At 41.6% G+C, this 144,179-nt stretch overlaps 6 protein-coding genes across 8 annotated transcripts; 2 read left to right on the top strand and 4 right to left on the bottom strand.

Moving 5' to 3' along the window:
* Window positions 1-274: 274 nt before the first annotated feature.
* agtr2 (angiotensin II receptor, type 2) lies at window positions 275-3,809 on the bottom strand. The gene is made up of 2 exons (XM_029512803.1): window positions 3,729-3,809; window positions 275-3,107 (listed from the first exon to the last, which is right to left on the bottom strand). The coding sequence occupies exon 2, from the start codon at window positions 3,039-3,041 to the stop codon at window positions 1,788-1,790; it is 1,254 nt and encodes a 417-aa protein (XP_029368663.1). The 5' UTR covers window positions 3,042-3,107; window positions 3,729-3,809; the 3' UTR covers window positions 275-1,787.
* Window positions 3,810-8,386: 4,577 nt separating this feature from the next.
* On the bottom strand, window positions 8,387-15,430 carry apool (apolipoprotein O-like). The gene is made up of 11 exons (XM_029512570.1): window positions 15,408-15,430; window positions 14,674-14,772; window positions 14,455-14,580; window positions 13,935-13,989; window positions 13,471-13,569; window positions 12,066-12,157; window positions 11,856-11,972; window positions 11,304-11,496; window positions 11,009-11,218; window positions 10,353-10,487; window positions 8,387-9,019 (listed from the first exon to the last, which is right to left on the bottom strand). The coding sequence occupies exons 1-11, from the start codon at window positions 15,417-15,419 to the stop codon at window positions 8,931-8,933; spliced, it is 1,227 nt and encodes a 408-aa protein (XP_029368430.1). The 5' UTR covers window positions 15,420-15,430; the 3' UTR covers window positions 8,387-8,930.
* A 2,795-nt stretch (window positions 15,431-18,225) lies between these two features.
* On the bottom strand, window positions 18,226-76,213 carry LOC115049723 (connector enhancer of kinase suppressor of ras 2). The gene is made up of 24 exons (XM_029512192.1): window positions 76,136-76,213; window positions 64,034-64,197; window positions 57,961-58,163; window positions 56,813-56,900; window positions 55,678-55,719; window positions 49,850-49,969; window positions 47,047-47,106; window positions 46,843-46,911; window positions 43,579-43,725; window positions 38,216-38,343; window positions 37,910-38,121; window positions 36,567-36,653; window positions 35,579-35,787; window positions 27,909-27,946; window positions 27,757-27,799; window positions 26,213-26,261; window positions 25,328-25,500; window positions 24,550-24,623; window positions 24,344-24,415; window positions 22,259-22,329; window positions 22,045-22,145; window positions 20,710-21,307; window positions 19,364-19,626; window positions 18,226-19,246 (listed from the first exon to the last, which is right to left on the bottom strand). The coding sequence occupies exons 1-24, from the start codon at window positions 76,197-76,199 to the stop codon at window positions 19,037-19,039; spliced, it is 3,285 nt and encodes a 1,094-aa protein (XP_029368052.1). The 5' UTR covers window positions 76,200-76,213; the 3' UTR covers window positions 18,226-19,036.
* Window positions 76,214-78,330: 2,117 nt separating this feature from the next.
* On the top strand, window positions 78,331-85,338 carry hdx (highly divergent homeobox). 3 transcript variants are annotated; one of them, XM_029512435.1, is made up of 11 exons: window positions 78,331-78,484; window positions 79,765-79,926; window positions 80,307-80,453; window positions 80,693-81,874; window positions 81,959-82,015; window positions 82,209-82,355; window positions 82,822-83,020; window positions 83,581-83,660; window positions 84,341-84,457; window positions 84,605-84,727; window positions 84,858-85,338. In XM_029512435.1, the coding sequence occupies exons 2-11, from the start codon at window positions 79,861-79,863 to the stop codon at window positions 85,119-85,121; spliced, it is 2,382 nt and encodes a 793-aa protein (XP_029368295.1). In that variant the 5' UTR covers window positions 78,331-78,484; window positions 79,765-79,860; the 3' UTR covers window positions 85,122-85,338. The 3 variants fall into 3 exon arrangements, with proteins under 3 accessions (XP_029368295.1, XP_029368296.1, XP_029368297.1); XM_029512436.1 differs by having other exon boundaries at window positions 79,769-79,926; XM_029512437.1 differs by lacking the exon at window positions 78,331-78,484 and adding an exon at window positions 78,498-78,585 and having other exon boundaries at window positions 79,769-79,926.
* Window positions 85,339-86,140: 802 nt separating this feature from the next.
* Window positions 86,141-101,734, top strand: rps6kal (ribosomal protein S6 kinase a, like). Its single transcript, XM_029512100.1, has 22 exons — window positions 86,141-86,421; window positions 88,996-89,055; window positions 89,146-89,262; window positions 89,349-89,430; window positions 89,561-89,641; window positions 90,013-90,092; window positions 90,817-90,923; window positions 91,857-91,894; window positions 92,192-92,334; window positions 92,457-92,527; window positions 92,644-92,732; window positions 92,965-93,029; window positions 93,508-93,610; window positions 93,784-93,908; window positions 94,316-94,438; window positions 95,608-95,697; window positions 95,785-95,943; window positions 96,025-96,186; window positions 96,311-96,387; window positions 96,673-96,790; window positions 97,590-97,730; window positions 100,476-101,734. The coding sequence occupies exons 1-22, from the start codon at window positions 86,395-86,397 to the stop codon at window positions 100,599-100,601; spliced, it is 2,184 nt and encodes a 727-aa protein (XP_029367960.1). The 5' UTR covers window positions 86,141-86,394; the 3' UTR covers window positions 100,602-101,734.
* A 7,021-nt stretch (window positions 101,735-108,755) lies between these two features.
* LOC115050112 (POU domain, class 3, transcription factor 4-like) lies at window positions 108,756-109,841 on the bottom strand. Its single transcript, XM_029512849.1, has one exon. It carries the CDS (start codon window positions 109,839-109,841, stop codon window positions 108,756-108,758), a length of 1,086 nt encoding a protein of 361 aa, XP_029368709.1.
* Window positions 109,842-144,179: the final 34,338 nt, after the last annotated feature.

The raw sequence follows: 144,179 nt of genomic DNA on the forward strand, positions 1-144,179 counted from the left end.
CATTCTGGGACGGGAGGAAAAGGGGGGGTGAGCAAACATCCATCTGTAAGGCCGACAGTAGTCCCAGCACTCTCATTCCCATTCAGTCACAGCTGTTGGAGGGTAAGATTGTGAAAAAGGAACATAAAATTGTAAATGGGATGAGTTTAACAAAATCAAAGTGCATGTGGAAGTGGACCAAATTTATTCCACAAATTCCCCATTTCAGAAGAGAAAGTCACATTCGACAACTAGACGGCAGTTTTAGAAAAATATTTCTTCATTTTATTTCTGTTTCACTCAAAGAAATACTGCGGTTTTTACAATTATATATTCAGAGAATAATGAAAAATAAATGTAAGTTACATGATTATACAGATAATAGCTTGGTCCACATAGGATGGTAAAAGTAGCATGGTTATGACTGATTAATAACTCTCTCATCTCCTCTATAGTTTGGCCCAATCTGCCTTATGGAGACAAAATGTTTCACACTCGTGCTCAGAGCAAAATCTGATTTTATGACATTTGTCTAAATCTATAAATCTGATAAATTATAATTATTATTTTTTTCCAGAACAAACAGAAGGACTAAGCTGAAGAGAGTTGCACACATGAGCACGTGAACATGAAAACATGCTAACTTTCCTGTTTTGTTCTGTTCCCCTTTTCTCTGCATAAAGATATATTTTCATCCAATACCTTACGAAAATCATCAGTAGGTAAGTCTTGTATGACAAAGAAACAACACACACTACTGCACAAATAAAGAAAATAAAATAATAAAAACGCTGTAAGAGCTGCTAAACTACTCCAGCTACGAGCTAATAAATGTAGCATTATCTGTCATCTCAGTTTGTTTGTTTTGCCTCTCAACCTAAAATCTGCCACTTTTTAATTTAATGAAATAAACTATATGTAAGCAAACAGTGGCTGATCCAACAGCTACATCCCCATTGATGAGAAGTGGCCAAGTCTAATTGTTTGCTTCTTTTTTTCTTTTTGATCTTATTGTTATTATTTATTATAATTTTTTATGTCTACCAGCTCCTGAGGGAAATGTCTGACTATTTAGCTATTCGGCTCCTCAATGGTCTGCTATGCTCAGCAGCCATAGTTAATGGCTGCCGGGTACAAATAGTACACTGCACATAGTGTACAGTGGATTTTTACTTTTTGAACTTTTTACTGAAAACAGCAGCCTGCTGAGACGCCATGAGAGCAGTGAGAGTAAAGCTGAGGGTGGGAGAGTTAACCACTGAGCTGTAATTCACTATAAAGTCCAATGAATCTGAGTAGGTCAGCATGATGAAACCATTCTGCTCTGTCTTTCTGATTTAATGAGATTATCACTTCATTTTGAAATAAAGTGTTCATTAAATATCTGTTGTCTATCTGAATGAAGGACTTTATTATTTCAGAATTCTGACATAATTTGTTAATTAAGAAGAAACATGTGCAGTTTTCTCCTCAAGTGGAAGAATGGATTATGCCTCCAAAGAAGAGAGCTGCAGCTGCAGTGAATAATTCATCCCTACCAGTGACCCCTTTCACATTGTCACATTGTTTTCACCAGCCTCAAAACTTCCATCCCTTTTTCTCATTTCCATCTCTTCTGTAGTTACTTTTCCTTGTTCTGTAGGGCAGAGTTGAGCTCTGCTGCAATTTTATAGTTTTATAGCTTTATAGAATTTTATAATACCAGCTCTGTCTAACACATCCACACTTGTATGAGTTTAGCAGTCATTTGACATTTATTCTTTGCGGTGACAAACCATTGGAGGGCAAGGCTCCTCTCTGTGAGCTGGCTAAGAAGGACCAGTGGGCTCCACAATCGCCAGGTCTTTCAGGTCACTGAGTTTTCGAGAGAATGAGCTCAGTCTGGTGCTGAATGAGCTCCTCTTCTGATTGTGATCGTCCCCACGGGACTTCAAACAAGCACACAAGCCCTTGCAGAAGCCACTGAGACGGCCCCGGAAATGGTTCCCAATGAAGCAGTAGAGCATGGGGTTGATGGCTGAGTTAGAGAAGCCCAAGCAGAGGGTAAGAGGGGTGAGGTTATGAATGGTCCAGGTTACCCAGCAGCCGTCCAACCAGCCCTCACTCGTGAGCACATCCATGAAGGTCACACAGTGAAAGGGAAACCAGCAGAAGAAGAAGGCCAGGACTACAGCAGCAACTGTCCACAAAACCCGCTCCACCCCCCTGCCCTGCATGGGTCTGTCACTGCTTGAGCTGGGGTTCACACAGGGGGTCGGGGGTCTCTCTGGTTTACAGCTGCTCTGGTGGGATTCCGTGGATTTAAAAGAGGGCATGCTGGAGGATGGTGAGGAATTCTGCATTCTTATTGGCCATGTGCCAGCCACCAAATGTCTGCCAATAGCATAGTAACAACAAGAGATGATGATCAGAGGCAAGAGGAAGGCCAGAATTATCTTCATCAAGACCAGACTCATGTACCATGTATGAGTAGGATATAGAATCACACAGGCCTCCACACTAAAGTTCATTATATAGCGTGTGTCCCTCAGAGCCAATGTGGGGGCCGAACAAACAAACGCCAAAGCCCACACCAGGACGCACGTGAGCCGGGCACGCTTGGGGTTTCGTGCACTTTGGGAGCGGAAGGGATGCACGATGGCCAAGTAACGGTCTATGCTCATGGATGTGATGAAGAAGATGGAGGCATAAAGGTTGAAGTGGAGGAGCAGCCCACATATTTTGCAGGCCACCCGGCCAAAGGGCCAACTGTAGCCCCGGGAATAGTAGACGGCCCACAGCGGAAGAGACAGCAAGAACAGCAGGTCGGACACACACAGGTTGAGCATGAAGGTGTTAGCTACAGTTCTCCTCGAGGTGTTGGCTTGAGCCAACACAGACACTGCCAGGATATTTGCTGTAGTTCCCAGCACACAGATAATGCTGTAGACTGTGGGTATGACTGTTGTCATGGATATAGGAGTCCAGTCTGTGCAGGGGGCGAAAGAGACGTTTGAAATCCCTGTAGTTAAATAAGGGGAGGAGGTGGAGTTGAAAACGGAGAGGTCATTGGGGATTGCCATTATGGAACTAGATGTACCTTTGAGTCATACAGTTTGACTTCCCTCTTTTCAGTTTTCCAAGGTTAGCTGGAAATAAAACAAAATGGGAGAGCATTAAAAATGTAACTGCCTTTTATGGACGAAGAAAAAGTTTTCCTATGTGATTATCTGTAGTTGGCTCAAGTGTTTATGAGCTGTCTTACTTGATAACTAATTGCAGCACAGATACATTACACCATTCTTGAAGTTTGGCAATAATGAAATGCATACATTATGAAGGGGTTATAAGTTTGCTCATTTGTTTCTTTGAAAACATACAACATACTTTGTTGATTTGTCTAAAACAGAGTTTTGAAACATTCATGATTTAAATAAAAAAGTTTTTGCATAATTTTCGATTTAATAGTTTTACAGGAATATTAAAAGCCGCTAGTCGTCATCTTATTACCGCCCAGTGCACCAGCAGAATATATTATTAATAACAAAAAAAAAAAAAAAACAAAAAACCAAAAAAACAATAAACCGACAAATTGACTTTAAGGCAGACATTCAGTAACATAAAGAAAACTCTCCAATAACTCTTTCCAATACAAAAAAATGACTTGTAGTAACAATAACAACATTGATCTAGTGGTAGAAAAGAGATTTGTCATCAAACCAAACCAGGCTTAAAATGTCATTTCTATTTCTTCTAAGACTTTATTTTACCTGGAGTTGTAGAGCATCAAGTCCAAACAGTCAAGTGGTCTTCAAAGCTCCTGCTGACTAAAGTCCATGTCTTGAAAACCGTTCCTCCAACCCTCTAAGTGAAATCTTCTCAACTGAGTATCGTGGAGCGTGTGGAGCGTGTTTGTGTGTGTGAGTGTGTGTGCTTGGAGAAAAACAGATTGGAAGCTCTGAGAAACCAGATGAGGTTGGGGGGTCTTATAGCCCCCAGGGGTCCTCTTGATTATTGCACAACAGGGAAGTGGTCACACGTCATACCTTCAGCAGTACTGAGGGGCTGGACTTACCTGGACACAGGCCAGCCAGCGGACAGAGAGAGAGAGCAGGAAGGGAGGGAGAAATAGCAACTTACTCACCCTGTTTTTGATACTATACTCCTTTTTTTTCCTCACCAAAACCGAAAAATCAGGTCAAGATGTGTGTTGCAGTAAAAGTTGTGTCTCAAGTGACACAAGTGTGTAAAAACACAACCACATGTCTTACCTGTATATAATGAATGGGACACCAGTGTGTTTGAGGTGTCAAACTTAACTGTCCCCGTCGGGGGCCTCTGACCTAAGGAATGGAGTCTGCGTTAATTAGCAGAGCCACAAACTTTGTGTCTTGTTCGTTCTGCAAGCGGTCAGATAAGCCATGGGAAATATTTATTCTGCTTTGGCGGAAGTCAAGCCAGTGGGGCAGAGGGAGAGTGGAGGAGGTTGGGGGGAGCACAGCGTGGAAGATGAATGAGGAGGAGGACGAGCGGATACTGCAGGGAGTGAACGAGAAGATGAGAAGGAAAGAGGGAGAGAAAGAGGAGATCCCCTCCAGTGGTTTTTCATTAAAGCCTCTGGTGAAAGTTAATGAGGGATATGTGCAAAGCACTGAAACTGATTACATCACAGCGCCTTTGATCAACAGTGTGAGCATGCATCTATGTGTGCATGAGTGTGTGCGTGTGCATGTGCACATCTATGTTTCAGTACTTAAAGTCTCAGCCTGACATAGCTGGGTCGACTAAAGATGCTTCCCTCTGTTTACGTGTGTGTGTGTGTGTGTGTGCCCAGTGCACCCTGCTCCATTGAGTATCTATCAGGATGTGCCATGTTCTAATAGCCGTGGGAAAGCTGACGGTGAGGATGACGGATGAAGGTGAGACAGGAAGCAGCAGCATTTGAAGGCTGCAAATGAAGAGCTTCGCTCCTGTCTACTTGCACAATATGAGAAATTGGGAATGCACTGTTGCGGAACTATTAAAATGGGAATGTTGTCCAAAATGGAAACTTCTTTATGCAGTAGTTTTCCATTGGCATGCTGGGTATGTGCAGTTGTTCTCTCTCGTGCACACACACACACACACACACTTAGAGGGAAGCCAAGAATCCTTACTCATGACATGTAAAAACTAAAAGCAGAAATTTATGGTGTCAAGCTGGCCAGTACAAATATCAAGACAGAAAACAACTATGTCTCTGTCTCCACACTTTTCATTTTTTTATGTCTGTCAGAAATTTGAGGAAGTGTTTCTACTCTTTAACACTTACTTTCAGCACATTTGAAAGTGGAAATACTCTAATACACTAATATAACTGGAGGATAGTTACCAGATAGCTGGCACATCCATGGGACATTTCTTATTCTTTTACAAGTTACTACTGATTATCCAGCAGTAGCCACCACAACCAACGGCTACAGCCTTAAAATGGTGCTTATGCACAACCAGCAATTTAATATATTAATGGCACGATGCTCTTAATTTGAATTCAGTACATTTGGTGATAGCACTTGCACTTTAGTCACATACTTCTAGCAGCATTGTCAGTGATCCAGGTCAAAATTAAATACCTTAGTTTATCACCAAATACTTTGGAAACGAATGCCATTCTCGCAGCTCCTGCTGTTCTTGATTGGTCGGTAACAGATATTAGCGTGATAAGTTCATTCTACATCAGCATGTTAACATGCTGCAGTTAACAATTAGCTGAAAACACATTTTTGTCTGTATGGCCTCACAGAGCCATGGCTGTGAATCGTGTCTTGTTGCTACAGGACTTTTGATCACAACAGAGCATTTATACTGTGGGCTCATATTATTTTACAGAAATACAAAAAAGAGGTCTCATTCTTTTACATCTAGTCTATCTTGGTTTCACTTGTTTTATCTCAGACCGGCGTGTTTGCTGACTTTTGACCTTTGTCAACATTTGCATTGTCAGTCTCGCTTCATCTTAGTTTCAGTCAGTTAAATTGGCTTGTAGACCAGGTTGATACTTGCTTCACTTTTTAAGGTATTTCTATATCCAAATTCAATATCTGCTGTGGCTCTGGGTCGTTGCAATACTCAAACTGCAAGGCTGAATGATAAATAGTTTCAGCATATGTGGGAGAGTGTGTCTATGCAGGCTGTAGATAAAAAGACCAATGAAGCAGAGAGCATCAAACCTCAGCTTACATCACAGCCCTAACTGGACATCAATTTCTTGGCCCCCCAATTATTTTTTTTTTCTGCATTAAAAGTATGACATTCAATTTCTTTGCTACAGCAGTTTGTCAAAAGTTTATTTTTCTTTCCTCTCATTACATGTCAAAATGGAATGATTATAGGAGAGTGGGTGTTGAGCAACTGAAAAGTTAGCACAGTTTATACATCAGTAGTCTGCAAAACTGCCAAACTAATTATTTATTTCCAATGAATATCACACATAGTGGCACTGTGAGCGCATTATGTGTGGTATGTTTTCACTGAATTGCATAAAATGTCAAAATCAAATTCTATCTGCAGGAACAGGAAATTGCACAAAACATTCTACGTCTCATTCTACTTACACACTGACACACAGGACTAACGAGGAGGAAGACGTGCTATATTCACAAATGTCCTCTGAGTGGCTCACATAATTGTGTTTATATTTTTTACTGATAAATGTGCTATGTGTTTATTTGATGGTGGGGGTCTTCTTCACGAGCCAGACCCTGGGAAGATAACCACCATAAACCATAACCCTCTGGAAAATCTGGCTCAGGGGGGTGAAAGGTGAAAGGTCAGGGATGTGAGCCCCACTTCCTCTCTGATGGTCTGAGAGTTTTGGAATACAGAGCGAAGTCCACTCTAGCATGAGTTCTCAGGACGTTGCTCCAGCTCATGTGGGATGCTGTAAAGGGGGCCCCATATGTGCAGGGAACCCTTGAGGGAGGCGATATGAGGCTGTACTTGATGGGGGTGGCCTGTGAAACCTATTACACTGCGGCCGTCAGCTTACAGTTACAAGATGTCCGTCCTTCCTGAAAAACTGCAAGTGGGAAGGATCGCACAGATTTCCCACTGTCTCTGCTCAATTCTATTTTAAACCGAGTCAATATGTTCAATGGGGTTTCATTACCACTGTTGGTGGAAGTTTCTGGAGCTTTCGGAACTCTTTTTTTATCAGAACATTTGGAAGCGTTTGTCTCAAACACAGCCCAGCCACACCAGCCAAAAACACCCTTCACCCTCTGCACTCAAACCAGAAAGCATCAATGGTAGAGTCTGATTCCTAGATGTGAGTTTTTCTCCATGCACGATAGGAAGGCACAGGGAGAAGTATTGATCTCATTGATCTGACATCTTCCTCCCCCTCTTTTTTCTCTTCCATACACACATGAGCACACGTACACCCCAAGGTCATGACTCTGGCCAAGCTCATGCAGGGTTTATGAGGTCCAGGGATCTCTGGTTCCTCTGAGGAGCAGTAAAATGGCAGTAAAGATGTAAACAGATAGCCTGGTCCCTAAGTACAAACTGTGCTCACTGAAATAAGCAAAAACACGTGGCACTAAGGATGCATCACAAAGCACACAACATTCTCAGGATTCAAACTCATGTTTGCCGATGGACATTTCAGCGCTCCTTGAAATCGTCATTTGAATGATTAAGCTTTGTTCACATGCTGTGCAGATGTTCCAGCTCCAGTTTCTGAACACCACAATGACTCTTATCACTCGGGATTAGATTTTACTACCATGTTTACTGACCAATGAAGCACTTCTTATTTAATTAAGATACTTTCTGGCTGGGTTCAACTCACTGTGAAGAATTTTTCTAACTTGTAAAAAGGCCTGATGACTCTACAGGCATGCTGGCAGATGTGTGGCTGCTATGTTGAATGTGTACATCAGCACAGTGGTGCACTCTAACTAAATACATGCGCACATACCTGCAAAAGAAAATATACGTTTATAGCTATCATAGCTGAGTTACGTTATAAGGAAAAGACCTTTTTTGTCCCACAGTGTTTGGAAGAGGAGAATGTTTTTGCGATTTCAAGTGCAACAAGTTATGTACTTAGATTGGACACAGAAAGCATGCAGATCACAGAACACTGGCATTTTTGTTCAGCAATCTGGAATCAATAACTCATGATAACACAATGAAAACATATTCTTTTCAGACATATTTTGAGAAGAAGAAAAAAAAAAATTTTACTGTGGTGCTCCAAACTGATCTGGTTGAACCCTTTTGTTTTAATTATCCTTGAAATGTGTCAAAAAAAATGACGAGTCTCTTTGTGGCAAACAGAATTTATGTGTCACTGTTAAGGAAAGCACAGATGTGTTTTCACTAGGCCCTGCAATTTTGTCTGCATGTCAAGACAAAAACCAAGTTCTTAGTCAAGCAGACAACATAAATCCCTGAAAAATATAGATTTATTTGGAGTTCTTTGTATGGACAAAGCAAAGGTGATTCTTTGCATCTCTACATAACAAAATGGAACAGCACAAATCCACCTTGTAACCATCACCAGCAGCCATGCAGAGCTATCAGTTTATCAGCACACCTGGCTAAATTACAATAAATAAAAGCACTGTGCACTCATGAGCGTAAAAGCTTCGGCACAAAAGCCAGTAATTGTTAAATGACCCAAACAGAGAGGAATTTTCACAATCTGCCATCTGTGAATTAAAAGAGTTGTAAACAGTTGTGGGTGTATTTTTTTCCCCTAGGTTTCGATCTGTCCACATAAACTGCTACTGCTTGCTGCTATTAGCAATGCAAATGCACTTGGCAGTTTTCTGTGGAAATAAAAATGATGTAGGCAGAAAAATGAGAATGGAAATATTGATTAAATGCTTCCTAACAATGCTCGCAAAATGGCAATTTACACTGCATAATGAAAGTGAGATGGCAGTTTGGGAATGGGGTCTGGTCCCTCCTGTTGCCGAATGCTCTCAGCTGCGTGTGCTATACAGGTCCTCATCCTCAGGGCTGGATTGGCCGAAGTCCATCAAAGAAGGGTCTGCTTTGAAACCAGAGCCCTCTGGAGTGCAGTAAGAGAAATGCAACACAGAATTTTTACACGTCCTTTGAGGAGATGGAACAGCTCATCTTACTTTGAAGGAAAATGAACACTTTAGGAGAACACATTACAAAATTAGAACCAAAGCCCGGGATCAATATTACTGTGAACACACAATACTGGTGAGTTACGGGTCAGCAAAAATGACATTGTTTTTACAAGACACTGACCCTGCAGCACCTAGAATTACTTAAACTCCAGATAACCTGCATGTTCTGAATCTTCTTTTGTGTGTAGGTGTGCTCTCATTCACTTATTGAACAAAATTACTTTGATTAGACTTTATCAAACACAAAAGGAAACCTCTTGCGTAACACATAAAAAATATTAAGGAATGAATGTATGAATAAGAAGGATTAATAAACCTTGCTGCCAGTTTTCTAATCTGTGTGTACACAGACGCTGGTATGACACAACGATGTGCGATGAGATCCAACTTTCAAAGTAGAACAAATATGAAATGCAATATTTTTTTAAATAATTAAATAAAAACATGAATAAAAAGCACACAGCACCATGTTCTATGCTGCATGTAATAGATTAACAATAATTGTATATAGAATGTGAAAGTGCTACTTCATTATTAACAGGTAATTTATATGCAAAGAAAAATTACATACATATATAGTGTCAGTTCGAGAGCAGTTTAAGTCTCAAATCTCATCTCCCAACCAACCTGCTCTCCCTGAATACTAATAAACCACAACTATTAACTAAAAAGAGAGAAACACATAAATACACACTGCTCTGCCATTGGAGTCTTATTATTCACCATTTACAATCCATAAATATTTAGTAATTTATTTGGATGCAACTTGTTTTGGAGTGCACATATGGAGGACATCTGCAAGAACAGGAAATTTATTTTCCATGGTGACAGATTTGATTATTTTTCTACTGTGTCCGGCAATATGGGATCGCTACATGAAGAAATTGCCTCTCTGTTAATCTTTAAACCAGGCTCTCTTTATTTATTTTTTATACAAACTGTGGGTGCAATACTTGACTTACTTGCATATTGCACATGCTTACTCTGCTAGCATTACACCAAATCACATTCATACTCATACAGGTACTATGTGCAAAACAGTTTCTTTGGTGTGATTTTGAGATGTGATGCAAGACAGCTGCTGGTGAAGACTGAGTGTCAAATCTGTAGATAACTGACACGACATCTAACAAAAATTCAGGTAGTTTGCAGAGGTGATGGAGCGTTTGTACTTGTCTGTGAGAAAATCAATGCTCAGCTAATAAACTGGAGCTGTGGTGTATGTGCAGCAGCTGCTCACAGTACCTTTGTTGTTTTCTGCTGCTGGCTGTGCAGGAGGAGGTGATGGCAGAGGTGTGAGTTTCACAGTTGGGGTCTCCTCCTCCACAGTTACCTTTGGTTGGGCAGCAGATTCAGACTCAGCTGGTTTTATAACTGGCACTGAGAAAAAGTCAAAATAAAACACCAGGTCAGCGGCGCAAACATAGACTTGATTCCGCCTTGATAAAAGTTACAATGATGTAAGACAAGCACTAACATTTCTGCTATTTACAAAGTTCTCATCAGGCACCTCACAATAAAAAATGTGTGTTCTTTACTGGTTAGAACTAATAAGAAGTGGAAACAAAAGCTGAAAAATGTAATTAGTTATTTAAATTTCAACGAAAACACTTCTGTAACTTTATCCGTTTCCAGTTTGGGTGAGGGTGGGGTCACCCTGGACAGGTCGCCAGGCCATCACAGGGCCAACACACAGAGACAGGCAGAGACCAACAACCACTCACACTCACACTCAGACCTACAGACAATTTAGAGTCATCGATTATCCCAAACATGATAGCTTTGGACAGTGGGAGGAAACCGGGGTGTCTGCGATATCATAAGCCCATACGATGGCCTGTTGTGAGATATTGCTTAATTTTTCTGCACTTTGACGTCAATGGGCAGAATAGTTCCAGTACCTGCCGGATCATCTGAGGCCTGTGGAGAAATTGGTTCTTCAAAGGCAGCAGCAGATTCTACCTCAGCAGACTCAGCTGGGCCAGCTGGATTTGAAACATCCTGTGGTGCTTCTTTTGCATTTGAGGCCTCCTGACTTTCAACAGCGGCAGGTGGTTTATCAGAGGGAGGAGCAGTTTCTGTCTCTGCTGACATTGGATGCATCCTGGGATCTGGAGATGAGAAGAAAATACAACAAATCAGTGGAAGTCATTATGTGATTATTTGTGAAACAAAGATGGAGACAGAGATGAATACCTTTGCTGATGTCAGAGGGGACCTGGTCAGGGGATGTCTCTGAGAGTGTTATCTCTGAGATGGCACAGATGGGCTCATCAGAGGGAGGAACAGACTTAGCTGATTCTACCTCTTTTTCTGGGATTGCAGCACTTTGAGATGAGCTGTCTGTTATGGAGCTGGGCTTTGAGGCTGGAAGTGACACTATAGATGGCTGACAAAACGAAGAACATAGATTAAGTGTTGTTTTATAGACTGCAAAACCGCTGACAAACTGTACATAAAGCAAACAACGCAGATTTCAGTAACAATAACAATGTTCAAAGACAAATTGCTGGGAAATGAAATAGAACAGTACCTAGTGAAAGTTGGAGGGGATTTTTTTTAAACTTGTGTAAATGGCAAATAAGTCGGTGTGAGGAGAGCTACCATTAAATGGGTCGAACAGTTGTTTTGTTCTTAGTCATACACAACACAATGGCTTCACAGTAGTTTCTATTTTCAAAGTAGCTGGTTGAATCTATGTATGACGTATACCGTAAATCTGATCAGACACTAAATATGACTGTTAACCTGTAGTTGTGATGGAGGAATCTCTTTGGCAACAGGCTCCATGGGCCTGGAGATGAGCAATGAAGACACAGCAGTGCTGCTCCACTGCCCTGCAGTGTATATCTTCTTACCAGTTACCTAGTGAGTACAACAGTGTTAAAAATAAAGAGGTCTGTGATTGGTAATGATGAAGTGGTTGACAAAATGTCAAGAAATGACACTTGTACTTACCTTAAGTACAGTCACAGCTTGGGCTGGGTAGCACACTGAAGCTGCTGCACTTATCATGCCCAAAGGAATAGCTAGCCTCTTGAAACGAGAGCCTACAATAAAGTTTAAGAACAATGGAAATCAATCGAATTTTTGCACAGATTAGATAATGAATGTCATCTTCAGAAAGCTGTATTCAGGAAAGGTTACACTTCATTGGTGGTTTACAATCCTCTCCTGACATGGTCTGCCCACCAGTCAAACACAGACCTGACTTATAGAGCATATGTTTATATTATGGATGGGAACTTCATCTAAATCATATTATTGTTGAGGTGTCATTTACCCAACTACCTACCACAGAGGAAGCAAGAAAAAAAAAATAAATAAATAATAAAGCGACTTGACAGAACTGTAATGGAAAGTTGATTTGACTTATGCGCTTCACTTATGTGGTTTTACAGTGGGATCGTCAGTCGGCAAACTGTGATCTGAGACTGCTGATGACTGGAAGTTAAATGATATCATAGGCCAAGTAAGCATGAACAAATGGTAATGTCAAACATGCACCCTTCATAAAAGGGGTGAAAGTTTTTATGAAAAGAAGTGGGTAAGAATAGTTTTCAATTTCAACAATAAAGCTGCTTTCGAGTGAGAAAAATCCACACTTATTTGTGAATCTGTTTCTAAAGTACAGGACAGGCCAAAAGTTTGGCACACTTTCCTATTTATTTGAATGAGAAGGTGTGTCCAAACTTTTGGCTTGTACTGTATGAGATTCAAGATAAATAAAAGTCCAAAATATGAAGCAGCAACTTAACCAAAACGAGGCCATGCAACATTAACTACATACATCCTTCAAAGGTGCATGGCAAAGTGCCAAGTAGCTACTAAAACTGCTAAACAGCCTACAACAGTTTTACCATTTTGAACAAATTAAAAAAACAAAACAAAAAACAAAAACACTTGTTGCCTACCCATCTGCCAAGGCAAGAAAATTAATTATTTGAGAATTATCATTGATAAAACTCAGAGTTGTGTAGGTAGCACAGCATATAAAAGGCTGATACTGAATGCTTGGTCAGAATTTTTTTTATCTTGTTTTCTTTTACTATGTATTTATAATGACACCTGAAGACTGGAGTTTGATTAATATAGTTTATTGAGTTGAATGCAAACAGCTGTAGTGAAATGTTTTGTACTTAGCTTCTTATGGTGCTTAAGGGTTAGTTCTGATATTGCTAACAAAACAGATAAATCATCATGCAAAATCACGTAAAGTTATTGGCATATGCACAGTAGAAAAGGTTTTATGTTGAATATTAAGTGAAATACTCTGACAATATGATTGTTTTTAATTGCAATATTGTTGTGAGTACTGATAAATGGACAGAAAATGTTCCTAAAATGTTAGTGATTAAGTTACCTTTCCGTGCCAAGAACATCCCAAGCAGGCCAGCCATGGTGACTGTGCCAAATCTGGGTAGGAATCCTGGAGGAGGGTCTTGTAGATAATAGTATGCATCTGGGAAACAGGTAATGGAGGAAATAAGTCAACATGCTGACAAGGATATAACTGATCTCTATTTTTTTTTTTTTAAACTTTCTACACTAAAAGCAGCAATACGAATAATAATAGACACACATATGCAATAATAATTTCCTCACTTGATTCCAAAATGTGAATTGTGGCATATTTCTTAATTTACAACTTTTTCAAAGTAAATTAATATCTTTATTAACGGCTTTCATGCAGCACTAGAGTTTTTTTTAGGTTATCAACATATATTGTTCTGCACAAATCTCCTGAAAGAAAATAAGTCGAATCAGAAATTACCTAAAAATGTCCTAAATATAAAAGAGACCTTAGGGTACCTACTGTTGACTCACCCTCTCCTGCATGGTAAAGGTTAACGCCACCCCTTTTCACAGACACACAGGCACCCTGCAGGTAAGACGGGACAAAACCGAAATTATTTCTAAATATCAAATAATTTCTAGAACATACAGAGACATACACATCTGAGTCAGTGTGAAAGTGTTCTTTTCAACAATGTTCCACATTATCAAACTGTCAGATCTCCTTGTAGCAAACCACAAAGCTATCCACACGAATGCTATTTCCTGTCTGACTCCTCAATTTTGCTGTTTGCAAAATTGTACCTGCACAGAGCACTTGCAGCACATGGGATTGTGCTCTGTAACCACAGACGAGAGGAATACAGATCACATTTGGGAAAATTTTGCAGTGCAGGTGCAAGATAAGACCTCTTCAGTGTGTCATAGCCGTTTTGCATCTATATGATGCCTATTCATCTCCACAAAAGGGTTGCTCTCTTTGTGTTTGAAGTGTTGTGAAAATGTATATGACGAAGGGAACCTGTAGATACAGAAAACAAAACCTAAACACCTTTACAGCCTGTACAACTGGTAGGATTTTCTCTCTTGTTGTAGTCAACCCGCCCTCAATAACACCCGGCCTCTCTGGAACAAAATGGACCTCAGCACACTGTGGCAGCGGCGTGTAGACGTTCAGCTGGGGACAGAAGTAGAGTCAGCACACCATCTGCATGATGCAGCCAGTTTAGTGAATGGGAACAATCTGCGAGCGTTTTAGGGACTGGAGTACCTTTTCTCGGGCAACCAGCCCATCAGGGGGGGCTTCGCTCACGGTGTACACACGGATGGAGGCTATTCCTAACACCGTCGGGACAGCCACCATCACCACCTAGTGCACAAAGAAGGTACATGTCTGACATTACTGTACATCAACCACAACACACCGTGACACAATACAACGGACAGCTGCTTCCAACAGGAAGCTGGATCCCCATCGGCGGAAGCAGATCATTCACAACAATTAAAGGCACAAAAACACGGAGTGACATTCACAGCAAAGTTTAATAGCGCAACTTTTTCCTGTGTATTTTTGCATATTTACATACAACGTTGTCTAACAGCACTGACACTTAGGCTGCGTGTGGACTTCGGAGGAGGCTCCGTTAAAGAAGCTGGCTGTTTCTCAGGTTGTCATTCATTTTGTGTCCAGCACATAGAGCACCACCGGGCTTCCTCAGCAGCACAGATGAACGACACTGCAGTAAATGTGTCTGACTACCTCCACTGGAGTGTGACTTATTTTAGGACGTGTTCATCCACCGCCTGCTGCTAAGCTAACTGGCTGCACCGTTAGCTGTATGCGGGCACAGCTACCATCAGCTGCTTTAGCGAAGCTAACAGCTGACGGCTCCTTCCGGTTTGCATTAACGGCTCGGGGCCAGCTGAAGGACATTTGAGCTTTTCGTTGAAAATTCACATGTCAAACACAAAAGTTTTCCCAAAGAGAAAATATCAAACATTCACCTTGGCCGCCATGACAGCGATCCTGCTTCTTCTTTGGGCTCCGTCGAGCAGATGTACCGGTCCAAACCGCGGACACCTACCGCCACCCAGCGGACCCGGGACGGTCCTGCACCAGGCCCGGATCAGGACCACCTGGTCACCACTGCAGGACCAAGATTAACCACACAGGTAACCGAGTAATCAGATTATTAAAAAAGAAAACAAAAAGGTAATCCAAAGTTGGTAAAAGTTTGTCTGGCAGTCAATTTAGGTGGATCTGTTGTTATTTCAGCCAAGTTCAGAGAGTGTCTATAGCTCAGGTCATTCACTGAACGTTTCTAACTGAAGTTCAATCACACTACACCGAACAAACCCAGATCAAGTCTTATTCCACCAAAGCACAGCTCATTGACTGTAATGGGTGATTTTCAGGGTTCAATCCCCCTTTCTGCCTAGTGTGAACAGTCTCCTTCCTCCTCATGACCTTGCCAAGGACAAGATGGTATAAATAAAGGATGGATGCCATGGATAAATGTAAAGTAGTGCATGCATAATAGTTAAACACAGTACTAATCTTTTTAGGTGAGTGGTTATGAGGAGTTAACAGACACAGTTCAGTTTGTTGCAGATATTTTAAATAAGCTATCGCCGGAAGACTCCTGGCTTGTGAGGTGCCATTTTTTTGAAAAGTGGTCACTATTTTCTTGGTAAATGCTGTTCTGTTCCAGTGAATTCAAGAAAACGTACACATTAACAGCACATAGCTCATAGTGCAGAGGATTCAGTTTATTGAAGTCAAAGTTTAACAACTTAAGTTTACAATCTGTATTTTTTGTAATATATATATATTCATATATATGAAACCAAAAAAAGGCTACTTTAGGAAGAATAAATGTCATTTTCTTTCTTTTTTAATATCATCTTTAGTCAGTTTAATGTACAGAATAACAGTAAGCTAATATTATCCTTTGAAAAAGAGCAATATGTTCCTTTTTTAATGTCGCAGTGCAACTTACATCTTAAACACCTGTGCAATGTACCATGAGGTGTACACCCCTGAAAGAACACACAGTGGAATCTCCCTTTTCGGCCTGTTTCTGCAGGTCTACACACACAAAGATCTGGGAGGGAAAACACAGTCTCTGCCTACAAATCATAACTTTCATAGCTCCTTAATCTACAGTATGTCACCTGCTCAGAGGAGCAGTGGTTGGAAAAAGAAGGCCAACACCACAGATGAGAAACAGAGAGGCCTGCAGACTAAAACTTTACTGTAGCTCGTCTACAGCTGTATATGTGTAGGATCACCAGTATTGTCAGTCCATCATTGCCAAAGAGAGGGTTGTGAGGCACAGGGAAAGTGCTTGCATCATTTAGTTTCTTTGTGTTACTCTCAAATTAACCATTCAAAATAAGATGAACTATGTTGCTGGGGTGTTAAATATTTCACAACAGTGTGACATGATGAAAAACCTGAACCTACGCTCAAAGAACTACAGATAAAATATGAAGAATAAGTACAGAGGTGCTGGATGCAGCAGGTGCTACGCGTGTCTCTCAGAGTCTTCAACACTGGGGGGCACCGTTAAGTCCTTGGCCTGATATTGCAGATGAAATTATTCATCTGAGTTTGACAGACAGTACAGACCAGTTTATGTTGAGGTCTTTGACCACCCAGTATCAACCAAATACTTGGAGGGAATGTAAAAAAAAAAAAAAAAAAAAAAAGAAGTTAGTTTTAAAAATAACCGTACTGTCCTCTCTCAGGTAAGATTCCTGAAACCTTTGGATGTGCGTCAGTCCCTTTATGTAAACATCAAACTGAAAACTCCCAGATAGATGCTAAAGAAGGACCTGCATTAGATCAAATAACTGGGAAGCAAAAATTCCTCCATCAGTTACTGTACAGTTTGTGTCTTCAATTACCATCTAATGAAAAAAGACTTCATACCTGTGAACATACAAATAAAAGGTCATTCTCCAACAGTACTTTTGCATGTATCATGCGCTACAAGTCTAAATATCTTGTAATTATGAGAACACGATACAAAGCAAAAGAAAAAGAAAAGAACACAAATGATCCACAATATTTCACCCTGTCCAATCAAATCAGTCCGAGGCCTTTTTTCATGCAACACATCATCAGGAGAGGAATCAGCTGTGATGTAAACCAGTAAAAACTGTCAGTGATGGTGGTTGTTGTTGTTGCTGTTGTTCAACTGCCTAAACACCCTGCATCTACAGAGGGAAGAGGGGGACACTGCAAAACCTTGGCATAGAATACATCATACTTTACATTATATCTATGACACAAAACGTAAATAGATTTATATATTCTTCTATGTTTAAATATATTTGTAGACTGTACACAAATCTTTAGAAAATGAAACGGCAAATGCTTTTACCTGATATTTTGAACAGCAATGGTAAAGAGGCCAATGAGACATAGACCCTGTGATGCAGCCAATGAGATATAGAGATATAGAAAGTGCATTCTTTGTGGTGAGTGACTCAATTGAAAAGAACTTCCTAGATGTTGCATTCACTGTTCAAGAAAAAAAAAAAAAAAGTTTTGCACCCACGCAAATACATACTCTCTGTCTTCCCTCCGCTACCTCTAGAAGCATATCACAGTGGTAGTGGAACGCAAACATTTACATCAGTATACACATATACACAAGTCTTTGAGGACTAGAGAGAGAGAGGAAACAAAGAAAAATCAATTAAAGAAGAGGAGATGGAGGGAAACAGAGAGATAGAGGGAGAGAGAATGCAAACCGAATTGTAGAATTGCACTCTGTCAGAGGAGCCTCCTTCTGCAGATAAAATTGTGTGTATGTTTTTTTTTTTTTTGTTTTTTTTTTTTACACTTCACAGTTTGAAATAGTGTGCATCTAGCCAGTTTCTCAATGCTCGCAACACCTGTTTTCATCAGCTAAAACAGATAAACTAGTATCGATGGCTACCTTTCGCAGTCTTATAATAATGTCACTGTCCTATACTTTACCCCATGCTGTCCTGTCAGATCAGCCTGAAGCAACAGTTAGGTCCCTGTAAATCAGTGAGATATGCGGTGAGAGAAAAAGATAGAGAGAGAAAGGGGGAGAACTGGTGGCTCTGGGTGCAAAGTTCATCAGTACAAAAGTACAGTGCTGTGGTGAAAAGGATTCTCCTCTGTATTGCTGCTACATAGCTCCCCCTGCCCCCTTAAAATCAACCAGGAAAAAAAATATAGCAAAACCAATATAAAGGAACAAACGTGTTAAAAAGACTCCTTTTTTCCCATTTTGCTCGACAAGCGTATGGAGTTTATGCTGAGTTCCATAGAGAAAGGAAGATTAATGCTTTCTGTTCAGGCATGCAATAGGCACCCTGCGGGGTCCTCAGAATTATCAAAAGTTCATACACGCAGGTCTCAGACTGTTCCCTCTATGATATTTACACATCTTACAATGTGTGTTCCTGTATGTGTGTTTGTGTGAGTGCGTGCTTTGGATTGTGATCAGGGGAGAGGGTTTATCTAATGTAAAGCTATATGTGTATGTGTATGTGTGTGTGTGTGTGTGTGTGTGTGCACGCGCGTGGTCGTGCATGTGTGTGTTTGTAAGTGAGTGTGCACATCACTACAGTCTTGATTTCTCTGCTCTGTCTCACACATGTGTCTCAATGAAGGAGTGTGTGTGGGTCATGAGAGGTGCAGCCAGCGGGGAGAAGTCGTCCTGGCCATTGGTACCAGGGCTGAGCTGGCAGATGTCTGAGTAAAGCTCGCTGTGCCACTGCTTCCACTCTCTGAAGGTCTGGGAGCACAGGCCAGGGTCCTCCAGGAGGGCACAGATTACTGCCAGCTCTGACTCTTTGGCCTGGGTGAGCAAGGAGAACCATAGAGATTACTGCATTGAGTCCTCACACATCTGATTCTTCTTTAAATCCCCAAAAATCTTTGCCGTGTCTGTGGCAGTAACCTAACTTTGAGCTACCTTCAAGGTGCTGCGGAGGGCTCGCACCCGGTGTAGCCTGTCGTTGAGCAGAGGGTCCCTGGCTCTCTGGGTGAAACAACGTCGAAGCTCTTGCCTGCTACAAGGTCTCGGGTCTCCTAGGGCCGTCACGTTAGCTTGCTCCAAAGCCCGGTACAGCTGCTCTAGACCATCTAATGGCTCTGGCTCACGGCCCTCTGACACTCGCCGCTCCCTTCCTTCTGAAACCCTCCTCTCTCTGCTCTCAACTCTCAACTCCCGCAGGTCTGAGAAAGCCAGGACACAACCAGTAAGAGTCAGATTTAAAATGCACAATGGTGTGAGCAGAAAACCTCCCAAACAAAATATCTATTGCCATGTGCTCCTCATTAATGACACATGCACAAAAATGTGCATGGTATATGGTGTCGTGCAAGAACCACTCATCCAAACAGAAGAGTATTAATATAGCAAATAAGAGTAATTGGTGAGTGCGTCATTGCTTTACTGGACCCCTTACCACCTCTGATACTTACATAATAGACGTGTGGAGGTTTCCTGGTGTGGCTTTTGTGGGATGTCTATGTGTTTTGAGATTGCGGCTGTAAAACAAACTTCTTGTAGCTTATCGTATTTCACTTTGATTTATCATTGACAATTTTCATGTTTGGCCTTTCCACTTTGAACATACTTTGAATCTTAAATTGATTTGAGACACTCTATCACTCAAATGGATGGTTAACCACACCTGTCATCCCAGAGCCTGTCAATTTACTGGTGTGTGTGTAAATGTATCCAAGATGAAGTTTCCCTCCTCAGACATTCCATTTTATTTCAGTCACTCTTGGAGACTTTAACCGGATAGCTGCTCATGGTATCTATAAGTGCTATACAAAATTATCTGGATTTACTGGAAATGTCCCATTCGAAGGACTTCATCATTTCTACCTGAATAATGGAAAGTTGCAAGTATTCAACTTCAGGATCACTGACAAGAATTTCAATTTAATTATGGGCATTGCAGCTATTATTACTTTGCAGATTAAACCTCTGCTTTTTTTGTGGACCCACAGAGAGTTGTGCTGCAAAATGAAATCCATTTTATCCCATTTCATACACATTTGCTTTTTTCTGGCTTTCCATTTCCATTTCTATTTACGAAGTTGTCAAATGCTTTTACTCAAAGCGACTTACAATTGACCAACATCTGATTTCATTAAAACCAAATATAAAAAAATTAAGTGAATTCATAATCCCTCCCTTTGTGAAGTACCGTTGAATATTTGATGAAGCTATAAAAACACATAACTGACTGTGAGGCATCATAATTAACAGATGTTATACCTTCAGACTGTGTGTAATAAACTTACCCTCCTCACCCTCAAACATATCTGCAGCCTGGCCCTCTGCTTCCTCGTCCTCACTCCTCTCCTCCATGTGAGCTGAGGTATGTAACAGCTTTCCTGGCATCGGGTCTCTGTTCCTGGGCAGACTCTGGCTCCGCTGCTTGTGGGAGCGTCGGTGTGTGTGACTGTGTGTGTGTAGCCCCCGCTCCAGTGGGAACGGCCCATCCCGCTCCCTGTCCCTCTCTGCAGCATGGTGTCTCCGTACAGGGAGGGTGGCCTGCCTGCGTCTCTCCGGGGACATGCCCTGTCTGCCCAGGCCGCCGTAGAGCCCCATTTCTTCAGCCATGGTTCCCATAAGGCCTCCGTAATCACTCTCTCCCGGTGCTGTCTGGAGGAAGTGCAACCCTGCGCTTGTCAGAGGGGTCTCAATAAGGTCCTGCCAGGAACGACGCTCACGATGGGAAGAGCGGCAGCCAGATGAGTGTGTACTCGTGCTGCCTGTCCCTGTGCCCATGCCCATGCCATCTCCACGCTGGTCCTCAGCTGAGGAATGGGAGTGTGTGGACTCACTGGAAAAGTGTCGGCCATGCTTGGGCTCCGGGAAGGGGCTTGAAGAATTGACCTGGGGAGGGAGAGGGGAGGTGGAAGAAACCATCTGTGGAGGGATGGGGGAGGTGGAGGCACTCATTGGTGGAGGAAGTGGGGATGGAGTGGAGCGCATGAGGCTCATAGAGCTGACTGAGCGGGGCAACTGGTCATAAGTGTGCAGGAGATTAGTCTGGAGGGCCCAGGGTGGGGAGGGGTGGACAGGGTTGGTTGGTGTGGAGAGAGGTGACGGGAGGCAGAAAAATAAAATTTGCCGGGAAGGTGTGAGATGTGAGCACAGATACAAAGAGGAAGAGGCCCACAAAACAACGAGGAAGACATGTTCAAGGAAGGAAAGAGAGAGAACAGAAGAAGAAAGGCAAACAGAAGAGACCAAAAGATGAGAGCAAGAAAGCAATGAGATGGCAGATGAGTCACTCCAGGAAGGATTGAATAGCTCAGTGGGAAAACATGGTTCCAATGCCATTGCTCCTTCATATAGACATCTGAATTTCATCTGAACAAGGGTATGATTTCATTTTTATTTTTTAGATGTAATGTTCATTGTCAATTGCCACCACCTAGAGGTTAGATTGTGTACTAGTCCCGGCAACAGAACACAGAAGTGGTCTGGGCTGCTTACTGAACCAGAGAGACTCTGATGTTTTATTAATGCTGAGGGCTCTGGTCTATGCAGCTTTTAGGAATAAAATATTCCATCACAATGAAACACTGCAAAGAAAATGCTGAGAGTGTATGTGTGAGTGTACTTACTGACGGTGTGCGGTGATAAGTATCACAAAGAGATGAGGGTCCCTCCTGTTTGAGTGTCATTGAGCCATCGACCTCGTCTTGATCACTCTCACTCCAATAGTCTGATAAGAGGTGAGAATAGTGAGGTGCGCACGCACACACACACACCAGTGTTAATGACTCATAGACAGAAACATTCATGGCAATAATTTCAAAGCAAGCCAATTCATCTAACCTTCATCGGGGCGTGGCACCTTATCATCTGGTGTGTAGCCAATTGCAGCTAGCCCCAGCCTGTTCATCCACCTATAGGAAATGAGGAAAGGAGAAAGGAAAGGTCAGAGATGAAAAGTTAAGAAGGCATCAGCAGATGTATGAGAAAAGTGGCAGAAAGGAGAGAAAACGATGGGTCATACTGGGAAAAGGGTAGGTGAGGAATAAAAAAAAAACTTTCATTATTAATAATTTAAGTGATGTCTCTTCATGGTTGATGTGTCTAACTGACTCCATCCCCCTGACAAGGAGAGAAAGGAATCTGTATAATTATAGAGATGAATTCAGAAAGTGAGAAGTGACATTCGTCTGTCCCATTGTCTCCTCAACAGTGAGTCTCAGATGGTGTTCTTCGTCTACCTTCACACTCCTTGTCCTCCCCCCATCCGGATGTCTGTCTGGCCTGCAGATCCTGGCCTGTCCTCTGCAGACACCTAATAATAAGGTTGCTACCAAGAATAGAGGCCAAGTCTGGGCACAAACAATAGAGCTAATTGCTAATAGTCAACAAATCCCATGTTAAGACCCAAAACAATAATCATCCGATCCCAACAAGTAGGAGAAATGTATGCCAGCCTGATGGTTCTGTTGTTGCCAAAAAATTAAAGCAGATAAACTAGTCACATTGTTAACATTACCTCCATTACCATGAACATGAGCAATGTTAATACTAAATACAACATCCTGCTGCCCTAAGTGCTCATTAGGACAAAAAATGTCGATTAATCGGCTGAAAACATTTCCCAGTAAATGTGTCATTTTCTTTGTTTCAGTAAAGTTGTCTAACAATTACCTAAAAGTAACTTATGGTAGGAAATAATATTGTCTTTTGCGAATATAAAATGTTGGATGTATAATTTACATCTGGAGAAAGAGGAGCACAGTCTGGACTACTGAGAGATGAACAAACACATCACTGGCCAGAATTAGCTCCAGATAAGGAAAATATAGAATAACAGCGGATTTATACTCGTCTTGTCTTGTCCAGTTATGAGTGTCAGTTTAATTAAATTGTCAGTGTGGCTTCTTATTATGCAGTGGCCTCATAAAGTATTCAGACTCCTTGTGTGAAGATTTGATTTTAAGTGCAGGTTGTGTGTACTGAGGCGCAGGTTTTCCTTGAGGGCCTCTTTGAATTTGGCGGCATTCATCCTTCCCTTCCTTCTGACCAGTCCCCTCCTTCCTGCTACTGAGGAATAGAAATGGTTTTACGACCGTGTCCTGATCCATGCCTCACCTCAATTTTAACACAGGGGTCTGATGAGAGTGCCTTGGACTTCATGGTTCGGTTTTGTTCTGACATGCAGTGTGGATTTTGGGCCCTTGGTGTGTGTGCTCTCTAAAATATGCCCTTTCAATTCAGTTTGCAACAGGTGGCCTCCAAGTGAACTCTAGATATAGAGGTACGTAAAAGAAATATATTTTCAACTTGCCATTATGGCATAGTGAGTGAGTAATGGGACAAAATGGTTTTATTAAGTTTCACCAATCAAAAATGAATATACAACACAAAGTGTGCAACAAGTGAAGGGGTGTGAATATCGACTATGAAATTCTTTACTATAAAGCTCATGGAGAAGATTATTTTCTGGTGCTTACACCAACAGCTTCCCATTCATACATACGTACAAATGCTGTGCACAAGTGTGCTGCCACACATACATCTCCACGCAGAGTATGGAAGTCAAATATAGCCGGCTAATTACTCTCCCCCAATTATCTCCCCATGTCACTGAGGAGAGGTGTGGATAATTAGAGCTCATCAAATAACACTCCTGCCAATGCCACTACACCCACCTTCTCACACTCACGACACTAATACACATTTACACATACACAGCTCCACATATAACGACATAAGGCCAGGTTCATTTCTTATTCATGCAGTGTTGTGTTGGTGGGCTGTTGCCTTGTGCACACTTGGTTTACTCAGTTAAAGTATTCATGAAAGATCGTGTGCGACATCCCCAGTCTCTGACTATTGTCCACATTAAGAAACAAGCACATGCTCAGAAGGTCACACAGACACACAAACACAATCACTCACCTGTTCATTTCTTCAAGACAATCTGTGGCAAAGAAGAAGCTCTTGATTTTGGGATGACAGGCTTTGAAGGCACTGCAGTCAGTCAGGGAAAAGATGACTGATTAGTGTTTTTGTTTATTCAGGATATGTTTGTATACGTTCATGTTGTGTGGGCGAGCGCAAACGTGCTTGACTTATAATTTTGGCAACTTGTGAGGGACACTTACAATTTCCGCCTGCACTCTATGGCTCGGTCTATCCTGAACTCAGGAAGGCTGATGAAGCCCTCAGCCTTCTCATCCTGCAGGCACAGACAGATGGAGAGTGGAGGTACATCGTCAACACAGAGAACAAAATGTCAGACATAATGATATACCAATTACATTTGAGATAGTAGTACTGTAGTCAAGCATATGAAAACAACATATGCCTTTTACATTGGCTGGGATAAACTCCTTTAACTGCTGAATATGAAAAAACTAAGTTAAAACTTCACATTTTTTGTTAGCATGGAACAGTAGTCTTTCTTTCAAATAATACAAATACCCCTTTATATGCATTGATCCCAACATTTTATAGTCTTTTATAGTCTAGTTCAAATGAGGTCAATCAATGTTCTGAATGCATTGATACGATCCGATGGTGTGAATTCGAGCTGCAAATGTTGATCAACTAATTAAATAGTTGGTTAAATAGCTACTAAACAACTTTGATAATTGATTATTATTATCAACAGAAAAAAAAAAAACAGCATTTATAGCGGGTGTAAAATTTTGCTGCTTTCCTACTTTTTTATGGGATAATTTCGCAATTACTCTGCTGGAGCCCCAGAAGAAATGAACATTTACAGCTGCTTTTATCCACTGTGTTGTACTTTATGCATGCAATTCCTCTCAGTTTTGTTTAAACTAATAAGGACATTAGCTTTATCCACAAACCAAGGAAAAAAATTGACAATGAAAAATGCTGTCCAGGATATAATAATATCTGAATGTGATGCCTTACATTTTGGTTGGTGTACCAGTAGAGGCAGGACTCTTTGAGGATAAACCAGTATTTCCTCCATTTCTGAGTGAAGTAGCCTTTGGCATCCTTCTTCTTCCACAGCCATCCTTCACAGTCACCGTGGCCCAAGTCTTTGCAGGAGATTCGCCTTCTACTGGCACTGGTGAGGGAACCTGAGGACAATGTTTTGAGTGAAAGTTATTTTCATAGCATTTATCCCTGAATTGAGAAGGTTTTTAGAAAAGAAGCATATGTGTAGTCATCTATTTAGTGGTTCCAGTTAAACATGCAAAATCTACAGATTCGTCCTCTCTCTAAATCTGCAGGAGGTTACAGTAGGATTTTATTCCTGTAAAATCAGCTATCAGCAATGGGAACTGTTGAATCCCTCCAACTAAAGGATTTTCAGCACATCTGCATCTCTGATGAACACCCAGAGCACAGTGACAGTGATAAGTTAGTATCCCAAAATAGGAGACATTCTGTCAATGCAAGTAAAGTGAAAAAAACAAACAAACAAAACAAAACACACACACACAAAAAAACAAAACACAGATGGCAGGTTTAGCAAGAAATTGTATAAATGTATATTCCTCTTGTGCATTACTGTTTTCATTACATGCTGTAAATCTGGGTTTTTAACACTCATGACATTACATATATTATTATATCATCAGCTCTCCTTTTGATATGTTAAACTATTCTGTTGCTGAGACATACTAGGATAAATATTCACAGTACCCTAAATCAGTCAGGTTCATTTTCGAGTTCATACATTAACATGCAGTCATATTTTCTCTGTAAAACAACAGATCTGATTCTCTATGGGGCCACGCATGACAACATACATATTATAGCAGTACTTAGAAGAAAAAAACTGCCTACCTTTACTTCTCTTTTTGGTTTTCGTCCTCAGAGAGGTGTAATGGAAAGACTACAGAAAGGAGAGGGAAAAGACCTTTCTCAAAAAGAATTATCCTCACATATACAAAATAGAAATAAGGTGACAATGTATGGTTTAAAAAAATAAAAAAAAGCTTGTGTGCTGGTGATGATTCCCCAACATAAAGAGCAGCACAATTTTTTTTTTAGCTTATTTCCATCTTATCAGGCAAAGAGCAGAGAGGATTGAAAGGCACAGAGGGATCACACTGCTAAAACTGCTGCAGCTGGGAAGTGACCTACAACCTGTGCTGGAGAACCAGGAGTTGTGTGAAAGAGAGACTGAATATCAGCAATGCTGTGGCTGCTTTTAGCGCACGGGAAAATGTCCAATCAAATTTGCAATGTGATAAAGTTAGCAACAGTCCACCGAAAACCCACCACAAGTGCACACAAATGACGTTACATAGCATCACTTTTAAGTCAAAGTATTTTGTGTTTGGATTTTGTAAGAAATCTGTGGATCTTGGAGACAATGCTGAATGAACGTCTGTTTATAAGTCATCTAAACTGACTCACTGTGTGCTACAACTCACAGTGCTTTGGAGGAGGCTAGGGCTAATGACTAAGTCAGCTTCCTGTGTCACAGTGACCTAAATATGGAAACCAATTTACCTCATCTGACTGTTATCTTTTATTTAATTATTACAGGGCTGGATTGATTTAAAATCAGGTAACTCTCCTGTTCTTGTGTGGCTCAAGGACATGGTAGGTCTGCAGCGTTAACTCCACCAGCTTGTGCAGCATTGTCCCACAGGCATTCGAGAGGTCCAACCAGAGGACTGCCAGGTTGCCGTTGTTCCTCTTCGCATCTTCAATGATCTTGGGGATCACATTGGTGTGCTCGAGACACCCTTGTACCTCTGGAACTCTGAACCTTTTGAACCAGTTATTGACAGACGCCTCTAATTTGTGTATATCTTCCCAGATCTGCAGACCGAGGATGAATCGCTTAGCTGTTCTTTAGTCGATTGTCTGTCATGGGTGGAAATATTATCCTTCCCCCGCACGTGCTCGGCCCCGGGGTATCTTACAATATATTTTTCCATAGTCCTTTTTTCGATTCCTTTTCACGAAGGATGTGCTTCAGCCTGCCGAGCCTCCACACCCCAGCTCTGGTCTTTCCCAAATGTCAGCAGTCATCAAGTTGGCCCAACTTTACAGGTACCGGTGCCATCCGTGGACCAGCAGCATCACTCTCTCCTTTCCTTCTTCCCCCAGGAGACCACTTGGAATATTTGGCCCTTTAACTCCACTGGGCAAGAGAGGTCTTCAGGTGGGCATCCCCCTTCACCCTTGTTTCATCGATTTAATGAATCTCTTAGCAACAATGTGGTTGCTAAGAGATTCTGATGTGAAGGGAAGTGTGGAGCCTCTGCTTCATTAATCATGGGCTTATGAGTATGAGTCAAAAGACAGCACTGTTTAAAAATCTGAACCAATGTGTACAACCAATAAATACAAAGGCATGCAACACTGTCTCCTACCTTCCTCATGGAGGCGGCTCCTGAGCTTCCTGAGCCTGAGTATCTGCGGAAAAACAGACAGGATTAAATATAGCCACACACAACGCTTAAAGGTCCTTTTATCAGTCACAAGCATGTGGTCAAACCACAAACAACCACAGATGCGGACCCACCTGTCTGTTGTGTCAGCACGCAGTGTATCTGCACCTCGCTGGTGGACAGAAGAAAAAGAAACAAGGGCTTCATTTCAAAAAGCATCTGAAAAGCCTCCCTATACCCTCAGTACACTATAAACATGTACACAGTCACACACAGACACATACACACTCATTTGTGTACATCTGTCTTGTTAATTTTTCGTCTCTTTGCTGTTATGTCATTTACTTTTATTATTATGAAAATGTATTCAAAGCCTAAATAAAATGTGCATGGAGCCAACTTCCAGTATCGGTCCGGGGGGTGGACTCCTGAGCAGGCTTAAAACTTTTCTGTATGACAGAGCTTAGTAAAAAAGTTAAAGTCCATCTACTCTTTAGCTATGCTGCTATAGGCCTAGGCTACTGGGTGAAGGACTGAGCAACCCCCCCCTTGCATGTGCTGACAATAACCATGCTTCTTAGAAATCCCCATTTCTCCCAGTTCTAAGCATGTGTACTGCATTCACTAACCATGTTCTCCCAAAGTCTCTGTCTCTCCCAGTTCCTCTCCTCTCTCTCCCTGTCCTCATCCTGCAGGTGGTGACTCATCACCATCCCATGTTCCTGCAATGCCTGCTGCTCCCTTATCCTCATGAATTCCATACTACAGCATCATCTCCATGAACTCCATGCAGCATCATCTTCCTGCCTACACCTGTTTTGAATACCCCCCTCTCCTGCCCTCTCATTCTCACCCTACACTACACCCCCCCATGCCTATCTCCCTCTCTCTTTCTCTCTCTCCCTCTCTCTCACTCTCAACCCAACCAGTCGAGGCAGATGGCCGCTCCCCCCGAGCCTGGTTCTGCTCGAGGTTTCTGCCTCTTAAAGGAAGTTTTTCCTTGCCACTGTCGCCAAGTGCTTGCTCATCGGGGGATCTGTTGGGTCTCTTTAAATCATTTTATAAAGAGTTTGGTCTAGACCTGCTCTATAGGTAAAGTGCCTTAATGTAACTTTTTTATGATTTGGCCCTATACAAATAAATCTGATTTGATTTTGATTTGATTTGATTTGGAAAAAGTTTGTGGCAGAAAGTTAAAATTTAAACATGGCTTTAAACTTTTTATGTAGTTAAAAAGTGTTTTGCTATGAGAGGCTGACAATTAGTTTAATACCCAAAGATGACAAAACAGACACACAAAGAAAATGGAAAATACAATGCAACATATAAACCTCACTGCAGAATGTTTAATGTTAAGTGTTAAGCAGGACAATCGAAATATTAAACAGAAGGCCAATGTGATGTCACTTCCTGTGTTTCCACTATACTTTTTGTTTAAAATGCTTAATCTGAAAGAAATCATCATATGAAATGTAATAATAATGTCGGTTGTTATGATCTTTTGAAATTAACAAGGCAATATACTTTCAAAGTTGCTTGCCTTTGTTAGGGTGCTGCGGGTATCAGATCAATGTCATCAGCTACAAAACATTTTGGCTGAATTGAGGCTTGATGTCCAGATGACTAAAATTCAATAAGGCGAAGCGGTGAAAGTATTGTGTATTGCCTCAACTAATTAAATCACTTGTGAACCACTAAAATAGCTCTCTCCACAAAATATGCTCCACTGAACTCCACTAAGTGTTTCTGGCGTCCTTTAAAACATAGAGAGCTTGTTATGAACAAACAAATGGGCCTAAATGGACATAGGGCTGCTGGAAGAGACATCTTGTGCTAAAGTTATTGTTATATTAGGTATATTATTCATATTTTGGATGGTTTTAAGCCACTTCAACTGTGTAGGCTACTTATTGTCATGCACTATGATAATGCAAACGCTAGACAAAGACATGAAACTTTAAAGGTAAATGTTCTTTGTGTCTATTTTAGTCGTTAAAATGTTGGTGTTTTGCATTTACGGAAACAAGAATCCTACAGAATAAAAACTGAAGACAAGCCGGCCATTAGGGTTAGAGGGATAGTATACTTCATGTGCCACAGAATAGATATGTCACCACCATGAGAAACACACAGCTGAGAGGGTTAGTAGATAGCTGGTGTGAGCTAAGCTGTGAATGTGTGTGTGTGTGTGTGTTTGCGTGCTTTGTGTTTTAAGCACAGTCTGTCAGTCCTGCTTGTAATTGGTCTGGCTGATGCTGAGTCATACACCTACTCACGGGGATACTTATTTGTGTATGTGCGTGTGTATGAGCAAATGTGTGTGTTTGTCCAGAATAAACTCCTATTTAGACTCAGGCGTGTCTGAGGAGATGGGGATATTAGGATGAGTGAGGATGAGTCGTGAGATGGCTACCATGCATACAAATGCACTGCTGTGTGCTAGTGTGTGTTGACTTGTGTATGTTTGTGTGTGTGTGTGTGTGTGTGAGAGAGAGAGAGACAGAGAGAGAAAAGACAAAGTTACAGAGGGGCGTGTCTAAGAGTGTCACTGTCATTCTCATAATCTGTGATTCTGGCAGCCAGGAAATAACACTCATCATCCTAACTTTCCTTTGTCTCCTCTACCTGTCACACACATACTAATGTGTGTCAATCTGTGAACAGCATGACCTATCATATAATTACAAACGCTCCACTCTGAAGGACGAAGACATGAACTGAGAGATAAAGAAAGCTACGGAGGAGTGACTCCGGTCCAGTTTGTTAAATAAAAGTGATTTTAATAATAGTTTAATAACGATAGTCAACTAGTTCTTTCACTCAGGAATCATTTCTACATGTCAAAAGGTGCTTAAACACTATCTTCTAATAAAGCTGATGTTAATGAAGTTAGTTACATCTGTGCTTTTCCTACTTTGACAAGTCAAAATGCTGTCTGTGAAAACAATTGATTAAAAACAAAAAATTGGCATGTGAAACAAAAAAACGGCAATAACCTCTACCGCCACTACTGGAACTAAGAGTGATAAAAATTCATTCGCTCTGTTTATTTTTCTAATTGAGTCTTTTAATTTGTTCCATGACAATCCCCATTATATTCCACATTTGTGGGAACTACAAAGCCCTCACAGTCTGGTTGTCAAAGCTTTTCACTGTAATGGGTTTTATGAATGTCAACAGCAGGATGTGCTTCTATTGTGAAATATTTCTCAATTTTGCCTGATCCTGTTGCTCTTTATTGCACTAGATCCATCTCACAGACACATCGATTCAGTACTTGTTAATTGTTTCCGGCTGTGCGTGGTCTGATGCCTCATATATTAAGCATGCAGAAGAAAGGACCGGCCTGAAACGTGCTGTTCATTAATCGTTATGTTTCGACAGTTTACTTACAGTATGTGTATTGTTAAGTTACTCCTCAACACTTCCCTCCCTGTATGTAACACCGGGCTTGGGCTTTCTGTTCAGCCTCAAATACAGTAACTGTCCAATTCGAGTGGTTCAGTCAGAGGGGGTTTACGGCACAACAGGAAAAGTGTGTGTCTCATTGACCAACAGTTCACTCACAATCAGTCAGTGTAAGGAAAAAGTCGAATATATGTCATCTTTTACTGTTAACGGGATTAAAGCTGAGGCACAAATGTCTCCTCTTGTTGAGCCAGGTGATGTGTAAATGTCTGTATGAGTCCAAACTTAGGTAAACATGATTTGTTATCTACAGCTTTGAACAGCTACGCTGTTAACAATGATAGTTTGGCTCCCTTGGCTAGTGGCACTAGAAGTCCAGGTTGCCAATAAGTTTCACGTTTCTCAATGTGGATGTCCTTTTTCTCCTGGCCATGCTGACTGCTAAGTTACCAGAGAACAAAACTGACTAACTTACTGGTGTGGGAATGCAAGCCGGTTTCTAATGATTGCTCATTCATCACTGAAGATTAATAACCACTGAATTTTTAATGATTTAGATGTATCACATGGACATAATTGATCTAAAATGGTTGTATATTTCACGTCATAGTAACAATGGAGGGACTTGCTTTATAGATATCACACAATATAACAAATTTTACATGTGGGAAAAGGCAAACCATCCAAACGAATTTGTACGGACACTATTTGCAGCCTATATCTCAGAATATCACGACCCCGGGAACGCGAGTGATTGACAGGAAATGAACATTTAAGAAATGAGGCAGGCCATGCATGGACCTTTTCAGACACCTCCTGGCCATGAGCATGTAACTGAAATCACCATTAGGGGGAGACAAAACACAGAATGTGACAGAATTTTCATTCATTCATCTTCTACCACTTATCTGTTTCCGGGTCGTGGGGGGTGCTGGAGCCAATCCCAGCCAGTACACCCTGGACAGGTCACCAGTCCATCGCAGGGCCAACACACAGAGACAGACAGAGACCAAACCAAACCGAGCCTGCGGCCTTCCTAATGTGGGGCAACAACACTAACCACGATGCCGCCATGCTGCTCTAACAGGATTTTATGATGTATTATTAATAATGATGTTAGGTGTGATATGATATAATGATATAATGACATTAGGTGTCCACTCTTTTTAATGGTGACATATTTACAAAAAATGGCCATTAGCTTTTCTGTCAAATGATACTATTATTACAGATGAACGAGACAGGATAGAGGAGGAAGAGTGAGCAGGAGGAAAGAGACAAAAAAGAGACAAAAAATGCCCAGAAAGCAATGCCGTGAATATCCCAGAAGGGGACGGGAAACCCAACTGGACTCGCTGATTTGGACACTTGCCAATACAAGTAAAACATTTCTGCTGTCCATGCAGCAGGTTTACTCAGCAACAAGAATACTCTGTGTCACTGCTGCTTCTGTTTCATACAGATTATGTGGCCAACCAAAACAGGCCACAGATTAGGAGGGCATCCTCCTCACTACAGGTTCAAAGGAAGCATTGGATCATTTTATGGAGCACAAAAAAAATCCAACATGTGCACACCATCAGTAATAAGTTTTAAAGCTCGGAAAGTCACATGGTTCCACAGGGACATCACAGAGCAGCTACAAGCTGCAAACTTCTTTGACCTTGTGGGTTATAGCCAATATTTCAGACGTATACCACTAGTTACACCCCTCCTTGTAAAGAGCATGGGAATTGCTTTTTGAGGTCACAATAAAGTTCCAGACAGCAACAATTAAGGTATGATGCATGCATATGCAGCCTCTCTCAAGGTTTGACCCTGACCTAGACCACAGCACCATTACATGTAATTCACCTCTTGCCATCATCCAACTTTGGTGATTAAACTACAAGGATAATCTCTGAGTGTGTGTGTCCTTTTTCGGCTTTTCCCTATCTGGAGTCGCCACAGTAAGTCATCTTGACTTGCATGATTAGATTTGGCTACAGTTTTACGCAGGATGCCCTTCTTGACACCATCTTTCCCATTTATCGGCACAACAATACCATCGGATGTGGGTGCACTGTGCTTTCTCAGCTCGAGGAAGATACAACTTGAGAAACATGGATTAGACACCTTATATGTGTTAATCACATGATGGTTACTCCTGTTATGAGTAGAGCTCTAAAAGGTGCCCCAAGCGTGATTCAGACAGAAGCTCTATGTCCACTACTACACTAAAGAAAAAAAGGATTTCCATTGCTTCACTTCTAAAGTAATGGTAAGACCATGCAACTTTACAATTTTTTCTCTTCCACAAGTCTCTTGTCTACCAACAGAATTTATAAACCCTTAAACAACAACTAAGTGTAGGGGGGCAAAAAACTTGTCCAGCTGACTTTTCATGCCAGAATCAGTCTGAATGGTACTTTCTAAAACCCCCCTGCTTTGATAAAGGTCGTGAATAGTATTTGTCATCTGCTGGCTCTCTTTGTTCCTGCTGCCAATAACCCTCTTTAAATATCTATAGATAGAAAAAATGAATCATATGGCAATAGAACAAAAATGGTAATTCAGAGTAGACTCAAAAGTCAGATCTCAACACTGGGGAAAGCTTTCACCTACAGCCTGAATAGATTATTGCTGCACAGTATTTCCATGAAAGAAACATAAGAGACACAAAACCCAGAAGCCTTCATTATGTACTTTTTCCTTTTTGGGCCATCTTTCCAGCATATTTGACCATCCCAGACCATCGATGAAGGCAGAGATTTGGACTCAGTTTGGCTTTTACCTAGAGCCCTATAAAATTTGTTTTGTTTTTTTTTCACAAATTTCATTTTAATTTTTACGATATTATTTTTTTTTTTCCACTTTTTAATTTTTGAGAATTCCGTTTTTAGCATTTTACGTAAATTGAACCCAGAGACAGAGTTTTAAGTAATGAAATATAAACAACTTCTTCAGTTATAACTGAAAACTTGAATGCTTTCACACATTTAAGTAAAAACAACAATAAAACAATGAAACATGCGTCCCACAACTTTGGTGGAAATATCAAATCCACTGTAAACTTTATCATTTCTTCTGTCCCCATGCTCTTTGGTTTTCCACTGATTACTGACATCTCCATTGAAGAACATGATGGTCAACCTGTTTGTGTTGAGCTCAGTGAGTGACTTTGCACTCAGACAGCCGCTTCACTGGTGGAGGGCGTGCATTATTAGTGACCCCCTCTGAGCATTTTGCCTGACAGATACGTTCCTTTTTATTCTGAAAAAAAAAAGGGGCCAGGGTCCGGTCTCTCATCTCGTCTAGTATAGTATTCTCTGGAGGGGTCCCTTTCTAGTGTTTTTTTTGGGGGGGCGGGGGAGGTCTGGTCTGGTCTAGTCTCTAGTGGGGTCCGGTCTAGGAGCTGGGGGTTCACTGTTCCTTGCTTTACCCAGTCCATTACTCCCCATCAATTAACCATTTCAATTAATCGACCGTGCCCTCTACACTTAAGTCACCATATTCATTCATTCATTAATCTATCTGTCTATCTATTTATTATTCATGGGTAGGGGTGCATGCATTATTAGTTACCCCTTCTGAACATTTTCCCAAAAAATAAGTTCCTTTTTATTCCGGAAAAAAAAGCAAATAAAAAACGTTTAAAATGTCGGCCAGTTCTGTGTTATTCCGTGTTTATAGTGACTCTGAATCAGAATCGAATCGTGAGATAGTAAAAGATTCTCACCCCTACAAACTGGGTTAACACTGTTCACAGCTTCACACTGCCGCAGCCTATTTAGCCTTTCTTTAGTCTTTATCAAGTCAAGCAACGTAGAATATAAAATATGTGAATAAATATAGTGTTTGGTTGTTGTTGTTTTTTTTTATAACTTTACGTTCTCACTAATTTTTTCATACACTTTTGGTGCTATCTCTGGGTTGAGGTAGACATACCGTTCCAATTTTTTTAAGTTGGACACTGAGAAAGTCATTGAAAAAACTATAATACCTGGATGTAAGCAATTTCCACGCCACGGGTTTCCCTCAATTTTGTTCTTTATACTGCCTCACCAACTCTTTTTCTGAGCCTCAGAAAACAATGTTTTATTTCTTTCCTTCTTTCTAAATTTAATTAAAGTCAGTCATTTCATTTAACTAAGCAATGTCCACACACACACATTTTTTTCTGCCCAATGGACTAAACTGACCATAAAACATATCTACTTTGAAAATGACCTGATAATTACAACCAGGGCTGCAAAACATTAGAGATATAAACAAAGCTATAACTACATATACCCAGGGGCAGATGAGCTGATTTGATTGGCTGATTATTTGTTTATTGCTGTCTGCTAACAGAACCTCCCCTCAGGTACATTAAAGTGCTATTCTACAGAAACCAGCTAGGAACAACTGTACATACAGGCAATGCTTCTGGTGGCTGGTCTAGGCGCAGGGTGGAGGACAGCATGGAGGGGCTGATGGGAAAGCTGGGGCTGCTGGGATTGCGGCTCTTGCGCCGGGAACGTCTGGTAGAATCCCGCCGGCTCTCTCTTCCTGGACCCTCGGGTTCCTCCTCAATCACCAGGATCTTGTCATCGCTCAGGTAACGGAGCAGGGAGTTGTCTGAATCTGTGGGGAAATGGGGGGAGTATGGAGCGGTTAAGGCTAAACAGAAGCGATGGCAGAGAGAGGAAAACCACAGAGGCGGAGGGAGATATCATTGTCGAGTCAAGGGGAAACCCCAGAGGAACAGGTGAGGGTGAATAGAATGTTACCGATAAAAAGCCAGCAGAAAGGAATAAACGTGCCTCCGGGCTCTTGATAAGGATCCACAGCCGGGCACATAGAGCTAATCAGTTTGCAGTGATTATACTGATTTGGAGGGCACCTCTGCTAAATCCTGTCCCCAACATAACGTTTTATTCTGTTTTAACTCCAAATAGAAAAAGCTTCTCACCTTATTTATATATTATCCATATACTCAAATGTGAAAAACTAAAAAAGTGACTGAGAAAGGGAAGGAGAAAGGCAGACCTCGACAGAAGTATTGTGCTTTAATGTTATTCATAGACTTTCTGATGGTGGAGTGGAGGATCCTTGGTTGAATACAGATCGAGTCTCACCGCAAAATGGTGAAGCTGGTTAGAACTGGTCACAGAGAAATAGCCTCATTTCCACAGCTGCTGTATAAATGCAATTTCCTTGCATTTATTTTTATTTGTCACTCCATTGGATACATACCTGGCAGATATGTATCCTCACACAACCACACCACCATGGATAACCAGAGGATGAGCTGAAATGTGTTGAGCTGAGTATGGAGCGAAGCACGGCACCAGTCCAACCTGTTTGTGTCAAGTGTGTGAGGGCCCATGTTTTTGAACATATTTGTGTTAGTGTGTGTGTACCTCGGCTCCCTCTCTTGCCCATGCTGGGTTCCTTGGCCTCGGCCATCCAGTTATATTCGGGAGGCATGGAAACAGGTCTGAGGTCACCTGGAACAACCAATCAGCAATCAGAGAGTCGTTTGTGGGTTGAAGGAGTGAGGGTGTCTCGGGAAGGTAGTGGTCGAGACAGCGAGGCGAGGACAGGTGAGACAAAGTGTGTGCAGGTGAGAAGATTCTTTAGGGAGTGCTTTGATGAGTAGGATAAAGACCACGTGGCCACATTTCACGGTGACATCAACAGTTGCTCAATTCCACTGAAATGTGGTTAGCCTTGTGCAAGCAGTACCTCGTTAATCTGATACAATGTTTACTATTGGATGATAAGCACCGCCAAGCTGTAAAAGTTATAACGTTTCAGATTTGAGTTTCTGAGATGACTGAGATTACTGCAGCTCAGGCCAATTAGTGAGGGAGGTGTAGGAAATTGCTTGACTGCATGTGTAAAAATAAAATACATACTTCAATCAAGAGTGGTCATTATGCATGTTCAGTTTCTACTTTCTGGTTCAATATGTACTTTCCTTGTCGCTCCGCTTTGGCCTTCACCTGATATCTGTTCTTTTAGCTTCCAAATCGCTATTAACTTTTGTATGTGCTGAGATTTATCTGAGATTGTTTGCAAAACACAGCTGCTTGCTGTGACTGGAAAACAATGCGGTAAGAATTAATCAACGCAGTAGAGTTGTAGGCTGCATGACCGAAAAACGAAAATGAATTTACGCTAAAATAGTATCAGTCTTTATGACTGAGCCCTTTCACACTAAACTCACAACCCAAATTTGTGTCAACAAAAAATAGAATTTGGGACGCCATTCATGGAGAGAGAACGCTACTGTAGAGAGTTGTACAAACGTTTATGTCGTAGAGGCTTCTACGGTGATTATAATACAAGAGTGCACGCTGTTGGGTGAGCACAGCTGTCAAAAAATCGGTTTCATGATGTCTCCTTCTCTCACATGACCCTCACCTCACACATCATAGCAGCCCCTTAAGGCTTTCCCTGGAAGGTACAGGATATTTAAAAAGCTGTCTGGGACACAGGTTGGCACGGGTGGTGAGGCAGAAAGGGAGCTGGAGACCATGTTTTTGGACTGAAGCTTTGGCACGTGATCAGTGTTTTTGGATGTGTGTGCACACTGAAGCAGAGCCATGAAGCGAGTGATGAACACATACAGAAGAGTTTTGGGAAAAAAATAAATAAATCTGAAAACAAAAAAGTGAGTCATGCTGTTCTTCGAACCAAACAAAGGGAGCTGGAGCCACTTCTCCCTTACTCACACTGTTGGATCGTATTTCTATCTTACCATGCGTGGGTGTCTTGTCCCGCCGACGAACCCCTGTATTGCGGCCCCTGTCATAGTCAGGCCCTGGTGGTCCATCTCCTTCTAACAAGGAGAAGAACTGACCACTGTCCTGGTCTAAGTAGTAGCTGACTGCCTCTGAACCTTTGGATCCAGACTGGGAGCTCACGCTGTAGCGGCTGATGTCGTCACATGACATCAGGCCCATTTCCTCCCTGGGGAGAGGAGAGATGCTATCATCACTGTCATCAGTGTCATCAGCTGGATTATAATAATCAACATAATGACCATCAAACATCTGCGTCTGACCTGGTGCTGTAGAGTCCGGAGACAGGAGAGAGGATATAGACGTCCTGCATGCTGGGGGCGTCCATTTTGGACATGCCTAAAGTTCCACCGGGAGTTGGGGATGTGCTGGTGGGGCTGGTCGGGACTGGCTGGAGAGAGAAAAATGAGAGAAAGAAAGAGGGAATGACTCTATCTCTGTAACTTTTCATTGAGGAATGACCGTAGCTCAGTGTGGGGATCTCAGAGCACAACCTGAAACAGAGCGTTACATCTCTCCCCTCCTCACAGTAAAACAAACAAGTACACAATTTACAGTGTTATGAGGCAAGGGAACCTTGTATTTGTGATATCTTCCTTTTGCTGCAGCCAGCAAATACTGAATCACAAACAAGAGTTATTTCCACAGAGCTGCCATGTTGTCTCTCTTTTTCTATCTTTCTGACTGTGCAGCCTTTCACACATTCAATCGTTTCACTACTGTCATTTTGTCTCAAACCTCTTCACTCACACCGCGCTCTCCATGTCTGTTCCCATGACAACCCCTCCTCTCCCATCCTTCTTTGCGCTTCCTCTCCCCTCAACGCACCCACTCCTCAGCCCCTAACGCATGCTTCAAGAGAAGGGGAAGGAAAGAGGAAAGCTACCGTTGTCTCCTACCTCAGCCTGACTCAAGGGCACATAGGCTTTTTTGTCATCGAGTCCTCCGTGCTGTGAGGACTGGATGCCTCACTTCTCATGTCATGGAAACTCACTCCAAGTTTTAAATGAATAATGTTTGTTCTCAGTTGGAACAGCTGGGGTGACAATTACATAGCTTGTGCTGGCAGTTTCTCCCCAAGGATGATCTTTCCCAGATTTTGAAGAATGGAGCGTTTTACAGTATGTCTGAACAGCATACGCTTCATTTTACTGAGGAGATATGAGTGTAGACAGAATGGATAAACAGGCACAGTCTGAGCCATGGCAAGGCAGGCCAGGCAGCGTTCTCATTAAGGAAGCCCAGTGTTTCATCATTTCATCAACAGTGCATTAGTGGAATTCATTTCATATTTCAAGGCTCCCACTTCCCCCTCCCCTCGCACTACAACCATTCCCAGGTCCTGTCTCGATCTTCAAGTCTTTCTCCGGCACAGTTGTCCTCTCAAGAAGGCAGCATACAGTAAAACAGCTTCACAATAAATAATGAAGACGGGGTGGGAAGAGAGGGATGTGAGCAAGAGAGAGGAGAGCAAAGGAAATAGGACAAAGAGAGACAGGGAGAGAGAGTGCACTAGAGGGTGAGTGAGGCAGAGAAGCTGTGTAGTGTGGTGACTTGAGTTAAGAGTGAAAACAGTAATTTAGTGATTACAACCCACTGCTGTCTGCATGGGAAGGGGTGTGTGTGTGTGTGTGGGGGAGGGGGGGGGGGGGGGGGGTAAAGAAGTAGAGAGAGATGGAGCTAGCACAGCAGGCTAAATTCCAGTCTGTTAAAACAGCACTGAAACCATTTGGCCCCTGCTGTGCCCAGTACAAACTGTCTGCAAACCACTCTTCACGCTGATGTAGCACATCACACCATCCTAACGTGCACTTGTGCAAATTAAAACACAAAAGATATTTGACCATATCTGTGTGAATAAAAACCTTACAGTGGGGAAGGATGATGGACTGAATTCATTAGCATAGCCAATTCCTTGTTTTGCAGAACAAGGCTTTTCAATTTTTCTGTTCAGAAACTTTTCACGTCATCATTGGTACAGTGCTGTTCAACACAACAAGTATGTTATTCTGTTCACAAGTATGTTTGACAGCCTGTTTCCGGTGTTACAAAATAACTTTAGATGCATCACCTGAAATTCATGCTGGTACTAATGAAGCATAGGGCTGCCTTTGCAGCTCAAAGAGGAGAAGCAGAAACTGTACCACTACTCAGTATCATCAGCTCTTCAAGTACTTGTGTTAGCAGTTAACAATGAAGTGCACTCAGCATGACAATAACACCAAAGCTAGTGTTCATGTTAAATTCCTCCGATGAAAATTGCAGCCAGAAGCTTCTCCTTTTTATGATGCTACAATAAAACCAACTTTATAGAAGTCTTTGTTTTTGATGTGCAATTTTTTTGGTTTTTAAACTGTGGTGGCGTGTTTTGCTTCCAGGATTGTATTTTATGTTTTTCACATTTTTCAACATGCTTTGGATGCTATAAATATAAATGATAATTGATCGATAAAATCTATGATAAATGAATCTCCTGAAATAACACGTTATCGTATCTGTGCAATATGTGCAAAAAAGTGTGTAAGTACAGAAGTGTGTGTTCTGGTGTATTGGCTGAGAGCACGACTTCCTGGAGTCTCACTGTTAGGTTGTCACGCAACCAGACTCTAGGAGAGGTTTCCCTTCTTCCTCATTCTAAGACAAGCTTAGTGACCACTGGGTGTTATCTTGTATTTACTATACAGACATAAGAGTCACTGTCATGTAGGCAAAAAACAGAAAGAAAGAAAGAAAGCATTACTCAAACTATCCTTTCAAATTAAAAGTTTCTCTGTTCTTACTATACTTAAGAACTTAAAAACTTTTGGACTATGGAAATGGCAGCTACCAAAAAAATAGAATCTAAACTAACATCTAGAAGCTGTTATCTCACCATCATGTCCCGTGGTTTTCATTGGAGGGTGAATTTAGATCTTATTTTTGAGCATCATGAAGACTTCTCCATGTTTGCTTAACTATTAAACCTGAGTCTGTTGATAAAGATCGCGAAAAAGTGTAAAACTGCTACTAAAGAGACGCCCAGGTGGGACAGACTTAGAGTATGATTTGTCCTGTTTTCTTATTGTAGATAAGTTTCTGGATGCACAGGGAGCTATTGTATTCAAAATTCAAAGCCAAAAATAGATCAAAAGAATCTTTTCCAAGTAAACTACAATCCCTAACCTAGTCACCTGATCCATCAATGATGCATAATACATGTAACCTAAAATAGTAGGTATTTACAATAAGCAATAATTTAGATGTCTAAAGTTATCACAGATTTATGAGAGTGGGGTCATGGAAAAGGCAAGGTGCACATGTGACTGGTGAAGTGGCTCGTGATGTGGCTGCACTTTACTCCCACTTTGCAGCAGCTCAGCAGAAATGCAATATGCATCATCACAGCGATCCCCATCGTCTTTGTTAGAATTATTGCCAGCATCATTGTAATTATGGTGCATCATCAAATTGCTTTTACTCCATCTGTCCATGGGCGAAACAGATACATCCACAAAAAACAACAAACACACACACACACAGGCAAATATGTGCCATTTTTTTGAAGAATAAAAGCCATCCAGGGATTTGGAGGTAGAATCACATGATAATTTGCGGAGATAAACTGTTTCCTTTGTGGATTCAGTTATAATCCATCTGAACGTTTGCCACATTGGGGCTAAACTCGACAGCCGCACAATTTATCCTCCAAAACCGGGCTTAGAGGTAGTGTGCATGTTTGTGTGTGTGTGTGTGTGTTTGATTTGGAAGTGTGTATATAAAACATGTATCCAAAACCAGGCTTAGAGAGTGCAGTGACCCAGTTCCTTTGTCTCTGAAAGGAGCAGTGCGACCGACGACAGAAAACATGGGTTTGCACACATGTGCACACAGACAGTTGACACATACAGATGGACATGCATGCACACAACCATGCTCGGAAATGTGCGTACACTCACCCTTCCCAAATCTCTTTCTCTCACACACATTCTCAGACAGTTTAGCAGGGTATTTTGGATTCAGTGAATTATCTCCAGTATTTGCTGAGTAGCGGCTCTTGTTTCAGAGCCAGTGGAGCTGCCGGTAGTTGCTTATGAATAATTAAGCGCTCCAGTCTTTCAGAGAGAGAACAAATCTAAAACACTCCTTTCTTCCCCTCTCCCACAGATATTTCAGCACTGTGATCTGGCTGCTCAAGGCACATTTGTGTCTTAGCAGCCCATCAGGGTTCCCACAATTCTTTGCTGTTGCACGCAGAAAATACAACGATAAGCCCATGGTAACAACTAGAAAAACGATCTAACAAGACAGCAACCTGGAAACAAGAACACTCCTCCAACTACAAGAAGTAGCATTAAGCTATGTGGTAGCTAAGACGCTTTAATGGTTTCTAGGCCATTAAAGAAAACATCTCCACAAAACGCTTGAGTTGAATCTGTCCTCACATGTTCACTCACATGTGTTGTATGCTGCTAAATATTGCATTTAAATACTCACAGACATGGAAAAACAAACGGAAATACAAACAATAATTAGCTTGAAAAGAACAAAGAGGAGCCATCCTGGAGGAGACACTGAAAAGGAGGATAAAAAAAAAAAAAAAAAGAGAAAATGGCAAAGGAGAGATCAAAGCATGCATGTAGCATGTAAATGAATTAGCCTGATGCAAGGTTAAAAATAGCAACCATGGAGCACGGGGTTCTGAGAAGACCGTCGCTGCTTCACAAAGCACTCAGGCAGCACCAGACTGGCCCTTGCCTCACCCCTCCGACCATCTCGGCACAACTTGTTCTTCCTGTGTGCCAAAATCGCGGAGTGTTTTCTCTCTGAACTGCAACTGCTTGAGTGACAGATTTACCAAGTATTTGCTGTTGAGTGAAATGTCAACACCAGCTCCAAGCTATAAGCCTTCAAACAAGCACTCCACCTCCTTTTCTTTTTTTTTTACACATACAGTAAATTAATAATTTTCCCTCTTGAAGAAGAGTTGTCCTGAGGGCCAAAGGTTGAATGAATATCTCCATTTAATGAAGGTGAATGCAGTTGAAAGTGTGGATGGACCCTTTGCTGACCTTGTATTGCCCTGTACTAGATGCTGAACAGAGGGTTCAGGCTAAGTTATCATTTTCATTCAATTTCAAAGTACAATTATAAGAATGGATTTGCTCAGATTTGAATTATCTTGGTGCTAATATATTCTTATGGTATGCAAAACTTTCCCGCAGGAGGAGGTTTAGCTTCCAATGGCTTTTAAGTATGCCAGCAGTACAGCGAGAGATTTGTTGAAATACTCAACAGGAGGACTGATGCAAGGTCAAAAAGTGTTCAAGTGTCTTTTGAAAGTATTTGTTTAAGATACCAGTAGGAGAGTGCAAAGTGTGGGCAGTCAAAACAAGAGCTGACAGTGAGTGAAAGATAAAGCCAGAGATACACAGCTCGCTGTACGCACTGCTAAATAATCCTCCCTCAAATCCTTCACTGAGTGTAAGCGGTGTGCAGGTATAAACATGAAAGGATGGCGTGGAATATTGGACAAATTTCAGTTTCTCGCATGTTTGCTAATCTTTCAAATAAACAGGTACATGGGGAGGAAAGACTTTTCAGCTTGACGCTGTAGTGTCAACTGTGTCCATGTGCTGCTGTTGTTTACCTGCAGGCCCAGTGGTTTCCAGCGGACGTTCCTGAGCAGAGCCGGTGTGGAGCTCAGAGTGTTTTGGGGCCTTTTCTTCAGCGTGAGGATGACTCCACAAGGGTCCTCTCTCAAAGCGTTCACCAAGTTCTTCAGCTGCCAGCCCACCTGAAGAGCATACATACACCAGACTGTCCAACTGCTGCCAAACACACACAGACACACACAAGCTGTACACAATGTACTGGGAGCAACCAAATCTGCTGAGGAAAACCACCACGCACAAATATTGTGCTTAATATTAACGACAACACACATGGGTTCTGATACAACCTGTCCAAAACACCATATGCTACGACATTTATTTATTTAAATTGGCCAGTATTACAGAGAGATGGAGAATGATAGCAAAGGAGGGAGGGGGGAGGGCCTAGGAAAAACAAATGACATTTCAATGAAGGTACTAACAGCACCATGTGACTACGTATAAAGGGCCTCACATTTTCACTCCTGAACAGTAAGTCACAGAGTAAAAATTTTATTTCACCACATTATTCCTTCATGTGAAATAGCCAAAATGAAGGTGTTAATTCTGATTGGAGTAACAAAATCATGAATTGCTCATCATGAAGTCTGACAAAATGCAGGTTAAAGAACAATAAACGAAATAAAATAATTAATAGTGAGAAAAAAGATATTATTTGAATGATGTGCTGAAAATATGAAAAAAGACCTAATCCAGGATTTTGTTAATTTCCAAAAATAATGTCCAGCATCAGCAAACTGTCCATAACCATGATGAAAGTATGCATTTTTAACATTTAGCACAAAGGTATAAGTTATCTGAGAGCTTTCTGGTTTTTGATATACATGATATGTTATTCAGGACCTTACTATTAAATAGATGACAAGGCTTAGCTTTTATCCAGCAGACCTTGTTGTTGTTATTATAGCACCAGACTCTCTAGTCTACTAGTCGTCTGAAAACGCAGCTATATTGAAGTGTAACCTTTCCCTGCCACCGAGGGCTAACTTAAGGTCTAAGTAAGCAAGACAGATGAGGAAAAAAGTGCGAAAGGATTGCTGACTGCAGCAATTCCTCATGGTTCCAGGAAGCCTGTCTCCAGGGCTCACAGCACTCCTGAGGTCATTCATTGGCTGCACTGGTCTCATCTACTGGAAGTGTCCACAGAGGCCTACACACGTACGCACACACACACGCACACACACGCACACACACACACACACACACACACACACACACACACACACACACACACACAACACACACACACACACACACACACACACACACAACACACACACACACACACACACACACACACACACACAACACACACATGCACAGAATTGCTCTGACCTCGCCATCAAGTCTTTACAGCCTGTTTCAGAATTTAAGGAAGTGAACTCAAACATGTAAGGAATGGTAGACACAGACCTGGATACTGAGGGGGTACCATTTAAAATATGTTCAAACCAGAGGTATCACCTTGTTTTGTACTCTTTGATTATTCATACTCGGATGAAAGTTTTTGTCAATTTTAATGAACGCTTTCTTTCTGTCGCTGAACTTGACATGACAAAAGGTTTTAATATTCCCTCAAAAATGTGATCATTCGTAAGCTACAGTATTGGCATTAAACCTCAATCAGCGTTGGACATTTTCAAGCCAAAGGTAAAGATAAGACAAACGAATCAAGTGAACTAAGGTGACGTAAAGAGGATCACAGTCAAAACTTCTTAACCCTTATTTGTTCCACCACAGTAGTGTCCTGCATACACTGTGCGGTGTGTGTTACGAGGAGACTGGTTAGAACTGTGTTACGCAAACATGCAGAGAGCAAAGGGAAACAGCGAGAGACTTACCAAAGTAATAATAGAGCATAAACTGCTGCTGGAGAGGTTTTTTGAATCCCTGGGGTCTTCATTATTTTCCCAGATGCTATTACCTCCACATAATTATGTTGCCTCTTCAAACAATCACTTTGTTATTTGAGCAAATTCCACATTTTACCTCAAAAGAGAAGCTGAGCTCAAAAGTTTTGAAGTGAGCCTCAAACAGAAGTTCATGCATAGACATGAAGGCAGTGGTGTTGCTGAATACGTGGGATAGTCCTACATAATAATTCTATAATGTAATGGAATTTGTCCATTCAATACTCACGATAATCTAATTTTCTAATATGGAGCCTTTGCTAGATAAATTTATAAGCCATGTTGTTGACAGAGAGTTTGCTGGGACTGTGTCCATCTTTCCTCTCCAGCAGTTCCTTCTAAGATAGAAAAAAAAAAGCAGTATTGACAGGAGACTGCCTTCTGGTGCTCTTCCCCTTCGCTCTTCTTTTTCCTTTCATCCCTTTCCTCTTCTCCCCAAGTCCCTCTTTCCTTCCTCCTCCCTTTTTTCATCCCAATCTCCCAGCTCTGCCTCATCACAGCACCCTCTGACTGCTTCACACCCCTTCCCCACATCATGGACACACACCCACCTCTGTCTCCCCCATGCTTATCTCCTCCCCCAGAGCGAGGGATCAGAGTGGTGAGGGTCTAGCTGAGGGAGTAATGAGGGGTTGGAGCCTAGAGCCTGGCAGCGTGTGATCTGCACTGTCACCCCGAGGAGAGAGAGTGGGACAGAGATAACACGCAGCAAATACGCATCAATCTAGTGCCTCACTGCACACCTTCGTGTGAGCAGCACCTTCCAAGACATATCAGGAAATACTAAACTAGGGAAAAGCACAAAAAAGATGTCTGCACAACCATTTTCCCCATCCCTTACAAATCTCAAATAAACGCTGGAACAAATCGTTTTGTGCAGAGCTGACAGCTCAACCAATCGACAGCACGCTCAATCACATGCACGCGCACTCACAAGCTACCGTTCCATTTTAAATGGCTGCCCATTTTCGTGCTTCTCTCTGATGTGACGACTTGAAGGCAGAAATACAACTATCAAGTCTGAAAGTGGAGCATGAGTTCACATTTTAAACCTGACACCTCTCTCAGGGTTTTCTTACAACAGCGGAAACAAATTTCAGAAAGAGGGCGCTGACAATCACGCCAGACCGAACAAAGGTCAGGTAACAATCGTCCTATAATCTGTTCCCACAGAAAGCCTAATTAGCCTACATAGGAGCACGGGCACAGGACAGGAAGCACCATGGTGGTGGCAGCTGCACTGGCAGACATCATGGACCTTGAAAGCTCCTCAGCCTAATGCAGCTTCTTCATCTCAATAATGTCCCATCTAGAAGCCTTTTAACTCACCACTGTCTGGTGGTTGACCTGGATCACCTCATCCCCTGCATGGATCTTCTTACACTGGTCTGCTGGAGACTGCAGAGGCAGAATGGAGATACTTTCAGGCAACACAGAAGTGTAGAGTCATTGCTATAGCGGGATACGAGGCCATAAAATGCGGCGGTTGATGGTGAAGTGATAAGCTGCTAACTGCGTGAAATAAAAACTCACATTCTCTGTGGTTCCAGTGATAACATGGAGCCCATCATATGTTGATTTGATGTACATACCCTGAAACAAAAGCACACATTGGCAAGACGTTCAGTATCATACAGAGGAGGAAATGAATGGAGTCCAAATTTATGGTTTTTAGACTTTTTGGATATTGTACATAACATGTATAGCGTGCACCTGTGATTTTTCTTCTATTTCTGTTTATGCCAGAACGATGGACTTGAACTCTGGTGAGGTTCAGGTCACAAAAGTGAAGGACTTTCTAGCTCAATCTAGCTCTTTTAACCAAATGATACTGGCCAAATGAAATTTCCCAGGTGTTCAGGAGGTTCAAGACTCGTCCAACTATACAGTAGCTCCTAACACACTGTAAGAAAAACATCTGCTTTTATGTTTGTCCTTGGAATTTTCCATGGGAATCTTTTACTATCTCACTATTCGATTCGATCCTGATTTTTGGGGCTATGATTCGATTCAAAACGATTTGATTCATAATGTTTTCTGCTTCAATCTATCAGTGTGCAAAGGATCCTCATGATCTACTCCAGTCTGCTTTGCAAGACAGAAAGACAAATGGAGTCATTAAAGTGTCTTTTTCACATTTATTAAGTTTTAAACATTTTGTTGCATAAAAGCCATATCACATATTGCTAAAAAAAGTGTCTCTTTATAAAAAAAGTAGTGCAGTTAAATATGGGTTCCTCATTTTGCAAACCTTGCACACTGTGACGCTCATGTCAAGCTCGGTCTTCCTGGGCATTTGGTAAATATGGCCCTATAAAATCTGCGATCACGGAATCATGGAATTAGACATTAAAAATGGAATTCATTATAAACATGGAATAACAGAACATTTTTTTATTTTTCCAGATTAAAAAGGAACTTATCTATTGGGAAAATGCTCCGAGCTGTGCCACTTATAATGCACGCCCCCCAACCCATGAATAAATAAATGAATGAATAAATAAATAACCTAGTGATGTCGCCCTGCAATAAGAAGGGTGTGGTTCAATGTGGTTTAACTGATTAATTGGAAACAAGTGATGGACTGAGCTACAACAAGGAACAGCAACCAGATTAGTAGATGAGACTAGATGAGACAGAGACTAGACCGGACCCCTGCAGAGAGTAGAGACTAGATGAGACACCGCACCCCCCTCCAAAGACTTCCTTCCCTCTTTTTTTCAGAATAAAAAGGAACGTATCTGTCAAGAAAATTCTCAGAGGGGGTCACTAATAATGCACGCCCTCCACCAGTGAAGCGGCTGTCTGAGTGCTAAGTCACTCACTGAGCTCAACACAAACAGGTTGACCATCATGTTCTTCAATGGAGATGTCAGTAATCAGTGGAAAACCAAAGAGCATGGGGACAGAAGAAATGATAAAGTTTACAGTGGATTTGATATTCCCACCAAAGTTGTGGGACACATTTCATTGTTTTATGTTTTTATGTTTTATGTTTTTGCTTAAATGTGTGGAAGCATTAAAGTTTTCAGTTATAACTGAAGAAGTTGTTTATATTTCATTACTCTCTGTCTCTGGGTTCAATTTATGTAAAACGCTAAAAACGGAATTCTCAAAAATTGGAAAACGAAAACAACAACAACAACAACAACAACGAAAAACAAATTTGGGAAAAATTAAACAGATTTTATAGGGCTCTAGGTAAAACCAAAATGAGTCCAAATGTTTGCCTTCGACGAGGACGGGGCTGGTTGAATCTCTCTTTCCTCCATCATTGTAGTTTCCTCTTTGTTTTGGTGCTTACTGCGCAAGTGTATGTTCCAGAACTGGCTCTGTGGTGATGTCAGGACGTCCCACATACAAAAAGGAGGCAGTCTGCCAATTAGTTTAGTTTTTTTTTTATCGATTTTGGGATGTTTTAAATTGATTCTGAGTCGTAAATGAGAATTGAGATTCTTATATGAATTTATTTTTTGGCAAACCCCTGGAATTTTCCTTTCAATTCTCACCTGATTCCTTTAAGACTGGACTTGAGTTGAGATGTAATTGCACAAGAAATATATAAATCTCAAATTTTGACCATGTAAGATAAATAATTAATTGAGAGAGCCTTGACTATTTAATTATCAGTGGCATGCATTGAAGAGACTTGGCTTTGCTTATGTAAAGACACTGATCGCAGCTTTTAACGGAGAATGGACAAATGCAATGTGGAAAAAAAAAAATCTAATACTTATTTCCTTGTGAAGATGACTTCAACTCTATTTGTCCCCAGGGACTTGAGACTTAACCTCAGACTAGATAATATTACAGGACTTGAGTGAGACTTTCCCAGAACATTTAAAGCTGCCTTAATTGATTTTTTTTTTTTTGGGGCAGCGACACAAGATGAAAACACAACACTGATATATATTATTGCCAAACTGTTGCTCATTTACATTTCTAGAAAGCATCAAAGGCACCCAAGCAACATTAGCATTTATTTTGATTATTTTTTCTGTTCTGTTCTCACAATATTTTACTGTTATTTTAGCTTTGGAATGGTCTACACCAACTCCTGGCAGATACATCAAAATCTCTAGGTTCTGAATGTAACACTGTGTTCCCCAGTTAGTAACTAACTTTGACATATGGTGTAAGGTAGGCAGCCTACAGTGGTTTACAAGTTTAAACAGTGGAGTTGTGGGCTCCAAAACGAAAACAACGAGCTTAAAGATGGAAAAATGAATAAATAAATAAAAGGTCTGTAGAGGTGAGAGGAACTGCAGAGCTTGGTGAAATGTTTCTGTCTACATTGGAATTGAATCTATTCCATTCGTGAAGTGCGTGTCCTCACCAGCCCTTCGCTGGGCATGATGCTGGTAAGGTGGACCACCTCCAGATGGGCAGACTGAGAGACCAGAGAGTCTGACGACAGAGAGATGATGTGGTCACATATCCCTGCTAAGGTCTTACACTGCAGGTAAAGAGAGCAGAAGAAAAAGGCAGAAAGGGAGAGAAAGAAAGAGAGACAAAAAGAGAAAGACAGAAAGTTATTGAGATTGGTTTTGGTCCTCAAGGGATGTTGTGACCTAGCTGGAGGAGGTTAACAGAAATCATTTCATCAGATTGTTCCACATTACCACTTCCATCACTCCAGCACACAAACTGTTTCCTGTCACAGTCTGTCCACAGGCATGCCCGAAAGACAACGTCACAGACGGAATAACACATCACCGATACCAGACTACTCCGAGGTGCCTAGATGACATTTCCTAACATCTGAATTACAGAGCACAGATTTCACTTGTTGTTTTTCGAATTTTATTTTATATTTCACCTTTATGTCAACGGGCACGTTACTGTAGAGTGGATGGATTATCTGTGCTGTAATTTGTTTACTCTGCAGTTGTATTTCTAGTACACATTCCTCACTTTGAGGACATTTAAGCAAATACTTCCAATACAAATGCAAGTTCATTAATCATCAGCAATATCTCTGCCTTCTAATTTTGCCTGATTGACTGCAATTGCTTTACAAAGAATGTTACTCTGGGCATCCTGCCTCATTGCATCGGTGCTTAGCACACTCATGCACGCAAACACACACACACACAATTGGAATGTAACAAACAGCCATGTGAGAGGGTAAACAGTTTATCTTCTACGTTCACATAAGATGCATGACTGATGAACTCTGTGTAAAATAATCTTCCCATCTCAATCCTAATGAGCAATTACAGGATTATTGCTGGTTATGAAATGAGTAGATCATCTTTAATACCCCCCACCACCACCACCACCACACACACACACACACACAAACACACACACGATGTGCAAGCAGTCAAACAAATATACATCATAGCTGAGACCCTGTGATTCATTCAATTTGAGAGAAAAGGTGGAGAATCTTCATTGAGCTTTATTTCTTATCCCCCTGTCTTTCTGTTTCTGTCTCCCAGACTGTCTCTCATTCATCCACAAACACACCATCACCCTGTTCTGGGTCAGTTATTTGAACATTACACTCCCGGTTCCTGTTCATTCAGTACTATTATGCCAAGGCTAACACATTATGTAATGGGATGCCCAGGACAGTTCACATCATCTGAAGACACCAAGCGAAATGATCTTTACTTAAAAATAAAAAGGAGCAGAAAGAGGAAAAGGAGAAAAGGTAAATAAAAAAACGTTGAAGCCTTGTATGTCTAATCCTGTCTATGGAGTTGTTTAGTAGCAAGAGAAGTGCCCAGCTGGAAAATGCACCAAGTGACAATGTTGGGGCTCTGTGCGCGTCTCACTTTAATCATTGGGCTAATATTCTTGACCTGGGATTAACATGGGGCCAAGACACAAAGACCCAGTCACTAGCACGGCGACGCAGACTCCTCTAGCTCTGACACACCCAGCCTTGATCTGACATGCCTCCAGGAGAGCATAGATTATAGGGAAGTTAACTTGTGTGGCTGGCTGGCGTGAGATTTAAAAGCAGTCAAACAGAAAGCCAGACATAGTACGCTGCCAAATGGATTAAGCCTGGCTGCACACCCCACCCACCCACCACCTCCCTCATTCTTATTTTCTCTTGCCCTTTCTTCCTCATGGACTCGCACCTTCTTTCTCGTGCACAAACAAAGTGTGATTGCGTAATTATTCATTTCCACGTGCACAAGCACACACACTGTGAACCTAAACCAAGACACAGAGAGTGGGAGGGAGGGAGGGGAGGGGGAGAGAGAACTGGAAAAGCAGGGAGGTGGGAGGGAGAGTCCGGGAGGAAAGGGGGAGAAAACAAGGGAAAGGGAGAACACACAACTAGGACAGTCTTATGTAATTCCTCTCATCCTTATGCATGCATGCACATAAAAACGCACACACTCATACACACTTCATGCTCCATCAGACACACAGACTCACACATGCTCATATCTTATCATTCTTCTTCTCTCGCTCTTTTTTTTTTTTTTTTTTTTGCAAGCACCCACAGAAACACATGAACAAACACACTATCCCTGTCCATCTGATTGCTGCAGGCTGTAGTCTGGAGGAGAGCAGAGTAGCAGTGAGTTTCGCATTATTGAGCAGAAGCTGACAAATGTAAAACTACAGCTACAGCAGCTACAGCAACATTGATGGGAGCATTAAACAGCCTCTGAACCCCTCACTGGACACACACATGGGGTTTAGCAGCTGGGAGCCTCGGCCATACTGGACTGCCTGGATCTATATCGATTCACATTTTACATATACAGCTTGACATTTTGCAATATACTATATATTTTCATTTTTCTGCCAAGACAGATGAGATGAATATTGCCACTTTGTACAGACTGTAAATATAAAGCTACAGCCAGGAGATAGTTAACTAAAACAGCATAAAATACACAGCAGGATGTCACGTTTCAGGTCGGTATATGTGATTACGTTCTACATTGTACTGTTCGTTGTCTGTTGTCTATAAGATAAAACATGTTAATTATGGAGTATTAATGGTACTGGAACGTACAAAATAACCAACTTTGTTGATTGTTTTGGAAGTCAAATATAAAAAATACAGATACAATACAGAGAATGCAGAAGCACGAGGGTAAGGCATAATATACAGTAGGATACAGTAGTACAGTAGTATTTTATATACAACTCAAAGAGAAGAAACTGCATAAGTATACGTTTAATTTGTTTTTCTGAAAAACAGACTAGAAACAATAAGCAGCGCCGTAAAACAAAAACACATCCACTTTCTCTCTTCATGCTGCCTCATTATTTCACACATAAACCTCCTGCACATAAGAGATTTAGTCATGTGGAGCTTTTTGTCTGACATTGATGGTTTTGTGTGTGTGTGTGTGTGTGCGTTAACAAAATAGATAAACGACGGTGGTGGCACCACGTCCCAAACTCTGAGGGGGGAGTGATTCTAACATACAGTCTATTTATTTACAGACATGTATTGTGTACATATATAAATATATATATTTAGTTTTTTCCCCATAAACATCTGGTTTGAGCAGTTTCCTTGCACAAAAGGCTCAAATATTTTTCTGTGAACAACCCCGGCCAACAATTTATTTCGTTCTCCACCTGACCTTGAATGGCAGCAGGAAGTGTCCCAGTCCAACTGTCAGCCCAGATCAGACACTAGCTGCTCACTCGGTTTCACACGTGGACACAGACAGTTCTACGCTATGCATGCACGCATACACACACATGCACGCATACACGCACAGAAACTAAACTAGAGCTTTTAAAAACAGCCTCAGGCTTGTTTGTACTTTAATGTGCACAATTTTGCGCCAAAAAACAAACTGTAATTCGGCATGCGCGTGCACAAACACACGCAGAAAGCACTTTACATACACAGACAGTCACACACAACTGCACACTGCATTAACAACGCAAGATTACAAAACCTATCTATTTACTTAATAATGTTTCATTAAAGGAAAGGTTCCACATTTTGGTTTTCTTTCTTGCCGAGACTTAGATGAGAAGAACACTCTTATGTCAGCTGGGTAAATGTGAAGCTGGGCGCAAAAGCTACAGGAGGACAGATAGCCCTGCTCTGGCCAGAAGTAGCATACTCAGCCAACTTGCTCGTCATAAAATTATTATAATGACAGAAAAAATCACAGAGAATAAGTTGTTTCCCAAAGTGTCAAACTGTTCCTATGAAGAAACATGGATTTTTCTTTGATTCTGATCAGAAGTAAACTCTGACATCATTTTGCTTCATTTTATTTTCAGCTGCTTTTCCGGTTCTGGGTTGCAGGGGCGGCAGTCTCAGGAGGGAAGCCCAGACACTTCTCTCAATCCACCTCTACTGGCACCTCTGGGAGGAGCCCAAGGCATTCCCAAGCCAGAGATGTAATCTCTCTAGTAGGTCCTAGGTCTGCCCCAGGGTCTCCGCCGAGATGGGCATGCCCAGAAAACCTCTCTTGGGAGGCAACAAGACCAGATGCTGAACAATCTCAATTGGCCCCTTTTGGTGTGGAGGAGGAGCAACTTTATTTTGAGCTCCTCACAGATGTCTGTGCTCCTCAACCCTATTGTATATTTAAGACTAAGCCTGATTTCCCCAAGGTGGGCCCTCATTTCAGCTGCTTGTGTCACTTCCCACTGGTTGTGACCATAGGTGAGGATCGGAATATAGATCGAGTGGTAAATTGAAGGCTTCGCCTTGCTGTTTATCTCCCTATTCACCGCAACAGACCAATGTAGCATTCCCATCACTGCAGACACTACGATCTATCTGCAGATCTTCCACTCCATTTTCTCCGCGCTCATGAAAAGGATCCAGAGATATTTGGGGATGCTGGATACTTGGGAACTCCTCCACTTGGGGCAACAACTCCTCCCCAGCCCAGATTGACTATACCCTTTTCCGTCTGAGGACTATGGTCTCAGACTTAGAGATGTTTATTTTCAATCCCCCCCAGCATGGGCGGAGGTCATTGGCCCACAAAGACAACAGGACCGTGTCGTCTGTGGACAGCAGTAACGGGATCCTTAGAATCTGCCCTCCCCATCATCCCCTCTGCCCCTTCGCTGAGGTTCTGGCTGGTTTGGAGAATTTTTTCATGGCCAAAATAAAATGTTGCTCCATGGCTTCACAGAACCCCTCCTATGCCAGAGTTTTCTGTCAGTTGCCCAGGAGTCTGCAAGCTATCCCTCACCTCCAGTGTCCATCAGCAGTTTGGGGGAATACAAAAAGGACTAGCACGTCTGTCCTGCTGCCACAACTCCAAATGGCTGCCTCGGCAATGGCAGTGTGCAATGTGGACCACTCAGATTCCATGTCCCCAGCCACTCCTGTGATGTGGCTGAAGCTCTGTCAGAGGCGGGAGTTGAAGACTCCCCTGTCAGAACTCTCCGCCAGGTGTTTTCAACAGACACTCACTATTTCTATGGGTTGCCGGCTTCCTCCCCAGCCATCTGATCCAACTCACCACTAGGTGGTGATCAGCTGACAGCTTAGCTCCTCTCTTTACCTGACTTTCCAAAATGCCATATGGCCATATATTCAATGATCAACTACGAAATCGATCACTGACCTGTGACCTAGGATGTCATGGTGCCATGTGAACTGATGCACACCCTTCTATTTGAACATTGTGTTAGTTATGGCTGGTCTATGACTAGCCCACAAGTCCAATAACTGAGCAGCGCTCAGGTTCAGATCAGACAGGCCATTCCACCTAATCATGTCCATTCAGGTGACACTTTCATGGGGCAATTGGGCCTTGAAGCCTCGCAGTAGAACGGCGGACTCACCAATGGGGATGCACCCATCACAGGGATTCCAAAAACAGTGGTGACTACTGTGAGCTAGTGTTTGGTGCAAAAGTGTTGGGGACCCATTCCCCAACCTGAAGTTGCAGGGACCAAACCCTCTCATTCATCAGGTTTAACTCGCACATTGACAGAAATCTGGGGGGCGACTAGTAAGCTCACACCTGCCCTTCAACTCCCATCCGGTGCAACTTCAGCAAAAATCTGAAATCTTGGAGATGAAATATTGGATATGCAAGTCTGGTAATCTTTTTGTGACTTAATTAACCACAACAACCGCTTTCATTGTTAAATATGCTAGTACCTTGTTTTACATGATAAGGAACAGGCCAGCAAGTTTCAATCAGTAATGATGTTTCAACAAAAGTCTGACTTTTTGCAACAGAAACTTACCACATGGAGAATCTTGTTCTCTGTCTCATAGACAGTGCAATCCTGTGAAAAGAGGAAGAGGGGAAAAAAAATTAGAAGGGCAAAGCATTAATGTGAATATCTGCACAGTAGCTCAAATATCGCCTTCCTCCAAATATAACAATGGCGAGACAAGGAAATAAAAGAAATGAGAGATGGATGACATTTACTTTTCCACTGGAGAGTGCCAGTCGTCAGCTATTTCTCACCTTCCACATCACGTACCTTACTTCATAATCCAAGCAGGCTAATACATTGGATATACCAGTTTGGGACTTGGAGCTTCATGAGCCTCCTCAGGATTTAAAAATGGCAGTATTTGAACATTACAGATTGTTATTTAATGATAGCTGATAGTTAATCTATTTCAGTGAGAGCAGCCCACAAAATCCACCAGATGTGCATGGTAGCGGTTAATTCATCTGTTTGATGCATTAGTGCGGGGAGCGCTGCCACCTTTGTCTGTCTTGCTGCACCCTGGCACCCACATGTTCGTTTGGCCCATTGTGCAGCTACGGTGGCCCCCTTCTCTTCACTCTCCTTTGGCTCTTGTAAGAGGGAATGGGTGTTATCTGCTCAGCTCCAGGACCCACTCTGGGCACAGGGACAAACACACTCTCACACCCACTCTAATCAGGCTCTTACAGGGAGGATATGGATGAGGTCCACGAGAGCAGACATAGTTTCTGTCCAAACAATGAAATCTCTACACTGTCAGAGAATGAATGTATGAACCTCTAGTTTCAGCTAGAGGGCGCGAAGGAGGACAGGAAATGAAAGTGACCCCGAGTTTGTTTACCATTAGATAATGGAGGGGCAAGATCTAACAGTATGTCAGTGAGTACATTTCCTAAGGCTGTTACTGAGGGCTGCTCATCCTAACAGCCATGCTACAAACAGCCTGAAGCAGCGGACATATGTTTCACTCATAATTAAATCTATAGGTATGAGCCGTAGAGCAGAGTACACTGTATCTGTATTGATGTTCCCAGGCCAAACCCACTTTGGCTTTGCCCTTTCAACTCAGACCCTGTTCTTTATTAAATGTGTGTGAGTATAAGGGTGATGCCATGTGTGTTAATCAAGTACTGTATGCGGGAGTGTACAGTATAAGCACCTGTTGGACAATGGTGGTTAATTCTAGACAGAGCTGCACGATGTTGTTCTTCAGTAATGAATACTCCGTCACGCTGGCAAATGGAGACCTGAAACAAAGCAAACAAAAGAGTTTATAACCTAACAAGTGCATCTGACTCCTCATGAACTTATTTTAAATGTGTGTATTGTTTTTAATCAGATGCTTCTTAGAATGGGAAATTGAGAAGTGTGTTTTTTTTTTTTTGTTTTTTTTTTTATTGCAAGACAAAATAGGACGCAAAATCAGCCTTGAAGGATACAAATGTATGAGAGAAAAGTATATTTGATTTTTAATTTATATTTTTTGTCTGTAAATAATGACTTTCTTACTCAGCAGAACTACATTCATTTTGTTCTGTTAATTTGTTTTCTAAAATTGAGATTTTAAAGCTGTGCGAGGGGAAGAAAATAATAAAAAAAAAAAAAATTCACCTTTCTCAAACTAAACTGATAAAGACAAACGACAGTGTGTTTGTTTTATACTGTGACTAGAAGGTGATGCATATCAGGGATCTACTAAAGCTCTACATTGCTTTAGTGTATGTGTTTTCCAATTGAAAGCTGATATAAATTCACACTCACAGCTTACAGTTGTATTATTTATCCACCTACGACTCCCTACTACATTAAAGGTGGCCACAGTAAGGGGAAAAGCTAAAAATGATTTCAGAATCATACAAACCATCTTGGGATGTATCACGTTGTATTGAAACTTTGCATTGAAATTTTTTAAATTGTATTATTGTTGAAATTTTGCATCAAAAGGAGACTGTAAAGCACTCTTATTGTTTTGTCAAATGAATTTGAATTAAGTGAAGTGAAGCTGCTTTTTTCTGTTTGTATTATGAGGATAGCTAACCGTGTTTAGATCAGAAACAGACTTCATCAGTGGGGAAGTTTAAAAAAGAACTTGACTTCAAAATGTATTCATTTCATTTTACTTAGTAGTTTTATTTATTTATTTATTGTTGGATTTTATTATAATCACTACTTGATGAGGACTCAGCATGTTGTCCCACAAACAGATTATTTCAAGGTACAGTACAGGCCAAAAGTTTGGACACACCTTCTCATTTAAATGAATAGGAAGGTGTGTCCAAACTTTTGGCCTGTACTACCTGTCCCTACCTGTCCAGCCATGCTAGAAGGTTCTTGGCAGCACCAATCAGATCCACTACTGAGGTAAGGAAATCATTGGGTAGCCTTCGGGAAGCTCGTCCATCATAGTGTCCGCCCCTCCGTCGGCCCAGGATGAAGTTCTGGAGGTTCTTTGCTGAAGCATTCAGCTTGTGGGACAAAGTCCGGAGGTTCTCTGTCTCCAGGCCGTAGTTCTGTAAGACAAGAAGAATTTGTCTTAGTAAGTTTGGTTAAAGAAAGGTAAAAGGTTAAAGACATATTGGGAAAATCAGTTTTTTCCAAGAACTCAATAGTAAAATCTTGAGCAATGAGGTAATTACCTTAAGTATAGCTACATTGGCTTAAAGTCTGAAAGTGTGTGTGTGTGTGTGTGTGTGTGTTATGGGGCGAGGGGGGCACAGCTATTTTGGTCAGCTGGAAAGCATCTAAGTTGAAACATTAAAGGAAAGCAGGCTAGCTGCCACACCTTAGTTTTATGCTAGAGTAGGATGACCTTTTAAGGTTAAAAATTCATTAATCCATATAACTCTGACCTAACAAAACAAACTGATATTTCTATATTTCAGCTGGTATATTGAGTCCTCAAACAGGAGTCACCGTGAGAATTGCTTGTGTTGCCGCAGGTGCTTTTAGTTTTAAGGTGAGGGTGGTAGATGGCAGGACCTGCTGCCGCCCTCGTCTCCCAGTGTTTGTGCTGAGCTCGGCTAATCCTCCCCCGGAGCTCCATAATTCAAATGCAAACATATCACAATGGTGTTGAAAGTCGTTTGACAACTACTGCCTCTTGAAACGTTGATAAAGGTTTTAAGAAATCCATTACAATTTACACGGACAAAACAACAACAACAACAATAAAGAAATTTACAGTAGAAAAAGTAATACCAAAATATGTAACAGTCTATGCTCTTTTTATGTGTTGAGTGAACAAGGACGAGTGATAACTGAAGCACAAATGGAAGATCTGAGTGGAATGAACTGATGGAAGAATTACTATCTCTGAATAACCATTTTCATAAAACAGCCGCTTTGTCCCCTAACACTAAGCTGGCTGAATGGCCCCTTGCATCACTGTGACCCTTTCAAATAAACACACACACACATACGCATATATATAAACACACAGACCCACTAAGCCACATTGTGCTCGGTGTCCCAAGGCACCTCCAGTCATGTCCTGCATGACAGAGCCTGATTCCTGCTGACACCAAGGCTACACACACACACGTGCGCACAAAAAGGCACACACACATACATATCCTTGTATAGTCAGATGCACAGGCTGAACTAGACATATCTATTCCTCTCCTGCCTCTAGATCTGTTCTACTCAGTCACGACCACAGTGACTACAAAGGAGTGAGGGCTTCACAGTGGTGGAAACAGAGAGAGAAATGAGGGAACTGACGAACTAAAGAGGCTGAAGACAAGAGGGAGAGAGAAAGAGAAAGCACCCAGCTATGCATCTCACTGAAACTGGGTCATGCAGACACTGTGTTCTGTATAATCTTCTGTACTCTGTGTGAACATACATGTATGTATACAAGAACTTGAAGAGAGCATGTATGCACAGCTGTAATTAGGCTGTCCTGTGAGTCAATCTAAACCTGTGTGCAGCTCTCTCCAGGGGATAGAGCGCTGAGATGAAGCCGGGGGGGGATGCCCTGTGTGTGTGTGTGTGTGTGTGTGTGTCTGTGGAGAAAGGGGGAGAAATCATTTGAGCAGTGCATGCATATATCTGCTTGTGTGTGCCAAATCAATACAGTAAGAGGGCAACACTGTAAGAGCAACCCTCCCAACCAGCCCCTTCCTCCTCCTCCATATCAGCGTGGTTGCTATAGCAGCTGTGTGTGGAGTGGACTCTCCTCTGCACTGATATTTCCACCACTGTCCACTAAATCAAACTCAAATGCCTTTTTATGAACTGTTTAGGCAAAAAGTACAACTTCATGTTTAACCCTTTTCTCCAAAGTAGTGCCATTTTAAAAGTTAGTTTACTATTCATTTGTCTTCATCATAAGCTTTCAGAAATTAGCATATTGATAAAGTAAATGTTTAGGTGTATCATTTTCAGGTCAGAAAATGGGCTCAATTCAGGCTCAACTCAACAAGTTTTTCTTATTCAGCTTATTAACAGTAAGTGAAGTGCTGATTTCAAACTGAAGCTGGTCCTTTTTTTAATTTCTACTTTATTTCTTTTTCTTGAAGTTAAATGTGGGTTGTTGGTTGTTGTTTGATTTTTGCTTTTGTTTTGTTTTGTTTTGTTTTGTTTTTTCAAAAACTGAACACAATTTTAAAATTGGCACCTGGTGTGATGTGTCTATGTGGTCCGTGTTTATGTGAGTGTTTTGATTCATTCTTGAGTAAAAGCAATGAACAACTATGTAGGAACAAGGCTGAGAGAATAAAATCACATCCACTAAATGGAGACAAATATACACAAATGCACACAATCAGGCAAGAGTGTAGAGGCACAGGGAAATAAGTGCAGACAGTGTTGCAGGATGCTATCTCACAAACCGGAGGTAAACCCAAACATTACAACTTTCACTGACGCTCTCTTGTCTGGATCGTCCGAGGAGTCCTGTCTAATTAGCTCGGATGTTGAAATGAGGATGAACAGCGTCAGAAATATAAATTATGGCAAATAATTAATAACTCTGAAGTAACCCACGGGATTTTCAAATCAATTTTGAGTCATGCAGGGTAACTCTGAAAAGGAACCAACATAGGAAGGTGGCTCACCCGCATGAAAGAGTTAGAGGAGGAGAGGAAGACATGAATTTCTTTGTCAGAAAAAAAAGAAGAACTGGGAAGTAGAAGTTGGAAACTAATTATTATTAGAGATGAAGCCAAGATACGTCATGTGTTGTGAGAACATGTTGAGACTTCAGTTGTTTGTAGGGTGTTTTGGTTTATAGTCAACGATCAGATAAATGAAAAGTGTGGCAGAAACAGTCCTGATAGATATGAAGGTGTCTGTCAGTGTCAGTACAAACAGATAATCGACCTCCACACTGTGTGCCTGTGTGTTATCCATTGTCATTAGAGTGTGATACCATTCCTCAGCTACTGGAGGAGACAAAAGAGCTTTAGAAATTGCATACATTTGTACCCAACTAAAGCTCAACCATAACATTTGTTTTGTAAAGTGATACTTAATGTGAGAGACTTCACAAGTTGTGTTTAATATGTGTCAATAAGATACAATCTTTGGGATACAAAGAAATCCCTTAAATGGATGTCTGAATGCGATTATTACAAGAATATAACATTTACACAAAGGTAGTTGAGCAGATTTCTGACTATTACTATTATTTCTGACTATGGTAAAAACCATAAATTCTTGCAATACAGTAGTTGATGATTGCGCTCAAAGCTGTGACCGGGCTCTTACAGCCAGATGACTTTGATTCCTTGATAAAATTGATACTTGAAAGAGACAGGACACATCCACGTCCCTGTTCTGTATATTATTCTGTGTGTAGTTAAATTCACACATTTTGCTCAAGTGCTCAGCTTTGACACTTCACCCTGGAACGTCAAAGCAAAGACGCCTAGGTCTATGTCTTTTACACATGCCTCCTAACTCAGATATTAGGATGAGCAGAGCAGTCATTTCATTCTTAACGTATGCCTGTTTCTCAGTACGACTTGCTGGAAATTCACTGTACACATACGGACCTACTTAGATAGATATACTGCAGATGCTAGGGGGAAAACTCAATTGCACAGGCATAAAAGGGAGGACTTTTCCACATTTACAGCAAGACTGAAAGCTCAGTCAGCACTTAAAACTTGAATTGATCCAGGCCCACAGAAGCTCTCCTTCCCCACTGTGAGAAGACCATAAAGTCGTAATGGTCTAGCCGGGGGAATTTGGTTTTGCTTGACCTATGATCAATTATATTGCTGACTACAGTAACTCTGCAGTGAATCTTCATTACCCAAATATTCACAGATACTCTGGAGCTGTGGCCCTTTGCTAAATGGGACGTTATCCTTGAACGGCAGTGCTGTTTAATTTCATCCAGGCTCTTATGCTTACTGACTTAATTGATCAGATCAGTGAACATGGCAATATTACTATAAGAGAGTCCAGTGAAGCAAGAAATGAGAAGTAGCAGTAGAAGTTTCAAAATAGTCTGAATATCTAAGCCACAGGTGTGTTTACACAAACTGACATACGTGAGCCTGCCTCGCACAGGAAAACTGTACACATGCACAACTATGGTCAAAATAAGGTCAAAATAAATGTGTAAAATAAATTAGTTGATTGTGATTGAATTTTGCAATTATAGGTTTGGGAAATAATTTAATATTTTATATATAGTTTCATTTGTAAGATGATATTTTGTTAAAAATCAGCCTAATTATTCTATTGTTCCCTGATCTCATCTTTAAATATTCACATCTGATTAATTAGAGATTATATCTGAAATACAAAAAGTAAAACCCAAGTTGTAATAAATAAACATATAAGTGATTATGCTTGTTTACTTGGCATGCCTAAAATTGTGTGTTTGAGTGTGTATGTATGTGTGTGTGTGTCCAGTTCCATGACGTACAGTGATTGCTGCTCTGGGACACTCATTCCCATGCTGGAACATCTGAATGAGAAGAGGTGCTGATTAGCACACGCGCGCACGCGCACACACACACACACACACACACACAGTCTGTCTCTCAGACCGTCACACATTCAAACCCCAACTAATCCAGCCATGTGTGCCTGAAAGATAAGGTGCATCCTACATACTCTTTCTACATACCCTCTCTCTCTCTCCCCCTTTCTTCCCTTTCACTCCAATTCCTCTCTCCCTCTTTCTATCTCCAGGAGAGTAGCACCAAATTCTCCCTAATTCTCTAATCCTGAGCAGGGCCACTGCACATATAGTCAGCAGTGACAGAGGCAGCACACACAAGGCAGGGTCAATATGATAGAAGATTTTTCGAACCATTTCTTGAGCCAATATCAATATCTGGTTGAGGAAAATAAACGGCAACCAACATAACCATGTTTCTACACGAGAGAGCTTCTTATTCTTGCATTAAAGAAAAGTCTTCTTGAAACAATCTCCACAGATATAGTGATGAGGTAAATCTGGCAAAGTGAAAATAGCATCAACATCAAACATCAAATATCAAAAATATTTTCCTGCACGTTTTTTTTAACCTTGTTTAAAGTCACAAAAGAGATTAATGTTGGCAAACAATATAACATGACAAAATAAATAACAAATAGAACTGTCTAAAATACACAAAATGTGGTTTTAACTTAGCTATAGCAAGTGAGCAAATTGCTAACACATAGGCCATCAGAGACCATATTAGCCACATAGGCTGAGTGATTATTTAATGGCACATTGAATTTCCACAGTTTGCGTAAAAGATGTTCTTGTTCCATTGACTGACTCCTCCTCTGCAGCTACGTTTTCCTCTTCCATCCTGATTACCCATTCCCTCAACAGTCAGGATTTCCAAATATTGACACCAAGCTATCGACTAATGGCAGGTTTCCCGTGACAAAGTTGAACTGAATGAGCAAGTTAACTTATCAAAGCATTCAAACTTCAGTTAATGGACTGAACCAATATATCCAAAACTATTGATATTCAATACTGACTGTAGACACTTAGAATCAAAATGCTGTTCTGTATGTTCTTTGTATGGAGCTCCAAAATCTACATGACACAGCAAAAGAAAATCAAATGATCCAAAATATGATTGATTAAAACTATTCTTTAATTAAATAACTAACCTAGGACAAGTGGACTTTATTTCTATATCATGAATCGTATTTCAACAATAGCTAGCACATTTTAGCCAGCAAGTTAGCACCACTTTCCTCATATTATTTATGAATTCACTTACATTTTTCACTTGTGTGACAGACCCTTACTACGTTTTGCCAGTTTTGGGGCTCCACAGATTTAGCTCATTGCAGTCACACTAAGACACACTCAAATACATAGTAGCACAAACATCCTGGATCTGTGTGCGCGACTACTTCCAAGGTATTGTTGACTGAGAAATGTTATGTCGTTGAGTAAGAGCAGCTGACAAACCAGGGCACAGAGGAGGTCGACAGCTTCCAGGATCAGCTCCTGATGTCCTATTCTGGTGACGCCCAGCTCCTCCAGCTCCTGATGGGTGATGTGTAGCAGCTGCTCCCCACCCATCTGCTCCCGCTCAAAACTCTTCACGTACTGCTGGAGACAGTCGTCCAGACCTGAGGACAGCGAAGACACACACACATCAGCTTGTTGGTGTTTCAATCTTACACCACAACAGGCCTGCAACTGAGAACTAACTAAAGTGGACAATCATTTTCAGTGTTATTTCTTCCCCTCCACAAATTAAAAACAAACAAACAAACAAAAAAAAAAAACTAACAAAATCTGTTGATCCATTTTGAACAGTATGTTGAATCCCAGTCCACTTAGAAGTAACACAGAAGTCAGTCATGAGTGCAGACAAAAAGTGACGCAGTCTAATTCCAGAGCTCACTTCCATGTTTCCTTTACAACTTCAGTTGACACAGCTGACCAAGAACTGATGACGATTATTGTGTATCATGTCATAATATGATTTCCTGTGGTATCACCGCAGAGGTATACAGCCCATGCATTTTTATTGCTTTCAGAGTTTGCAGAGTGAAAAGACTGACTGATGAAGGGTGTGCCCGTATTATACCATGAGAGATGGGACTAACATTGACATACGACACTGTTAAGCTGTGGTCGCCTGTCATGCAGAGAACCAGCCAGCTGCTGGTAGACGTGGAGGGTCCAGGATGCGATTGATCAGTGAGAGCCTCAGGCTTTGAACCGAACAAAGTCAGCAGAAAGCATTCCTCCCCACAGACCTAATGAACAAGCCTGCTCAAAAACGAGCATGCTCGGAGCACAAACGCATGAGAGGAAGCAAATCCATCCACACAAAGCCAGACACAAAGACCCATAGAGCAACACAAAGACTACACTCTGACCCTCTGTAAATACATATATCAATAATGCATACAAGTACAATTACAACTGCTGTTGTTATTCAGGGTCTTGATGCCTTTGTGGACTTATGCTGTTTAAGCAGCGTGGACCTGTGAGGAAAACACTGATGCCCAAGGGAAGCAATGCTGACAGAGAGCAGACAGTGTGGTAGCACGTTAACACCGTCGCCACATACAAACTCACTACAAAGAGTGAGGAGGAGGCATCTTGAGCTTGGTATGCCATGGGACGTAACAGAGAAAATATAACCATACTGCTACTCTGAGTGACAGACAAACAATCTGTCACATACAGCACAGCGAAGCAATTTTATATCTAACACATCAGTTAGAGACTCCACACTGTAGCAACACCAGAGAAAATAGTTAAATGGAAAACATTCCCAATGGACAGACCCTGATGTCAGTCTGTTTCACAAGCAATAATAAAGCACTCCAACATCTAACACTGTTACGAAATCAAGTGGATGAAAATGACGATCATGATCTCACAAATACACACAGTATCTAAACATGTACAATAATCAGGGGATGCTATAAGGCATCAATAAAAAAATCTTCTCCATTAACAGTTATTATTAATCTAAACCTTCCAGGCAATCAAAAACAGGAATTTTCTGAGGCCGTGATATAAAGCATCTAATATACTCTGTCTTACACCACTGATGTAATGTGCTTCACTGTACTTCAGAACAAGTTAGAGGTACTTTACTCAGTTACTTTATTTGTGTATTTAATTCTCATGCTAATTTATACTTTCTAATATCGGACTACGATGCAGAGGGACATTTAAGGGATATTTAAAATATTAACAAAAAAAAAAGAAGCCTCTGAAAATTCTGGATGACTGAATTGGTTTGACTAGACATCAGTCAGATATTGTTTTAAAGTACCAATATATTTGAGGGTAAAGACGCAAGCAGCTGATCAAGAGACAGCAGTTATTTGTGCAAACACTAATAAGATTTAAAAAAAAAAAAAAAAAAAAAAAAAGTCCAAAACCACATAAAGTGGTGTTTTAAAAAAGATTTGTCCAACTCAACAGTAGAGAGACGGCAAGGGCTTCAACAGAGGACCAAGTCCAAACTACAGGGCAAAGATGAGAAGACCACCAAGAACAGGCGAACAAAAACTGCACCATAAAAAACACCAAAGAGATGTAGAGAACTCCCAGGAAAGTGTGAGGGTTTCTTATTGTTGATTGATTGTTAAATAAAAGTAAGTGCACTCATTCACACCAGCCAAAATTGTTTTTCTTTCCTGTTAATATAAAATGTTTACTACAGTGCCTGGTAGTCTGGTGTAGGCTAATAAATCATCACCAGTGTTGGCAGAGATATGCATGAGTGGACTGAATGTGCAGATTTTTTTCTAGGCGCAGTAAATATGGAGGTAGAACAGAGAGAAAGCCCTGCAGTAAAGAACTAGAATTTCTAAATACGAAACCTCTGACCCTCATGTTAAGACATGGGGGGAAAAAAAATGAAGTCTTCATGTCCATACCCAAGGGAGGTGAGCCTCCTCCTCCAAACCAATGCCATACTATCATTCCATCTCCCACTCCTTCTCTCTCTTGCATTTATCCAACAGCATTTACATCCCAGCATCTACCTCGAAAGCATGGAAACACTTCAGTAGTAGCCACGTCAGACAAAAGGGCAGTTAATGGCTTACGTCGTCACAATGCAAATGCAATATGTCACCTCATCAGCAAGATGAGGACAATATAATATAGTCCTCATTGCACATTTCAGATTCTGTGCCGGTAAAGAAAGGGAAATTATTTTCTCACACCCATTATTCTAGTCATCTCTTCACTCCAGGTGTCAATAATTGTTACACCTTTTCCCCTTTTTTACTCTCTTCACAGACGTAAAATTTACACAAAGAGCTGGTGAATAAAGAATAGTAGAGACCGAGGCTGACTGACGTGTCCTCCTGTAGCACACACATATAGATGAATGCGTTATTGTGTTGATTGCAATGTATTAAGTGGCTGTTCTTCTTTAGAATATGATGTTTATCAATCAAATATGTGGTTATTTCCTCACACACATATATATGTGTGCATATGCACACACACACACACACACAAACACACAATGTGGCATACAGCTGCTAGCCAGTCACATGAGTCACAATGCCTCCCCTAGAGGACAAACAACTGATCTGGGTTCATCTGCTGAGTTCATATGCCAGCTGTAAATAGCACATTCTGCTATTTACACACACACTAACTAACACACAGCGGTCAGGTTCAGGTTCATCAGTACTGCACCACACCAGGCGAATCATGATATTAAAATCATGTAGATATTATTAGTCAGGATGTGCAGCAGTTGTGGCTGCATCACACAGCAACAAATACATCTTCCTGTCGCCCAGATGCTCTCACTGCAGGAAAGACTACTGACCTCAAGCTTAAGTAAGCATTGTAATAAGGGCCAGAACAATCCTAGCCTGTATACAGCTGAAATAAACAAAAAGTAATTTTGTACAAGTGTGCTTTGTGTAATCAATTGCTATAATAGATATAGAATAGAATAATGTTGCTATAATCAATCTTGCTATATTCTAGGAACTCAATATTGACACATATTGGCTCAAACAGACCATCCCTGCATCCCTCCCATGTTTTCACACTTTGATGAGTCTATGTGCAAGTTTGCTCTGCAGCTGAACATGATTTCTCACCTGCAGCACGTGCTTGTAGGGGGGAGAGTGGTCACTTCAGCTAGTGTTGTGTTTAGTAGGCAAGCTGTTATCATATTAACAGTGCAGCTCAACGCCTTCATCATGTCATACTGTTGATGTTGCGTGTTGGCCCTGTGATGGACTGGTGACCTGTCCAGGGTGTTCCCCGTCCTCACCCAGAGTGAGCTGGGATTGGCTCCAGCACCCCCTCATAACCCAGAAACAGATGAGCAGTAGAAGATGAATGAATGAATGAATGATCGGGGAAAGGTGGCAGTGTAGTTGTTGTACTATAATAAATATAAAGTATTTGTTAAATCAAAGATATTCAGTTACTTTTATTAAATAAATTGCAATTATAATGTTTGATAATGGCTTAGCTTGATAGCTTTTTTTTAATTATCAATGGTTATACTTCAGTGCGTAAAAATGATGCAGTTTTAATCATCAAATATAATTCATTCCAATTCAGCCCTATTCTGGATATCAATTAAAAAAATGTTGTTTAAGGCCATTGTAGCCACAAAAGCACTTTTTAATGTTCCTTAATACTCCTTATCTTTTGACCAACATAAGAAAAAACCTTGTAAAATTGAATCATCTCAATAACAGACACTGAAGGATCCCTTGATCCTGACTATCACTGAATCCCAGTGCGCTGAGGCCTGGACAAGTGACTCGTGTTGACAGCTTCAACCAGATTTCATGCAATTCCCACCAATCGTTTCGCCTTTCCTGGGCAAAATATACCCCTCCTCTTCAGACAAGGTTGCCAAGCAACCAGAGCAAAAGAGGCCTCTGAGGAGAAGTGAGGGGTCTGCAGTCGCTGCCCCTCAGGACCCTGCTCTGATGTTAGGCTAAGGAGTTACACATACGCATTATGAATACGCACACAAACACACATATTGTATCATTTGTGCTTTCCTTGCGCTGACTCAAAGGTTGTTAAAGGCCACACTAATAAAAAAAGTGCATTTACAACCAAAAACTTGCATACCAGTGATATTGCTGCTTGGCCATTACCATTAACTGAAATCAAACTGTCAAACCTGTGTTTTCCTCTGAGCACATGTTTGGGGCATAGTACAGACTGAACTTACAGCTGTGACAGGCACCAAAGACTCCTGTCCGATTGCCTGCCCCCATCTGTGAGCTTCCAGCTGGTGTAAGTGGTTCGTTGAGTGCAAAGAAAAGACACAACACTCGCTAAAAATATTCTCACTGTGCTATATTCATCACATCACGATGGAATATTCTTTAAGACCATGCCGTTTTAGCTCCCCGGAATACAAGCTTTCAGGCGCACCTCGATCTGCTCAGTAATCCATCTTGCAGGGAGGTGTCAAGAGGCAAACTGAAGGAACAGGAAGGAGGAAAGCAGGTAAACTAAGAAACTACAAGCATAGCTCAGAGATGAGACAGCATGGTGCGCATGAAGTTTCATCTGATTTTTAACATGCATTGTAGATTGGTCATTATCTTTTCCTAAACTCTCTCTCAATTCCATTTTCCCCTCAAAGTCTGTTTAAGGACCCTTGAGACGAGATTATTATGTTCTGTAGTCAGAGACTGACTGTTGTTTTGAAGTGTAATCACCAGTGCCGCCCTGAGCTGCTGCTGCTGCTCCAAATAGAAGTTGTTGTTTGAAGTCATGACATCTGAGTTAAATTTGTCTGGAAGTCGGGAGTCTGAGTCCACAGACCACATCTTGTGCTGGACTGTGGGCTCGAGCTTGGAAATTTGTTGCTGTGGTGCGCACTACTTGAGAATAGGTCACCGTCTTAATCATGAAAAATGCTTTAATAAACTTCATGTCCTTTTGTGCCTAAAATTAACCCAGTTTATCAAATTTATAATAAGCGGATGAGGATCATGTGATTACATGGCCCATATTTTTTCATATGACGGGAGTGGAATGGTGATTATCTGCAGTACTTTTGCTGGAGAGACAGGAACTGTAAGATTTTTTGAAAATGTCCCACATTACAAATTAAATAGATCACAAGCCAATGATATGCCCCTTGCCCCTTTTAGCTGTCCCTCTCCAAAACTGAAGCACACTATATTCTGTGCAAACCAAGGGAAGCCTTTAATGAATGGGAATTTGGTGTAACTGCACTACAACTTTCCAATTCCTCTAAAATTGATTATGAGTTGTCTGAGGTCCACTCTCGTTATATAACCATGATACAACGTTAGATAATTGACTAATATTTTGCAGTGTTGCTGCCAGTTGAGTGAGTAGAAACACCGAGGACCTCGGCCTCTGCATTTAGGATAGATGTAATACATAGACGCTAAGCCGACGCTTTAAGCCACTGAGGTGCGTCTCGACTGGAAACTTACTTGGCGCGCTTACTTTTCCAGATGCCAGGTACCTGATGACTGAAAGTCTACTTCAATGCCCTTGGCGATACACAAGATCTACACAAGATGCAATCACATCTTACAGACACACACCAACACGGCACAGCTTAGCATTTCATGGCGTGCGGTCAAAAAAAGTTTCTTCCTTCCCCTCGGAAACACACCTGAAGAATCAACAAAGGTTCCTATACTCAATAGGCCACAGCATCATTCAAGTTAAACCAATCAGCACCCATCACCCCACAATCTGCTCTCACACATATATAGCTGAGAACTTTCATTGCTGCATTTTTAGATTTATTGTGATTGCATTTTTTTACATTTTTGACCAAGGCTACAAAGATCAGTTCTATGTATTAATATCATCTTATACACACACAGCGTGCTACTTCATTCTTCAGAGGACAATTTTTTTAAAGCAATTAATTTGGATATCCCTTTCAGGTTCAACATTAAACATGCAAATACATGAGACATTGGTGATAATAATCTTACATTTATATCATTACGGAAATATAGTCATCTAGAGTGCCAACTGAGCCCCTGTGCTGCAACATGGAGTAACTGGTTACTAATATTGGATTCATTATTCTGATTGCAATTTGGTGTAAGTAATCCCACATGCTTGGCTCCAGCAGCCCCACAACACGGAAATGGAAAAAGCAGTAGAAGAAGGATGGATGGATGGATGGATAGATAATCCCACACGCATTATCACGCTATCAGTTCTATAAAACAACTTCATAACCTCTGTCACAATCATAACACTCACAGGAAATGATTCTGCAACTATGAGGATGATTCAATCAAGAGATATCTATGTTTTTGAAACATTTTGAAGAGGCAGCTGTAAGTCCAAGCTTGAACAGACAAGCCCCACTTGTATGGAGTGATGACAACTGAACTGAAAAACACTGTGATCTCCTGATATCAATCCTGTCCAGTCACCAGTTTCTTCCTTTAAATCAGGGTTTTCTTTGTGTTCCGGCTTGTAACACTAGCAAATTACATTACATTTCTACATGACACTTTCCATGCAAGTTGTTACATTCATAGATCTAAAGCTTGCGTATCATGTGAACTGTGGGGTCCTGACCAAAGGCTGAGAAACTTTGCTTGAAGTTAATATGTGTTGTCGTAAAGCGGCAGCCACGGAACAACAGGTGCAAAATCAGCCGGGTAAAACTCATAGGACCGTCCGCACACACACACACAGGCCCCTCTGTCCGAGCAGCCGGATAGAGTGGGTGCTTTGATATGATGCCCACTTCATCTCTCATTCTCTGCACTGCTCTGCCATCGCCTCTGGGCTGTCCCCCCTCTTTTTCGTCATGCCCACCCTCCCCCATCTTAGGCATCTCAGGCTTCCTTTCATTTTGCTTTGCCCCTCTCCATCTCTGAACCCATGCCCTTGCTCCTGTCGCTCTGTTCAAAACAGACGGGAGAAACGTTCTGTTTATGTGTGCTTGTGTACGTGTAAGTAAATGCTGCAAGCTTATGCACCTCACAATGTATCTGGATGTATTTGCTGCATGCGTGGCATATAGGAAGTCAATTTGGAGTCTGTGTGTGTTGCTGCGCCCCATCTTCTGACATGTGCTGTGACTCCAACACGATCAGATCTGGTTTCCATGACTACCAATGCCCCACTTAAAGCTGCTGTTCCAGAGTTTGTGTGTTCATGCATGTGTGTCAGTGAATATACACACTCTAAATACATGCCATACATTTCTGTGAGCATTTGCCTTCGTCTGAGTACATGTAACTGTGTGTATCCATAAATCGCATGCAGCTCTGGTTTTCTTTACTCCATGAAAATGGAGGACTGGAGGAGTTTCCTCTGCATGTGTGTATGTGCGCAAGTGTGTGTTTCCCCATAATAAGGCACGCGCCTTAATCTTTAATGCAGCTGAAACTACAATGAGCGCACAATCAGGGCCAGGGGAAGCGTTTTTTCCAGCACAGACTACCTTACCATGTCAGCAGGAGACTGAATCAGAGGACACAGTATGGAATGGTAGTAAACATTGTCCTCGACACCCCGGGAGAAAACAACAACCAAATAACATTGAAGCCTCTTCTCCTTGTGGGACCAGCACTACACACACATATATATGGTCAAATTTTCAACACATAATAAGTTGTATATGTCACGATCTCAGTCATTCACAGTCCCTTAAAATCGGTGGGTTTTTTTTTTTTTTTTTTACTTCCAATGTAACTGCACACAAAGAGAGAAAGATAGATTACTGCAGGAAACGTGAACTGCCTTATTCATTTTCCCATCAATGTATGCATCAGCAGGCTGCCGGTGCTGTGTGCCTGAGAGCACAGGCTGATTTCACGAGGTACACACACAGCAGCAAGAGCAGAGGGGAAGAAGTCCATCTTTCTTTGTTGCCTGACGCTCGAGCACAGATCTGTACACATCATACTTTACACATCAATTGTGTCTGCATACACCCGAGTCAAATACATACCCTCATACACACACATAGAGGAAACTCCTCCGGTGTGGGTGTTCAAATCAAAACAAATGAGTCATCTCTCTGTGAGCATCACCAGCATTTTGCTGCTGGAGCAGTTCTTCTACAACAGAAAGAGATACAGTATCGTCAGCTTGGCCTGGTAGCGAGCTGTGTCAGGTCCTCTCGACAGGACTGCAGAGTTTCCCATCTCTGTGTCCCATATTCTTTCCTACAACAGGTCTGAGCTACTGAGGGAAGGAAGCTGTGGTCAATAAGATCTCTATCAAGCTTGTGCTAGAGGCACATAACTGTGATTTCACTTCATTTATTGTCAAAAATTGATTCTTAAATTGTTCACATTAATGAACTGATTCATAATGTTTTGATGATTTCAGCTATCATATATCAGTCCAAGCTGATGATCTCATCGACTAAAAACCTGCCAGAGGTTGACTCAGTAACTTGCTCCATTCAGTGAACAACTATGATAGACCTGATGTTACTCTATAGGGAATACTTGTACTGTCTGGTGCTATTTATTTCAAAGCGCTTTATACTGCATACATTTGTATTCATTTTTATTCATGTTATTATCGTTATTAACATAGGTCTTTTCTTTGTGATTTCAAATGGAGGGAATTTTACTTGTAATTGAGTATTATTTCTTTAAGTATAGTAAAAAGAAAGTTTCTTCTGATTACATTAGAAACTAGAACGGCACACATAAACATGCAAAGCTCTGCCATGGCCAAACTGTCAGCCTGTGAGTTCACCAACATATGCATTGATTTGTCAAAAAAAAATTTCTTTTTCAATAAGCCAAACATTATCTCCTGAAAAAAGAAAAAAAAAAACTAACAGAAATGGCTGAAAACGAACTTCTTTAGTGGGGACAATAAGTTTACAAAAACAAGATTAAGTGATACTTAGATGGTGTTGTTGCAAATACCCTAAAAATAATCAAAGTGAATTGCAAAAGTATTTGATCTGAAATAGCCTTTAATTTTTGGTTAATTTTCCATCAAATCTACTTATGTGAGGTAAGTTATAACATTGTGATTTCTGCGTAGAATACTGATATTTTGAAAGTGGTGGCCTTCACTTGTCTGAGATGGCGCCTGGGGTCTGTGTGGGGATCTTCATTGGATCTATCGTTTTCCAGCATCCTGTCATTGCTCTACTTGTGCAAGTAGTGGCGTTAAATGCCCTTAAAAACATTAACAACAATAATAAAAATGACACATCCAATTCAGCAAAAGTTTTTGCCACATTTACTCAGCAAAAAGGCACATTTCTTTTATTAAAGACTATAATGGGCAGCCACCGGTCTCTATCGTGAAATTATTTTGAATCGAATCTACATGAAACCTGGAAAAGAGGCCAAATGTTTGCCATGTTCCTTCCATCAGTATACATTTAAATCTGTTTTCCGTCTTAAGATAAGCAGGAGAAACCATGTAAGTAGTTGTAAAAGGAGGTCTCAGTGTTGTTGCGCCCTACAAGTGACACAAAACTCAGCTCAGTGCAAGAGAGATGAAGAGCTTCCGGAAAGAAATGCCATAGTGATGCCCATGAAAGAGTACAGATTAATACTAGCCTTTTGCCTTTCACTTTATTAATAAGAAAATAAGATCTGAGCCTAAGCCTACCACTGAGGGTCTGTGTTTGAAGCCCCGCAGGAAAATGCAAGGAGCTTCACAGTGGCAGGAACAACACTGGGCCATGTTGGTGAATTTCTATGAGAATTAAGCTCAGAGTCTCCGGTTTTTTATCTGTCGGAGGCCAGGAGATGATTTTCAAAGAACACAAGAAGACCAAAAGACTTTGGTGCCATTGCACATTTTTTCTTGTCTTGGCTTTGCTATTAGCAAACTTCAAAAGGGTCTTTCAGTATATCAAAATTACGTAAACTCTTGCACAGTTACACATGGAAAACAAAGAAATATTATCATTCAAATTCACACATTTGAAAAGTTGACTCAACTCAATCCACTTTCAAAATTACATTGAAACTTTCACTTCCTATTATGGTGATTGCATAATAATCATACTGTAAGTTTGAGGAATATGATAGCAGAAACAGTAAATTATATCATTTCCTTATTTGCAGCCGAAAAACTGTTGTTTTATCCATTATCGAACATTTCTTCCTGCTTAAACTGACTCATAGTTCACTTTGTACTCTCTAAAATGACAGCATGTTTAAAAAAAGAACACATAGGGAGGTCTCTGTCATTGCTTTAAAAAAACTGCATCAAAAACCAACATGGTTTTGCATTTTCTATGTTGTAAAACTCAAACCGCATTTAGCCTGTTAGTAATCTGAATTCCAATCAAATTTCTACTCAGACTCTGTTAATGAACAACGCAGGTGTTCCAAATGAACACTCCATGGATCAGAGCTGAAGCTACAACTCCACTGGCTGCTTGAGGAGAGTAATTATAAAATCAGGAACATCGTCGTAATCACTTAACTTAAGGCATCCCAAATACCCCCTCACCATGTCCCCTGAGGGTCTATCAACCACCCTGACTCATAATCTCATACATTAGGGCATCACCATAATGAAAGGGAAGCCAAGGCACACATGAGGGGTCGGTAGTTGCAGGAAATATATTGGTTAAAATAGAGAAATTGAAAAGACAAACTATTGCAAGTATTACTGTGGACATTACGTGTAGGTTTGGGTCATCGCAGAAGTAGTGATTAAGTCATTCTCTGAAGTAAAGGGATTGCGAACACCCTCCCTCATCATTTCCATTGTCTGTCAATAGGCCTACCACAGTTTCTCTCACAGCTCCATAGCTGAGCAGAGTGTGTGAGAGCAGCTCCTACCGCCACACTCACACTCACAATGACACACACTACACACTAATACACGCATGATTAGTGATTACTCATTCATACTGTCTGTTTGAAGGGGTGCATCGCGCGCCAGCAGAGCGAGAAAAAAATATATAAATAAATAAAAGCGAGTGGGATCGGTGCGTTTGCCTTATATGGCAAGCAGCATTGCGCTGTCCACGGTGCTGAAATTGACTGTACGGCTGGTGTTGGGGGGTGTGGGGTGGGGGTGAGGAGGGGCGGGAGGGGGGCATGCAGTTAACTACATTAATTATACACGCACGCGCGCATGCATGTACACATACACACAGCAAGGGGTGATACTGGCGTTACAGCATGTGCCACTGAGTGGAGGAGCAGATGACACATCTCCCGGCGTCATTGATGAGAGGAATCCTGCTGCTGCTGATGGAGGCACCACCTCCACCTCCACCAGCAGCAGCAGAGCAGCAGCAGAGCAGCAGCCTATAGGCTTGGCTTGCGAGGAGCAGTGCGCTCTCAAGCAAGCGAGATGACAGAAAGCTGAGCCTCCACTCCCTGCTTCTTGGGGACATCAATTTCACTTCTCCGGCTCGAGCTCTATCACTCCACACTTGAGTGACTTTAATCAGTCTCACAGTGGTTAAAATCTGCCTGCAGGTTTGGATAAGGACAACACACATGCACACAGTGTGTGGCCCTCCGCTGCCCACCACCGTCACCATCACCATTACCCTCCTCCTCCTCCTTCAAACCACAAGCAGCATGAGCATAATCAGCGTGATGCAGTGAAGGGGGCCAACGTTACCTTTCATCCAGTCCAGCACTTGCTTTGGTGTCCATTTACTTATAGGTTCCATAACCAAAGCCATGGTGTCACAGTCTCTCCGAGATGAACAGCGCAGCACTCAACGAAGGCGACATAAATCGACCTGTCAGTCACATCTGGAATGGCAAAGCGGTGGATAAATCTGAGGAAGAAGAAAATCAGTTTTCAGTTTTATTCTCTCCATCAGAGCATGGCCGCCTGCAGAAACGGTGAAAGGGATGCGGTGGTGCAATCCACGCGCACACCAGAGACACGCACACACACGTTTTCTCCTCTCTCTCTCTCTCTCTCTGTCTCTCTCCCGCCCTCCCCTTCCCTTCTCGTGCCTTCCCGCCAGCAGCCCTCGCACTGTGAGAAGTGGATTCGGTGGGCGCAAGGGGATGGAGCGACCCCTCCCCTCTCCACTTTTCCTCCCGCCCGCCTCGCTGCAGCATCACAAGGGCCACCACTCATAATACAGACCAGGGAATGGTGCAACGCACACCATATAGGGAGGATCTCTATCTGTCTCTCTCCCTACCTACCTTACACACACACACACACACACACACACACACACGTACAGACATGCAGACGAACACGTTTACACTGACGCGCGCACATCACATACACAGAGAAAGAAATTAGGTGCGTTTGCCTTTTCGATAACATGTCTGCATGCTGGTAGCTCTTGATACATCACGCAGTAAGGTATGGCTCATACGTCAGCTTTTTTTTTTTTTTGGTTAAGTTCAGCATCTATGGATGAGAAAATCAGCATCAGTTGTGAGACGCTGCTGCTGGCTGTATTGGCTCCGTTTAGGAGCAGCGCCCCCTGCTGTGCACCTGGGACACAGGTGACGTCATGGATTAATGCAGCCCCTAACCCCACTACCCCAAATACAACACATACAGACGTACAAACAAATAATCAGCCTGCTATTGTAGAGAGTGAGATAAAGCAGTCCCTGTGTCCAAATGTGTATTAAAAAAAAGTTCAAATGAAGTAAGATTCCAGATAAAGAGGTTCAAGGCAAAGGGCTCATATGTTTAGTTTTGTATAGTTAAAATGTTTCAGCCCTCCACACACATTTTTTGTTCTCTAATCTTCCCCTCGAATTAGCTCCCTTGTAATGAAAAGGAGAACAAACGGTAGAAATGGGGAAATCGTGACCACCCTAACCCATTTAAACGTGTGTCCAAGTCACATAAACATACATTGACCCTCAGACTGAACACACAAAGAGGAAGTTATTATGGAGGAGCAGCCTTTGTGGCTCTTACACAAAGAATACTATTGCGCATATTTATTTTACAGTACAAGAAAACATATTGCTTGGCTCATAAAAACTGCCCACCTCAAACATAATAAGAAGTTTGCATACAACTGATACAACCTCATGGTCATTATTATTTCTTTCAAGTTTAAAAGGCAGTGCATTTATTATGCTATTTGCCTGATCTTTTTATTTGTTATAAGATTTTCATGGCTGCCATAGGCCTGTATGAGGAGTAGTATGGAAGTAGTAATAGTAATTTAACGTTAATTTTAATGTACATAACAATATGTATCAAAGTCATTTGTTCTCTGAGGAAAAAAGGAGTTATCAGACATACTTTGTTTTTTGCATAACAATAGTAAAATGTCTGTAAAGACATTATTGTTACTATGTTTTAACCTGTCTGCCTCAAACCCAATGGTCCAAGGAACCCACATCTCTGCTGTGAACTGTACTTTTTGTGGCTGAGATAACAGTAAAGCTTCTTAAAGTAAGATGCCTGAAGGTTTCCAGTGCGATTGAATTTCTACATTTACACAACTTCAGCTTTTGGGAATGAAAGTACGTGCACTCCTTTCTTGTCAATATGAAACCTTAACAATCACTCAAATGTACTTGTTTTTAGGCTGGAGATCTACACACAACACTTCTGTCTGACTAAACACTAATAAAACACATCTCTTGTTGGCAACACTTCCACAGCAGACTTCTGAGTTAATTTTTTACGGAGTAAAATCAGCGTAAAAGATGTTTATTTCTGACAAACTCCGGCGGTGAGGAAACGGTCCATTTCCCATTTTGGGGTTTGGGCTGCTTCCATGTCTGTGACCTCCTCCTCCTCCAACCAACTGAACAAAGTCAATGGTGGGCGGGACCACGGTGCTCAGTTTTCAGCCCTTTCCGAATGTCACAGCGATGATCTCGAGCTCCCATTGGCTCCTGTCTGCGGCCACGTCACAATCATGATTAGAATTGATGATCGGACGTCCTGATTTCATTGTCTAGCAAAGGGGACGGGTGAAGAAATCTGCTGAATTTGAACGTTCGTTGTGATTTTGACATCAACATGGTAAGCAGCGGGGCGACTTGACTCTCAGCTTCGGGCTCTCCCGGCTCTTCTGCGCGGCTGTCCGCTCGACGGCAGGGTCAGCGGGAATGACCACCCCAGAGGTCGGGAAATCACAGATTTGAAGGAAAAGTTTAGCCGCGGCTATCCAGGGGGAAAGCTATGCTAACGGTGGCTAACGGTGGCCGGGCTCAGATATGGCCGCTCGGGCCTGCAGGCTAACGCAGGCTCTGTGTTACGGTTATTGTCGGGGATGCGGCGCTTCTTTCCCCCTCCGGTTTGTTTACTGTCTGGCTCTCAGCCGTGAAGTTATGGCTGGAGCTTCCTGTGCGGTAATGGTGTTAGTGAAGCCGCAGCCTGCCGCCTCGGCGGAGAGCTAATCTGACGTGCCCACTATTTGTTGGCTAATCCTCCCGTGGTGTTACTGACTGTAGCCATGCGCAGACAGCCTGCCAAAATAAAGCTCCTGGGTGCTTATTGGTCGCGCAGCAATCCCCGTATGCGACCTTCTGTTTATCAAAACCGTACAACTCTCCTCCAAACTCGGTGGCCGCTGTCTCCCTCTTTTTCCCACCGTGTCAGTCTGAATGTTGTGATTTTAAAGCGGGCATGTCGCCGCTGTGTCCTCGGATCACTTACCTCTGTGCGCACTAACGCAACACACACTGGCCGCTCAAAGTTTCATGTTTGAAATCCATCTTGGAAAACACGGTGGCCCAATTCATTCATATTTACCTAGAGTGAATTATCCACACATGGAAGCTAGCGTGCTTATTTATCGTTTACACACAACTATTGTCATTGACACTTTAATTACATTAGAATTACGCAACAGTTTCCGGTGGACCTTTTAACTTTCTTATGAAAAATAATCATGTTTTGCCTCGCTTTAGACTTGATATTTACTGTGTACTTAAGGGTTTTCTTATTGGCATCCATTGAAATGGTTTGCAGTAGATAATAAACCGGAGAGAAAATAATTAAATAGAACAGTTTCTGGCTCGGCACAACATGTTAGCTTGATTGATGGTGTTATTGATGATACACAGTAGCCTGTCAGAGCTCATTATACTTTGACTGACAGTGTGTTGTATATATTTCAGCTTCAAAGATTTCGATGTCACTCTTTTCAAAGATTTGTAATATATGACAGTGTTGACTGGTTGCCTACGACAAGTTGAACAGAATTATGCTGCTAATTGGATGGATTGTTTCATGAATGTGTTATCTTTCTTTGTTTAAGCTCTTAAGCACAGTACTTGTTCGCTTTGCTTTCTGCTCAGCCAGAATACCCTGCAGTGTGCCAGATACTCTGAGACAGGATGACTACAATCAAACTTGTGCTAACGTAGAAATATGGAGGTTTTGCTGTGATATGCATGGCAGCCCCGTTCCCTTCCAGTAGCAGAATGGATGCGTGGCCACAAAGACGTGGCCTGCAGACTGTGAGTACATCATACCTTGCGTTCAAGAGGGAGATAGAAGAAAAAAATGGCATGCAAAAAGAAAACCTGTACCACTGCTACAGTTGTAATCTTGGAACTGTGACATTTTGCAGATAAAGCTTTGTAATAATCAATGCATTTGCTAAATTAACTATTACAAAACTAAATCATATTGTTGGAGTTAAATTGACAACAAAAACTATCTACTGCAGTTTGTATGCTAAAGAAGGTAAATTTCGCAAGTGTCATTAAGTAATTTTCCAGTAAAAGCTTTATCTCTTTAAACCAATCAGCCACGCTAATCTGGGAATGAAATCTAAGTACTAGTGAATGGTTGTGTGAGTTTTTGTCGGTTCTTTATCTTTGTGGTTGTCCCATAGATGAACCTGCGGTCAGTGTTCACAGCTGAACAGCAGAGGATCCTGGAACGTTACTATGAGAATGGGATGACCAATCAGAGCAAGGCTTGCTTCCAGCTAATACTGCAGTGTGCCCAGGAGGCCAAACTGGATTTCAGCGTGGTCCGGGTAGGCCAATGGAACGTTAAGGGGGACCCAGAGCCCCTCAGTATGATTGGAGTTGTTTTCGTCAGGGATCCCCATGCAGTAATTTAGGCCATGAATCTCATAGTTTCTTCCCTATGAAGTCCTCATCCAGAGCTCAGGCCCATTCAATTATTTTCAGCAACTGAAGGTGTCTCTTTAGTGTTTTGCAGAGTATTATATGAAGTGATGTTATACTAAGCTGAGTCTTCTTCTCCCTGCAGACATGGGTTGGTAACAAAAGACGTAAACTTGCCTCCAAGATCGACCAGAATGGAGGCGTGTCACATTCTTTACCCAGTCATGGGCTTGCTGGGGGACTGGTCTCCAACCACGTATTAGCTGGCGGTGCTTTGTCCAATCATAGCCTGTCGGCAGGAGCATTACTACCTGCAGAGATCGCTGCAGCGCGGAACATCCAGAATCGTGTGCAGCTTCTTCCTCCATCGTCATCCTTCCCTTCTTTCTCCTCAGCATCGTCCTCTCCTTCCTCTTCCTCTCCTCTTAGCAGTGGGAGTAACAACAACAATAACAACAATGATGTCATACTGACTGGCATCTACTCTCTGAACTCCGTCCCTCGCTCCCGATCAAGACCCACAGCACCTCCATCTCAATCAGACTCTGAGCTTTCTGCGCACATGTCCTCATCTCTGATCAACCAAGTCCTGCAGAGCAGGAACAGTTCCTCCTCCTCACCCTTCCACTCCAAACTGGTGTCACACTCACAGAATCACCCATCCCTCACATCTGCCTCAGGTCCTTTAGTCAACACTGCAGTCAGGAAGGGAACTTCATCCCTTATGGAGACAGGGATTAGTGCAGGAGCAGGGGTAGTACCTCACAGCTGGACTAGGCAGTACGGTACAGCGCAAACACGCCCTTGGTCCTCATCCTCACAATCCCAGCTTCAGCCCCGACCTCACTCCAATCCCCAACCTCAACCGCCTCCCCCCCAGAAGACACGGGTTTCCATCCCTGTCCAAAATTCTGGTCCAACGTCTGAACAGACACCTCGTATTCAGCAGGTCTTTACCTTGTCGGAAAAGGCAGATGGGGACCGCCTTAGACCTGGACCACCATCCAGCCAGAAAAAGCTGGAGAGTCTTAGGCAGGTACCTCACCCTCTGGACACCAGTCATAACTTCTCCATTGCCATGGAGACTGGAGATGAAGCAGAAGAATGGCAAAGGGAAGAGGAATTGGCAAATATGGCTGCTCAGACACACATCCACAAGCAGCAGACGTCAGCCAGTCCAAATGGGGCTGAAATGTCTGTGGTGAGAGGAAACCACACACCTCCTGTGACTAGCTCCAGACACACACTGCTTCACAGCAACACAACTCTTCAGGGCAGCTACTCCCTTACAGCACAGACCTCACTTACAGGGGAATCCAGCTCACAGGTGGGTGGGATCTAAGTATTTTTGATGTTTTCCCACAAAGACAATTGACAGGCTAAAGTTAAATGTGTCTGTCTCTGTGTGCAGACTTCAGTCAGTGTGTCTGCTGCCCCCTGGGTTATCAGCAATTCCAGAAAGAGAACAGTAAGTACTTTAATGTCAACCCTAACAGAAACTCTCAAGTCCAAAAGCATGAAAACACTGTTCCTACTGAGATATTCTGCTTCTCTTTGTAAGGTCAGTAAGGTAGAGTTGTGATAACCTCCATGACATACTTTGAGTCTGCTTCATGACCTTTGTGCATGTCATGTAGACTAACAGAGGTCTGTGTTTTCAGCTGCAGGATCGGACCCAGTTCAGTGATGGGGATCTCATCCAACTGAAGCGCTACTGGGACAGAGGCATGACCAGCTTGGGCTCAGTCTGCAGGGAAAAGATCACTTCTGCAGCAAACCAACTCAATGTAGACACTGAAATAGTCAAGGTAAACATTTCTGTCAGGTTAAATATTACTTTTATAAACAAACATTGTTAAAAGAGATGCAGAGCACTGTAGGGTTGCCCCCTGTTATCCAATTTCTGCATGATGCTTTGTTGGCTCAGAAACAGCCGCATTCAAATGATCTGGCCACTTCTGACTGACATTTAGCAAAGCAGGACTTTTTGACTTGTCTAAACTTTTTTTGAGCTGAAGGGAAGCAGGAGAGAGCCACTTTCCAAGGTCAGAGAAGTTTTTAAACTCACGTACACAAAGTTAAATCCTTCCCTTATACTGTATATCAGGGTTATGGAAGGAATGCTGGTACACCAAATATAGTTTTTCAGTCCTGACACACAGACATAAACCATTACTGTCTTACTCACTATGATTTTTCATGCAACTAAGAAACATCTCTCAGTTTTTGAGAATCATTTCACATCACCTATGCTTTGTGTTTTCCAATTTGCAGACATGGATCAGTAACAGACGGAGGAAGTACCGTCTGATGGGTATTGAAATCCCTCCACCTAAAGGTGGACCTGCTGTATTTCCGACCTCATCGCCAGGTAACGAATCACCAGTGGGCCTCAGCCCTGGCGAGGAGCGGCTCCGAACGCCTGAACTAGGAGATGACTTGAATGATGGGGGATCTCTCTGCCTGTCTGAAGGTGAGACGAGACTCTTAGAAATCCCCATTTCTCCCAGCTCTAAGCATGTGTACTGCATTCACTAACCAATGTCTCCCAAAGTCTCTGTCTCTCCCAGTTCCTCTCCTCTCTCTCCCTGTCCTCATCCTGCAGGTGGTGACTCATCACCATCCCATGTTCCTGCAATGCCTGCTGCTCCCTTATCCTCATGAATTCCATACTACAGCATCATCTCCATGAACTCCATGCAGCATCATCTTCCTGCCTACACCTGTTTACCCCCCCCCCCCCCCCCCCCCGCCTCTCCCACTCTCACGCTCGGGAAGGAAGTTTTTCCTTGCCACTGTTGCCAAGTGCTTGCTCATTGGGGGATCTGTTGGGTCTCTTTAAATCATTTTATAAAGAGTTTGGTCTAGACCTGCTCTATATGTAAAGTGCCTTGATGTAATTTTGTCATGATTTGGCGCTATACAAATAAATATGATGATCATGAAAGATATCTCACACAAACACACACACAGACCGACACACTCTGTATAAAAGTGTGTATCCCAGTTTCAATGTGGTGTTTCCTCTTCTAGACGGCACTGAAGACTCACACCACAGAGATGGAGAAGATGGAACAGATGTGTCCATTGTTGCTCCGATGGCCAATGACGTGGTACTTGATCATTTCTCTAACATTAGAATGCAGTCCCATTAAAAATGGAAAACACTGGTGGTCATACTTGAATGTGATAATATACACCAAAGTTTATCCAGATCTATGATTTTACATCAGCCTCATTTTAATGTGATGTTAAATTCATGTATGTTAAATATGAATACACTTTAATGATGCTGTGCTGCATAATATTATACTATAGAGTAATATAATTACTGTTTTGGATTTCATAGTTTTAGTTTTGCACCCAGTGGTGCACCAAATTAAATGCTACATATAAACTCCCTGAGCAATTTCAGGCAGTAAGTGCATTCATTACTTTTTGTTTGCTGTTGCTGAATAATAGCAGTAAATGTGGTCGTGAAGTGGAATAGAATCGTTTTTATTCTTTTCATTATTATGCTGCTCTACTTTTTGATAATAACAGGTCAAATAATATAGTCAGTGCTATATGTTTCATGTATATGAAGTGTAATCCTGTGTTTTGAATCTGATATAAAGAGTGGCTCCTATCCTGTTAGATGAATGCAGCTGTTTTTGATTTGTTTCAATAATCAATTTCATCCTGTATCCAGTGATTTTTACTACCATGGATGATTTATTATTAATAATTTATGAGCACCTTATTTTTTCTTTGTGGTTTTATTTATCTCTTCATTTATTTATTTATTCTACAGAAGATCGAAGTAATTGGTGAGGATGAAGAGGATGACGATGATGATGATGATGATGATGATGGTGGTGAATTAGTGGCCTCAGACCTAGAACAAATGCAGAACCTGCTAGAATTCAAAGTAAGGACACACAGCCCAACTAGTTCCTGCAAACTCAACATTTGTTTTAGTCTGTGTATTAGAAAACAAATGTATAGAAAGAATTGTAATGTACCATGATCTCAAACTCTGAATTGACTTTTGAATCTTTGAATTCTTCTGTTCCAGCACGAGGAAGTGCAGTTCTTAGAGAATGAGCTAGAGAACCAAAAACAAAAATACCTTGAGCTTGCAAGCTTCACTAGGAGCCTGCTCATTGCTGTGAGGAATAATGACCTGGACAGACAGCAGGTACATTCACAGTTTTCAGGACACAGCAGTGATTTTTTTTTTTTTTTTAAACTGGAAAAACAGCTTCAAGTAAAACTCACTATTGTTGAGAATTTTCTAACCTGCAGTCTGTTGTTGGGTATGTCCTCAGGAACTCATGGCCAGTCTACCTCAGCCTTCAGACCCGGACTGGGACACCACTGTGGAAAGAGGATCTCAGCATGCTGCTGAGTCAGCAGACACATCCTCCAACCACAACAACTCCCCGGTGGCTGGTGCAAGCAGCGTAGAGCCTCTGCCTGCCTCGGCAAATAACGAAGTCCCCCTGGTCTCCATAAGCGACGACAGTTCGACAACTGAAGTTACTGAGCCCTCTGCATCAGAGGAGCAAGAAGCAGTTTTAGAACAAAAGTGACTATCTCATGTGCATCAGCTCTCACACAAAAACACACACTCATACAGATGTTTCCACACTCCACAGAGAAGCTGGTTACACACAAACACCTCGGTAAACTCATGCTCCACGCCCAGTGCCTGTGGATTGATGCTTCACTATGACTGTTTGGCTGACAAATGCCTTTTTTATTGCATATCATTCGCCTTGTTCTGGACCAGTCCAGAAAGAACAATAAAAACCTCTAACTTATTTAGGCCTGGTTTTTTTTTTTTTTCCCATCTATCACCGATCATACAGTATAGGGAATTACATAAGCCTTTAAAAAATCTGACCAAACACAAATATTTTGGTCACTTATCTGCCATTATTCTTCAAAAACTGCTGGACCTCCATCCACTTAACTCAGATAATAGGGAACAAATTTTAATCTGAACCTGCGTCCCACTTTAGTTCAAGGTAACGTCCATTATGACGTATGAAGTTGTATTTTGAACAAGCCAGCAGACTGTGCACCATCTTGTAAATCAGTGGAACTTGTCTATACAAGGACATAATTCCATTTTCAATTTGGAAGTTCAATTAGTGACAAGCCTAAAGAAATGTACAATGTAGCCTATGTATTACCTCACCACACAAAGACTTAGTACTTGTGGGTGGGAGAGTTGCAGAGAAAGTGGATGAGCTTTAAGCCTCTTATTTCCACTTGGACTAGGGATGGACGGGCTTATGAAACCGTGGCTTTAAAACATTCAACTCACAGCAGTAAGATCAGAGGCTTAGATTTATGTGTGACCACAGGAGGAGTACGGTTCTGCTCCCATGGATTTACCTCTTCGTCTGCGACAATGGGCAAATGTGCCATCATCCGGATGCATGTGTGTCACTCAGCGTGTCATGCAACACGAACGCCACCATGTCCTGTCCGCTCCCTCCTCTCTATCTAGAGATCCGCTGCTTTGGTTTGGACTGGGGGGAAATCCTTAACTGAATTGCGTCATAAATACGTCAATAAACTCTCATTCACTGACGATCAGGTACCACGGTAGCCGCCATATTCGCATCTATGGCTGGATAGCGGTGCTCTCGGCGAGCGTGTGGTCCAGTCATCAGCATCAACTGCTCCCCGCACCGACCCCCCGACCCCGTCCGATCCCAGCCAGCAGCCGCACAGCTCGCGTCTGATCATCCACGCAGAGCGGCCGGACTTCCACGGAGGGGAAACCATGCAACGTGGAGCGGGGGTCTAGGTGGACTATGATGCCTCAGACTTAGAGAGGAATCCTGGCACAAGATGGAGGTAAACAGCGTTAGTAGTGAGGTGAGTTTGACGAATGTGTGTTTTTGCATATTAATTTGCGTGACGCCGTTTTTGGTGGGTGCTGTCCCGTTAAGTTAGCTCGACCTGCCGGGCTTCACACAGCTTCAATTCGCGTCACGACCTGCAGCGCACCGTGATGCATGCTAACACGCTAGCTAAAGCTAACAGCTGGTTAGGTGTTTATTTTTGTTGCACTGGCCGGCTCTATTCATTTGATAGCCGCCCGTCCGGGCTCCCTCCGCCGCTCAGTGTTCAGCAGAGCGGACGGTCTCTTTTTCAAGTGACCACCGACCTCCTCTCGGCTTTTGTTGCTGTTTACACTTCTCCACAGGAGTTTGCCTCATAGCTAGCTTAGCCTCTGTAGCATTAGCTCCGAGTTAGCCTGCTAGCTGACAGCTTGCTGGCTTGAAAGTTGGAGACAAGTTTCTTTTTTCTGCTGAACCTCCACTGTTGTGTTAACGAAGAGTTGGTAAGCGTCGTCTGAAAGACGACTCACATGTCTCTATAACAGGGTAATAATATATTCCAGTAACTCTGAAATAAATTCAGTTTGAATGCAGCTGGATTACATTTGGTCAGACGTCTTCACAGTCCTGGGCTGGCTTGTCACTGCACAAGTGACTTTATGGTGCAGTTATCAGCTACAACTTCGGTTTGTAAGCTATTTAGTAACTGAACATTTGATTAAAATTGTACCAGTATATTAACCAGAACAGTCAGGTAATACATATATATTACCAATGCCGTCGCACACAACAACATGGAGCTCTTACATATTCATTACATGCTAACTTAACCAGCTTCAGTCCTATTGTGAAACCAGAATTACCTTTTTAAACACATTTCTAAATTATGTATTATGATAACTGTGCGAAAGGTTCTCTTTGTATTTTCATGTTCAGATGTTTGTTTGTTTGTTTGTTTGTTTGTTTTTTCCTTTCTATCTGTTCAGTTTAGCCAAAGTGACATCCTAAACCTCTCCATCTCTGAGATTCTTTGCAATCTTTAACACCTACAGTCCAAACAGTGTCTCACTGCTGTGACTGTTTTTAAGCCAGCAGAGAGCTGTTGCAACATGCACTTCTGACCTGCTCCATTATTTGTTGATCCCAACTGCTGTAGTTCTGGAGATTTGTGCCCCAGGATTCCTCATCTCTCTCTCAATCGGTCGTCAGCCCATGTGAACGACATGGTAATGCAGCACAGTCAAGACTGTTGTGCTCTTATTACTCTTTTATTAAGTGTTTTTCTAATCACTCAGGCACTTCAATCACCCGTTCACTGGATGCTGCACATTTAAAAGCTGCCAAGATAACAGAAGCACAGAAGTAAACATCAAGCTTAGCCACTCAAAGTGGACATGTGGTAGTGCTGGCTGCTTAATCGTCTTTGTATACGTTTTTGATTCTGTTTAATGTATTATCAAAGTCTTCAAAGTCCAAGTCCAGCAATATATGTAGCATGTGAGATGATGATGTGTATGGCTGTCAGACATCTTTTCAGAAGGCTGAAAAAGGCTCGCCTGGTTATGCTGTAAGTGTAGGCTGCACTCCATTACAAGCTGTGATGAGCCACAGCAAAGGTGGGAGTGAAAATATATGTGTGAATTATGACACAAGCACTGCCCTGGCTTTGACTTGTAATAAGTGTTAATACTTCACAGATGCAAGGCTTAGATTTTGATAGTTTCCTGTGATATGTCTTACTTTGAGGTGTATATCTGACTGACTGATTTGAATGTTTATGTTCTTATTGTTATTTCATTACACTAAGATATTTCAAAGCGATTTCTTGGCCTCTGTTCTGTGGATGTACATGAGTGTATGTCGGTGGCTCCACCCACTGAGTGGGCCCTCGTAGCGCTATGACTCATCCCCCACTCTTCAGAGGCTTGATGGAATTCAACACACACACAAACACACTGGACTGAATACATCATGCAGGCTGAGCTTCAGCGCAGAAGTGAAACATGCAGACCCGGATAATGTTATAGTGGTCAGTTTAATTTTTTTGATATCCTTGACATTTCTCTGCTGACAAGGTCATCACATTGTGTGGCTATTTTAATAATGTTCCCGGATGTAACTCTGATCTGACAAGGCATGCCTGTCCTTTTAGCACCTTTCCAGCCACCTTTTAACTAGAATCCCTAAAAGAACCAGACTCTAGTTTGTCCTCAAGGGGCTGAATGCTGACAGCAGCCCGAGCAAACATCACCCCCCCACCCCCCCAGCGCCGGTCAGACATGTTGTTTTTGTCATGGCCATGGGGATTAAGCTAGAATGCTAATAATGAGGGGCTTTATATGGACCGGATGAGAGCTGGACAGCTGGAGGGGCTTTAAGTATGGACTCCATACTGTTTGACAACAAACAGAGCTTCAGTTGGAGAAGTGAAAGTCCACTGTTATTGCATGTGACTCATCGATTTCATCTGTTGAATCTTCCATCATAAATGTGGGCGTGCAGCAGCTGCAGTCATAGTCCTGCTCAGCTGAAAACAAGGATGAACAAGACTTGTGGAAGTCTTTACTGTTGCCGACTCCTCTGATGAAATTTGTGGGTTTGACTGCAGGTCAATGGACATCAGATCATGGACGAGCCCATGGAGGAGGGAGAATCTTTCTCACACTGTGTAAGTCATGATTGAGACCTTATGTGTCTACATTTGCATTTAGGTACCGCAGTGTTGCATGGTTGTCTCATACTATTGCTGTATGTGTAGGATGATGGGACATATAAGGAGATTCCCATCACCCACCATGTGAAAGAGGGCTGCGAGAAAGCTGATCCATCTCAGTTTGAACTGCTCAAAGTCCTCGGCCAGGGCTCTTTTGGCAAGGTGAGGAAACGTAGCAGACCACGCCAGTGTTTCCATCAATGCACTTGCAATCGTTTGTATCTGTCTGAAAATTCTCTCTTTCTCAGGTATTTCTTGTCAGGAAGATTGTGGGTCCAGATGCTGGTCAGTTATATGCAATGAAAGTTCTAAAAAAGGCATCTTTGAAAGGTGACACAACTTTTTGTCTTAATCTACATCTGCAAAAATCAAACATTGGCTGTTGAAGTCAGCAACAATGTTCGGTCCCCAGCAATGTATGCCTCTCTCATGCTGTCCCCTCACTGTTTTGTCTCGCTAGTCAGGGACAGAGTTCGCACTAAAATGGAAAGAGACATTTTAGTGGAAGTCAATCATCCCTTCATAGTGAAGTTGCACTACGGTAAGGGAAACATTTGTTTGTATTTAATATGCAGCCACTTGTATTTGCTGATGCTGATTTAGTGTCCATCAAGGTTGATCCACATGTGCACATTCATGTTCCTGTCACAAGCATTGTCATTTAGTCAGTTATATTTCACTAAACAGTTATTGAAGTGGACTAAAGCCCACATATTCTGCCTATTCACAAGGGACAAGATTTCCAACAAAGACATAAAAACAATTAAGCAATGGATCAAGATAATCTCAATTTTTATATTAGTATCAGTATTACAATTGTAAATGTCAGCAAGTGGTTGCTTTTTCAGGAGTTATATTAGAGTATAATTTTTAGCTTGTGGATAAATTATTTGTTTCCTTGTGTCTCCCCAGCCTTTCAAACAGAAGGGAAACTGTATTTAATACTGGACTTTCTCAGGGGAGGGGATGTATTCACTCGCTTATCCAAAGAGGTAAGCTGGCTTTCTGCTTCCTGGCATCTTATTACAATTAAGGTTTATTTTGATAATTTTCTGTCAGTTATTTCTTCATTCAGTAATAAATGTAGCTTACTCTGAAAATAATTAATGTCTTCTTATTTACTTTTTTCCCCCAAAAAATGTTAAACTTGAGAATCATAACTAACAATGGCTACAAATGGAACAGGTGCAATTTTTGCCTGCAAGAGTATTTAATTTACCTTCTAAGAATATAAAGAGTCAGTTGTCTCTCCTCTTCTCTGTTTGCCTTTTATTAAAATTTTTTACTTAAATTTATCATAGAATCATGAATGCCTCTTTGGGATCTTTATTCGCTTTTGGATCATCAGTTGCTTGTCAGTCAGAGGCTCAGATCAGCCCCTTTCAATTGCTTACAGGGAACTCAGACAATGTGTGATTGTTCTCCAGACAAACCTTGTGTTGAAAGCTTGTCTCAGAACCAAAGCGATAGCTGCTGGCAATGTCAAATCAACAACTTGCTGAATCATGTAACCTTTTTGATATGTTGATATTGTTACAATAATAATACTCTGTTTTCTCTGTTTTTGGTAACTGAAGCTTAATCCTGAAGTTGTGTGTTTTTTTGTTTTGTTTTGGGTTTTTTGTTTGTTTGTTTGTTTGTTTTGTTTTTTTAATTTGCTACTGAATTTCTCTCCTCTTCTGAGTTCAGAGAGTAAATGTGTCCAGTTCTTATCAGGTTATGTTTACAGAGGAAGATGTGAAATTCTACCTTGCAGAGCTGGCCCTGGCCCTCGACCATCTGCACAACCTGGGCATAGTTTACAGAGATCTCAAGCCAGAGAAGTATGAATCCTAGACCTCACCTCTACCTTTTGACCTTTCACACTCTCAGCCATATCTGTCATAAATGCAAAACACCACAGTGTCCTCCACTAACAACTTTAGGTAGAGCTTGTTGTTTTTCATACTGATGGTAACTAAAATCTAGAATTGAAAATGTTTTTCTGTAGAAAGTAATAATTGTCAAGACATTTATATTCACTCACCACCTTTACCACACTGACTAATAAAGCAATAGAAGGTTTTGATGAGTTGTGTGCTCTATGTGCAGTTTTCAGAGACCTAAAGGATAAAATTATAATGGTGGTACAGTATAAGAATTCTGCTGGAAGGCAATTTACAAATAACTTATACATGTTCAGAAAGGTTTGTAAGGCAATATCAAGATAAATTCCATTGTTTCTCAACTAAAAAAGAAAGACAAGACTTCTTTCTCAAGAAAATTAATTCAGAAAAAAATGTAATGACTCATTTCTGTAAATTACATAAATGTGAATGTCCAGTGTTGAAGTCAAAGCTACCTCCAACTTTTTCTGTTCTAAGGTCACACAGATCAGGGACTAAATGCCACCTTTTACACCTCGTTCATCTATGTGTACCTGCCAAGTCACATCCGCAGATAACGTAACTAAGCATGTAGACACAGTCATATCAGCCGGCACATTGTTCACATTGGTCCACCTAAATGAGTCCACGGCCGTTGACCTGATCTGCTCAGTGTGGCTGAACTGACTTCTCTGCACGGTTGATTCTCGTATTCAAAACTTCGAAACCTCCACAACTCTAGAGTAAGAGTTGCCAAAAAACTCTTAAACTTTCAAAGTGTTCAAATCTGAGTTTATTGAAGTGGAAAACAAAGAGATTATTTAAATACTTCCCCTGCAATATTGCCTGCTGTACTGTGTTAAGCTCAACAAAACCTCTTGTGTCTTTCAGCATCTTACTTGATGAAGCTGGACACATAAAGTTAACAGGTATGTAATTTAATCAACTACTATTAATTATTATAATTCACATACTAAGTGTTTACATATTTGTATGGTACCATTGAATAGTAATGTCTTGTAATTCATTTTATAAAATGAAATTTGTATTTTTGACAATGAATAATAGATTTATGGTTGACTTTCCTGAGTAGCTTTTATATGCGTGTTTTAAATTAATAATTGTGCTAGTCAGTGTAATCACTGGATGAGTTTAACTGTTCCCTCATTATTGTTCACCGTGTATCTCACCACATTGTTTTGCACTGCCATTGACTGCTGCTGAAGACTTTGGCTTGAGTAAAGAGTCAGTAGATGCTGATAAGAAGGCGTATTCCTTCTGTGGTACGGTGGAGTATATGGCCCCTGAGGTGGTCAACAGGAGAGGACACACACAGAGTGCGGACTGGTGGTCTCTGGGAGTACTAATGGTATTCAAGTTCAAGCAAATTTACAGATAACGCTTCATAATTTTCTCTTTAACATCAATATGAACCAATTAGAGATCATGTCACGTTGCTACAAGTTCTTTTCTTTCACTGGGCATTAACAGTTTGAGATGCTAACGGGGACATTACCATTCCAAGGGAAAGACCGCAATGAGACCATGAACATGATTCTCAAGTGAGTGATTGTGTACTAAGTGATGAAACCGCTCAAAGTCTTAAAGGTCCTCACATGTACATGAAATGATGATTCCTATTATCCACATTTGCCTCTTGCTCTTTTCTTCCTCTCAGAGCTAAGTTGGGAATGCCCCAGTTCCTCAGTTTGGAAGCCCAGAGTTTGCTGAGAATGCTTTTTAAACGTAACCCTGCAAACAGACTAGGTAGGTAAGGTGCATACCGCTGGTTGTGTGTGTGTACTTGTTGAAATAAAAGAAAAGCAACTGATCCTAACATAGCAACACTTACTCAGCTTGAGCTTGTTAACATGTTGGCATCCACTTAAATCACATGCTGAACACCACAGAGAGGTGAATGTGTGAATGTGTTGATCCTTTGACAACAATGAAAACAAATGCGCCAGGTTAACTCAACCGGAGTGATCTGTGTCTACAGGGGCCGGGCCTGATGGAGTGGAAGAGATCAAACGCCACGCTTTCTTTTCCACCATCGACTGGAATGTAAGCACACACGCACACGCACACACACACACACACACCTCCCTCTCATGTCTTACAAACCCACACATACACGTATATGCAATTCTCTCAGCCACTGTGGAGGATTCACACCTAGCAAACGGTTGGCTTTATGACTACTGGCCATCAGTCTTGGCCATGCCAGCAATGTGTGTGTTTGTGTGTATGTATGCATGTGTGTGTGTCTGGGCAGAGGGCCAGCTCTCACTGTGTGTGAACTAATAGCCCTGTGTGAGTGTTTAAGAGCCAGCATGATGCTATTGGCTGGACTGAGCTGTAGGGGGATTGGATGGGGTTAATCTGGGAGAGGTCTTGGCTTCTCTTCCATACAAGTTCACACACTACAAAAAACCTGTGGTGGAGTTTATTTTTTAATACATAAGTGTGTTTTCTGTGTGTGTGTGTGTGTGTGTGTTTGTGTGCGTGTGTCTGTGTATGCGTTTGTGCAAATTTTCCTCAGAAATTGTACAGGAGAGAGCTCCAGCCCCCATTCAAGCCTGCAGCAGGAAAACCAGATGACACGTTCTGTTTTGACCCCGAGTTCACTGCTAAAACACCGAAAGGTAAATCAACACCTACACACACACACACGTTCTGTTCACATGCTTTTCAGCTTAGAAACAACGGCCGCTCCTGCAACCATGGAAACTGCAACTGAGCCCTGACTACAAGTCCAAAAATTTTGTGGGTGTTTGTTTGTTCATCAGTCTATTATGAATTACCTTTGTATATTTAGACTCCCCAGGTATCCCGCCCAGTGCTAACGCCCACCAGCTCTTCAAAGGCTTCAGCTTTGTCGCACCAACCCCTATGGATGAGAACAAGAGCTCTCCACTGCTCAGCATACTTCCTATAGTTCAGGTGAACATGCATTATTGACAATTTGTACGTGTCCTCAATCATGGTTAAAAAGGTTAATTATTACCACGTTAACTCATGTATGCTTGGGTCTCAATTTTTATTTATTTTTCTTCTTCAGTTTTTACATATTCTGAAAGTGACAGAAAAATCAGCTTATTTCCAAAACAGTTGCCATAGTTCTGCCAGTTTGTCTTAGAAAATCCTACTGCTTCGTTTTGGATTTGACTTGTTGAAAGGGAGTAGCACTGTAACACTGATCTTATTGCTCTGTGGACCAATCAAAGGGTTGCCATGGTAATTATGTGAAGATAATTTTGCAACAAAGTTGGGGAGAAGGACAAAGGCATCTGGCTTTAAAAGATCATGTTTAGATGTAAAAGTAACAGTCCAAATCTCATTTTTTGCAGATGCATGGGGGCTCGGCCAAGTTCTCTGATCTGTACGAGCTGCAGGAGGACATAGGGGTTGGCTCTTACTCTATTTGTAAACGCTGTGTACACCGAGTCTCTGCCGTGGACTATGCTGTGAAGGTAGCTGAAGGCAAACAATAGTTGTTACTGGTTTATTTGATTTTGATGGTGAAATATAACACAACATAATTTTATTCATGACCTCTGATGCCTTGTATCAAAGCATCAATAACTAAGTTATTCCAGCTGGTGTGTGTGTGTGTGTGTGTGTGTGTGTGTCTTTCTGAGCACTCACCTAGAATAGCCTACTTTACATACAGTTCCGTGCAGTTGCACCCTTTTGCACCAAGTAAAAGTGTAAATTAAAATTATTATTAAAACTATATTATTAGAGTCACAGCCAGTTGTTGTTCAATCATACAATGACTGTTGATGGGGACACTGAATATAAGTCAAACTATTAATTAATTAAAAAACTCTGATATGACTTGAATTGCAGTGGGGCAAGTACACTGCTGCCCTACACGTTAAACTTGTAATAATTACACACATAATGTGCAGTATAAATGTCAGATCAAAAATAATAATTGCATCCAAGCCCAGTGTGTTGTATTTTTTTTTTTTTTTTTTTTTAACTGCCTTGTTGAAATGAAAACTGTAAGATAGAGGTGTCTCAGTTCTCCAAATCCTTGATTTAATTAAAATTTCAATTATGAGGTCACAATTTGATGAAATTGTCAATATTTCTTCTCTTTGGTCTTTTTAGCTCAGATGGCTATGCTGTTTTTGGATAAGTACAGTCTAGAATCATTGGTTTTATGTCACGATAACTCATTATATTTTTAAAATTAGACTGGATTAGATGGTCTGCATGGTGTCATGAATGATATAATCTCCATGAGTTGCAGTTTAGCAGAATAAGGGTTCATGATCAAATTGAATACATTTTTTTAACAATGTAATGTAACAATACTTTGTTTCACCAGTAAACTGGAAACGTACTATAATCTAAAGAACTGTTTGGTGATAACATCAAGGCAACACCTTGGTGGGTTTTTTTGGATTGAACTGCTAGAAATCAGGTGCTGATGTTGAATGTGATTAGTGATACCAAAGCACCAGGAGAGGGCAGTACAAGAGAAAAGAACCTTGCTCAAAAGTTTTTTGGGGCAATGATTCTGTGTTTTGTTTTGTTTTGTTTTGTTTTTTTTCTTTTAATGTCTGACGTAGTTCAGACTTGGTAAATATACAGTAAAATGAACATTAATCTATGTTTCTACTGACCACAGATTATAGACAAAAGTAAGAGGGACCCCTCTGAAGAGATCGAAATCCTGATGCGATATGGACAGCACCCGAACATCATCACGCTGAAAGATGTCAGTAACATTTGTGTGAGCATCCAAAGCAAAAGGTTTTTGAAGAGTGTGCCACCTACTGATAGGTTGTCTGTCTGTGTGTGTCAGGTATATGATGAGGGCAGGTATGTTTACCTGGTGACAGAGCTGATGAAGGGGGGAGAGCTGCTGGATAAGATCCTCAGGCAAAAGTTTTTCTCTGAGAGAGAGGCTAGTGCTGTGCTCTACACCATCACCAAGACTGTTGACTACCTCCATTGCCAAGGGGTGAGGAAACGTGTGCACATGTAAGGCACAGGTGGAATTCAGAGCCGGCTTGTCTTAATAATTCTGTGTCCTTCACCACAGGTGGTACACCGAGACCTGAAGCCCAGTAACATCCTGTATATGGACGACTCTGGGAATCCGGACTCTATCAGGATTTGTGATTTTGGTTTTGCCAAGCAGCTTCGAGGGGGCAACGGCCTCCTCCTCACACCCTGTTACACTGCCAACTTTGTGGCACCAGAGGTGGGTGAGGAAAATCAAACAAAAATAAAAAAACAGCATGCAATTTCAATATATGGAAAAGATGTGTAATGGCAGAGGGGATGAGTCCCTGATGGTCCATCTGTGTTTGTTTGTGTGTGCCTAGGTACTAATGCGTCAAGGTTATGATGCAGCCTGTGATATATGGAGTCTTGGAGTTTTACTGTATACAATGCTGGCAGGGTAAGACTAAGAATTCGGGAGCAGCTGCTGGGCAATTTGGTTGAAATGTGGGTGGGGATGATTAATCATGATGTGTCCAAAGAGCTCAGTCACTCATGTCTTATAACAATGAAGCTCAAAACAAGAGTCATGCATAAGTGCTCTGTTCTTGTACTTCTCTTGTGTTACTATAGATATTTAGTATGCAAAGACTGGATTTTGGAGGAAACACCCCCCCTCCACAATTTGGATGCATACAGAAGCATTATTGTGTTCCTGTAAGCTGTCATTTTACCTCCCTGTCAGGTACACGCCGTTTGCTAATGGGCCAAATGACACACCAGAAGAGATTCTTCTCCGAATAGGTTCTGGAAAGTTCTCTTTGACAGGCGGCAACTGGGATTCTGTATCAGACACCTCAAAGGTACACAGCGGCAATGTAGCCTCACGCTTTGAAACAACAACAAAAGTCTAATGCTTATTGATTTTCTTTCTTTTAGTTTTGATGTCTGAAAAGAACTAAGAACTTCTTCAGCACCTCTGAACAACAAAGAAAACCTTTTTTCTACCTTCTTACTTTTTAATGAGTTTATTTATCAATGAAGAATCAGCCCTGTCTATGGTACTACGTGAAAGCAATATTGTGTTTATTTGATTTGGGGTTGTGCTTGCTACTTATTTATCAGCTGCCAGTTTAGAGAAACAGCAGGAGCACAGAGAGGTGGAGTGATGAGCTGCTGTGCCCTGGGACAGGAACAAAACCTTATTCAGCCACTTAAAAACATGCCCAAAGAAAAAACCATTCAACATTTGATTTTTGCAGTCTATTGGCCCTTTCTTTTGGAAATAGTTTAACTGTTGAACCACTTTTTTGGTGTGCACAAGTGCGTCTACACTGACTGTGGATGCACGATGTGCACAGATAAGCCGTTTTTTTTTTTTTGTTAATTTGTTTTTTTTCTCTCTCTCTCTCAGCCTTTCTCATATGAGTCAACTTCTTTGTGGATGCTCAATGATTTGAATCTATTGTAGTTAATAGGTGCATAAAACCACTAGGGATCTAAAAATATCAAAAACTCACAATATGATATTCATCAAGATATTTTGGGGTTGAAGAAAAATGAAAAAAATCTTTTTACTTTTTGATTAAATAGCAACTCAAATCTTTATAGTAAATCATCTGGTTATGACTGATGAATGCATGTTTTTTTTATATTGTCCAGGACCTGCTGTCTCATATGCTTCATGTGGACCCTCACCAGCGATACACAGCAGAGCAGGTTCTAAAGCATTCCTGGATCACCTGCCGAGATGCACTCCCACACTTCCAGCTCACACGCCATGATGCACCGCACCTCGTCAAGGTGAGCATACGTCCTGCTAGCCAGCAGATATGGATGAATGCAGAACAACATGCAAGCCACACTCCCTTTCCATTCTATGTAAGCAAGGTGCTTAAGAGACAAGTGAGGTTGCCCTGTGAACATGAAAGCCAAGAATACAATTTTCCCAGAACCATTAGCGCACACCAGCATTGCCATATTATGCACGACAGTAGTGCTAACAGTCCGTTAGCCAGCTTTAGCAGCATTTGCTGAAATAATTCTTATTCTTGGTTTATCCACATCCCACTAGTGTTCACCTGCCAACCAAGATTTGAGTCACTTCTGTTGGCCTGTGCTCTGCTTTCGTCTCTCCTTGTTGAAGCCTGTTCAGAGGAAAAAGTGTTTTTTGTCAATGCAAGAAATTCTAGGAATTCATTTTCATCCGAGCAGCACGTACTGCTCTGCAAGTGTGTCCACCTCTGATCTTAACTATTACTCTGCAAATGTAATACAGCTGAGGTGTCTATTTTCTGTCTCATCTTGCCTCTTGGGTCAGATTCCCTAAAGTTTAAGTGTTTCAAGTACTGCAAACACTGTTACGAAGCAACTGATAAGAAAACGGACATTGCATTGTTGACATTTTTAATAAATCATTTTTGAGAGGTTTGTTTTTGATTGATTCAATTTATTTTGTATTCTGATGTAATTTTTAGGAAAGAAAAGAGTAGAATACAAAACATGACATAAAAACCCTAAACCTGACGCAGATCTCTTGCCGAAATAAAAATTCTGTAAATGCCACAAATGGCGAACATAAAGCTCTAAGAAAAAAACCAACACAAAGAAGCAATTACATTCATTCGTTCATTGTTGTCATGGCTAGCAGCTGTTTTTCAGCTAAGTGTAGTTCTGCATGTTAACGCCGTAGCAGTTTTTGTTGTTCCTCATTCTGTTCTATTCACCTGATCAGAACTGAGCGTAGGTGATCAGGCTCCTGTTTAGACCGGGCCATGTATAGTATGTGTTTTAGAGCTGTTATCTGCTTGCAGGTGTGTTAGTACACATGCAGATCACTTATGATGAAGAGTTAAAACTTTCATTTCACCGAGCCTTCTCCCAGACAGTTACTCTGAGCCCCCTCCAGAGAAAGGTTGTCAGGGCCATTGATGTTCACTTCAGTTTATCTCTGTAAGCAGCAGTTGTGTACAGAGGCACTTTCAAACTGGTGGACCCTTCAGAGTTGCACAGAGAGGGGTAACCCCCTGATGTGAGAACAGAGATAGAAGCCGAATCAGCCTCTATTTCTGATCTTGCTCTTTCACACACAGCCCAAAGCTGGTCTTCAAAGGTGAAGGTGGAAACAGAGATCAACAGTAAATTGGAAGTTTCAGTTTATGGCTCCCCACCTAAATAAAAGCTTCAAATCATTATTTTAGCCATGTTTGCCTGTCTTGCTTACCAGTGTATCCATGTTGTGTGTACTTCACCCACAATTATTTCTGAAGTCTGGCAGAAAAAGTAAGGTCACTGTCACGTCCATGGAATAATTTTAATGCCTGTGGTGTGGCATCGCACAATATCTAAGGATAGTAACACAAGTAAAAGATGAGCCTGCTCAGGAACAGTATTCAGCTCTGATGGCCAAAGTAAAATTTCTTAAGGGATTTCCAGTGTCATTAATCTCTTCTTGGACAGTTCAGTGGTTAAATTAAAATTTACCTTCATATTAGCACCACAATGACCATAGATGGTTTTCCACCTTTCAGTCCCATTTTTAGTGCTGATGAGAGTCGACTCACTCTTAGTCATGAACACCTCTGCTGTCAGCAGTCTATTCCTGCTGCTCTTGTCTCATTCAAGGCCTGACAAATAGGCTATACTGAAGTGTCCCTCTGGACACTGCTGCTGTTAGCAGGGGTTATTTGTGAACATGTGACTTCTTTGTTAACTTGAACAAGTCTCACTCTGGAGCAATATGGCACCTTCCTTCCAAGACTTCTGCTAAGTCAAGCATGAATCTTTGATTTTTGTTTTTTAGTTTAGTTTCAGTTTTTTTTTTTTTTTTTAAAGACACCTATTAATTTCTTTAAGGCTGTAACGCTAAAGAGATGACAGGAAATGAGAGGATAGAGATGTTGTGATTACAGGAGCTAACCCTAACCCAACTCCACTCCACAAGGACGTCTCAAAAGCAAGTATCTTATTAACCATAACTGAACCACTTTGAACTTGACAGTCTGCACTGTTGCCTCTAGTTGTTGCTTGGATGTTTGATTATATAAGAGGTGTTTCTACTTTAAGTTGTATGTGCATTTTTTCCAAGCTGTTCTCTGTGATGATTCTTAATGCTATTTTAAAATAATGATGGATTTAATCTCGGGATAAGTTGGCAGCTGTAGCGTAAACAGATATTTTAATAGTGTTGAATGAGCTGGACAGTGAAGGAATTCACCCAGGATCTGTTAAACCCATCAAGTGAATGATCGATCAACGGAAAACTGCAGCTACTCTGATGATGATTCTTAAATAGACCACATCCGCCTGTGGTCGGAGGGGAAGCTCTCCAGTGTGCCATTACATCTTTGACTGCACTCACATCTGTACATACTGTAGAGCTGCCTCTCTGACTGGATGAGCTGAGATGGATGTTAATGCTGTACTAGGTCTGATCTTGGGCCATCAATAGATCTGCCTCCTCCTGTAATGGCGTTAGATTGTGGTGTTATAGACCTGCATGTGTTTTAAAAGGTAAATCCATGTGTTTGTGTTGTCTTAAATCTCTAGGGAGCAATGGCGGCTACCTACTCAGCACTGAGCCAGAAGACAAGTCAGCCAGTGTTGGAGCCTGTGGCAGCGTCCAGTCTAGCGCAAAGACGCAGCATGAAGAAACTCACATCAACAGACATGTAGACAGCCCCGCAAACACACACACACACATACATACACTAATACACACACACACACGCCCTGCAGTTTTGACCTCAGTTGAACTCATACACAAACACACACACATAGTCCGAAGTCCTGGCCAGTCTGACCTACTGTCTCCCTTTTTAACCTATTTATTTGACACACCCAACATATGTACTCACGGCCATCACACATGCACACGCACACTGGATGAGATTGCAGATGTGAAGACGTCAGCTGACGAAGAAGAAGAGGGGAAACTCACATATCTGTTACTGCTGGGGAGACAGACTTGTATTTATTTCCACAGCTTTCATATGCACTTGCCCTCCTCGCCTTTCATTCTTTCTTCCTCGTGTGAGGAAGAAATGCACCAGCTGATGTTCTCCTTCACTGTGATTGGCTGATTCAAAGCTGCTTCGTTAAACTGTGCCCCCCCCACTGCTCTTCATCTGCACTCTGCCATCCGTCTCCTCAGTTCTCTCTTGTTTCCTCCTTTGCTTTCGCTCTGTTAACTTTTTTGCTTCAAAGTGAAGTTACGGTTTATGTGTGAGAGAGTTGGCACAATGATATTGACTGAGGGACATTGTAGGACTGCGTATTCTCTTAGATTAAAAAGTTGGGATCCTGCTTGTGGCAGATTAAAACATCCCTCAGAATCAGTATCATTTGCACAGCACTTTTGGTAACATAAATGCATGTGTGGGCATAACCTGTATTTTTTTTCCCTCAAAATTCACCGTCTGACTCATGTTACTTTGTGATGCTAACAGCGTATCAAAAGCGGTAAAATAAGCTGCAGAGGGACAAAAAATGTCTAGAGTTCGAAGGTTAAACAATGTGGTAACGATAACATAAATTCTAGTTTGCAAAAAATATATATAATGAAGATGATGAAGATGAAGAGCATGTGGGGGAGCTGTGGGGATTTCTCTGGGGGGGACGGGACGCACCCCGTCAAACCAGAGAGGCTGAATATAACAAAAAAAAAAAAAAAAAATTTCCATGGATATCTCTTCAAAAAGACATTGTGGAAATTGTATGATATTGTATTTATTTCATTTGATTTTTAAGATTCTATTTTTCTTTCAAGTTCTGTATATATTGACATTAAAGATCATTATTGACATGCATCTATGGCCTCAGCTGGTCTGTTCTGTCAGAAATACAGCTGGAGACTTCTGTCAGTCATACATTATGAACTGGAAATGCAAATTTCAGGTGGCAGCTCAAACATCTCACCTTCACAGGATAATTAGAACTTCTGTTATTGTTTAATTTTCTGAGAGTTAAAAAGTTTGAAAAGTTTATGTGTGAGTGTGGAGATGCCAAAAGCAAATAAGAGTTAGAAAGCCAGCAAACTGTACAGAATACAATAAGCTACTGGAGACACCAGAGCAAGTAATGCTAGCATGTTAAAGCTTAAAACGTTGGTTACAGTAAGTCAAATAAATCCAAAACTACATATTCAAGTTGATATTTCAAAGTTTTAGTTTTAAGTCAAATCTTGAGTCTGGTCTGATTGCCATAATGTAGTGTGTGTAATGTCTGATGTATATGAAACCCTAGGGGGAAAAAAACAAAAGTTATTTACAAATGTGGGTTTTTCTTCAGCCATTCTTATATTTATGTGTTAAGAACCTTAGTTAAAGCTGCAGTCATAAATATTTTAAGGGGAAATGCAACAAACTCAACACTGAGACTTAGTCACATTACGGTGGTATGTTGTGTGTTTGAATCCAGCTGCAATTTCAAACATCCAGAGACACGCAGTCATATTTCCAGACACCTGACAATCTAAGTCCAACATATACTCTGATTTTAGCTTTTCTTTTTTTTTTTGCTATCCACCAAGTTGTGAAGGAAGATCCTGGTTCTTTAGCTGCATTTTGTTCCACTTTGTTTTTACTCCTACTGCTGCTCCTGAAAAAGAGGTGAATAAGAGTAAAGTAGGTAGATAGTAAAATGGTAAAATTGCAATTTGAAATGTTAAATATTGAGTAGTGTAGTTTTAAAGTCAAACTATTTTGATCGCTAGATGCCAATGTAGGTGGGTTAAGTGAGAGGACATTTTGTATTTTGGGTGAAATAACTCCTGAGAGCTGCATTAAAGTCACGCTCTCTGAAACCTGAATGAGCTGCAGAGCCTTTCAGCCACCACTAGGTGGCAACACTGTCCAGTGCATGAGAAGTGTGGCGGTGGGTGAACACACAGTGTCCCCTCTGTGGGTCTGTGTCCTGCCCTTATGTAAATTATCAGTCTCGCCTGCTTCCATTTTGTCTCTCCAACCCCCCACTCCCCTGAGAATATGAGCTGCTCTGACCGCTAGTGTGTAAAGACAATTGTGTGTGTGTGTGTGTCAGAGCTGCCATGACCAGACAGGAGAGGATGGAGGTCTAGGTAGGGAAACCAGATGGATGGAGGCACGAGGACTGCTCCCCTCAGTGCACACACAGAAACACACACTGGCCTATGGACCAGCTGTTGTCCTTCTTCTGCAACTGTCTGAGCTGCCTCTGTGTCCTCCTCTTCCTCTCCCTCTCTCCTACACTAGATGCACTTTGCAGTCAGCCTGGGAGCTGAGAGGTAAACAGTGGGGCTAATTGCTTTGACATACTGCTCTTTGTTTTGGCCTCCTGGTGCTAATCAAGCGCACGGCTAATAAGTCTGCCTGGCAAGGAAAACAAAACTGTGTTCAGGCTGGGAGGAAGCAGAACAGGACAGGGGACTGTCACGTCGCCTTGTGTTCCAAAAGAAAGTGTAGGAGTCATATCTGCGTTGCACACTTGCTCATCATGCAGCATTCCCACAGTGCTGCTGTGGCTGAGTAGCACCCCGCTCAGGTGTGAATCTATTTATCCTCATTAACAAGCGTCTCCCCAAAGTCAGCCAATTAACACTGTGCTCCTAATGAAGCCATTAGCTGTCAGATGAGGTAGAGACAGGGCTTGTCATCGGTCCACTGTGTGTGTGTGTATCCACTCTTGCTGCTAATAAAAGCAAGAGAATTAATGGAGTGAGCGTGTGTGATAATGAGTTAATGTGGAACAAGCAGGACGAGCAATGATCAGCCCTCTGTCTCAAATGAAGATATCAGACACAGTGATTTACTCTCTCTGTGCCATAAACAGGCCTTTCTCCTCTCACATAAACCACTAATTCATGTGCGTGCGTGTGTCTGTGTTTAATAGGCATGCTGGCAGCAAGAGTGGGATGACGAAAGCTCCCATTTAACGCCAGAGTTTTTGAAACTAAGACCTTACAGGTGCATTTGCGCAGCCACATGTGACCCTTGACATCTCATCCAAAGTTTAAACGTAGTTAAACGTAACAAACTGCAGCTGTCACTCACCACTCATGTGATCCTGACTGGAGCCATCACACTGCGCAACCTTAATATGGTTTTAATTGGCAAAGTAATTGCAAAGACATGAATGCCCCAGCCTCAACAGCGAGGAACAATAAAATCTCACAGACAGCTGTTCTACTGACACCATTTTCAGTTTCATCTTTGTCGGTGGTTTAATGTAAAAAAAATTGAGATACCAGATTTCTAAAAGGCTGCATTGATCTAAGGAGGTGCAAAAGAAATTATAGTTCTCATTTTACCACAGGCAACAAGGAAGCCCGCTCCATTTTTCTGCTCTTCTTCTTCTTATAGACTAATTTCTGTATGTGTCTTACGCCACCCAACCCCCACCCCACAAACTGTGCAAAAGCTGGCCAGTCCTGTCAGGAGATGCCAGAACTGAGGATGCGAAATTGATTTTTAGGTCACGCAGATAATCGTATTGCAAATTCCTCAGTCTTTCCTCAGCCATGCCACTCACCCAGTGATCACTTATCAGGTCTGGTCACCCTGCATAGGGAAGAGATGAGCCGGCCTGCTTGTACTTTCGAGAGGGGAACTACTGTATATAAGCACAAACACAACTACGTGTGTAAATCCAAGTGCAACAAGTGTGAAAAGCAATGCCAAAAAACAGTATTTATGCAATACAAAACGTGCAATTTGTGTTGTGAAAAGACCGAAAATCTGTCTCTCCAAAGCAAATTACAGCCTCAGTCATTCTCTGAGACTGAGGGCGTCAACACTTTCATTCCCACTGAGAGTCAGGAAGAAGGTTCACGTTTATAAAGTTCGTTTTTAACATCTTAACATCCTTCAGCAGAACATCCTGTGAGTCATCCCTGATGTGTCGGCTACAGCTGAGGCCTAAGAGCCTGATCCCCTTCTGGGATTAATTTTTTACCTTTTCTCAAACATTAATTTCTTTTTTTTTTTTTCTTTTTTTTTTATTCATGACACCAAGAAAATATTTTGACATTTTCGGAAATGTCACAGACAATCTTCAAAGAAATTATGATTTTCTTAATGTAATACGCAGTGTTGGTTTTACTTTTTATTAGCATTTTGAGACAAATGGCTATTGATACAGCTCCTTTGAAAGGAAAAAAATATCAATTTTATTAGTGCACATTGTGTATATATATATACACACCAGCATTATTACCATTATTATTATTGTTCTTGTTGTTGATGTTGATGTTGTTTTTGTTGTCATTGGTCTCTCATTTTCTTATTAAGAAACTCTTGTTGAGAACCCTTGATGTTTTGGCACTTTTAAAAAATATTCAAACAAATGAAGCATGTAACAATCACTTTGACTGAACTTGTCAAAAGTAGTTGTCTTACAGTATGAAAGCCAATTATGGGGAGTCACAGGAGATAACTGTTTTAAGGGGTTAAAAAGAAATCAGAGATGCTGGGATCCAAATACATCGATGACTGTACAATCAACCTGTTGTTTTAACAGAAGATAAAGGCTTCATGTAGAGAGAGATATTGTATACACAAATGTGGAGGAAGAGACAGAATCATTGAAGTCATACGAGCGTCTGATATGTATTACTCCTGTGTATGAATCATCTCATGTTGGCTGCATGCTGTTGTGCTTCTGTCTGTTCTCTGCAGACGAATGCGGCTGCAGCTTTGTTCTTTCCCCATGGCTAATTAAAGAGAAATGCTACATTGAACGTCCTCTCTCTGACCCCCTACCACACCAGTTTTACTGCAAACACTGCATCAACAACTGATAAACTTTTCATCTGACTTCCCAGAAAATGTTTGCAACCCTATTTTAACGTTACTGCTCTTTAATCCTAAAGTGTTTTATTCACTGTCACAGATATTGGGAAATACAACACTACTTTTAGGCTTTTGGAAAACAATTTATTTATAAGAACTTTGACCGTCTTTTTTACACTTCTGACTTCTTAACTTTGAGGCAAAGCCTTTGAAACAGTATACAGAGGAAATTAAAGGAGAACAGAAGGTTTGAGATGAGATGAAGTTGTGTAAAAAAAAAAAAAAAAGGTGAGTCAGTTGGTCCCATTATCCGATGCCAGTAAACAGCTCCTGCTCATCCTCCACACTGCTCCCACACCAGTCACTGCACTTCTGCTCCTCACTGTCCTGTCTCATAATCAGTCCGCACTTACTCAACATCTGATTCAGAGGTCCAATTATCTGCTGAAGTGCAAACCCAAGTCATTCCACCTCAAGCGTTTTGCGTAATTAATTACCTGAAGTTCATAATTTAATAACTCTCAAATTTGCTTCCATCATGTACCTGTTAGAAATTTCTCACATTTTTCCAACTTAATAATTTCTGCAAATTGTGCGTGTGGAGACATTAGTTACACTTTAAAGACACATTTGGATGGTGCTACCAGGAGGTTTCTGTGCTGGAGCTCCACAATGAAGCAGTACAAGGTGGAGATTACTGCAGTGCTTGGCTGGATGTGCTTGTTTGCTCGGCTGCTGGCTGCTATTCTGCCATCTGAGGTCATCTTTTACCCCCAGAAATCAGGGATTATTTCGAACTAAAATAGATGGATGGAATCAATCAGCCATGGTTTTACTTTTCTCTTCTTCTACATAACCGCCCCCTTTCACCTCCACCCTCACACCCTTTTCTCTCTCTCTCTCTCTCTCTCTCTTTCTGTCTCCCCCACCCCCTCTCAGGGCTGCAGACTGAGGAGATGCATAAATTCAAACGCATTAGTATTCCAGTCAGGCGCTCCATTTCAAGGCAAGGCCTATAGCACCCTTCCGCCTCTCCGCCTCTCCTTCTCTCCCTCCTTCACCCTCCCTCTCCAGCTCTATTTTTGAATCATTTAAGCGATGCTGCATCTATCGGCCTACTTATTTCCAAGACTGTCCAAAATTATTTTAAGGCATTACGATTTTTTTTTTTTTTAGGAAATATAGCTGTACTATGTCCCTGCATGGTCAATTATACGCAGCTGTAGTCTTTGAAATGAGATTCATCTGCTTCTGATTGTGTGCATGTATGTGTGTGTGTTTGTGTGCGTGTGTACATGTGTCTGAGTGTGTGTGTTTGTCATTGTGTTTGTGTCAGGCCCAGCAGCCCAGGCGATAAATCACGCATGTCTGATTGAGAAGGGCAGAGGGCCCGGACAATAACATTTCAGTGAAACTGCTGGAGAGAGCGTCTCAGTTTGCTGTGATCCGTGGAGCCAGCAGACGTGCAGCCAAGGTCCTGTTGTTGAACCACTCGATATTTTACAGCTGTTAGTGACACGGAAAAAAACTTGGAAAAGTTGCCTTTCAACATGGCTGAGTGAAGGTTATGCTGCTTAGGCATAGTTGTATTTGTGTGTATAAAGATGTGCATGCACCAAAATTATTCAATATAACAATTATTAGTCAAAAATGTTTCAAATTAAATTAAATCAAAGTATAAAATTTTGAAGAAAAAAAAAACGTTCAAACGAAATATGACTTTTTTTTACCATTTTAACTTTAGTTGTTATAATAATACAAATAAATAATTAGAATAAGAACAATAATAATTTGATTTCTATTTCCTAATTATAAATATTCACTATTTATTTATCAGAAGTTGAATTCTGTTTTTGGACATAAAACAGTTGTAGCAAGAAATTGTTTATTACAACATACATAGTTTATTTCAAAACATAATACAAGCTTTATACTGAAAATAAATAATCACTTGAGCTGTCATCGAAATTTGGAATAAAACCGCCGAAACAGTTCAATCTTACTGAAAATATTGTTTGTTTGTTTGTTTTTACATTGCTAATTAAGTGCATGAATAACTAAGAGCATTTGTTTAAATTAATCACTTCAAAAGGGTAATATATAAAACTGTACAATATTCGAAAAAATACTTAAGAAATAAACCAAATAACAGGAGTATTTAAGATTATAAAATTTTGATACTGAACGTACAATAAAATTATAGGCAGGTGTATAGCGTCAGTCAACCCCTCTTTCTATTCTCGACTCTGTTTCAGAGTCCACACAGTTTATATGGTCGAAGATGATTGAAATCAAATAAATGGATTTATAAATAGCTCTAACTGTGTGTGGCTTCACGAGCTACAGGCCAAAGGGGAGGAATTTAATTAAAAAAAAAAATCCTCCAAGTGCTATTATGTTGGTAGCAATATCTCTACAACTGGAATGAGGCCCTATATTTGCATATGCAAAAATAATTACAGATCTGCTACGAGTATGTTACAAAATAATGAATGTAAATATGTTGTGAACTAAAGCATTGTATAAGCCCGAGGGAAGCGTGAGGTGGACTGTAAAATGGCCTCTGGTGCTGCAACAAATCAATTAAGAAAAGTGATATTATTATCAGTTTCACTCCACTGATCACGCAACAGAGGCGAGGTGTGTGTGAGAGAGAGAGAGAGAGAGAGAAAAGACCAAACAATTCAAAACAAAACCAGAAAAGAAAAACAAACACGCACACACCAGTCCCACCCTATCATTACTATCGAGCTGATGAGAAATGGTGACACAAACCAAAGGCGCTGGCAGGTTATTAGGCACATTTTGTTTTTATATCCGTGATGTAGAAAAATCATTTGTCGGGCTCCGAGGGTGATCTGAAATGTGACGTTTGATACGCCGCTATAGAATAATGCCCTCATGACAGTTAGAAAAATGACGAAGGCTTGAACGGGTATCTGTTATTGTTATTGTGGTCTCTCAGTGCTGGAGGCGTCTGGAGGAGTCTGTACCGGGACGCTGCCACCGCGTCGCCCGGCGCGCTCAGCAGTCAGTGGCGGGGGATTTCCTCCCGACGCTGCGGTCAGAGATCGTGACACGAGGAGGCGTCTCCCGCGCTCCCGCTGTGAGAGTACGGTCCCTCGTGCGGCGGCTCTCCCGGCGGCGTCATGCGCTTCTCCTTCTGCCTCCGGTTGCAGAACCAGACGCGCACCACCTCCTTCTCCAGCTGCAGCGTGTCCGCCAGAGAGGAGATCTCCTGCGCGGAGGGCTTGGGACACTTGAGGAAGTGCGTCTCCAGAACCCCCTTGACGCTGACCTCGATGGACGTCCTCTTCTTCCTCTTCCTCCCCTGAGCTGCTATCTTGTCTATACTGCTAGAGCTGCCTGTGGACGAGTCTGCCTCCTCCAGCCACTTGTTCAGCAGTGGCTTTAGTTTGCACATGTTTTTAAAGCTCAGCTGCAGAGCCTCGAACCTGCAGATGGTGGTTTGAGAAAAGACGTTACCGTACAGCGTGCCCAAAGCCAAACCCACGTCCGCCTGCGTAAAGCCCAGCTTGATCCTCCGCTGTTTGAACTGCTTGGCAAAGTGCTCCAGCTCGTCCGACGTCGGCGTCTCCTCGTCGGAGTGGTCGTGACAGTGGTGCCCGCCGAGGTCGCTGTGCTCGGGGCTGAGTGTGTCCCTGAGGCCCGGGTGCATGCCTTGGCCCTGCGGGTTGGGCGGAGGTGTGAGCCCACCGTGGTCCAGCATGCCGTTGACAGTGAATCCCGTCTGGGAGTAGATGTTGATCTGCTGCCCGCTGGTGATGGAGGAGTTGTGGGACACCGGAGTTCCCCAGGCTCCCGGGTGGTTGCCATGGTTGTTGTGATGAGGGGAGTGATGCGCTACGTGCGAGGAGCGGTGATGGATGATGCCGAGCTGCAGGTCCTCCCGGCCTGGTTTGACGTCCTGCTGCTCCATGGAAGCCGACCAGGGGCTGCCCTCCGACAGGCTGCTCGCCCACTGGTGCCCGAGGGGGTGTCCGTTGCTCTGGACGCTCTGCAGGTAGTCACTCTGGAGGAGTTTCTGGTGTCCTCTGTAGGGGCTAGCAGGCTGCATGGCCTGGCTGTCCGGGTGGATCATGGGACTGGAGCTGAGCAGGGTGTAGGGGCTGGAGGCAGCTGTGGCCATGCTGGCTGCTGAACCCCACTAGTGCTACTGAAGGGAGGGAGCAGCTCAGCCTCTGACATCTCCCTCTCTCTGGAGTCTCGGCAGCAGCCTAACGCTGACTGACAGCCCGGCCCGCCACTCACAGACAGCCGGAGACGCGGTGACGCTGCGTTTCCACCAATCAGGGCGCAGGAAGCCAACCCGCCGCCTCTGGAAGCAGAGCTGCGGGCAGGAACGGGTTACAGGCAGTCGAACCGGAAGTGAGTCGGAGTGCTGGTCCAGTGGGCCTGGCCGAGGAACGATGTGCGCATGGAGCGCAGTTCCTGTTTATTAATTAAAGTTTCCAACTGATTTACGCACGAGTTTATGGCTGCTCCTGTCACCCTTGAGCGGCCGCGGAGGAGGAGATTAAAGCGCAATGGCATTTGTTAGACGTGCCAGCACTTAATTTGGAGGGATACAATCAAACCAAGAGCAGTTCTCACTGCTGATGATTAACTTTTAGAAAATACTTCCTCAGGTGTTCATACAACAGCACGTCCCAAGATGCTGTTTTATGCATGGGCCATTATCCAAATCCATTCTGGGCAGACAAAAATAACGGAGGTCACGGGTTTAATTACAATGCAGCCTTAAAAAAAAGAGATTTGGCTAAACTGACACCGTTTCCTGCCACAGCATATCACGTGTCGTCCATACCTGACGCATTTACCATCTAAAAACCTCCAGATCTCTTAAAGTAGCAAATGTTCACACAGCACACATTCACACTTCCAGTCTGTAAGAATCTCATCAGCTCCTCTCAAAGTTGAAAAAAGCTCTATCTGCATATCTGAGAGCAAACTTAGCTGCGTAATTATATTTGCCATTAGACCACTGCGTCCCAGTCTCCTTATTGGTTTGAAATTCCATTAAACATATTGCTCGAGCTCCCAGGTTAAGCTTGATTTAAATTTGCATACATTTTCATACATTTAGGAGAAATAAAAGAAGGCTGCAGCCACCAGAAAGTCATTAAAGAGCAGTGAGCTGAGGAGCTGGCTGCGGGGACACAGGCAGAGACGGGGCCGGAGCAGGTGAGCTGACCGCGGGGCTGGGTGAGGGCTGGACAGGGCCAGGGGAGGGCCAGGGGACGGACGGACAGGGGCCTCGGGAGCCGGAGTGATGACAGGAGCGTGTTTGCTCTGAAGCCACCGCATTTCTCTGTGTGCTGTCTTGTTGTGGTTGTGGCTCTGGTGTGGTGAGTCGTTCGTGCAGTTTACTCTGAGAAACTTCAGTGAAAGGTGCTGAATATTTGATGTGAGTTAGCGTGTTGTTCCAGTGGCCCAGTTTGCTGAACTGCTTTCCGTCGTTTGAGTCGTTATGGGATGACATGGGGCAGAATTGCAGAGGAAAAATGTGATGAAAAATGTAAAAAACATTTTGTTTTCAGACGTGTCTTACTAAATGGCCGGCTGAAACTGGTGGATTTTGGAGAATGGCTTAAAACAAAAATATCTGTATCTCTGTATTTCGCAATAAACAAAACGAAAAAGGAGAATGAGTGAGAGAGAGAAATTGAGTTTTAAAACTGGCTGAATTGATTCCACTCTGAAATTTGCTCGAATACAACACACAAAACAAATACGGCCTAGATATTTTTTATATTTCGTGACAAAAATAGTCTGCATTTTTGTGCAGCACAGAACAGACAGGAGAGCGACTTGGAGAGGGGGGTTGTATTGCTCTCGATAGTCTAAGTTTCTAAGTGTAACAGATGCTTCTCTAGAAACGCTCCTTGTGCTGATTCCTTTTATTCACATCAACATTTTTCTGCCGTCGAGCGCGTTTCCATAGCGAGGCGAATAAAAGGCAAATCCCCGCTCCGCGCCTCCAATAAAGAGCCCATTCACAGATAACCCGAGCCAGCCCCGCTACACTTACACCATGCAGCACTGCGGGTCTCTCCACCAAGGTGCAAGTTACTGCGAAATAACAACCACTAATGGCTCATAATTTCTTCAATCTTGTCTGTATGAAACCCTGCTTTACGGTTGTTTATCGCTCCAGTCTGATTATGGGCTGACAGACCTTTTTTTTTTTTTTTTTTTTTTTTTTTGTTTAGGCTGTAGCCAGAGGAGTAAATAAAAATATGATGAAACGATGACCTCATCCAGGTTCATTCATCTCCTGTTGTATTTTCTGCCAAGCTATTTTTTATGTCTTTTATAGGCCTGCGACTTAACGCCTGGATTTACAGTTTACAGTGTTTACAATTTATTCAGGGTCCGGATTAATTGATTAATGAAAATGATTCCTTTTAAATGTTGTTATATTATTTATTTGTTTGCAATTGAATTTTGTTTCCTGTATGTGTGCGAATTTACAAAGCAGAAATATTTAAGCTCAAGCATTAAATTTGGGTTTGTAGCAAGATCGCCATATTCGCTTTGCTTAAACAAAAAAATAAGGTTTTGTTTGTTTGGCTTTTTCATGGTTTGCTATTTTTAAGGACTTTTTATAATATTTTCTACAACCATTAATCCATTTGTGTGTCAACTGTGCAGTTGATTTCGACGGGCCTTTCTAGAAAACGATGACAATATTAACGGAGTTTTTGTTTAAGTCTGAACGGGATGCTAAAAATAACGAAATGTCTTTCTATGATTTTTCCTTCCCCCCTATTTGATTAGATTTTTGTTTCCTGAGTGTAAGTGCCCCGTCCAGCAGTGGAGGGCATCGGTCTGCAGCCGACAGATAGATCAGTCTGCTCAGACAGCCTTGGGCCTCAGGGCGAGACCTGTCACTGGGTGTCATGACCTCTGAAAACTTTCCCCATGACTCCTAAAATCTCTGCTGCTCCGACCCAGAGAAAGAAACATTAAACACCTTCAGCATAATGAGTCTGTCTTTGGACACCTATTTGTTGGCCGAGGCCTCTACGGGAAATCAGGCTGGAAGATAAATAAATGAAAATAAAACAGGAAGAACCCCTAAAAAAAAAAAAAAAAACCCAGTCGTCATATCACCTCTCAGTTTAAACTTAGTGGTTCTTAAATCCGACAGACACCTCACAGAGTCCCGGACAGTAAAATCGATATTGTCCATTAACCCGTGACGTGGCTGCAAAAGGACAATGACACCGTGTTAGGCCGTAAAGGAGACGCTCCTTCACAAACACACCTCATCATCCCATCAGGACTCACAACCTCAGAAAGGAGCGAGGTGTCATACTGACAGACATGTACACCTCTGCCTCTGTGTGTGTGTGTGTGTGTGTGTGTGTGTGTCCGGCTGGGGTTAGGAGGAGGAAACACATCGGACACAGCAATGAGTGAATGTATATGAAGCTAAAGCTCACCCCATGAGAGAGCGCACACGGCTTTAAATGAACATTCATAATGTATGAGACCCGGTGCGTCCCTTTGGCCTTTACTGCAAACACGCACACGCACACGCACACAAAGGTTCAGGGGGATAACTGCGTGCGTCGGGTTGTGTGTGTTGTAAGACGTGAACGCGACTTCATGCACATCTGCGGATCAAATAAATGAAAAGTTTCTACTTTTCAACAACTTTTAAGGGAACTTCTCATATTTCGGAGAAAACGGAGAGCTGAGTGTTTTCCCTCGAACTCAAGGAGAAAAACTTTACATGTATGATACTGGAAACGTGTATTCATTGAACGCATCATTTCAGAATACACATTGTGAGATTTAACCAGCAGAATTAAAGACGGGGATTTTTTTGTTTTGTTTTTAGTTTTAATTTCACTGATTGTTTTTGTGTTGTTTTTATTTTTGTTTTGTTTGCTACCAGCAGAAGAGATTGCGACATTTACATGAGAAAAACTGCCTTTCCCGAAGCCGATGATTCGAGGGAGGTGAAATGTTTTTATTTCAAGATTAAAAGACGGCGTAAACACATCTTAATTTGGCTCAAAAATTCATGTGAATCGAAAGAATCAATCAAAAATTCAGATAATCTAGACCTGATTTTACACGGCACGTTACGACAGTGCTCCTGAAGTGATCATATCAACAATAAATAAATAAAATGGCGATAACAAGCCTGTAAAATTGCAGATCTGTATGAGCAGACATGGTAGATCGGGGAAGGGTAAATGGAAATATGACATATGGATATATCAATAAAATGTCCTGGTATTCTAACGTCGTGAAGATAACTCCCTAATAGTAAACACACTGGATTCATTTTAGCAAGTCAAATTGTTTTAAATTTAACTAATTTAATTTGCTGAAAAGGCTAAAAGACACAAGGTGCAATGAAGGGCTTGGATGAAATGTGTTAGATCTGGATATTGGAATTCCAGCTGCAAAGTTTCTGTGTTAAATTATTTTTCGGTTCCAGTTAATTAGAAAATGTATTCAGTAAAAACAAGACAAAGGCCTGAGGTCTGAGGGTGTTTTCAGCCCCTGAAAACACCTCCTGCCTTTGGACATGGACAATAAACACTCTGAAAATGCAATTGTTCCAAAATATTATTTTTTTTTTAAATTATTATCTGTCAGGATTTGAAACAGCTAAAGAAAATAAAAACTGTTTGTCCCAGCTGCCTTCCTTTAAACAAAGGTAATGTTTGCAAGAGAGATTATTCACTGTGTGTGTGCATGTGTGTGTTACAGGTGCAGTTTGTGGAAGCAGCTAATATATTGTCCCTGGGTCAGTGGAGGAGCCACAGTTGGTAAAAATCTACATAACATTACCATCTGTTAAACTTCAAACTGCTCAATCACAACACACAGACGTGCGCATGCACACAAACACGCACACACACACACACACACACAGTGATACGCACAGTATCACAGTATCCTAAACAGAGAGAGCCAGTGAAGAAGAGCAGAGAGCCTATAGAAATGCAATGTATGCTCTTCAGCTCCTCTCCAGGTCCTTCTCCACATCCTCCTCCTACGTCTCCTCTTCTGTGCTGAGAGCAGAGAGGATCATAGGGTTGAGGCCTCTCCTGGCACCAACTAGGCAGAGAAAGGACAGGCTTTTCTTTACAAAAAACTTGAACTGAAAATTTCTCACTTTCCCCTCTCTTCTTCATCTCTCACTCAAACATCAGATCTAAGTCAACGGGCCATCAAAAACCTGGGTGAAACTCCATAGCTTCCAGCTAAACAGCTAACCAACATATTTTCCCATGTGCCCATACCCCCCAACCCACCACACACACACACACACACACACACACACACACACACACACACTTGTAAATGCACACACATACGCAAGTCCCTCTGAAGGAGCAGGAGGAGCCGGCAGTCGCACATCTGCATTTCAAACACAGACTCTCTGGGATTCATTATTAATTAGCCTGCTGAGCCCTGGAGGACTGGTGATGCTGCCATCATACACAGACACACACACGCGCACACACACCTCGTGACCCCTCTACCCCCTCTGCTCTATAGTTTTAGACTCCTCACCAGAATACTGAGCTGTACAGGAGCCTCCCTCCCTCCAATCACAGAACTTCCGCTGATTTCCTGGCTTAATGTGTGTTAAAGGATGATGAATTACAGGAATAGATGGTTTTATTAAGCTGCGTGCTGTGTAACTGTGTTTAAAACTCCATATTCAAATCCAATTGTTTAGCACAGCAAAGTGCTAAATGACATATGTGAGTAGATGAAAGGAGCCTGAAGAGCCGCACCAGCTCTTATATCATGTCAATAAAAATTACAAAAGGCTTTTCTGCGTTTCGGTGATTTATTCTTTGCTATTTGAGGGGAAATAAGTTCATGTGTGCACTTGTGTGTGTGTGTGACTGTTATGTGCATTAACCTCCACCAGTAGTGAATAGAGGAAGACCAGAAAGACAGCGATTATGCATGATAAATGTCTCCAGGGTCCAGAGAGAGAGAGACAGAGAGACATACTGCAGAGAGAACACTCTGTCCACAGCTCACATCCCACTGCTGCACAAAGTTGGGGCTGTGCAGTTTACAAAAATAAACACACCAGAAACAAATGAACATGGTCTCAGCCCATTGTGCTCCTCTGCTGTTGCCCACGGTGCATTAGTATGCAAGGAGCTAACATTCTGATGCGCCAGATCGTGCATGACTTTCTGTCATATCTGTGACGGGAAGATGTGTTGACTGCAAATATCAGAGCACAGAGTCTAGCATCTCTAAATGAAAGTCTGCTCCTTGATGCTGAAAATGGAGGAAACAGTTAATATTTTAATTGATGGTTGATGGAAGACTTTATAATCAGCTGTCTCGTCACATGTGGCTCCATCCATCCATTCATCATTTTGTTCAGATAATATTACAATGGCCACTGGGGCTGGAGGTGGGCAGTCTCAGGCTGTGATCTCCCAGCACACATCATCACCTCACCCATTGGTTCGCTTAAGGCTATAACCGGGGCTGTGATGGGGCAAGAGGCTCTGGCAGTAATTAGGGCATAATTGCATAATTGAGCAGGACTCTACCATCATCACCTTTTGCCTCCGAAGTCTTCAATTTGGGCCTCACAGTGGCCAATGCTGCTGTCCAGCTGTCACCTTCCATCTCCATTCAAACTGCACGAGACTGAGAAACACACACAGACACACAAGAAGAGCAGCATCCCTGCAAGGCTCAGTGCCTCTTCAACCAATTGGATCTGATTTAGAGCCAGTCGTGGACCTTCGCTATGGAGCGCACACACTTCCTGATTTTGAAGAGAATGCTGGGTAAGCGGTGTGGCGCGATCTGCACGGGGAATAGACCACTTCTCAAAAACACAGCACAGCCTTTGTTTAAATGTGTAACGAGGAATCTGGGGCGATTGAAGAATCTGCACAAATGTTGTTACAAGTTCTCGCTCCGAAAGGGAATTCTTGTTTCCCTTTCGGAGCGTCCCCCTCAGCCTCCTCTTTCATTCAAAGGAATGCACATATGATTTTTGGTTTCATACCAATTCCACCTGGAGTCTCAAAGGGAAGAATAACAAATATGGGAAACATTTAATCCAGAATAATATGTTTATCCAGAGACCTGTGGACTTTAAGAGGAACGGACCCTCTCTGTTGTGGTCTGCTGCCAGTGTGCATGTGTGTGCATGCATATGAGTGTGTATGCGTGTGTGCATGTGAAAGTCGCTGTGTGTTTGAGTTGGACGTGTGAGATGGGGGTGAGACCCTCCACCCCCTGGAGCCAGGAACTCTGGTTGAGGAGGAAGAGAGCTCAAACACACTCTCGGATTTCTGAAGTGTGTTTGTGTGCAAGTCTTTGTGTGTGTCTGTGTGTACGTGTGATACAGGATGTGACAAAAGCTAAGCCGCAAGGAAAGAAAAAAAGGAAAGAGAACTAAGAGCATCTCAGTTATGATGGAGTTTCTCACAGAGCAACATCGACTGTTGCAGGAAAGAACTTATCAAATGAATCTTCCCAGCCTTCCTCTCTATTTCTGCAAGTGGGGTTAAGTGCAGAGAAAATACTCAAAGCTCAAAGGTATTTGCACGACCTGTGCTGGAGGCTTTATTATATGCGAGGTTTACTTTGTTCTTTTTGGACATTCTGGGCTCCGACTGTTCTGCAACACTCCCAGAAGAGTCAAACAGTGAAATGATCAACAACTAAACTAAAATACTGTTTGGATAGTAAAAACCACAACTAGGGACATCTGGGGTAATAAGCCTCCACTGTAAAAGACAACTCTGTGGGCACACAACTAACAACAGGCCAAAGTTCAACAAGGACGTTCCATCTGAAAACTGATGTGACATCATACTGCAGGTTGCTCTTTTTTTTTTTTTTTTTTTTTCCCAAAGACCTCCTCCCATGAAAATCCAGTTTTTAACCTTGTTAACATGTGCACAGTGTGTTTCTTATACATGAACACATGAGCATTGCCAACCGTGCTGATACATATGCAAGTTGCCGACTTTTCTGAAACTAGATTAGATCTCTGTCTGGGACTCTGTGTGATGCATTAACACCAACCATCTTGATACACACTTGTCAGTCACTAGCCACCAAAACCTTGTCGGTACTGAGAGCAAGAGTTGAATTAGCACAGCGAGTAATTCGGTGTCGGCTACGGCAAGGTACAAGTTATCAGATTACATTAATGACAACGCTAAAAGGAGGATATGTCTAGTAGTCAGAGATTTTAGTCACACCAAATTCCTGAGGCTGTGGATGAATTTTCACTTCTAACTATTGTGATGCTCTCTAACCCTCATCTAGAATTCCCCACTAAGGGAACAAGTTGAATATTTTCTTATTTTTAAAAAAGGAAAAATCCTTTTATGTGGGGAAACCGTGTAAAGCAAAATATTAATCATAGAGGAGTATTATTACCACATGCCTGGAGATGAAATCTAAGTGGAGGCCATTTTCCACAGGCCTGAATCAATTTCGGATTGAAAAACATGATAATTTTTGAGGAAGGTGTCAGGATAAAATGCTAGAGAATAGAAAAAAAGACCTAAACAAGATAAAGTGAGCACTAGACTCCTTTATTAAGGGTCTGGCTCCACCACTAGTCGTGTTTTTCACACTCCTGTATATGTATGTATTTATGAACTGCATAGGCTCTGCAGCTCACCCTGTTCTGATTTGGTTATATTTGAATAAAGACCTGTAACAACCATTCACCTCTCTGTCAATGACTTTAACAAAGATAAAGCTTGCAGTGTTACATATTCCATGTCTAATAAGAGGTTTGGGGGATTATTTAAAATTGGTCTGAGACTGACTGTTTATGCTTCTTACCTTTTTTTGAGAGATCACTGTGCTCCCAGAACTGTGTAAAAATAATCTTTTTATAAATGAAAGAAAAGATACTGAAAACCACAAAATTAAGGCCCAAATTATATTTTCTTGCAAAAAAAAAAAAAAAACTGGTGACAGCTCATGCATGCTAAATACTACAGTGTAATGTTTTCATTAAATATGAAACAAATGATATGGAACCAGTGATCCCCCCCCCAACAATAAAAATCCACACTCGCACTCACATATAAACAAGGCACAACCTCTACTACTACTATCTCCACTACTTTCAGTGTGCCAAAAGTACTGAATCCCACTCTCTTTCTTTCCCTCTCTCGTGCTCAGACTCCCTCTCTTTCCCTCTGAAAGAAGGTCTTATTGTGGCGATGTCAGCTGTCTCAAGGGCATCCAGAACAAAGACGCTTTTCACCCCTCTGCATATCCTCCTCTCATCCTTCACTCTCTCACCTCTCACTCTTGTGTCTCTCAATCTCTCTCTGTTCATCCCGCATCCCATATCGTGCAAACCTCTCATTTGTTTGCACCTTTTATTCCCTTCACCTCCTCATCTCATTCTTGCTTTGGCATTCTCATGTGGGTGGGATATGCTTGGCTGCCTGTGAAGCACACAAGCGGAGAGGCGGCAGGTTCAAGTAAATGAGATCAAATGAAAGGCTCTAAAACACTGGTGGTATATTAAGAAAAAATAAATCAATGTGCAGGTTTCTTGATTTGGACCCAGAGATGATGATGCTGTGCATGTGTGTCAATATATGCATGTGTGCGCATGTGATATACATCCTGTGTGTATCTGCAGCAAGCAGAGTATGGAGGCAGGAAGTAAAGGATGTATGAAGGCAGCAGCAGCTGGTGGAGATACACAGTGTCAAGAGAGCTCAGAGAGACAGAGAGAGAGGACAAGAGAGGATGCCTCCATGGCCGACTGTGTGGAAAGGGGACAGTGGAGCATAACAAACAGGATCCACCTTTCTGCTTGGCTAATTTTCCCCATTAAAACACCCCAGCAGGAGCCTCAGCAGTCCACCAGCTGGAACAGAGGTTATTTTAGTGCCTGTCTTTCAGCAGGGTGTGTGTGCATTTGTGTGTATGTGTTGCATCTATCATGATGAGCGAGTCTGAGGTTTGGGGAAGCATAAAGATCTTCCAGAGAAGCGGATTCAATTCACTGATATTAATTTCCTTCTCTCCAGTCATGCATAAACAAAGAAAATCTCCAAGGCTGTCCGCTATATGTGTTTCGCCCTGCTGGGCGTCACTATAATGTGCTTGGCGCTGATATTGATGTATGTGCCCATATTTGCTCAGTCATTTCTTTATGTGGCTAAAGTCATCAGCCCTCCTCTCCCCTGTCTCAGTCAGATCCTAAACTAATCCCCAACCCTGCTACTCTGACAAGAAAATCCCCTATTTTAATGCATGCACACACACTCCACCTTCCTCTCTCTTCCCCCAGCCACGCAATCCCGACATTTACGCACACACACTTTCTTTTTATCCCTCGCTGTACCTGTGCACACCATCTCTCTAGTCTCCTTACCTTTTCGTAAGCCATGCATTGTATGTAACTTGCCATTTGCTGTACTTCTTATGCTAATATCTTAAGAGCGTGGAAGTGGTTTTTATTTTTTTATTTTTATTTATTTATTATATTTTATTTTATTTGTTTGTTTTTCTTTTTTTTTTGTGGAAATTTATATTGTAATGCAATTTCTCCCTTTGTTCGCACAAGACAGAGTTTGGCAGAGTCATTATGCTGCTGGCTGACAGGAAACGTTAGCTGAAATTTGTTACAGTCCATTTACTGTTAGAAAGCATAATTAGATAACAGACCTTTGTGATCCAAGAAAAACCGACAAAGGACATGTTGTGTGAGTAAAACAAATAATCAATAAAGTCAACTAATTTTTCCACAGCGTCATAAAGGTTGAGAGATGATGCTTCATTCATATTTTAGTCTAAGAGTTAGAAAAAAATTTCTAACTGTGGCATGAATTTGGAAGCTAAAATAATCCACTAAATACAAAGTGAAATATCTTTTTTCCTGGTGAATGTTTTCCTGCTGAGTTGAATGGTTGATTTTAATATGATGAATGAAGACAGAGTGCAGCAATTAGGAAAGAGACAACGGTTTCTGAGAAGTAGGGGTTTTAAGTTCAAACTTTAAGAGGGTCAAAAAACTGAATGGTCTGAGGGATCTTCTGTCACTTAACTATGCGTATTTCACACAGTCATTATGCCACAGTTAGACAACATGTGCTCCTGTTTGTTTAAGAAATACCATTTTACTGTACCACACGCCATAGGAATTATTTATAGCTACACCTTAAATTAATATTTATATTTATCCGTGTAATTTATAGGTTCTGCTCCTCTTAGCTAATTGCCAAACAATGAACAGAAAATAATTGAATTTGATTTTAGCTGATCCTGAACTTAGCATTAACTTAGCCCACTTATTTTGGCTGCCTCTGTGAGACAACATAGTTGAATTTGTGACAAGACTCTTGAGAGGACAACAGTTTGGTTTTTAACTGCTGTTTTCATGGTAGTTACTCATCTCCATGGCAAAAAGGTTTTCCCAACAGTGCTTAATGTAGCCTGAAAATGAATTAATAACATAACTTGTGACATTGGACATGATTGTCAAAACAAATATATATACTCAGGCAGAGAAGATGGACTGAGATGGTCTTGTACCTGTCAGGGATTTTGCCAAATCCAACTTGTATTTCACACTGTTGGTTACAGGTTATAAAACATTTTACTTTTTATTTCTGTATTTTATAATTTAGAATATATTAACACTCACTGTAAAACCACACTGTTAAGTCATAAGTTTAAATACGACAGTAAATCATTTGTGAATACCTTCAGTAAACTGAGCCTGTCCAGATGAACAATTAGTTAGAATACACAAGGCTCACATTAGAAAGGATACATTTGTCACACAAATGTAACTCTGTATTTTTGGAGCTTCAACAAATGACAAAGTGTGTCTTAATAGGAGTGTTACATTCACCATGAGTAAGTACTGTCTGCATTACCAGCCAGGAGAGATGAGGTGCGGTTGACCTTGGCATGTGTGAGAACACACACGTACAAATCTACCAAACGAACACACCCCATGTAGGGGGTGAACTGACAAATGGCAGCGCAGCAGCTCAGTTAGATGGTAAATGTGTGTTTAAACAATGCAGAGTGACGCTTACGCACGCAGCACTTAGTGGCCGGTCGGTGATATAAGATTGATTTGGTTCACTCACACACTCTCTCACTCTTAACACATACACACACACACACACACACACACACACACACACATACACACATACACACACACACACACGCACGCACACTTAGGGGAATATGAGTGATGTGATTCAGGACACCTCTCGGCAGCCACTCTGCTTTCCATCCTAACGCCTGAGCAGAATACTAATCACTGGATCACATTACAGAGGGAGAGAGAGCGAGAGAGAGACAGAGAGAGAGAGAGCACAGCATGGATTAGATCAGATAACAAAAATATAAAGGCAGGCTGCATAGGCCATAGTGTGTGTTACATCTACACCTTCCTGTGAGCAGCATGCAAATACAGCATGTTAGTGATGAAAAAGTAAAACCACAGGCAGGGGAGCCCAAAGCTAATGATCTGATGATCTGAGAAAGTTCTGTATTCCTGTGTTAAGTCGCACACAAAAAGGTAGCTGCTATCAAAATGATTAACAGAATAACTACAGTTGAAATAAATTAAGTCTAAATAAGACAGTGTCTACCATTCAATGAGCAAACAGTGACTGCGCCTCAGGGCCATCAACTTAATTATTGTAATATAATGCAACAAATGCATTGCTGGTAATGCAAATGGAATATTTACAACTACTATGGCTTCAACTTAAAAGCCTTTGCTGGAAAAACATGAGATGACTTAAATTATAAAGTAGTTAGAGGAAATGGAATACGTTTTTAGTAAATTTAACACTTGCCACTGTCTTCCAACAAAAAAATACATGACAAAAACAAGACATCATCAGTGGGGGGTTTGAATATTGCGAGGAGTAAATGAACAGTAAGTTGCTTGAAGCAGAGTTGCACCCGTCCATGTAACCAACTCACAGACTCCTGCTCTGTGCAGTGTAAGAAATTAAATAAATAAATCACATTGCAGTTGCTCATGCAGTGGTGGGAAAATTGTGATTATTGCGCTTAATTAAATCAATATTTGATTTTGTTATCCCAGAAACCTGTAGCACCTGTAACTACAAGCATCGCCAAATCAACCAGGGCTGAAGTCTTCCAGACGGACACTTGAATATCATTTCAAGGTGCTTGTATGATATTTGAGTGTTTCCATTCTGTACATCTGTACAGTTGAAAGGAACTGCTTTTTTTAAGTGATCTAACACTTTTATTTAACACCTACAAAGCATACATTTTATCAAATACAATACAATGCCAACTTTTAATATTTAATAGTATGTTAAATTGTTCAAATTGGCAACACTTTCAATTCCACAATCCACTCGCATTGTAAAATTTTACACATTCAATAACTTGAATAGATTTTTGTAATCCAACATCGCATCAGATAACAATTTAAGATTGATGTAGACAAATAATATCAGTTTTCAATACTTTTCCCCAATCCTATAGAGCTTTTTATTACTGTTTCGTCCAGTGTTTGGGTTTCCTAGCCCTCATCTTCATTGTTTTTCTTCAGCCTCAGCACTATGACCTGTCCATTTCTCGCAGCAGCAGGCAGCTGTTTTCACCCAAAATGTTTTGAGAAGTACATTCAGATGGTGGTCACCACCACAGTTTGCTATTGGCTGCCGAACGTTGTGCAGAATTGAGCAACTAAAGATCCAGCAGCCAGGTGCATAAAACATTGTGTTGGTTAATGATGAAAATTTGTGTACATACAAAGTAACTATAGATGTCCTTTTCTTTTCATCACTATTACAAAGACTCCCTTCTATATATCCATCAAAAAATTTGGGATCATACACAAACATTATTTCGATCTAGTAGCCATAAATGGATGATGACACTGTAACTGCTGCAAGTTATCAGGCTGAGAAAAGAAGAACGAGAAATAAATGCAACTTCACAGAAAATAAGATTATGAACTGAGCTCATCTGTTAATTTAACCACAGGGACTCCGAAGTCTATGCACAGAAATAATATATTACGGTAAATATTAAAATAGAATCATGCAGTTGCCAGAATGCCTCACAATAAACAGTGAGTAATATTTAACAAGAGGGCCCAGCTGTTTTCTGCAGGAGTTCTTAGAGACCAAAGAGGACTTAAAAGAAGATATCATGTTGGACCTATTTCCTGCTATAACGTCTGTCAAAGCCCATTCAGTGTAAACACATCTGTCACCTGCCAGCGATACAGCACACAGGGATTAAAGACTGAGCTGAAGCCCAGAAACAACTTTTTAAAAACACACAATCACTGATCGAACAGAAGCAACAAGCCAGACATGAGACCATCTGATCTGTTTTACCAGTAAGCAGCTCTTTCTTTATCCCCTGTGTCTGTGTGTGTCTGTGTGTGTGTGTGTATTGTCTCGGACACACTTATGGCAATAAAAAAGCTGAAACCTTTTTCCGCAGTTTTTGAAAAAACAGTAATTATAAAACTTGTTTTCAAAAGGCAGCTAGTATAAGAGACAGTGAGTGTCACCAGGTTATCAGAAATAATAGCTGAAATAACGTGTCATGAGCAGTGACTCAGAGTAGACCATTCTGGACGAATATGGATCTTCAAATGCCAGTTTGATTGGTGCCGCTTCTTTTACTGTCGGTGCTGCAATTGCCTGCATGGCCAACATGCAAATAAAAACACACACTGAATCTCACATGCTCTCCTTCTCTTCACCCTCCCTCCTCCCCTCACTCTCCTCAACCCCATGCTGAAGCAATTATGTCCAGTGTGTGAGTCTTCTACAGGCAGTGTGAGAGTGATTGATGATCCTGTCAGCACAGGGAACATGTTTTAACGTCAGAATAATCTCCCTGCTAATATATTACATCCACTGGATAGGGTTCAATCATTACTAATAGCACCACTAAGTTGGTGAGAAGGGAGCTGGAGGAAGCACGTGCCTCTGTGTATGTGTGCACGCACTTTGAATGAGTTTGTGTATCTCATTAATCAGAGTAGAAAAAGAGGCAGGGAAATCTAGTAAGGCCAACCAATAAACAAGCATGCAAGTGCGAGGTCGAATAAGCAGCCAGCAAGAAGTGTTTACGTCTTACATAATTACTCTCTCATCCTAGTCAGTGAATCAACTGAGCTGCTGTTATTGTGAACGTGAAAGTCTTACCACCACTTGATATTATATCGTCTTATGAAATGAAAGAGGTGGAAAGAATGGAGCACAAAGGCATCCAAAGCTTTAAAAAGAGGCAGCCTTGTGGTGTCTAATCCTCACTGTCTAATCTCTCAAATTGCTGTGACGTTTGATGAAGGGGATCGAGCTGGTGTGAGCAGGGAAACAGGCCCAGTCAGAGACAGAGTGCGTATGAGTAGTTGTTGTTTTTGTTTGTTTGTTTTGTTGTTGATGTGTACAGTGCAGATCCAGCTGTGCCCTCTGCTTCTGAACAAATCCTTCTTTAAATACAAGCTGTGTTGTTTACAGCAGTTCTCTGCCTCTAGACACCATCCTCTCTCTGCCTACACAGCCTCTGTTCATTTGACACAGCCTCTTCTCTTATCTGCTGTACGTACTGATCAGATGCACCATCCCCCCACTTTCCATCTACAAGAATATGCATGTTGCATGCGCGGACACGTATGTATGCAGATGTACATCTTGGGACATGGAAGATGGAAGGAGGCAGAAGACGGGAGAAAGAAAGAAAGAAGGGAAGCAAGAAGGAGAGAAAGAGTATGTGGGGTTTGCTGTTATTTTGTGCTTGTGTCAGCTGGCTCACGGCCTGCAGATTAATGTGTATGCATGCACGCGCATATGTGCATGGTGCAAACAAAGGCACCCTAAAAAAAAAAAAACACCCGTAAATAGATTAGCTCGTCTGCTGAAAAACAAAGGGTTAAGAGAGAATGCAGATTTCACAGGGAAGGGGCGGGAGCCAGGCTGTGCAACGACTTTTGGGGCGTGTGTGTTGTGTATGTGTGAGGGGTAAGGCAGGGTTGGGGGGTAGCGCGGCGGTGGAGCATCGTGATCCCTCTCTCTAATACTGTGTGGAGAATCTCTTCGTAGGGCTCAGCTGCCAATTCTCTCCACTGTAACAGTTCCATTCTCCTCCTCAGCTAGTGAAACAATACGGTCGAGCCTTTCGGTGCATCTCTACACAAAGAGGCCAGCGCAAAGACAGACGCTCAGAGTGAACTGAGACACAGTACCAGGACAATAGACTGAGAACGGTTTTGTTTGGCATTGTGTTGTGTGTTTGTGGAGACAAACAAAGAAAGTTCCAAGGGACAAGCGACTTCTTACTCTTCGTTGAAACTTTAAGAGGATGCACAATTTACAGAAGAAGGAGCTGGGGATTTGCTTCTTTTGAGAATCTGTGTATCACTTGTATGGATCAAGTGTCACTTTACTTGAAGTCAGGCAGAAAATTTTAAAACTGAATTTTAAAGCTCAGTTAAGCTTGTCTAGCATACATGTTTATGTTAAAAAAAAAAAGAAAAAAGAAAAAAGAAAGAAAAAACTACCTCACTCTTCAAGAAGCACACACAGATAGACAGACACACTCACGCACAATGGCCTACACGCTGACACACAGGAAGTTCTCCCTCTATTGGTGGTGGCGTATGCAGAGACGTACTGCCCCAGAGGACCACCTCCGTGGGACCTTGAGCCAATCACAACAGCCGAAACAAGCCCTTTATCTACAGGGGCTTATTAAGCTAATTGAATTAGCATGTTGTGGTTTCTGAACCCAAATACGATTAGCCTGTTATTACTGTGTTATCAGGGTCCCTTGTTACAGTAACAGCAGGTTACTTTTGGCTGCTTCATTGGCTCTTTTTCTCTCACTGTGTCTCTCTTAACAATGCATAACACTAGAGTATGTAACAGCTCCTTATCTGTTAAATACCTGGCACAGTTACAACCTCATGAAAATCTCTGATATCGTACATCTCATCCCTGTTAAATTTCCTCCTGGTAAAATGTTAAAATTCAGGTAGGTGTGTAGAAATATACTTTGGCCTGACCTTAAGCCACTCCAATCAACATTCTTAAAGTAACAACAGAAAAACAAGAATTATGTGAATATGAGAAGTGTATTTTCTTTTTAACTTACCAAAAGTTATGATTGACTTTTCACTTTCGTTCAGATTTCGTTGCTTCAGTTTTTTCCACTTACAATACTTTCATCACTTAGCATTTATAGACAAAACAGGCAGCTGCTTTCAGCCAGTTGCTCTGATATATTCAATGTACAACTAGCCAGCACTTATGCGACATGCGCAGTGCTACATTTTCTATTTTCCTACATCTTCGCCTCATGTCCACATTACTCTGACGTTTTAAAGCTCCAGAATTTGTTTTGGAAATGCAACTGACCGTATTCTATTTATATACCGTACAAGTTTGAAATCTTTGGGGTTGTGTTGTAGTCTAAACAGGTAAAAATACAGAATTTTGGTAATTATGACATAGTCACACTACCATTCCCTCCCTAATTGGGTCTCATCAGCAGCAATCAGTAGGAAAAAAAGAGTTACAAACAAGAGCCACTGACCTTGGTGTCTTCTGAAGTTTGACATGCAACTGGCAATCATTTGTCAGCGAGGCAATGCATAACTCAAGTAACTACTCACTCACAATTCACATCGAAATAGCTATGGATGGCCAAGTGTTGAACCTTTCAGCTGTAACAGCAGAGAACCATGTCCACCCCTGTCAACCAAGAGCAGAAATCTGAGGCTACGGTAGGCACAGGCTCCAAAACCTGGACAGTTTGGATGAATGAGTCTGGTTTGATGAATCTCAATTTCTGTTGAGGCAAGCAGATGGTAGGGTCAGGATTTGCTGTCAGCAGCATGAATCCATGGACCCAACCTGCCTTATGTCAACAGTCCATGCTGGTGTTGATTTGATGGTGTGGGGAATGTTTTCTTGGCACATTTTAAGCCATTTAATACAAATCAATCATGCTATGAATTCCACAGCCTGTCTGTGTATTGCTGCTGATCACACAAAGCACAATATACCATCTTCAAACTGGTATTTCCAGCAGGAGAAAGCCCCATGCCACAAGCAAAAGTTGCCTCATACTGTTTCATGAACTTGACATGAGTTCAGTGAAGTTCAGTGAGAACATCTTTATGATGTTGAACTGCAGAAGGACATTATGAATGTGCATTGATTAAATCGGACTAAATCTTGCATGCTTATTTCATGCACTCCAACATTTGTAGTGGTTTTTGTGCTGCTTCCAAATGGCCAAAAAGCCAATTAATACAGATTTCAGTAAAAAGGGGTGTGGGGTGTGTGTGTGTGTGTGGTGGGGGGGGGGGGGGGGGGGGCAATATGGCAATATGGCAATATGGCAGTATTTGTTGTATTTTCCTGTCATGTCCTGGGGACAATATGTTTATATAACGTTGAATTTAATCATACTATATATATAATAATTTTAAAATGATATAGAGTTCAATCTCTTTGAGAAGAGAGGGAGAGCCACATTTAACATGAAAAGGCCATGAAAAAAAAAACAAGCAAACATAGAGTAATAAAGTAATTCAGTTACTACATACTAACATATGACTAATATTTCAAAATGAAAAATGTTCACATACTATTACATAGAAGAATTTTCACTGACACATTTTCTTAACCAAAGTAAAGGCAAACAAAAACTTGTCTAAATGAACATGTGTGAACACTGCATTCCTTGTGCACCAAAGCTGCCTTTAACAGCTGGGTAGGGAGACATAGAGGCCGGCTTCAGTTGGAGAGTAGGATGTGGGCAGACTGGGTGGAAAGAGGTCCAGGGGTGAGGCAGGAGGGGAGCTGGGTGAGGAGGCTAAAGGGCCAAGTTGGGGAGTCAGCTGGTCTCTCTGAGACTGTGATTAATACTGGGGCTGTTCTGTACCACCTCCACACCACACTGTCCTCACCTCCAATTAGCATGCTAATGAACCTGTACATGTGTGGCAGTGTGTGTAAGTGTATGTATGTGAGTATGTGTCACCTGAGGGCTCTTTCTCAATATGTGAAGCATAAAAACAAATAGGCTGGCATTCAGAGGACTGGCTGCTGCTCTGCTAATTGACGGCGTGTGTGTGTGTGTGTGCATGTGTGTGTTATGGACTGTGACCCTGGCCTTACTCTCTGCTGTTATGGTAACCAGTTGAATAGGAATGTTTTCTCTGTCTAGTTATACCTGTCATGGTAACCTTTATTCTCAGTGATTGCTGATAGGTGGACATGAGCAGTCACAGCTCGTTCTCCATGGGTAACATAATTTACAGGTCCACCATGGGGCACATACAAATATTCACAAGCTGTATATTCAGACACTCAATACACAGCCACAAAAATATGTTTTCATCAAATATAAAACACTGTCTGGGGGGAGCAGTCAGACTGTCATGATTTGCCACAGGCAGGTGATTGAGGTTCACAGTTTTAAAGCCATTGATGGAACTAAGTAACTATACTTGAGACACAGGTTTAAAAAATAAAAGATGGCAGAGAAAGCAAGAATCCTTTCATGTAAATGAAAGGAAAACACAAATACTTGTGTAGGATAATAACTACCAGGAGAAAAAGCCCCACTTGTTGTGGGGCTGGACCAAAACTATAATGTCACAGTAATGCATCCAAGATGCAAAACTTTACAACCATACATTTTGCCAGCTGAAAATAAATACACCTAAACGTGGCTGTGTGCAAAAGATATTAAAAAAAAAACAAAAAACAGCAGCAAGTGTTTCATGTTTTTGAGCATGGCAATAAGGATTAGTTGACATGTTCGAAAACAAACTGACATATCACCTGGCTTTCAAAGCCTGTGCATCATTTACAAACTAAAGCTTCAACAGTATGATCCAGTCACATGTGTAAATACAAACATATCCGTCCATCCAGGTGAATAAGTATGCATGCACACGTGTTTGTGTGTGTACACGGGCAGGGAAACATTGAGCAGCAGTGCTACAGTAACCTTTGAAACAATCAGTTCTGTCTGATGGGCCTCTTTAATTAACCTTGTAGGAAATTAATCCCAGTGTTAAATGGACAAGAAAAAGATGTTTGATTACCACCGCGAGCCAACTGGGACTTCTCCCTCTGTCTAATTGCCCAGGAAGAGAGAACAAGAGAAAAAGTAGCCAGAATGAAAAAGGGAGAAACAGATAGGAAGAGAGAGCGGAGAGAGCAGAGAGTGAGGCGCCTCGAATCCTGTGGTGTCATTAGCGTTTGTGTGAATGTCAGCTAGTCCCTGGAGCACTGATAAGGCTTCAGCATGATGGGAGAGGAGTGAAATAGAGAGGACAGGGAGTAGAAGGATGCTGAGGGAAATGAAGGAAAGATTTTGTTAAACTGAGAGGAATAAAACACTTTATGTAAGGTGCAGACAATTCCCAAGATGTTTGCTTATTATACGATTTTCGATGTCTTGTAATTTGAATATCATACCATGCTGAGTTTTCAAATTATATTAAAACTATCAAAAAAAATTAAAAACCTAATTTTTGATAATTGTTAATTCCTATAACTGCCAAATTCACTAATAAATTTCTAAAACACTATTGAAAAAATAAATAATGAATATTGGGCTCAGTTTGCTTCACATGGCTTTATTCATATGACATGCTGCCTCAAGCCAATAGTGTTTACAACTGGTCTGAAAGTGCACACTCAAAAGTGAGATGATGCCAAAGTAGCTGGAAAAAAAACCTGTCTCCTATATTTCTTCAATTTGTCAACACTTTGATTTCTACAAATCGAAGGTAACTCCCTCAAACGTTAATTATGCTGCACTCAGTTGTACACATGACAGAAGCTGTGTTAAGATAAATTAAGGAGAAAAAACGTGCTTTAGAGACAGAAATTCAAATTGTGACCATTTTTAGTCACTGTTTTTCCTCCTCATTCAATCATTACATTGTAAAAATAACTTATATGAATGCCTCATTAGGAAGGTGGCCAGCATGCAGATTTGCAGCCATCCAAGAAATAATTATCCACCACTGTACCAAGCAGTATTTTTTGAACCTACATATCATTATGTAGCATATAGTGTGGTCTCCTAGCGCTCCACTAGTAGAGGGAGGGAGTTGTCTACAGCAAAACCCATAAATATTAGACCCTTGTTACTTATTGCTCTTGTGAGCAACAGTGTAACACACTGAGAACAATTTGCTGTGTGAAGGAAGTGTCATCTTTCCCTGCCTTCGCCATTCTAGCAGGTGCTTCCCCTCTCTACTTACTTAACGTCTTCAGATCTCTGCACTGACCTCAGCTCTCCATGACTCATCCCGCACGCAGTGTGCTGGCTCTGTGTGTCAGTGTATGTGTGCCTTGGCTTTGCTCATTGGTGTGTATTGACTTCCCAGATCCCGGCAGGTGTCTGTATCAATAATCCACGGGGCAGAACGATGCGAACCAGCGGAGGATACGTTCGCTGTTTGGTCTGTCTGCCAACATTGGGCCTTTTTATGGTGTTATGTCAAGTCTGTGCTCTCTGTGTCATCACACTGGGATTGTTATCGTAAACACAGAGCAAAAGTAATTAACAGTTTTGGTCTTTTTCAGCATTTATATTTGTTGGTATATTTTGTTATTGTAATCAGTAAGTGAACGAAGAGAAAATGTGACCACAAATGGCAAATTTTGCAACTTTGAAATCTGGTTAGATAAGAACTGTGGCAGACTGGTCTTTCATGCTGCTCTGGAAGTGAATAAAACAATATGTGATCATGTGATGTTTGCTTTCATACTGTTTGGCTTTTTAATATGTATTCTAATGTATGGATGCTCCTGTGGTCCGGAGATAATGAGGTGCAAGAAAGAGAAATGTTTGCCCAAAGGGACAATAAAGTGCATCTTATCTCATTTATTATTTTGCTGTGCCGAGCTTTGTCAAATGTGCCTGTCAGCAACTGTGAATTGTTTTACACTATGGTGAGAGTTCACACTGCAACTTAAGAAAGGACACACTAGTAGATAAAGCACAAAATCTGAAAACAAAAAAATGGTTCAGAGGGGTGACATGCAAAAAACATGGATTGGATTTGAACCTGGACCACTGCAGTTCACCTCTCCAGCATATGACCCATGTACTACCATCCTCTATAGTAAGCACATGTAGTGTCAGAAACAGAGATGCTGTCGTTTGGCAATGTTTTTGAGATGTTAGAGACCAATCGTAGATAATGTTAGCTTTGCGGAGGGACTGCATGTTAGATCCCGCATCTTCACACCCTTCATCTCTGAATAAACCAATATCGGCTACTAGATAATAAAGAACATCACCAAAACTGGTTTCCTCTAGCACTGACAGGGCATTGTCTCTCAGTCTAATATTAAAACAGGTGACAAAATAAAGGACCTGAGTGAACAAGAGCAACAAAACAAATACAGATGTCTCCATACAGGGCACAAAGACTCACTGAACAGATCAGAATTATTGACGTGCTAGTTTTGCTTTGGGATGATGCCTTTCTTGTTGTCTCCAGGATGGAAAATTTCAATTCTAAACATTCACTGCTCAATTTATGGAGGAGTTTGTGGAGACTATGCATATAGTGGTAAATCTATGTGTCCCAAGTGAACACTTTCCGCACAGTTGGCTTGACAACAAGCCTCATCAACCATAATGGCCCCACTGTCTCCAGGTCTCAGCCCAACCAAACCCATATGGGAGATTTAGGAATAATGTGTTTGACAGCATTCTCACCACTACCAAAAATGAAAGAATATTTATTGGCATGATGTTGTTCTGCCCTCTGGTTCAGAGACTTGGTGAATATAATGAAGAAGAAATTAGGGTGTTTTGGAGGCTCAAAGTTTTTCAGCACCCTATCACGACACATTATGGGAACTTTTGTATATGACTGAAAGGCAAAAGGTTTCTTTCTGAAGTCTTACTACATTTCAATTAAGTTTTAATATTTTGAAAAAGGTACACCGAGAAACTGTCCACATATTTAACAACTTGATAGACATGCGTTTTGCCAAGCTGTCCTAATCTGTAAGTCTATTTGAATAGTGTTCCTGTCAGTTGAGCATCTACAAACTTAATTGTGCTCACCTCTCCTTCTCCTCTTTAAGAGCTCGTTAGTGCGAACTCATCAGCAGGGTCAGAAACCCTGAAAACACACATTACAACACAGCCAAAAGATCACATTACACAATTTGAATAAATACAAGGCAATTTGTCACTGTCATGTCAGAGTTGCCCCTTTTCTCTGTCTGCCCTTGTTGCCTCTCTTATCCTCCTTCCTACCCCCCACCCCTTCTCCATACCCTTCCTCCTCTGCCCCGACACAGCAGCAGGAAGCAGTAATAGTGATTGTATTAACCTCTCGTAGAGAACACTGACCTTCGCTTCTGTTCAGCTGGAGGTAATCGTCCGAGAACACACTCACAGACATATGTTTGAAAGCATGTGCAAGTGCATGCACACACACAAGCTACAGGGTTCAACAAAATTCAGATTTTGGAGGAATCAGGGGGGTGTGCAATTAAGAAGAATAACTCTCTTTGACTTCACTATGGCTCCTTAAATTTTTCACCCTGGACCCAAAGGAAGTCCAAATTCTTTTGCATTATATCTACTTAAATAAAATTGTCAATCAGTCACTTCACTTGCATTATGTCACAATAATCCAGCCCGCCGAAATTAATGTTATATTATATAGCATGTACATACATATAGCAAAGCCGGTCTGCCTGATTGACCATATTTCCACCATTAGTCCAAAGGCATAATGCACATCACATAAAATCTCTATAAGGAGGGAATTTACAGCCTGCAATTGCTGCAGCATTCAGATTTTTTTTTTTAAATCAACACTGAGCATAAACACAGTACAATGAATCGTTAAGGAGAGCTGTGCTACAGTTAAAAAAAGATATTCTTTCACTTCAAACTTGGTCATTTTGTTAGATGGTCAAAAAAAAGCTGACCACCGCAGTCAGCTCAACCATATACATATTTTTGAAATGGCATTGTGACTGTAAATGGTCTACAAAGTTAAACAGGTCAAAGGGATCGCCACTGTGGAACTCACCTTTATCAGCTGCATGACATACCCTGCTGGGGGTCCCCTCTTCATTTCTGAGTCCTCCTGATTTCAGCACATATCTCAGTGCTAATAGCCTGAAACTCCCTGTGAGCTCTCAGCAGGCCGTCCCTGAAAATGGAGGCCAGGATGAGTTGTTTTAGTTTTGCCAACACTTGAAATATACTTTGTTTACTTTTGCGTCTGGATTGTTTTTTTTTTTTTTTTTTTTTCTTCATCTTAATCATTCAAGCACCTTGCTCTGTACACCTCTGTGGATTTTCACTGTGTAGTTTCTGAAGAACGTGTGAGTCCTCGCATTACGTTTCCCAGAACATTCACACTCACAACCTGTAGGTATGCATCGTCATGACTATTGTTATCGTTGATCGTTTGTTATCGTTTATGAGTAGGACCATCATTACTCGTAAGTTGTCAAAATTAACGCAAAAGAAAAGATAAATTACTCACAATTTAACCGTGCTGTTCATTTTTCGGTAACTTTGAGCTAAGTATAATTAATTCACACCAATATCTAAATTAGCAAACCGCTAACAGGTGCGGACCTACCTGTGAGTCTTCTCAAGTATCCATCCATGTTAAAAACGGGTTTTTTAATAACACTTGCATTATGTTGTGTATGTTTTCTTTTATTATTATTTTTTTTTTTACAAAGCTTCTTAGCAGACTGTCGGGTGACATAAACTTGAACAGTTTGCTCCTCGATTTGCCCTCTTTAGCAGCAGGTCCAGCTCCTTGTTATTTTTGTTTGTTTACAGTCGGATTCCGAACAACAGACGCCATCTTTAATATTATTACAATTGTTTTATTTGCAGGTAAATGTGGGCGGGACTTCCAGGTGCCACCAGAAAGCTGACCAATCAGAGAACACTGAGCTCTGATTGGTCAGTTTCTGTGTGGGTCTTAAAGGGCCCGCAGATCTAAGTAAAGTCCGCCTGACAGTGCTGCAGTCTTTACAGTATAACAATATAACGTCGTTTTAGAAAAATTTTAATATGTAAACTTATTAAAGTAAACACAAAAAATAAAATTAACTTAGTCTGACACTGTGGTGTTGCCATAGCGACAGTAAAACACTCATATGAACAATGGAGGGAGAACGAAACGTCTGGACGTCCACATCGGACAACAGCTGGGTTTAATGGTTCCCACATTAAATTCATCCTTTAATGGAACTTAAGTGGCTTCAGAGTACAGTCACTCGGCTGGTAGAAATGGCTGATCTGTTCTGAATGACTGAGCCAATGAAAATTATAGGGTATCCTTTTATCCGCAATTGCACTGTAAATGCAGTTGTTGATATTATGGAGATTATTGCTTTAATGCATTCAGTGTGCCTTATTTATCTGCACATTTGAAATAGTTGTGTTGTTACATACTGTCCACAGACATTTCCCCAAATCTGCACATGTTGTAAATGTGGTAAAACTCATTCAGTGTGTAATTTTTGATTACTGGCATTGAACATCTTGTGGTTGCTTGTAAAAAATTTTTTAATCCATGTTGTGCTTTTAAGCTCCTCTGTATATTTCATGATGAGCTGAAATAATTAGCTTGATAAGGAAAGCCATGGGGTTTTGGAAGCTGTTTTGCATGGCATAGATAAGATTGGTGTGTTGGGTGTGTATTGATACATGTTTGATGCCGCACTGATCATTTAATTGAATCATCGAATCATTGAATGTGAGCCCTGTGGAGGTAGTTAAGGTATATATGTAAATAGGAGGTGTTTTTATGTATAATGTATCATTCTCTGAGATGTCATTGTGTTGTCAAAATGGTTTAATTGTCTTTACCTAAATATTTATTATATTCCCAAAAGTTCCAACAGTACCTCATGGATGAAGGACCTAACAGACTGCTAGCTTTCTGCTGTCATTGACTGAATGCTACAGTGAAGCTATTGAGCTCCCCTCACTGGTGACTGAAAGCGCCACTCTGCAGGGATAAACTGTACTTCAGTGCCCTGTTAATAATTCACTGAAAGGCATCTACAGAAATAAACTTGCTGAACGACAACAAGAATCAACAATGAACATGGTGAAAATGGGAAAGCCTCTCACTTTCTGAAGTGAAATAGCAATTTCAAACAGGAAAGTGATAAAGTGTGAAATTCACACATGTCTTGCACAAGGCCTTATTTTAATACTGCAGCCACAGACAGAGCTTTTACTGTACTCAGGATTAATACTGGCACAGCTAAAAGCGTAGCTCTACGAACTGTCAGCTGACCAAAAAGATATCCCCATTTCCTCCTTCACTCTTCTACAATCACTTCTGAACAATGAATGTCACAACACTAAATACGGATTCATATCTCTTCCCTTCAGTGTTACATCCTCAGCTGGCTTATTGTCATTACTGTTTTGACAGAAAATAATTTGTCTTTCACAAGTGACCCCTTGTCTAACAAATACATTCAACAAATATCATCCATAGTCACACAAACAACTTCTCACAAGCACTTCTAAAAGTCTTCAACAGACAACCATGGAGAAAATTGGTAGCATAAAGTATTCTGATCATTTTATAATAATAAAATGTGAATCAGCTGTTACAGTAGAATAAATATTTTCTTTTATGAATTTTGAATCAGATGTTCACTTTTGGTAGGAACAGTCCATCTTATCTTATTGGCTGGAGACAAAAGCTTTTAATAAAAGAATTTCTCAGAGATGCGTGTGGGGCGGAAGTCACACGGGGCACCTCTGAGGGTATGGAGGTTAGCACAACAGCTCAGACCTCCTGCACTCTTTCATATGACTGTTTCAACATCCCTCCACCCCCCAACAAGCCTTCCACTACTCTCTCTTAAACAAATCCTCATTTCTGACAGCCTACTAACACTTAAATAAATCCTGCCTGATGTGAGATCCCAGCCAGTCCCTCCTGACCTCAACAATACCCCTCAAAATACATACACGCTCACAGACACACACACACACACACACACACACATGCAAGCTCTGACTAGGAGCTGTGGCCCATCCAGACTTTGACCTGTGTGGGTGATACAATGAAAGTCCTTCTGGACCCAGATGTCCTCTTGGCTTTTGAAACCACAGTCTCTCCTTTACTTTCTTTTCTCCTCCACTCCTCCTTGCTCACTCGCTCTCCTTTCCCTCCAGCCCCTCTGGAGACCCAGTGATAACCAGGGTAGACGGGAGGAGGAAGAGAGCGGAGGAAAGAGGGCTGGAGGGAGGGGGCGGAGGGTGGTGAGAGGGAGTTGTGATGTCCCGACTCAGGGATATTTAATCCTCTCTGTGAGGGGCGAGCGTCTCTCTCCCTCTGTTTGGCTTTGGGAGATCAAAGAGGTGGTTCAGATCCTGGCGAGATCGCAAGCTCTCTCCCCCCGAGTGGACCAGACACACACACACACACACACACGCACACACACATAATTAAGTACTTGGGGTGACTGGCAAGGATGACGGTGGTGGTGGTGGTAATGAGGCAATGATTGATGTGACTTTATGCGTGCACACTCCAAATAAAATTAAACCTGTATGCTGAAGAAAAATAAGTATTTTAGCTCTATCTCTACACAGGTCCAGTAGTTTAAAATGAACTTTTTGCCTGTTCACTCCAACTATGACTTCCACTCTGCTACAGGTCATACAGTAGCAGGCATGATAAAACAAACATACCAGGAGCTTCAGCCAAGAGTTCCATTCATTTGCATTGCTTTTGTTTCAAAGTGTACTGTTGCCTTTGGGCCATGACCACAGTGCTAATATGGATGCATTAGAAAAAAAAATCTTCCACCCACACTTAATTGATAATTCATCCCCCAGAAACAGATTATGTGAACATTTGAAGACTCTGTTCTTACATTCTGTTGTGTGAAGGGAAAAGTGGAGCTTTTTGAGAGCAATGGCTGTCACATGATTTCTGACTATCAGCATCAAAACCTGCCAAAGTAATTTTCTCTTTCTGCTCCCATTCTTGCTGTCTTCCCAGTGTTTCTTGGCTTTATGTCAAATTATTATGTTAAATAATAGTACAGCTAAAATTATTACATCACACTTGGCTCTGCCAGTCAGCCAAGTTGCAGGTCAAATGGTCACAAAGTCATCTTCCTGAGTTGCAGCATTAAATAATGCCCCAAAGTGTTTTTTAAGGGTCAAGCCATTTTATGTGAGGTCACATTGACCTTAACCTTTAACTGCCAAAATCTGTCCAGTTCAGTTGACTCCAAGTAAATGTTTCTTCCGTATTAAATGAATTTAAATTAAATTAAATTAATTTACAGATATTCTGTACAGATATATTTTGCTCACAATGCCAAACTTTGACCTCTGACCTTTGACCACCAACATGTAATTAGTTATTTTGTAAATATTCCCAGTAACTATTTGTTCCCTCAAGCAGTTTTCGATATATCGCTATCATGAATGTGGGAACAACATAAGTACAGATCTAGGCACACATTTACAGACAATCCGAAAACATAATGGCTCTGCCTCTGGCAGCCGCTGCCGAAGAGAAAAAAAAAATGGTCCCCTGAAGATAAATAAATGTCAGAAACTGCTGTGTTAAACAGGACTGTTGTCTGTCCTTTCAGTGCGGATGATGAACCTTTGGGGGACTGTCTGAAAGCTCTGATGAGGCCAAAGTAATTCCCAGAGATACAAGGATGATCAGTTTTATTCTTAAGGTCGACTATATGCGTTGGTCTGTGACATCAGATCCTCTCTCTGGAAATTCACACAGACCATGCTCAGAGTTATACATGTTTAACAACCCTGTAGATGTACTCATCACAGGCAGAGTGCTTCATTCTTGGATGCAGTAATGTTTTTTCTCATCTAATGCCTAAAATGAGTTTCACACCCATTGCAGTGGAACTCCCGCCAAGTGTTTATAATATTACTTGAAAAATATTCTGTGAGTCATGAAGTGAGTACATTTCAGCGCTTTCTGTTTCATCACCCTGGAGGAGTTTGTTAACAGTGGGAGCTGTAAACCGTATAGCAGGCGATAACAAAAGTGATGATTCCAATGTTTCCTTTCTATTTGTATTTTAATTTTATACCAATCCCCTGAAACACACACAGACACACACACTTATGCTCCTCCACACACAAATGTAAACCCACGGCTCCCCTGCCACTTGGCTTCTGAGGTTTGCAGGTCTCTGATAGGAAGCTTCTGAAATGGAAAAGAGATAAGAGTAAATAAACAAATAAATACAATAAAAACGAATTTGTGCTGGTTCAGTGCACACGGGGGGGTCGGGGTAGGGGGTTGGTGGAGGGGATGCACTCTGCATGGCCTGACAACAAACCCCACAAAGATGCATTCTCAATAAACCAAAGCAAGGTAAATAGCTAAGTGAATTCGTGCAAGTTCCATTTATTTAGTGAAATCTGTTGAGACTTTTCACTGATAGAGAGAGACACTATTTGGCTCTCTAACAATGGAGCTATCAGTTACTGTTTCTGTTCCCTTGATATGATCTCTGTCCATTTTATGCAGCTGAATTGCTCCAAAAAAAGCATTTTATTTCCATCACAATAAAGTTATTTGGTCTTGTCAGCTAATTCTTAATGGTATAACAAGCTTTTCTTTTAGACCCTGTCAATACCTTTGCGGAGGAACCATGCTAAACCAAATGTTCTGCACAGCCAATCTTCCTTTAAAGCAGTGCCATAGGCTTTGATGTGCACCCACACCAACGCGCCACTCCAGCAGCTTTTCTTCTCAGATGTTGCTTAATTACGCTATCATAGTCTGTTAATTACCTTATCAGTGCGGCATAATCCCATGGTCAGCGTCTGAACGCCATGTATCAAAGCAAAGTAAGTCTCTTTCATGTGCTGTTCTTGCTTCTGATTAGTGAATTCAGTGGTTTCGGCTAGCAGACGAAGAATGTTATTTTTACTAACAATTGATGTCTCGAGGAGAAAACAGAAATAGGTGTTTGTTTTATTTTGTTTATTTAGTGTAGCAGTGCTCTGCTGATTCTAATTGTTGCCCCAGAGAATTAGTCTTGTGTCACAGGAGCCATAAAAACAAAGTAGCGTGGTTTGGCCTGATTCATAGACGTAAGATTTAAGAGCTCAACATTTCTTTTGGAAATGCACTTATCTCTTTTCTCTCTGAGAATGAAAGGATTGATAATGATGTCCTGTTTCGACTTCAAACACAGCTGGAGCAGGGAGGTGATTAGCCTAGCTTAGCATAAAAACTGAAAATGGGGTGAATTAGCTAACTGTCCAAAGTTCAAACATGTAGTTAGAACGGGGCCCCCTGGTGGCTCACCTGGTACAGCATGCCTCATGAAACAGCAGTGGCCCTGATTGAATGCCTCTACATTTTGTTTAAACCATACACACAAGGGAAATTAATATTAAATAGTTGTGCACCTGTGGGTTGACCTGATGGTTTGTTCTTGTTTCCCAACAACATATTGTTTATCATTTCTTTCTCTCTTTTGCCCAAAGGTGCCTAAAAATAGAAATAAATACAAATTATATTGTGTTTGCTACTTTTTGTTATGCTAAATTAATAAAAATTTGATTAAAGTAGCCTTCTACTTCTTAATCTTGACATATTGGAGAAAGATATTATTTTCCAAAATTTACATCTTTAACTGCTTGATCTTCTTCCATGTACCTAGCTTCCCTTGTGATATAGCCAAATCAAGGCTGCAGAGAAGCATGAAAGTAAGTTATAGGTTTACAATCAAAATGAACTACAGTCTCAACTGGCATCTGCATATTTACCTTGAGTGCATCTGATGTGTTGTACACGTGTTGATTGTATCCGCGCACAGCTCTGTTTCAACATAGAGTAGGTAATTAAGAAATAATTGGAGGGGCTAGTGAAATGTTTCTCAACCGTGGAAGATACATGCCTAAATGTTAATTCCACTCTGAATATGTTAACATATGCACAGATGTTAATGAAGACTCTATGTTGGGCTCTTGTGTTGTGCACCTCAGTGCTTTCCCAGTGCGCATGTGTTCTTCCCCTCAGCTCAGCCAGCAGCCTACTGGATCTGTCAACTTGGGGAAAATTTCCATTTTGGAGCTAACTCTGCAGCCTTTTGATGGATACGTCTTGCCGACTTTTATCTCTCAGTGCGTCTGCAAACTAATTAATATTTTTTTCTCTCTCACCCTCTCTCGCTCCCCTTCAGGCAAATATTTGTTTCCTCAGAAGTGAGTGTGGGCAAACCTTCCTCACAGCCCCATATGCTGCCAGCTGCCAATCAAGCAGGCTGGAACCCTGAAACTAATCGCATCCCCCTCCTTCTCTCTGCTACGTCTCCTCTTCTTCTCTTTTAGCAGAAAGTAAAGAAGTTGGGGAAAGGACTGTGTGTGTATGTGGCGGGTTTGGGCGGTGTTGGGTTGGGGTGTGCATGTTGGTGGTGGGAGTGTGAGGGGGTTTAAAGGAAAATAAAGATGTACAGTTAAGAAGAACAAAAGAGATGGTTGAGACACAAGCCAAACGCAGTGCCTCCTCTGTTGTGTCTGTCCACATTGAGCTCTTCATTCCGATCTTCGTACTAAGCTTTTTGTCTCTGTTTTACGTTGTTTTATTTATGTGTTTCTTGTTAAGATGGATTGCACTGAATCTGTATTGGATTTGGCTTGTTTACCAGACAGCTCTGACACATTACACAGTGATTTGTCTGCTTCTGTGTTTCTATGTGCTTTGAGTGTTTCCTACCCAGGTAGTGGAGTCTGCCAGGTCCAAAACACAGAAACGCAGACTGGGCCAAGATGGCTTTACACCCCCTGTAGATCAACAGCAAGTGAATGAAAAAGGCAGCTGTAACAAAACAAGGTACAATTAAAGTTGTGTAAAATATGAGTCACACTGCAGTTTAAAAAACTAAAACCAAAAAACACATGCACTCACAGTTGGATCGGGATGTTTGGGAGGAGGTTTATAACTTAACTGATGCATGGACAGTTTTACATCATGTTTACATTGTGCCAGGTTTGGCTGGGCCCACTGGCGACTCCAAGGTTGTCCCACACTGTACTCCGTTCCTCAGCAAATTAGAGCTCTTGCTGTGTTCTTGTTCTTGGGTTGGGTTTATGTAGTCCTACATAAAGGCAATGAGGAGAGAGGGAGATAGGACAACTCACCCGGATGCCCGGGGGGTCACTCAACTTAGCTATAAAATATATTCTGTTCTTATTATTCTTTCTTATTATTAATTGCATCAGAATTGCTAAGAGGAGAAGGACACAAATCTTCGTAACTAACCAATGAGGGGACTCAACTCACTGGACTAAAGTTAGGCTAAGTGCAAAAGGCTGAACACTTCAAATGTTAGAGATACATAGATAAAGTTAGTTTTTATAATGTGCAACTATAAATCGAGAAAAAACAGATTTAAGGATTAATTGTGATTGTTATTTGAATAGTACAAATTCTTTTTCCAAGAAGAAACCATATTTAAAGAAGATGAGGCTGTGGAGGAGCACGGGATGATTGTGGTGCATTCAGCTTTTCAATCACGTTAGCCTTAATGCAAACCCTGCTTTATGGTTGATTTTTCTCTAAATATAATATCATTTAGAAAGTGAACATCATGTTGTAGACTGTTGAATGTTGAAGCCTTCAAATTTCATTCAGGTCTCGGTCATTTGTATTTATCATAAAAAATAAATCATTGGTCCACCATTTTGCAACTGGATAATGTTGGCAGTTTTGCCTACAAAGCCACTTTGTACAGTTTTATATTCAACCAAGCAACAATGTTGTTCACTCTAAGTTCCTTCCATTCACTGAGCTTTATGAATCATCCATATAATGGAAGCACCAAGTATCAAGGAAGATTTTATACACTGGATTAGGCCAGCTCTTGCCTTTGCCAAACAAAATGAAATAAAACAGGGAGCTCAGTGCTGATATCCAGCCGCAAATGACTGACCATATTGACAGACCTGGTTACTAAATGGCCCCTCTTGTTGGATGGTGTGTTTTGAATTGTTACCTGAATTGTCCTCCACTTACACAAAGGATATGAGTTACTGCCCCAGCTGGCCATATAAAACAAAATAATTATCTACCCTGGCGCTCAGTGTTGGTTTTTACTTTCCAGTCTATAAACAAATAACAGCAACTTGCAGCACTTCCTCTCTCTGTGGTGAGAGTCAGTAAATTCAGATACAGAGCAGCTCCTAGCCAGTGCTTCAGTCTTTTCTTTGGCATCCCCTGCTCCCCCCTCCTCACTTAGCCTCCACTTCCTAAAGAACTCCCATGCCAAACATAAAAATAACCATTTTTTTTTCACAAAACTGCACACAACCACTAGATCCACCTTTTTAATTTCTATATTTTCTTTCTCAGCAATTGACTCAAGTCATCAATTGTATGATGACTATGAGTTAGAAACAGTCAGGCATTCAGTTACCAGTCAGGCATACATTATTCTGTGTTTTTAATGTTATAAATGTTTCGTTTTAACTCTGTAACGCACCCTGAATTGCTTAATGTATGAATGGGGCTAAACAAATAAAGTTGCCTTGCCTTGCCTCTGTTATCATTAGAGTATATGTGTGTAAGTGATCCTGTCTTTGTTAGGTTAATTGAAGGCAGGAGCTCTGACTGGGTGAGACATAATCTGTCTGCAAGAACAGTGTGTATGCATGTGTGTGCGGAAAAGGGGTGGTGTCTGAGGGGAGGGATGTTTTTAATAAGACTACGCTAGTTATTTATACAAAAATTGAAAAAGAAACACAGGAACACAAGCGGTGATTCTTTATCCTTCCACCTGCTGCCTCTCTACCTCAGCTATACTCCAGTACAGATTAGCAGTGTTTGTGTGTGTGTGTGTGTGTGTGTCAGGAGGTGGTGGGGCTGTTCCTTGGGATTTAGGGTTTACAAAAGAAACAAAAAAAAGCAAGAGTGATGCCATAAGGCTAGCTATTCTCTCATATCAGCTCTTATCACGGCAGTCATTTTTGACAGGCGAAAAGCCTTTATCTGGGAGAACCTGTGTCCGTCTGGCCCTTTGCACAAGCACACACACACACACACACACACACACACACACAAAGAGCCACGCTCAGGCCCCGGCAGGCTGAAGCTCACACACACAGAGCAGGTAATCGGCTCACTAGTAGAGTTAGGGGGTTGGAGAAAGGACGGAGAGAGCTCTCACCAGGTGTATACCCCCTTTGACTGGATCAGAGTCCCGCAGTATTTAGTCCAGGTGCTCTATAGGACACGGGGGTGATGAATCTGCTTACTGGGTTAATTTTCACTACCTAGTGTGAGACCATATCCTGCTGTTAAACGTGAAGGTGCAATGTGAAATTGGAAATCGTCTGCTGCCACACCTGGAAATATCAATCCATATTCATGTAAATGCATCTGCACATAAACATACATATGATTCACATTCATTACCCCTAA

The sequence above is a fragment of the Echeneis naucrates genome, chromosome 10, assembly GCF_900963305.1.
Source record: "Echeneis naucrates chromosome 10, fEcheNa1.1, whole genome shotgun sequence".
NCBI classification, from domain to species: domain Eukaryota; kingdom Metazoa; phylum Chordata; class Actinopteri; order Carangiformes; family Echeneidae; genus Echeneis; species Echeneis naucrates.

Excerpts from the sequence above, each read along its gene's own strand:
- rps6kal (XM_029512100.1), top strand. The coding sequence starts at position 86,395 with ATGGAGGTAAACAGCGTTAGTAGTGAG. Across the intron at positions 89,263-89,348 it reads GCCAGGGCTCTTTTGGCAAG|GTATTTCTTGTCAGGAAGAT; the intron begins GTGAGGAAACGT and ends TCTCTTTCTCAG. Across the intron at positions 92,335-92,456 it reads GGTCTCTGGGAGTACTAATG|TTTGAGATGCTAACGGGGAC; the intron begins GTATTCAAGTTC and ends GGGCATTAACAG.
- LOC115049723 (XM_029512192.1), bottom strand. The coding sequence starts at position 76,199 with ATGGCTTTGGTTATGGAACCTATAAGTAAATGGACACCAAAGCAAGTG. Across the intron at positions 47,107-49,849 it reads TCATGCCCAGCGAAGGGCTG|GGTATGTACATCAAATCAAC; the intron begins GTGAGGACACGC and ends CTTTTGTTTCAG. Across the intron at positions 36,654-37,909 it reads GGACAAGACACCCACGCATG|GTGACCTCAGACCTGTTTCC; the intron begins GTAAGATAGAAA and ends TGGTTGTTCCAG.
- apool (XM_029512570.1), bottom strand. Across the intron at positions 12,158-13,470 it reads GATGTTCTTGGCACGGAAAG|GCTCTCGTTTCAAGAGGCTA; the intron begins GTAACTTAATCA and ends ACTTTATTGTAG. Across the intron at positions 11,497-11,855 it reads TTCCTCCATCACAACTACAG|CCATCTATAGTGTCACTTCC; the intron begins GTTAACAGTCAT and ends TCGTTTTGTCAG.
- agtr2 (XM_029512803.1), bottom strand. The coding sequence starts at position 3,041 with ATGGCAATCCCCAATGACCTCTCCGTTTTCAACTCCACCTCCTCCCCT.
- hdx (XM_029512435.1), top strand. The coding sequence starts at position 79,861 with ATGGCAGCCCCGTTCCCTTCCAGTAGCAGAATGGATGCGTGGCCACAA. Across the intron at positions 83,021-83,580 it reads ATCTCTCTGCCTGTCTGAAG|ACGGCACTGAAGACTCACAC; the intron begins GTGAGACGAGAC and ends TTCCTCTTCTAG. Across the intron at positions 83,661-84,340 it reads CTCCGATGGCCAATGACGTG|AAGATCGAAGTAATTGGTGA; the intron begins GTACTTGATCAT and ends TTTATTCTACAG.
- LOC115050112 (XM_029512849.1), bottom strand. The coding sequence starts at position 109,841 with ATGGCCACAGCTGCCTCCAGCCCCTACACCCTGCTCAGCTCCAGTCCC.